General features: G+C 44.0%; 3 protein-coding genes and 1 non-coding gene across 6 annotated transcripts in view; 3 read left to right on the top strand and 1 right to left on the bottom strand.

Moving 5' to 3' along the window:
• Positions 1-42989, top strand: part of Ankrd29 (ankyrin repeat domain 29) — a 54643-nt gene extending 11654 nt beyond the window's left edge. Inside the window, exons 3-10 of one of the 3 annotated variants that reach the window (XM_008847615.2) lie at positions 6624-6722; positions 12573-12671; positions 16131-16229; positions 20204-20302; positions 31712-31810; positions 33191-33286; positions 35415-35513; positions 42412-42989. In XM_008847615.2, coding sequence (XP_008845837.2) covers positions 6624-6722; positions 12573-12671; positions 16131-16229; positions 20204-20302; positions 31712-31810; positions 33191-33286; positions 35415-35513; positions 42412-42495 — 774 coding nt within the window. In that variant the 3' untranslated portion in view covers positions 42496-42989. The remainder of the gene's footprint in view (positions 1-6623; positions 6723-12572; positions 12672-16130; positions 16230-20203; positions 20303-31711; positions 31811-33190; positions 33287-35414; positions 35514-42411) is intronic. The other 2 variants (XM_029570702.1, XM_029570703.1) reach the window with 2 other exon arrangements.
• A 12787-nt stretch (positions 42990-55776) lies between these two features.
• Npc1 (NPC intracellular cholesterol transporter 1) lies at positions 55777-107267 on the top strand. The gene is made up of 25 exons (XM_008847613.3): positions 55777-56005; positions 68717-68839; positions 70166-70272; positions 72663-72838; positions 77221-77388; positions 78086-78335; positions 80261-80334; positions 80763-81133; positions 82213-82439; positions 85861-85961; positions 90089-90191; positions 92300-92489; positions 93051-93233; positions 93934-94048; positions 95107-95234; positions 95317-95457; positions 96653-96742; positions 97356-97546; positions 98593-98708; positions 99314-99443; positions 101049-101249; positions 102261-102492; positions 103534-103647; positions 105605-105767; positions 106502-107267. The coding sequence occupies exons 1-25, from the start codon at positions 55949-55951 to the stop codon at positions 106582-106584; spliced, it is 3834 nt and encodes a 1277-aa protein (XP_008845835.1). The 5' UTR covers positions 55777-55948; the 3' UTR covers positions 106585-107267.
• Rmc1 (regulator of MON1-CCZ1) lies at positions 106954-136542 on the bottom strand. The gene is made up of 20 exons (XM_008847614.3): positions 136309-136542; positions 135670-135746; positions 132895-132979; positions 130573-130629; positions 128409-128495; positions 121544-121684; positions 121191-121294; positions 119175-119264; positions 118979-119084; positions 117703-117814; positions 113997-114041; positions 113678-113731; positions 112235-112363; positions 111107-111213; positions 109153-109272; positions 108809-108886; positions 108442-108546; positions 108129-108197; positions 107823-108048; positions 106954-107145 (listed from the first exon to the last, which is right to left on the bottom strand). Exons 1-20 carry the CDS (start codon positions 136408-136410, stop codon positions 107066-107068), a joined length of 1974 nt encoding a protein of 657 aa, XP_008845836.1. The 5' UTR covers positions 136411-136542; the 3' UTR covers positions 106954-107065.
• Positions 136543-140033: 3491 nt separating this feature from the next.
• On the top strand, positions 140034-140138 carry LOC115072817. The gene has a single exon (XR_003851835.1). It is a non-coding gene; the product is annotated as a U6 spliceosomal RNA (small nuclear RNA).
• Positions 140139-144179: the final 4041 nt, after the last annotated feature.

Raw genomic sequence — 144179 nt, 5'->3', positions numbered from 1 at the left:
AATGATTTTGTGATTTGAATCAAAATCAGAGTGTTTTCCTCAAAACAGGAAGTGCCATTTTCATCTTTGATGTACAGATTTGCTAAGTGAAACCCACCAAGACGGGGATAGCAGAGTTTGCTCTAGCCCCCATGAACCTGCAGATCCATCCTGTACCTTTCTCTGCCTGGCTCTGTGTCCCAGAGTCAATCATACGAAATGCCCCAGAGCTCTGCCTTCCTCTGGCCTCCAGTTGAGTTTGACCAGTGTGAACATCAGCAGGAGTCAGAGGATGGAGGCGAAAGTGTCAGAGAGGCCAGTGTCCCTGTTCATCTGGCTGTGACATTCACACTCTGTCCTGGGAGCCATTACATTCCCTTTACCCCTTCAAACTTGGCCATTCAGAGCCCCACAGTCATTAACTCCCAGAACTACACTGTTCATTTTAGTTTCAAAACCCAGACCACTTTTTTAATAGTCTCTTTATTTGTTTTCCTTCTAATTATCCCAGTTTGAACATACCATCTGTTCTTTGTCAGAACCCAGACTTACAAGGAACTCTGGGCATCTGTGACCTGCCATCCTGGTCTGACTTGGGGTCTCACTGGACCAGTTCCTGTCCCACACTAAGCAACACTGTGGGATAGGGCTTGGTTATCACCTGTGGCCTTTATCTCTGACCACTTGGGTGATTACTTTTCCTTCACATCATCCCTGTTTGACATTCCTGTGACATCCTCCTGACTTAGCTCCTCAGGGTCACTCTGAGCACTGACACGCTCAGCCCTTCCAGTGCCCTAATTTGTCTATGCTACCATCTCCTTCCCATGGAGCTCACACTGTACCTCTGTCTTACCAGCAGCTATGTGGGGCAAAATTTTTGCTCCCATGAATAGACTAATATATTTGACTAATGAATTAATACCCCTCTTTAAAATTTCAGAGCTGGTGAGATGGCTCAGTAGGTAAAAGCACTTGCCACACAAGCCTAATGAGCTGAGTTTGATGCCTGGAACCATGTTCCATGCAAAAGTTAAAAGAACTGACTCCACAGAGTTGTCCTCTAACCTCCACATGTGTGCTATAGCATGTGCATGCCAAGACACACACCATATGCAAATAATAATAAATAACAAATAAAAGTTAAATGTCTTTTAACTGGGAGATTTCAGGAGGGATGATTCCTGTGTTGGTTAGTTTTTCTTACCAACTTGGCATAACTTATAATCAGTGGTGAAGAGGGAACCTTGATTTAAGAATTTCCCCCATCATTCACTGGAGCCAGGTCAGCCTATCTAGTGTCATTCCCTTAAATATCGACTCTCCCTCACCCAGCAGTGATCAGCTGCCAATAGTTCCTCAGCTAAGGTTGGGGCTTCTTGCCCATTTCCCCACACCAAGGGATATCTGGCTACATAAATTTGACTCAATAGGCCTTAACATATATGACAGCATGCATGAAGTCCTTTGGGCAGGCTATGGGGGGGATAGGAGCGGGAGTCCCAATATGATTAAGATGTAGTATATGAAATGTACAAAAATTCAGTAAAACTATAAAGAAAAGGAAAGCTGACTTTAAAAAAACAAAAAAAGAATTGTCCCCATTAGATTGTCTGGTGGACAAGTCTGTGTAGTCTGTGGGGCATTGTCTTGATTGATGATTGATATGGGGGGCCCATCCCACTATAGGCCGTACCATCCTTAGATAAGGGGGGCTTTGACTGTATAATTGGCTAAGCATGGGCCTATAAGTCAGCAAGCAGCATTCTCTGGGATCCCACCTGGAGTTCCTGCCCTGACTTTCCCTACTGACGGACTGTGACCTGGAAGTATAAGCCACATAAATCCTTTCCTCCCCCAAGTTGTTTTTGGTCATGGTGTTTATCACAGCAACAAAAAGGGAATTGGAAAATTCCTTAGCCCAAGGAACACATCTAAATGATGGTCGTTTCAGACATCGTGACTGAGGGACGAGAAGATATGTGGAGACAGTACAGGCCTTTGTTCCTCTTGGAATGTCCTGGCTGGACATCTGCCTCCTCTGTGTGGCAGGAATCTTGGTTCCTGGATGGTTTCTTAAAATGATGACTGATGTCTAGGCTGATAATGCCTTTGCCTATGGGATTAAACCCCAGGATCACCTAGGAAATATATGGGGACCATTAGGATGTAGAGCAGCCCCTTAGGGCTTTCTTGGTAATTGTTCTTAACCTCAGTGTAATTATATTGAAACTTTTCCAACAAACAACATTGTAAAGAACAATCTCTAGGCCACTCACTGTACAATAAAAGCTTTGACTTAGTAACATTTGTTCATCTAGGGTTCCTAGATTTTTAATATTTTCAGGCTTCCCTGAAACCTGTTTTGTAGCCCAGGGTGGACTCCAACTAAGGAGTCCAGCCTGGCTGGATCCTAAATTAATGCTGCCTTTATATCATGTTTACTTTTTCCCTTTATTTATCTAATACAAGTTTACCATATTGATGTGAATGGCAAGAGTCTTATAGCCCTTTTTAGATGTTTTATGTATTTCACTGTCTTTTTGTTTGGAGCTACATTATTGTATTAGTTACTACTTTTCTGTTGCTGTGATAGAAACACCATGACCAAGGTAACTTGTAAAAGGAAGAATTTATTTAGCTTACAGTTCCAAGGAAGCAAGAGTCCATCATGGCAACAGATGGCTGGAGTAGGAGCAGAAGCTAAGCTCTCACATCTTCAAGCAGGCACTGGAAGCAGAGAGCAACTTGAGCTCTAGCAAGGCTTAAAATCTCTCTAAACCTGCCCCCAGTAACATGCTTCCTCCAGCATGACCACAGCTTCTAAGACTTCCCCAAACAGCACCACCAGCTAAGGACAAAATGCTCAAATACTTGGAGCCTATGGGGAACATTCTCATTCAAACCACCACAACTATTTTATATATGCTCCGTTAGAAATCAGTTTTTCCACCCAGGGCTCAGGAACCATTACAGAAGAGGGAGGAAAAAGACTGTAAGAGCCAGGGGTGGAGGAAGACCATGAGGAAACAGTGGTTTCCAGACAGCGAGGAAGTTACTCATTATGAATTCCTAGCAATGGTAACGGCATGTACAAGACCCATGCAAGTTCAAACTAGACAAAAGCCCAGCATAGAAGTAGGGAACTGGGTAAGAAGCCCCAACCTTAGCCAAGAAACTATTGGCAACCAATGACTACTAGGAGCGGGAGAATTGGTTTTCTTTAAGGGAGTGATATGAGAATGGTTAACCAGGCTCCAATGGATGGACTCACATTGAGGGTTATTTGGGGACATAAACTTGGTTCGGTAGGCCTTAACACATATGACAGAATGCATAAAAATTTGTGGGGGGACTATGGAGGGGTAAAGATAGGGTAGGGGGTCTAAATATGGTTGTATTGTATGAAATTCACAAAAAAATCAATAAAAAATAATTTATAAAAAATAAGCAAATTAAAAAAACTCATTTTTAAAAGATGCTTTTTAAATCAAATGAAATAATCTTTAAAGAATAAAAAAATCCATCAATCTGATAGATTATAAATATAAAGGAAATGTTATTGTATAGCATACTGTAATACTTCTCTATTGAGACAGTCTTTTTTTCAACTGACCATGAACAGAATTGGAAGACAATCTATAAAGCAGCGCTTTATTTCATTCATCTTTTCTTTAAAACAGAGTAACCCAACAGTTTGGTTTTGTCTTTTCCTTTTAAATATTTGATTTTTTTAACTTTTTTTTTCATTTTTTTAAAGACGTTTTTGTGTGTGTGTGTGTGTGTGTGTGTGTGTGTGTGTGTGTGTACATGCACTCAGGTATTCTTGGAAGCCAGAAGAAGTTATCAAATCCCCTGTACCTGGAGTCACAGGTGATTGTGAGCTGCCCAACATGGGTACTGGGAACTGAACTAGGGTTCTCTCCTACCTGCTGAGCCATGTCTCTTAGCTGTCTTTCTCTTTAAATATCCAAATTAAGTGCTTGGTACTTTTGAACTTTTATTTTGAAAGCAATACGACGTGATTATAAATAAGTTGGGGGGTGTAATTTCTTACCTCTCATGTAAAAGGATATATACATAGCTTATTTGAACAAATTGTGCTTTAAACTAAGAGTCTTGGTCCATTTAAGGTGCTATATGTTGGACCGGGTAGTTCATAAACAACAGAAATTTATTCCTCACAGTTCTGTAGGCTGGGAAATCAAGATCCAAGTGCCTGTAGATTGGATATCTGATGAAAATTCCTTCTGTGGAACAGGGCAACAGCTCCATTCAAATTACTTCATAAGAGCACTAATCCCATTCATGAAGGCAAATCCGCATGACTTAATCACTTCCTAGAATGCCTGTCTCTTAACACCACCACATGGGAATTCTGGAGGGACACATTTGGACCATAGCACCAAGGAGTCTCCTATTTCCTGTCTAAATACAATTGTTCACATTCAGGAGGAAGTTAGTAATGGTGAGCTTGCCACTCCAGTCCTGGAGACTGTAGAGGATGGAGTTCAACTGAGTAATGAATGGTGCAGCCTACGAAAGGTTCAGGCAACCAGAGGTCATAGGGATGGGATATCACAGAGTAATCCTTATCATTAGCTTTTCTTGACCCTCTATATTCAGCATCACAAATGAGTAAGATTTTTTCCAAACCAGCATGGCCATTCACAGAGGTCCACACAAACCAGATGTTGCCCTGACATTTGCTAAACTACCAAAATATGATTTTAGTAGCTAATACTTATCTAATTAATATCTACTATTACTATGCTGTGCCCAAATTATATTGTTTTCAGGTGAAAAAAATGAGGCTGAAAATTTTCAGAGTCTGCCTAAGATCCTCCTGTCAGTGACCACAGATGGAAGTAACACAAAATATCTAAAATTCACTTTGTGACCATGTACCTCATGAGTCTTTCTCATATGCAGACTATCTCCCTCATCAGCCTCATGGGAGGAAGGGCACTGAATATACAGAGGTAGTGGTTAATAGTATAATTTCAATTCATAAAAAATAAACTGTAAAAGCCCAATTTAATTGGAAGGGTCTGTATTATATCTCAAGCCCTTGAGTCTTTTTTCTTTGCTTCTTAAGCACATATCCTGCTATTGAGCAACACTCCCACGTCCAAGAGCTTGAATCTTGTAGCTAGAATAGACCTTGGTGATCATCGACTGGACACCTTATTTTAAATATGAAATAAATGAGTCCAGTAATTGTAAGCCACAAGTTCTAGGCTACACTATTGTTTGACTACTTAGTCTCCATGATCCTTAACTCTCAGTACTGAAATCTCGGTTCATCATGGTGCCTTTCTTTACCTGAATCATTCTGAAAAAAATTTCTAAATACAGGTCTGATTTTTTTTTTAATTCAAATAATTAAAAACTAGACCACTCTTCTGTGAAACCCACTTCCATACTTGAGTGTGTTAAATTCTTTTCTCTCTCCCTCCCTCTTTTTCTCTCTCCTCCCTTCCTTAATGTTCATGCTTAAATTTGGGTTAAAACCTTTTCTTTCTGGGCGTGGTGGCGCACGCCTTTAATTCCAGCACTTGGGAGGCAGAGGCAGGTGGATTTCTGTGAGTTCAAGGCCAGCCTGATCTACATAGTGAGTTCCAGGACAGCTGGGGCTACAGGGAGACCCTGTCTCAAAAAGACAAAATATAATAATAATAATAATAAATAAAAATTAGAAAAAAATTGAGACAAGGTCTTATTATGCAGCCCATGCTGACCTTGAACTCATGACCCTCCTGTCTCAGCCTCCCAAGTTGATGGGATTACAGCCTTAAAAAAAATAGAGCCAAGCAGGTGTGGTGGCACACACCTTTAATTCCAGCACTCAGGAAGGCAGAGGCAAATGAATCTCTGTGAATTCAAGGCCACCCAAGTCCACTTAGGGAATTCCAGCCCATCCAAGGCTGCATAGTGAGACCCTCTCTAAAAAAACAATTTAAACAACTTCTAAATTCAAATGCTGTCTTCTAGACATGACATGGCTGTTGCATGCATGAACTCTGCATTTGTGGTTACCTTCACAAGACCTGCAACAAGATCAACCAGTATTTCAGCAGGCAGCACTGATTAGATTCACTAATTACACTCAGTGGGCTACAAAACAAAAGGAGACATGAAGGTGGGAAGGAGATGTGTTGGGGTGCCTGGACACAGGGGAGTGGTCTTAGGATGGGATATGATCCAGATACATTGTATACATGTATGAAACTGTCGGAGAATAAAAAACTACTTGTAAATTCAAGAGATCAGCTAGTCCCATTCAATTCATTTTGCATTAATAGCAGTGTTTGGGCTCAAGAATCATTTAGTGTGAATCATAAAATGACAGTGCTGCATCACTGCTGGCTTAAAATGCAGTAGTGATGTCCACTTGGACTGTTTCTGAAGGTAATGGATGTCAATAAATGTGTCATTTGCACAATTCCAGCCTCAGCAATTTGTCAGTTCCCTTTTCCCATCTAGTCGGCGTTATAGGATTATTCATGAGCCACTCTTACCACCACAAGAGATCTTGCACTCTAGACATCTGGGTGAAACCAATGTGATGTCTGCAGTCTCTCCTCCCAGAACTTCCTACTGTAATGGGGGCATAACTGTTCATCTCTTTCTCCTCCATCCAGCATGGGACCACACTCCTCATGGTTGCCTCCTATGCTGGCCACATAGATTGTGTGAGGGAACTGGTTCTGCAAGGAGCAGACATCAACCTTCAGAGAGAGGTAGGTCAAGTTGTTCATATAAATAAAAATTACCAAGTTAAGAGATTTGAAGTCTTCATGATAACGAATTGATAAAGAGACAGAGTTGTCATTGCTTTGCTCCTACAGTAAATCCTGTTGCAGAGTTTACTATGCCTAAGTTAATGAACCATCATCAAACATATCTGTATCTGATATGCATCAGTCCATTTGTGTTACTGTAACAGAATAACTGATTCTAGGTATTTTTAATCACAGTTTGGGGGCAAAAAGTCCAAGACCGAGGAGTTCCATCTGTTTGGCCTCTGATACAAGTGGCTTTGGCTGCCTTATAACATGATGGAGATACAGAAAAGGAAAGATAAATGTGACCAAGCACACAAGACACCCTCCCTTTCTAACTAGCCACTAATGCACTAATGACTCCATGAGGCCACCATTAATCCTTTCTAAAGCTGTACCAACCAGTGACCTAATTACCTCCTACTAGGCCCTACCTCTTGAAGGTTCCAGTACCTCAGTACCATCACACTGTGCATCCAGATTCTATCATGTGAACCTTTGGAGGACATTTTCAAGCCATATCTGGTCCATACCAGTAACCAAGCCCCTTACTACTTTCCTTAAACACTAATGTATTTTTATTTTCAGGCATAAATACTTTCTTTTTTCCTTGGGATGAGATGCCATGGAATTTATAGGACTTTCCCATATGTCATTGTATTTTCATTCACCAGCTTATTCACAATGAAGCTAAGTTGCTAGGACATCTCAGTCCTCACCAAACCATGTTTACAAAGAACTTTTCTGTCTGGCCATGTAAGTTTCTGGCCAAGTAAGTTTCTCGCAAAGAGTTATGGAGGTGAGCTTTGGAGTGAAATGTGAGCAGGTGCTCACCCTCCATTCAGGCCAACCTCGAGAGGTTGGTCTCACCAGAGGATCCATTCTTGGCCCAATCTAAAGTAGCAACAGGGAGGCTGGGGCACTTTAACACATTTCAGAGGTCAGGTCTGGGGAGGCTCCATATATTTCCAACTTGATGTAGGACCTGGTTAAATCAGGCTTTATGGAGATATATGTCCTGGTCATTCTGAGAGTGATTCTGGCCTCTCACTTCACACAGACCCGGGAATGAGATGGTGTCCTGGACCAGCTCCAAACTAGACTGGACCCCTGATTTTGTTTTATATAGCCGGATCCCAAGATCTATCTGCCTTTCATATATTTTAGAAAGATGATTCATCAACCCAAACTTTCACAAAGCCAGTATACCCCATCCTTCCATGATGGCCCACCATCCCTGTTAAGGGTGATGTCAAGAGTTCCAAGATACAAGGCTGGGGCAGGGGTGGGGGTACTGGCTCACTTGGTAAAGTGCCTACTGTGTAAGAATCACGAGGACCTGAGTTCAGATCCCCAGCACTGGAAAGGGTAGGGAATGAACACAAGTAGCTCTCCAGAGCTAACTGGCCAGTCAGTCTAGCCAGTCAGTGACCTCTAGGTTCAGTGGGAGAACCCATTACAAAAGGAAGTGGAGAGCAATAGCAGAAAGAATCCAGCATCAACCTCTGGCCTCCATGTGCACTCCCATGTACACATACATGCACATACACCACACACAGATACAAGTTCCAAGATACATGTAGTAGTCCCTTTTGTCTCCCTCTATATGTCGGAGGCCTTGGCCGTAGACCATGAAAGAACAACCCTTGGCCCACAGCCTTGGTGGAGCAAGGCTGGTCTAGTGAGAAGCAGTATAAGGAGAAGGTAGCAGATTCAGTCCATCTTCTCACAACTTCTTTTAAGCAATTCCCTAACACTAGACCATTGTTTCAGGCCTTTTTCACTTCGGCAGCTGAAATGAAATTTTCCTCTGGGATGAAAATGTTTGAACCCACTTAGAAATGTAGTTTAAAATTGCCCTCCTCTCTCTCTCTCTCTCTCTCTCTCTCTCTCTCTCTCTCTCTCTCTCCCTCTCTCAGTCTTTATTTTAGTTTTAGAACAAAAAACAGATTTTTCTCTAATAACAGCAATGCAGTCCAGATCTGCTTACCCAAAAATTGTGTCCCAAAGGGCAGGTCCATCATGTACAAAAACATCTTCAGAACAGCTGAGGAGAGAGACATTTGCTTCCTGGTCAGTGTATGGTCTTGTGGTTTTATATTCATCTGTTCATTTGGTACCAGTGGCTCAAGAAAACTCCTGTTCCCTGAGAACAGTAGCCCTTGAGGGCTTCACTGAAGGACACTCGGCTTAGAGGTAAACTGTGTCTCACATGATGATGCTATTAAAGTTTCTGGAAGCCCCTCAAATTTCCTGAGCCCAGGCCAGCCTGAGGCAATAGAAATGCTGGCCCAAAGGGAGGCCCCACTGACTGACTAGTTGTGGAAGCAGACCAGAGTGCCTTGCAGCACTTTCACAGCAGACTGACACCTTGTTACACTGTTAATCCATTTTCAGCATCAGAATTTTTCCAAAAACATACCTGCCGTTGTTTTCTTAGCTTAAATACAAAACCTAGCTAGAGAGACCAACTGAAGACCAGTGATCCTGACAGGTACCATAGAGACCCAGAGAGAGCGGCTGACTAAAGCTGTCAGGTATAGGTAGTACTAGGGGAGTTTGCCTGAAGCCCTGGGCCTCAGTCCATATACAGAACATACATTTAAGACTTAGTTTACCTTCCAGACTCAATTCTAAGTCCTATTAGCTAGGGATGGCAATATCCATATACATGGCTGATCACTTATATGTTCCAAAATTGGCTCAAACTGCTATATAGTCATAATTTTTAGTTAATGTATCATGAAATTTACTGGAAAACAAATCCTTTCTCTTAATAAAGAAACAACTTCCAGAAAGAACCCTGGGTACCTTCTAAAAGTTATTCAAGAAGGTGCAAATTTTCTGATTCAAAACCTATTTACAAATCCTCTGGAGCCTGGTACCCTTCACTGTCACAGAACAGTGGGAGAGTGCTTCCTGCTCCAATCTGCAGGAAGCATGAAGAAAACTACCCATGGCAAACTCCGATGGGCATGATCAGGTCACCTTTCCTCTTGGGGCACACAGCTGGAGGTAGAGGCATCTATCTGGGAAGGTGTAAGATGTTATGTCGCAGTGGTGGGCCTCATTGCTCTCCCATCCCACATGCTCCTCTTCCCTTAAGAACAAGTCTCAGACTGATCAGTATAGTCCACAGCATGGGACAAGCTCTCCTCGGCCTCCCATGCCTGGGTCAGAATCTGTCACCTGCACAGTCCCAGTTGAGCTCTGGAAAGAGGATTCTTTTCCCTGCCACTGGGGAAGTATTGTATTGGTTTCATCTGAAACCAATGATGAGTATCTTTATTTGACAATTTCATGCATGTATGTAATGTATCATGATCATATTCACTCAGCATTACCCTCTCTTATCCCCCTCCTACTCTTGCTGACCACCTTCTTCTTCCCAGCTAGTCCTCATGAGAGCAATAGCACAGGAAAAATGTATATTGCCACTAGAGTGGTGTGGTGGTTTTGTTCATGTGACATGATGGTGGGTGCCAGTCTTTGAGTAGGCTTATACAGAAAGCTAAAAATATTATGATTGGATGATTGAAAATGTGAATCAAAGGGCTCAGTGGTTAAGAGCACTGGCTGCTCTTGTAGAGGACCTGGGTTTGGTTCCCAGCAGTCACATGGCAGCTAACAACCACCTGTAACTCCAGTTCCAAGGGATCTGACACCCTCTTTTGGCTTCTTCAGGCATTGCATGCATGGGTGCACTTACATACATGCAGGCAAAACACTCATACACATAACATAAAAACAAATAAATAAAACATTAAATTTTTTCAAATGTGAATTCAGACTTATTTTTAAATAATATATCCAGTTTTGAGAAATATTTTGAACTCATTCTGCTCAGAGTTCTAGTTGGAAATTTTCTGAGTAAATTATTTGAATTATTATTTTGTGGATTCTTTTGGATTTTGTTTTTGTTTCACTACACCAAATATATGTGTTTCTGTGACTGTTCTAAGAAATTGCCATAAACATGGTGGCTTAAAATAATCAGAATTAGCCGGGCATGGTGGCACACGCCTTTAATCCCAGCACTTGGGAGGCAGAGACAGGCGGATCTTTGTGAGTTCAAGGCCAGCCTGGTCTACATAGTGAGTTCCAGGACAGCTGGGGCTACAAGGAGACCCTGTCTCAAAAAAAGACAGAAAAAAATCAGAATTAATTATCTTAGAGATTTGGAGACCCGAAGTCCAAAGTGTAGGCATCAAAGTGTAGGCAAGACTTCATTGCCCTGCAAGCATGTGCATCCTTGGCCCCCAGGTCACATGCACCCCAGGATAACTACGAGTATGGCCCAACACAAAATCATAAACTTACTTAAACTAGTATATAGTATGAGTTTTTGTTGGTAAGCCATTTGCACAGTTCTTGAGCGTGAAATTTACAGATGACATGTTGTGTGAGACAATATCAAAAGGTTGGACATGCCTTTCCCAGGCTACAGGGTGATCTCCACTCTGCTACCTCCAGTACCTGGTGCTGCAGTGGTCTGTGGTTTATTACCACAACACTCCAGTCACTGTGTCTATGGTCACATTGCCTCTGCTCTGTCAAATATCCCTCTGCACCACTCTTTTTATTTTTTTATTTTTTGCTGTGATAAAATATATGGAAAAATTACCATCTTAACCATTTTTAAAATGTGTAATTACAGTGGCATGAATACATTCATGGTGCTGTGCAACCACCCACCACCTTCCATCTCTGTAACTCTTTCTAACTTGTAAAGCTGGAAGTTCCCATCCCTCCCTCCTCAGGCTGTCAGCCACCATCATCCTACTTTCTGGTTCTATGAACTTGAGTTCTTCAGATACCTTAGTAGAATCAAATAGTATCTGTCCCTTTGGGACAGGTTTGTTTCATGTAACAAATCTTCAGGGTTTGTTCATGTCACAGTATCCGCCATAATTTCCTTCCTTTTTAAGGTAAATAATATTCTTCCATTGTAAGGCTGTAGTACCTTTCGCTTAACCATTCATCCACAGATGGGCATTTCCATTCCTTCCATGTTTCAGCTGTTGTAATATTTCTTTCTCACTTTCTGTTTATTTTAAATTTGCTTTGATTTGGCTAGGTTTGGATTTTTAAAGATTTTATTTATTATTTTTATTTTATGTGTATGGTTGTATTGCCTGCATGCATGTAAGTGCACTCATGTCGTGCAATGCTCACAGGTCAGAAGAAGCATCAGGTTCCCCTGAAACTGGAGTTACAGACAGTTGTTAGCTACTATGTGGGTGCTAGAAATTGAACCTGGGTCCTCTGCAAGAGCAGCCAGTGCTCTTAACCACTGAGCCATCTCTCCAGCCCCTGGTTCGGATTTTTGAGATGATGTGTTCACTGTGTAGCCCAAGCTGGCCTCAAACTTTCAATCCTCCTGCCATAGCCTCCTGACTGCTGGGATTACAGCCGTATGCCACAACAGCGAGCTTTCTTTCTCACACTTAAAAGGACACTTGTAATTGGATTGAGAGCCAGGAAATCCAGGATGGGCTCCTCCTCTCAAAATCCTTAATTTCCTCCTTTGCCATATAGAGTGATAGTGACACACTCCTGAGTTAGGATGAGATCTGATCCTTTTGGGAGCTACTATCATCCTAGTATACCACGAATAAAATCTGCTTTTCATGTTATAATTCCTCTCACCAAGAAATAGCAACAGACCAAAGGTAGCCCCTTCTTAAGCTAACAAGTATATGTGCAGGAATACTGTTTTGTGTTATTTGAAAATATAATTTCACTAAATGTCTCTTCAAACCATTTTCTCTCTCCCTCTCTCTCCCTCTCCCTTCCCCCCTCTCCCAGTCAGGTACAACTGCCCTGTTCTTTGCTGCCCAGCAAGGCCATAATGATGTAGTGAGATTTCTCTTTGGATTCGGAGCATCCACTGAATGTAGGACCAAAGTAAGAGAACTGAGTTCTTGATTTCATACCCTGCTGAAGAATTTGAGCAGGCTTGGCTATTCATTTTTTCCTTATCTGCAGCACAAATCTGTGTTTCCCTCTTTAGAAGATTCTGAAGCCCAAGGAAGTAGATTTCGCTTGGTTACTTGTGGAGGTTCATGGGCCATTCTTCGGATTCCATTCTAAGCAATTCATTTTGGCTCTGGACTAAAACTGGAGAATTTCATGGGGAACTACTTAAATTCTTTCTTACAGTGTTTACTTTCTACTCGGGACACTAAACTTTATAAACATTTCCTGTTTCTCTGTGTTTTATTCTGTTTCAAGATTAGTCCTGATACTATAATAGCAATTATTGGAAGTATTAACTTGGCCCTGATGAATCTGGAAGTTTCTGAAGACAACTACTAGACAGGCAGCTTGCTTTCATGGGTTTTCGCTATATATATTATGTACAATATATAATATAGAATTATAGTTCACGTAGTTGGGCAAGGAGTTGTGGTTCTTCCTTAAATTTTTTATTAATTAATCTTTTTTAAAAATTTTATGTGTATGAGTGTTTTTGCCTGCATGTATGTAAGTGTACCATGTGTGCAATGCTTGCAGAGGCCAGAAGAGGGCATCAGATCCCCTGAAACTGAAGTTACAGATGGTCTTAACCACCATGTAGATGCTGGGAATCAAGCCTGGGTCCTCTGAAAGAGCAGCTAATGCTCTTAACCACTGAGCCATCTCTTCAGCCCTTAAGAAGGTTTTGATTTTCATTTTTACATACAGATAAGAAAACACTGCAAAAAAAAAGGTGAATTTTGTGTGCACAGTGATTTTTCAGAATGTTTTGTAGTAGGAAAATTTGAGCTGCAAAAGATTCTTATAATTGTCAGCTCACTTCTGGTCTACTCATAATAATAAAACTTCCTGAAAATTTGTCCGAGTTGGAAACTAGATTTTCTTAATCCATCTTATGTGATATTTAGATACCAAGGGAGTTTCCAGTGGATTTTTTCCCTGATAAAATGCTAAGTAAGTAGATCTGATTGGCATCTAGGGTTTGCCTTTTCTAAAACCTGTTTAGTAGATTGTGTGCATGCCTTGAAACATCCTGAACATGATATACTATAATACAAAATACACATACATATTTATATTAATTATTGTTTTATTTTTTCATTATAAAACTGATATAGTTGGGGCTGGGGAAATGGTTCAGTGGGTATAGTGCTTACTGTGTAAGCATGAGTTCTTAGTTCATATCCTCAGCACCCATTTAAAAGTCAGGTACCATACCATACATCTTTAACCTCAGAGGTGGAGACAGGTGGTTCCTGGGGGCTGACTGGCTGGCCAGCAGTGTAAACAAAATGGTGGGCTCCAGATTCAGTGAGAGACCCTGTCTCAAAAAATAAGGTGGAGCAGCGATTGATGTCAATCTCTGGCCTCCACACACACCCACATACATGAGTGTACGTACCCTCAACACACACCTGCCTATACGCATACACCACACATACACACAAAGTGTTAAAACTAAAAGTAGGAAGTTCACTGAACCTAAGTCTCAACCCTTAGAACTAAGTCAAATGATTATGTGTGACCAGTCATCTTCTTCATTAACAAGTTAATACTGGCTTTAAGCATTTATGCAGAAGCCAATTTGTGCCATCTCAGAAATCCATAGAACACAAGGCCCAGGATAAACAATTCCATGATTCCATGAGATCAGCTGCAGGTGTTGGAAGAGTGTTCCATGAGAAGAAGTGAATGTTAAGAAGTTGTGAGTTTTAATATGAACCTGTCATCAGAACTTTGTTTCAACAGCCACCCTCTTTGCTATTAACTCAATAAAACTTGTCCTCTAAAAATATTTTTCAATTAATAAGATTAGTTCTTCTACTATAATTACTGTATTTTACTGTTCTCTTAGGCAGTGAGATAGGAAAATTGACAGGACAGAGCTTGGAAAAAGGAATGCTCATTGATAAGGAAGATCCTGATCTCCCTCACACTGCCAGCACTCAGCTTTCTGCCCCTCTCTGTTCCGCCTCCTTCAAGGCCTAGCTCAGTATCCTTCCTCATCAGAGAGTCCCTCTGGGAAGCCGCCTCTGGCTACTCTTATGCACCAGGATGTCACTTTGACTGTAAACATAAGAGCTAATTTAGCAGAGGTTCTACAGGTGAGGCCACCTGCCTTTGACAGCCACCCCACACGACTAGTTAAAAGGCCTTTTTTCTCTGAATCAGACCTTCTGAAAGTAAAATTTTCTTTGAATAGAAACCCTATGCCCAAACTTAGAACTGTACTATCGTGTTTATTATTCCTATTTTTGAGTTGAGTTGCATGATCTTGAGTTATTCATAATTAGCTTAAAAGTCTGCATAGCAGTTCAGAATCAAGTAACAATCCTAGATGGGAAAAGATAATGTCTCACAAGTAACACCTGAGAAAAATTATTAATGGTTTTCATTGAGTGCAGACTCAGTGAGTCAGTAGTGTGATGTGGTGGCATAAGAGCTCGTTCTAATTTCAGCTGCAAAGATAAAAGTAGAGTTGACGGAACAAAGGAATGCCCCGTTCCACATTAGAGCGCAGTTACTTTACCGTGTTCTGCTTCATTTCGGGGCCTATACTTTAAAAGACACCCAGACAAATTGGCACATGTTTGGAAAATGCTAAGTAGGACAAGAAGAAGCATGTGATGCTGTCATCATCTGCTCCTTTACCGGAGGCAGTTCTTGCCCCGTGAAAGCAATGGCCAAGTGGGTTAAGCACCTTAAACTCGGTGGTTTATAACTGGTAGCACCACAGGGGAAAATCAGTGGCTGTCAAAAGGGCCTCTGGTTGGAAGCCATGGAAGACTTTTTGGTGATTACAAGATGGAACTGACAGTACTGGCCAGCGATTTCTGCACTTCACTTCCCGTATTGTAAGGCAAATGGGTGGTTCTTCCTTTTGTGCAGGGAATCTTTTAAGTTCATCATAATAACTTACTGAGATGACTGTATTATGTCCCTAGCAAGTCATCCAAGGGTACAACATGCTCATGTCCTTAAAATGTCCTCTTTCATGATTATAAAGAAACAGTAAGGGGCTGGAGCGATGGCTCACTGGTTGAGTGCTTGCTGCTCTTCCAGGGGACCCGAGTTTGGCTTTCAGCAGCCACAGCCAACAACTGCCTATAACTCCAGCTCCACAGATCTGATACACTCTTCTGACCTCTGAGTGCACCCACACATACATGGCATACATACACTCACACAGACACGAACATGTACACACAAATAAAAAATAAAATAAATCTTTAAAGAAAAACAAATAGTAAAAGGTAAAAGAGATAACAGAGGAAAGTGACTTTACTATCTATGGGAAGATTCTCTTCCAAATTCTGTGTGGAGAGTTCAGGCTTGGTAACACACAAGCTGCATCACCTCTAATGCATTTATCCTTTCATTCCATAGGACGGGGGCACTGCCTTATTGGCTGCTAGTCAGTACGGGCACATGCAAGTGGTGGAGACCCTACTGAAACATGGAGCTAACATCCATGACCAACTTTATGTGAGTTTCAAGGAGACAGCCAGCGGCACTTGCCCATTCCGTTATCCCACCTAACTTTGCAATCTATATTCAAAAGTCAGAATGCTAACTTTCAAGTATTTTTTTAATGAACAGTGAGACTTTCATCTGAGATGTCAAGGGGCAAAGACAGAGCTGACAAGATGAGATCCCCGTGTACTAGAAACCATGTGTTAACCCACCTTTGTTCTCCCTTTTAAACCTGTTACATTTGAGACATTTCCGATATCCATGCAGTCAAAAACTCTTATGATACATATTTGTGTGTAACATGACCAACCATATAGTCCATTGTATGTACGGACCTGGTGAAAACCTAAATATGCTCTCCTGCTGTAGACTTATTTGTGAAGAAAGGTACAGAGAGGAGAAATTGAGGTATTCAAAAGCGAAGTGAGATTGGATGGGTAAAGACCTGGGGAAGGATGCACAAGGTAGAACTTAGAAAGGGATCGGCTGCTAGTGCAGGTCTGTTCTCAGCTAATTGGCAATTAGCACAGCCCCCAAAGGCTCTTTTATCACTGTTATTCCACAGGATTTATGGCAAATGTATTCTGGTTTTGTCGGAAAAATAAAATAGGGGAGACGAAGTGACGACAGAGTCTCGCGGAGGGGAGGGGAATCCTAGTTCCAGTAATCCAGGAATTGTGTCTTAGACTAACTTGTAAGTGGACAGTTAGCCCTTATGCTAAGGGCACTGTGTTTTCATAGCCGTGTAATGGGCTATGTAGGTGAGCATGTTTCCATTTGAATATCCTTTCCAGAGATGACCTAGATAACTCTGACAAGTCCTAAGCCTCTTTGAAGTTCATAGCAGCTAGCCTTGCCCACTGGTACTTCAAAATCTGTACCACTTTTTGAGCGTACAGCATTACCAGAAGGATGACTGATTACTTAATATGTGCTCTTCAACCCTGGTTGCCCATTAGGCACACCTCAAAGCTTTCAAAATACCAGTCCCCAGGCCACTACCACCCCAGGCCAACCAAACCAGTTTCTAAAGTCACAACTACAACCTGAGGAGGTTCTAATACGTGTCCAAGTCTCAGAAACATAGGTGGGGCTGGAGACAGGGCTCAGTTGGTGAAGTATTTGATGTGCAAGCACAAGGGCCTGTGTTTGATCCACAGTACCCACCTACAAAGCTAGGCTCTGTGCTCTGTACCTGTAATCCCAGCACTATGGGGGCAGAGACAGGAGGATGGCATGTTCATCTAGTCAAACTGGTACACTCTAGGATCAGTGTGAGACCCCCATCTCAGAAAGCAAAGTGGCTAGGTGTAGTCTCAGGATGCAGAGGCAGGCAGATCTCTATGAGTTCAAAGCCAGCCTGGTAAGTTCCAGGCCAACCAAGGCTGCATAGTGAGACTCTATCTCAAGACAAAAGCAATGTGAACATACACATTCAACCACACATCAGCACACATGCACACACTAACACATATGTATAATACACACACACACACACACACATATATATATACACACACAAGGAAGCTAACAACCAGCTGTAACTCCAGTTCCAGGGAATCTGACGCCCTCTTCTGTCCTCCTCAGGCACTGCATGCATGTGGTACACATATATAGCAATATTTGAAAGGATGTACTAAGAGTGTACATGGCTATTTATATCTATAAGTTGACTAGGAAAAGCCAAAGACTTTGGAAATAGAAAGTTGTGTTTTTCGTATCATAAGCATTAATAGTTACTCCAAATTGACTATGGCTATAGAATCATATTCGTTAGATAAAATCCTTCCAGAAGGCTCTTAGAGATGTAGAGTTGGGTGGGGGTCATAGTAAATTCCTCTGTTATAAGGTGACTCAAGAAATTCCATGCACTATCACTTCCATTTTACTTCAAGTAAAATGGTCCAAATATTTCTCTTTTTAAAAAACATGTCAAAAAAGAATCTTTATTCCTTCTTCGAGCCTCTTATGCTTCCTGTGAGCTGCCTCGGAGTAGATGCTTTAGGACTGGGGTCTTCTGGCCAAGGGCCTTTGTTGCCTTTTGGGCTGGAATTTTGGCTCTAGCAGCTGCTGCAGGAATGGAAATGGGAGTGTTAGCAGTGTGTGCTTTGGGGGGAGTGGGGGGTCGCTTTCATGACAGCTGTTCTTTGACATTTCTTAACTTCATTCCTCATTATTCTAGTCCTCTTCACCTTCATAACTTTGAAACTGTTAAAACCTTGGCTTTCCTTTTTCAGGCATCAATCTTCTGGGCCCATCTTGTGGATGCCCATTTTATATTGATACCAGCCTTCTCCCAGGCTTTTCCTACATACTTCTGGCAGGCACTGTTTGAAAACTTGAGGTCAGTGAGGGCATGCATTTGAAAGGCATGGCCTGTCTCATCACCTGAGGACAAGATCTATCACCCCTGTTCGGATCAGTAACATCTATAGTCAGGACCAGTTTTCCAGCATGAGGCCCAAAGGTCAACCTCCAATAAATATGTCAACACGATGTTGGCAGTGTTGGACCAGAAGGAAGACCCCCCCCCAAGCATACACATGTGTAGATAGCTGCCCCACTCCTCAGCCCAAATATTAAAAACAATTGAAATACAGAGTGGGGACAAGAGTTAAGGACCCCTGAAAACTTTTGGGAATTGAAACTTAAAATACACAGTGAAAAATTCAGTGCAAGACTAGTGTTTCAGAAAATTCCACTGAATTAGCAGCTGTTAAGGGCATGGATACTATCTGTGGCAACATGTTAAGAAGCAGTTAAAATTTTTATCCCCATAATCAAACATCTGCTTTAAAATGTGTACTGGGTGATTCACTTTGTATGATTTCTTTGACGGCAGTCTGGCAGCTCAGCCAACACCCACTGGAAATCCAGCACCCTCCAGATAACACCCCTGGTTGGGCTTGTGGGGAAAGGTGTTTTGGGTTTCAGTTTGTGGTTAGTGCTCCCAGAGCAAGGTGTGGTAATTAGCTGGGCTCACTGGGTATTAGTTCCACAAGGATGTGCTCAGGTTTTCCAGTACAGTGTAGAAAGAGTGAAGTTTGGCCCGCCACACCAAGTGACTGTGTGGGTATATATGCACCTTAGACATTTATAGACCGTGTTTCTGGAAAAAAAAAAATGCTCAGGAAACACACACACTAACACACACACACACACACACACACACACACACACACACACACACACACCCCTACCTACTTACCTACCTCAAGGAAATTGGAGTCCTTGCATCGGGCTTTATGAAAGATTGCCTTTTGTGTTTGTTGATGTTGGTGTCTGCTGGACTGTCAGGGAGCAACTTGGTGGAGATTCTTTCTGAGGTGGCTTTTCTAAAATCATCATTTCTTTCCAGTGCTGGGGATCTATCAACCCCAGGGCTTTGTGCATGCTGGGCATGCCTCTGCCACTGAGCCATCATGCTTTTCAGTACTTGGGGAAACTGCATGTTGAAGGGACATAGATGAAGGAGCAAGAAAGAGAAGCAGGTAGGAAAGACCCAGAAAGGAGACTTAATCCCGATTCATAAAAACACAAAACGGGGTCTGGGGAGATGGTTTGGGTGGTAAAATTCTTGCCTTATAAGCATGAAGACCTGGGTCTTCATAAGCTAGGTGTGGTAGCCTAGACATATATTTCCATGCTTGGGAGATGAGATAGGCAGATTCCTGGGACTCACTGGCCAGGCCTATGACTGCCAAACTAGTGAGAGACTTTGTCTCAACAAAGTGAACAGTGTCTTCCTGAGGAATGGCACCTGAGGCCATCCTCTGGCCTGTGCTCACACACACACACACACACACACACACACACACACACACAAAAGCAATAAATGCTTACAGTATGTTTATCTAATAGCTCCTAATTAGCAAAAGGATAGAAGCATAAAAGGGGATGCAAATGGGAAACTTTATCAAATGTATGAATCTATTTTTTAACATAAATATGGAACATGACTTCTCAACACCTTTGTTGTCTCTTAGGATGGAGCCACTGCCCTCTTTCTAGCTGCCCAAGGTGGTTATTTGGATGTTATTCGATTACTGTTGTCTTCCGGAGCGAAAGTCAACCAGCCAAGGCAGGTAATGTCTATTGATGGAGTCCATGGAGCGTGAGGCAGGGAGTGGCAGGTGTCTGCAAGTGACGCATGCCTGGCATAGCCAGCCAGCCATAGGCATTCTTTAAATCCTTTTGCTTCTGTGATGAAAAGTTAATCTTTAAGATTTCTTCTCATCTATGCATTGAGCTCACCGAATGCCTCTAAAATCAAGCTGACATCCCAATTCAGTATTTTTAAAACTTGAGTGTTTAGTGTCTGAGGTCAAGTGCATACTCTGCCACCTCCTGTTCAAATAAATTTTGGCTTCACCAAAGTAATGAGTGCTGACTGGCCTGGAACGTAGGTAAATAGAGGCAAGGCCCTACCTGGTCTCTCTGCTGATATCTCTCTGCCTTATCTCCTGCCCACCACTTCTTCCAGAAAACCACGAAATCATGAGTAAGTTCTGTGCCTTCCTTGCTCTTAATCATATTGCTGCTGAGATTTTTACTGACATCTAACATCTGGCATCTGCTAACAACTAGCAGATCAACTAAGTGATACTTACAGCACAGAAATGCAAGAAATAACACTGGAAGCATTTTACACATGTTAAAGAACACCCCCCCCCCCCCCCGCCGTGTAGGGCAGCTTTGCTGTTCTATAGGAACCATTTGTCCTCTGATTAATTCATTACATCTGAGGTTAAGGAAACAGTGCTGTAACTTTTTAAAGTCAAACTGACTTCTCAGCAGTAATAATCCCCAGACAGGTTTCCACTGTAATTGATCTGGCATGGGAATGCCTGGGTGTTTATGTAGTACATAGCTATGGGGGGCTTCGGGTTGGTCTGTGTTCTTGACCACAGACTTCTTGGGTCTTCCACCAGCTTACGTGCATAAGGAGCAAGGAAAGAAAGAGCATTTGGGCACATTAGGTTTGATGTCAGGAATCTAGAGATCTAGACCAGATCTGCTGATAGCTGGGGTTTCATTGCTGGCGTTTTGTTTTGCTTACATTTGTATTTGAGACAGGGTTTCACTGTGTTCCCCAGACTGGCCTCAATCACATGATCCTCCTGCCTCAGTCTTTTAAGTGCTGGAATTACAGGTGTATACTACCATGCCTGATTAGTTATGTGGGTTCTTACATTTTAATTTAGCATGTGAGTGTATGTGTGTGAGTGTGTGTGCACACGTGTGCCACTGTGTGAGTGTGGAGGTCAGAGGAAAACTTTCAGGAGTCGGTTCTCTCGTTCCACCATGGGTTCCAAGTACTGAATTTAGGCTGTGTGGCAAGAACTTTTATCCACTGAGCCACCTTGACAGCCCAGCTATATGGTTTTGACAAGCAAATCAACCTCTCTGGCCTTCACCTGTAAATAGGGAGGCTAGACAGGATTGTTCTATCTCTTCCAGCTCCCAAAGTTTTGATAATTTTTGTTTGCTTATTTGTTTGTTTGTTGAGACAGAGTCTCCCCAGCTAGCCTGGAACTTGCTATGTAGACCAGGCTGGCCTCTAGCTCCTAGAGATCCGCCAACCTCTGCCTCTTGAGTGCTAGGATTAAAGGTGTGTGCCACTACACCCAGCCCTGGTAATTGTTGTATTCAATATTCAGTCAGTATTTCCTGAGTACTTACCATGTACCAGGTACTGCTGTGAATGTAAAGTTTCATTTTTAAGCTTTTAAAGATTTTCTTAGCTTTAGATGGCCCTAGAAATACTCTTAGGAAAGGAAACACTTTAGGAAAAGTAGTACATTAGGACTGGAGAGATGGCTCAGTCAGTAAAGAAAGGGTGTGGACCATTGTTCAGTCCCCAGAACCCAAGAGAAAAAAAGCCAAAATGGTGGCATGCATTTATAATCTTGACCCTAGTGACCCCAAGATAAGCAGATCCCTGGAGCTCAGTGAGACCAGCCAGCTTAGCCTAATCAGTAGGCCAGGCCAGTGAGAGATCCTGTTTTAAAAATCAAAGTGAGCAGCACCTAAAGAACGCCATATGAGACTGACCTCTGGCCTCTACATAATCATGTGCACCTGTACACACATGAGGCCTCATTCTAGTATTGTTAATGAAAGGAATTGGTGGGCTTTAGCGAGCATATATTTGATTTGGAAGTCCTTACTTCCTTACCCCTATGAATTTGGACACCAGAGATTATCAAGAGTGCCAAGTCTCTGTCAGTAGACCTTTGCAAAATAATTTCTGGAACTTTTAACAATTATATTCATAAAATAGATTCTATTCTCTTTATGCCTATAGCCCTATTTATTTTAAAAATACCCAAGTTGATATAAGAGTTTCTATTTCCAATATTACCCGAGTACCTGCACACTTGAATCTGAACTGAGTCACTTGTTGACACTGAAGCCAGGAAGTTAAAGAGTAAACCAGCGTGGCAGCAGTAACCACAACACAATGCAGGTGTTTTCATTCCTCAAGAGTGAGGCTCACCTGCTTAGAGTGGCTGGCCTGGCCTGTGAGGGCAAGGACCCACCATCTGGTTAAGGAGCAAGTGGCACGCCCTTCCAAAGATTGTTTCTAACAAAGTTGTTTGGAACTCTAATAATTAGAGTCCAACTCTGCAAAGATTGTTATGCGGGAAAGGGGTGTTTCATAAAAGAAGACTTGCTCTGGGAGGAGTGATGAAACTTTTCCTTTTTATTGAGTACATTCACCCTGTTGTGCTCTCAAATCATAATTGGCTTTACTACCTGCCAAGAGCCTATAATTCTATAATTAGAGACTGTTATCTATCTAGGTCAGATTATTCCATGTTCTGCCTTCTCTGAAAATAGATCCTCTGCTGACTTCATTCTGTTTTATGAAAGCAAATACCACACATATGAAAAGTCATGCCAGTGTGGCTGACTTGGTTATAGGTCATATAGAGGGTTAAGAAAAGCATAATTAGAAGCCCCCATGAAGATGTCTTGCGTGCAGTAGAAAGTTATAAGAAGGGCTTGTAGAAAGCAGGGTTTCTTCTGAAATCTCAGCTGGTTCATTCAGTCATATCAGAAAAATTCTTGAATTTATAAAACAAGGACAGTGATCTGTGCCTGATTTCAGTTCCTAATGTTTTTAGATAAACTTGATTTATAATTTTATGTGTGTTTAGGTGTGTGTATGCATATATGTTCACATGTATGCAGGTGTACGTGTACATGTGTGTGTATGCATGTGGAGAACAGAGGTCAACCTCAGGTGTTGTGCCATAGGTGCTATGTACCATCATTAGACAGGGTCTCTCACTGGGACCTGGGACCTATCAATTAGGCTTGCTAGTCAGCAAGTCCCAAGGATCCTCCTATCTCTCTCTGCCTCCCCAGTGCTGGGCTTGCAAGCATGTGCCACCACACCTGGCTTTTTATGTGGATGCTGAAGACCAAACTCAGGTTGTCATTCTTGCCCAGCAAACACTACACCAGCTGAGCCACTTCCCTAGCTCCCTGATTTATAAGTGGTTTTTGTTGCCATTCTGCAAAGTCCTGTCATCTTCTACACTGCTGTAGGATTCTATAATGAAGTTGCATTGAAACTACTCACCTGACATCTGATTTGAGTTTCAGGGAATCTGGACTCCAGTAGGAATGACTTTTCTTTGAACTTTTATCACTGGGAACTAAGAGAAAACCATTTTAATACTTTGTGCATAATCACAAAGCAAGCCACAGTCAGACACTGGAATGATTAGAAACGAGATTTTCCTTCCACGTTATCCTTTGTAAATAGGTCTAAGTGTCACACATATCTCTGAACTCTGGTCAGTCTATAATCTCAATTTTATTTCTCTTCATGTGTCCTCACCAAGCAGAACCAATAGGACCCAACCCCTTTAATTAGCAGCAAAGATGTCTACTTGGTCTTTTTTTCTATCAAATGCCTTGACACATGCTTTCTCCTAACTCAACTTGCACACATTACTAAAAGAATATTTTCTAGAGTGGCCAGGTCTGACTCTAGGTTGTCCTGTCTTCACTCATTCCTACCTAGTCCTCTTTATGTGCTGATCAGTATTTCCTTGAAGTCTGACAGAAGAACCATCTAATGAGTATGCTCCCTAACAAAAGCCTTAGATTGGACTTGCACATACAGTTGCTAGGACCCAGAAAGTAAATGCTCTCCAAGGTCACAAGCTTGGAAACTCTGGGAAATAGGAGAGAGAAGAGCTTCTAGATTGTCATTGGATTCTGAGCATGTGGAATCAGGCAGACTGCCACAGGAACGTTTGTGGAGAGCAGTGACTGTCTTAGACCCTCTGTACATGGTAGGCATTTGGAAGAGACCTGTTGACTGCCAGAAGATACTTGGGCAGAGCACCAGGGAAGTCTAGAAGCCTGAGGCACAGAGGCCTATTATGGGAACCAGAAGATGACCCTAGATATAGGTCTCAGGTTCATGGCAGCACAGCAGCCCCAAGAAGACAGTAGAGAAGAGCTAGGGAGGAGGCAGCTCAGGTCTCCAGGTAGGGAGAAGCTGTTCATTAGAGGGATGTGGTTATACTTGGGAAATGAATCACAGTCCAGTTTTACGGACTAACTTCATGACCTTGAGCAACTTGTTCATTTTCCCTGAAATTCAGTTATTTTTCATCTGTAAAACCAAGACAGTAATGATGCCTTGGACATAGGATTATTATGAAAATGATATAAAATATTCTCTGCAAGACTCATTGTGGTAGCTCTGGGTTGGGGTGACACTGGTAGCAAAGCTGTCTTATTATTGAACCTCATCTACTTCTGGTAAAGTTCCTTGCATATAGAGGACCCCAACTAAAAATAGAATTGGTCCCTGAGACTCTTGTCAGGCCTGAGCCTGCAAGTGGAAGTATCTCATGCTTGGGGACTGGAAGGCAGTAGAAGCAAAGACCTCATAGCATTTCAAATATATTCATATATATTTATTTCAATATATATTCATCCTTCTGAAGAGAATGGGTTGGTTTCTTTTTTAAAAGCAGTTGTTAGGAGCCTAAATAACACCACAGAAGATTACTTTCTACAGGTGATGATGCATACTCTGTCTCATGATGTGCTCTATCTGTAAAATATACTAGGTGCAATTTGAATGTAACAACGGAGTTGGTAGAAACTGCAAAAGTCCCCCTATTTGGCCATCCGCCTAATGGAAAGACTTGAGTCCTCTCTATAATAATCAGCTAGGTTAAGCACAGTTCCAGGCCCAGGCACCTCACTATTCCCCGTCGAGCCTAGTTAGCCCACCCAGCCCTCATTGTACTTCTCTTCCTGCCTTGGCCCCGGGTCTCCACATTCTCTTCACTTACCGGTTCTCTTTTATCACCTGGTTTACAAAGTCTAAATCCTTTTCCAACTTGGTATGAACACACATATGAAAAGTCAGGTACTATATAACCTGTGAATCTATTTCCTTTTTATAAAAAAAAAAAAAGTGCTGGGCTAGGGTGGGGTGGGGAGATGGCTCAGCATGAAGACCTCAGTTTGGACCCCCAGCACCCACATAAAAAGCTAGATGTGGGCGTGTTGGTGTAATTCCCAGTTCTGGGAGGGTGGAGGCAGGCGGGTTCCTGGAGCTCATTGGCCAGCCAGCCTCCACAAATTGATGATCTCCAGGTTCAGGGATAGACCTTGTCTCAAAAATTAAGGTGGCGAATGATCTAGGAAGAAAGACACAGATATTGACCTCTGCTTCCACATGTACCTTCATGCACATGAACACACACCCACACAGACATGTACATCTCTCTCTTTCTCTCTCTCTCTCTCTCTCTCTCTCTTTCTCTCTCTCTCACTCTCACACACACACACACACACACACAGAAGTTCTGTGGAGATTATAACTTCTATTTCACAGTTATTTGTTGAATTTAATATATTCTAAAATATATTATTGAGATGTCATATACATACGATATATTTTTATTATGTTCACCTCAATTTAAAATATTTTTTATTATTTTTAATTGAATTTTTTGTACTTTTCATATACTATAGCTTGGTGGTATTTAGATACCCTCCCCTATTTGCGCCTGCCCCTACTGCCCCCACCCAATTTAATGTACTCTCATACATATAATGTGGTCTATACAGTCTGATTTGTGTTCCTAAATGTACTTCAGTGTGGGTTCATCCACTGGGCCTACCAAGAGTCCCATCCCTGTAAGACACTGTTTTCCCTCCTCCCAGCAGCCATTCATTGCCAAAAGTTCCATAGGTTGGTTGGGATTTCTTACCCACTTCACCACGTCTGTGTTGGTTTGAGCTTGCGTAGGACTTGTGCATGCTGTCACTATTGCTGTGAGTTCATATGAGTAACTGACTAGCTGTCTAGAAGACTCTGTTTCCTTGTGGTCATCCACCCCTCTGGCTCTTTCAGTCTTTCCCCCTCCTCTTCTGATCCCTGAGCCCTGGGAGGCAGAGGTTTGAAATAGGTGTCCTAGGTGAACTATTTAGAGGTTAGTACTCCACGACCTCTTGTTCTCTGCATACTGGCCAATTGTGGGTTTCTGTGTTGGTCACCATCTGCTGCATAAGGAAACTTCTCTAGTGAGAGTTAAGAGATGCATTCATCTTATGTGTAGAGGTTGCACTGAAGATGTGTCACTTAGGGTTAAGTGTCTCACAGACATGTATTCTCTGCCTTTGAGCAGTTCTGGGACTCTGTAATAGTCTCCATTTGTTGCAAAAAGAAGCTGCTTTGATGTAGGGTGAAAGGTACACTTGTCTGTAAATATGAGGATGTGTATTTAGAGTAAAACAAGAAATTACCTTGACTTAGAGATGTGGCAAACGTAGGGCTTTCTCTAGGATCTGTGACCTTTTCAGCCATGCATATTTTATGTTTATAGTACCACACGTAAGCTCCCTCCCATTGAGCGGCCTTTAATTCCAATTAGACAGCTATTAATTACCCACAAGTTAAAAGTACCACTACTGCACCAACAGCGATAGTTTGCTACCAGCCTAGAAGCCTCCTCCTTGAAGGCTAGCTCTTATGGTATCAGAGGATACTATACAAGCTTCCAAAGGAGAAAAATCAATCAGTAACCCTACCCAGCTGTAAAGCCTAATAAACAGTTTAATATATTTTAAAACTATTTTGTCCAAAAGTGTTGAAAAGCATGTTTAAAAGTTTTAGGGACTGGAGAGATGGCTCAGTGGTTAGGAACACTGGCTACTCTTGAGAGGGCCCAGGTTCAGTTGCCAACACCAACATGGTGGCAAACAACAATTTGTAATTCCAGTTCCAGGGGATCCCACTCCCTCTTCAGACCTCCACAGGCATTGCATGACACAGGTGCACTTATATAACTTATATACATGTAGGCAAAACACTCATACTCATAAAATAAATAAACCAAAAAAAATTTAAGTTTTTAAAGTATCTCTTTGCCCAGTCTGATTCTCTCCACAAGTCCACAAAAGAGAGCCAAATCTATGTGCTTCTTATCATTTTTATTATGAAAAAGAATGCATAGACCATTACATAGAAGGAGAAAAATTAAAGTCAGAAATCATGGTGGAAAGAAAGGACTCTCCTGTCTAACTAGATAATCCAGTGATAATAATTCGACTTGACAGTATGCTCTAACTCACTGGGTTCCAAAAGCAAATATGGAGAAGTAATAATAAGTAATAACATACAGAAGTGACCCATATCTCTTTCCCCAGTCAGTAGGTCCGAGCTGCTCCCTACACGTTTATCTAAGAGTCACCAAGAACATCAGCTAAAGAAGGCAGGTGGAAATGTTATATGGACCAAAACTACAAATCAAGAGGCTTATTGTTGTTCATGGTAATAACACTCAGAGCCAGTAAGCATTTTCCAAGCATATTACCCACTCTTCATGCTCACTGCCTTAACCTATGCATCCTCATTCAGCAATAATTCTGCACAGCTAATGCTTTTGCAGAAGATGCTGAGGCCAAGAGGTGTTTGCCCAAGGTCGCACAGGCAGGAAGTGCTGACTGCTTTTCCCCCAACATGACTATTCCAATTAAAGTAAAAGGTCAGAGAGTCACTATGACTATTACAAACTGAAATCGTGATAATGTTCCCAGTATGGACATCCCAACACGTTTCCACAGTTTTACTAAAACAGTCAAGCCCTTGAGAAACTTAGGACAGTCCAGTTCCCTTCCTTGCCTGCCCTCTGGTGGAGGCATCCACAAAGGACCAAATAGACCCAGAGCAGGCAAGGAAGAAATATATTGGTCCCTGAGTTGAATACCAGATCACCTTCAACATTCTAGGTCTCTGGGGCTCAGACTCCCTCAGCTGTATCTCAGGATCCCACCTTTACCTGTGAATGACCACCATGGAATTGTTCACTCTGCCTGCCATACCAGGCCTGTCCAAGCCACTGTGGCTGGAAATGCTTACCTTGCTATCTCCAGTGTTCTATGCCTTTTTTGCTCCCTGACAAAACCCTGCTCCTCCCTCAAGACCCAGCTCAACTATAAACCCATCTGTGAAGTTGACCCCAAACCCTCAGAGAGTAGGGGGGTCCCTCTCTTGGTTCACTGTGTGCATTTTTTCCCATACTTTAACATTGTAATCATGCAGAATGTCGATATTATCTCCCCCTCTAGACTGAGTTCCTTTGAGAACAGAGGCAATATCTTATTTTAGTATTTTGCCTGAGACATAGAAGGTGCTTATAATTAATTATTGGTTTAATGGGTGAATACTTGATTAAATCCTCAGTTGGGAGAATCAAATGAAAAATGTGGACGTGTTTATATTATAAATAATAAGTAATGCCTTAGTTTTTACTTTATTTTTTTTTTTTGGTCTTTTTGAGACAGGGTCTCCCCTGTAGCCCCAGCTGTCCTGGAACTCACTATGTAGACCAGGCTGGCCTTGAACTCACAGAGATCCACCTGCCTCCTGAGTGCTGGGATTAAAGGCGTGCGCCACCATGCCCGGCTTTATTTATTTATTTATTTATTTTTGTCTTTGAAGCAGGGTCTCCCTGTAGCCCCAGCTGTCCTGGAACTCACTATGTAGACCAGGCTGGCCTTGAACTCACAGAGATCCACCTGCCTCTGCCCCCTGAGTGCTGGGTCTATAGGCATGCACCATGCCCAGCTAGTTTTTACTTTTAATTTTAAGTGCATGAGTGTTTTGCCTGCATGTATGTCGTATGTATGCAGTGCCCACAGAGGTCAGAAGAGGGCATCAGATCCCCTGGAACCAGAGTTTCCAATGGTTGTAGGATTCTGGGAACTGAACCTAGGTCCTCTGTAAGAGCAGCCAGTGCTCTTAACCCCCCAGCTATCTCTCCAGCCCCAGTTTGTACTTTTCATTTGTACTTTTAGTACAAATGATGATATACTAATGAGAATATTCACATTCAAGAGGCTCTGAGAACCATGTGAAGGAAATACGAGGCTGGTGCAAGTATCTTCGGCCTTCCTCCATCCTTTGTTTCAATCTCTCTCCACCCCTCTCAAGACAGAGGCACCAAGAATCTCTGCCTCTCAGCACTTGCAGATCCCCCTGGACTTCCAATTTGCTATTTTCAGACACTCTACTCAAAAGTCTTCATCCTCTGTCCCTTTGCCAGGATAGAAATAGACAGTACTTCTGTGCCTGCATTAGCTGGTATGCTTGGGTTGAAATTACACACTACAGCAAAAATGTAACTTTATACTCTATCATAGTATCACCTTGCTCTTAAGTCCTCATTCCCATGGATAGGTAAGCCACACACTTAGGGATACATTGTCATAATGACCTCAGTGGCTAAGTTTATTCAATTCTGAATCTTTCCCTCTTCTCCTGTCCTTCTTTCCAAAGTGAACTAGTTCTCAGAGATCAGACTATCACTCTGCTACTGGGGGAGAAGTTGGGGAGACTCCTTCCTGAACTTTGTGCTGGCCTCTCTGGTCCTCAAGCATCGTGTACTGGTACCCAGAGATTCACTATGGTCTGCCATATGTACTGGTTCTGCTGTTGACTGCTTAATGAAGACATTTCTCTCTGTGGCCTTGACTTCCCAGCCTCAGGCTTACTCCGGGCCACTGTTTGCCCCAGAACTTCTGATTTCTCAAGCCTAGAAAACTCTTGGATGCTGGGTGGATATGAGCCATACTGGTTGGGGGACTCTCCTAGGTCCCCTAGCCCATCAGTCCCTTTTTTGCTTCTTCTCCTTCCTCTTCCTTCTCCTTCCTCCTCCTTCCCCTTCTTCCTTCTTCCTTTCTCTCTCTTTCCCTCCCTCCCTCCCTCCTCCAACTCTAGCCAAAAGCAGAGTTTCTTTAAGGCACTTGTAATTCTCCTGAGCTCCATTCCAAGAAAGAAAACAAAATCCTTCTCCATCTGAACATCCCCATATTTTATCTAGCTATTTCTACTACCTATAGCTTACCCACCCCAGTGCCCCCAAATACCCAGATTCAACTCAGCAGGGAGAAAACACGAGTACAGACCCTCCATTGCTCATCCTCCCTGCACTACGGGGCTTCCCATGTTCTGTTCTGCCATCAGGAACCACCCTACTGTCAAATTCTTCCCCTCCATTGTGTATCTCAGTCTCAAGGGAAAAGGGGTGCTGGTGAAGAGTGTACAGGAAGTATTACCCAAAGTGCCCTGCTTTAACTAGTTAGGGTGTGTCCCTTCCTAGAAAAAGCAATATCACCTTCCACATAAAATAAACCTACATTCCCTTAAAAGCATAATATGGCCATGGGTGATTCGGAACACCAGCTAGAAAACTAAGAGATATGTCTTGAGTTCTGTAACTCTCAGACCCTACTACCTCAAAGGAAACTGCCCCCCTTCCACAAGGAAATATGCTGTCAGGGTGTGCCATATCACCCTAATGTGGCCTACAAGGAAGCAGAGAAATTTATCATCTGGGGAAGGGGGAGTGCAGGGAATAGAGACAGGGGTCTCCCTGCTGGTGTTGAGTGTGCTCTGCCTTGAGTGAAACTCAGCTGCCCCCTGAGTAAAGGCCCCATGGAGCCTTTCCCAAAGTTCTACACTCAGGAGTTAAAGAACCAGACTTTGGGGCATGTAGCTCAGTTGGCAGAGTGTTTACCTATCACACATGAAGTCTTGGGCTTGTTTTAGCACTCATAAAACAAGGAATGAACTGTGGTAGTGCACACACATGATCCCAGCACTTGATAGGTGGAGGCAGAAGATGGGAAATTCCTGGTCATACTCAGATACATAGAAAGTTAAAGGCTAGCCTAGAATACATGAGATCCTGTCTCAAAGAAAAGTGCTGTTTTCACAAGATGAAAATTTGTACATGAACAGTTACTGAGGCAGCCCAGGCTCTGCCGAACGACATTGTGTCCCTGTGTTCAGCATACCCTCCCCTTCTCCAGATCCCTCTTGGGTGTCCAGATCACCTAAAGAGTGGATCTTTCCTTGGGTTTTTGGTTTTAGAGACCTGGTGTGCCTACAGTTCAGGAACCAGGGTTGAGCCCCTAGTCACACTGTCTACCTCCTGTTCCCACAGGATGGAACTGCACCCCTATGGATCGCATCCCAGATGGGCCACAGTGAGGTGGTACGAGTGATGTTGCTACGTGGAGCTGACCGCGATGCAACACGAAATGTGAGTGACTGAGGAACGCCGCAGCCACCTTGTGGAGCCACCCAACCTACTCTGGCTGTGTGCACCAGAGCAATGTTTATTTAATCTACTGTTCTCCTAGGCTTCCTCCAAATCTCCCCCTGTTCTTTAGCAGGAAAACAGAGCCAAAGTCCAATTCTGTGGAAACTTCACAGATCTCTCTGGCCTCTCCCACCTCCACCCAAAATGATCTCTGGAGGAACTGGGGAGGCCTGAGGTTTACTTGCTGTCAGGCCTGAGGGAGACATGCAGGGCCTATGGTGTAGGTTCAAGTAGTACCACACCCTAGCACCCTACAGTTGCAGACCTCTGCACCACATGGCCCGGCTGTCAGGCCTGAGGGAGACATGCAGGGCCTATGGTGTAGGTTCAAGTAGTGCCCACCGCGGGCTGTTGTACCACACCCTAGCACCCTACAGTTGCAGACCTCTGCACCACATGGCCCATGCACCTGCTATCCATGCTCAGCCTCTGCAGGTATAGCTGAACTCTGTCTCGCCTGCCAGGCTGCAGGCCCATAGGAAGGAGGGCGGCTCTGGGGGCCATACTAGACTGCTGCTGTTTATCTCACGGTATCCACTTTTCTGCTTGTGGATACCGTGAGATAAACACCCACCTTTGCCTGCCAAGTCTAAGCCCAGAAGAGGGAAATCTGAATATGGTTCCTGTCCCTTCCCTCTTTTCTTGTTTCTTCTTCTGGCCATCTCTGAAACCAGAAACGAAAATCTCCTGATCCCACCTTCCTTCCCATTCCAAATGAGCCCTAAGGGGCAGACTGACTGCAGGAGAGGTCAGGAGCAATCCTCCAGATGCAGCCATTGAAACTCTAAAGAAGTAAGCTCCAAAGATTTGGAAAGATCTATCTAATCATTCTCCTCCCCCATCAGCACACACAGGCAAATAAATGTATACAATGTATCCAGGCAAATGAAAGTAAGATTGTATACATTTTTAAAGCAGTAAATACAGTTCATTAATAATATAAATCATTAAGGACAATTAAGCCACTTCTGTTAAATCATGAAGAGCAGAGCATGCCTCTTGGGTCCATTAATACCCTAAAAACATGCTCTGGGACTTTGTCCCAAACCCAGTGTTCTGAGGGATTGGAGGACTCTGTGACTTCCCAAATGGCAGGTTTCTAAGTTAATACAGTCAGCTAGTGTATGTGACTTCCTTTCATGCAGAATCACTGCTTCATGCTCTCTCTTCTGCCCCTAGGTTAACACATTCCTGATTTATGCTTCAATGGCAAGTTCTACCTGTTTCTGACAAGCAGAACTCCAAGTTCTCAACTGATATTTAACTCTCAGTCAAGACAAATACATGTTAATCAACTCTTATTTTCCTCTCTCTGTTCAGGATGGCACAACAGCATTGTTGAAAGCGGCCAACAAAGGGTATAATGATGTTATTGAGGAGTTGCTCAAATTCTCACCTACTCTTGGTATTTTGAAGGTAAGGCCTTAAAAGAAATTATACCCGTTTATAGAGGAGATAGGTTAGAAAAAAAGTGGAGATTGTGGTAGAATCAGTGTATAATCAGCCTGGTTAGTATTCTGGAAGAATTCTACTCTAACTTCTTGTTGCTGGAGAGAATATATGTCTTTTTGAAGACTTAAAAACTCTGTGGAAAGTTCACATTGTTTTGGGTGGAAGCATTGCTGTGCTAATGTACATTTAGTACAGAGACAACAGACTGTCCTGTAAAGGACCAGATGCATCTGGGCTTTGTGGGCCTACAATTTCTGTTGCAGTTTCTCAGCGAGAACATATCCAGAGAAAGTAGTAACTAATGAATGTGGTTGCCACCCCTTAGTTTTATTTATTTATCAATGTATATTTATGAAATTTCATATTTTCACACATTACACAATATTCTTAGTTTGCAAGACATACAAAATAGAGGCAGTAGGCTAGACCTGAAGTATATACTCTCCTGTTTTGCTACGTAGAGGACACTAAGTTTCTTCTAAGTTGGCACTGTGACTTGGCAATTTGGTGGCTGTGCCCTTAGGTCCTATCAGTATTTGCAAACTCCACTTGCCCTGGACTGACCCCACATTAAACTGTATTATGTGTCCACATTGGAAGCATTATATCTGCCCTTCACATTTTTAGACTCCATTCTTGTCCGTCAGCTGCTACAGAACTGCTGGGATCAGCATATTAGCCCCTGTCCTCTCTCCCAATAAGGTACCTCTACTCTTCCATGAACTTGGAAGTCAGAAAGTTATACTTCTTAAAATTGTTCATAAACAAAAATATCTATGAAAATGAAACCCAAAAAAGGAGCTTTAGAATTGAACTTTACACTATCCAGTCTTGTTTCACGCAGCTCTTTTTTTAACCTTTTTACTAGCTATTTCATGTGTGTTGGTTAAGATTCAGACATTTGAAATAATACCAGATTACCAAATTAGGTATGAAAGGAGCCAGAGAAAAATGCTGCTTTGCTGGAATTTTTCTCTAGATTATGATATTTTGCTTCTTGTTGTTGTTGTTGTTTGTTTTGAGACCTGTAGCCCCAACTGTCCTGGAACTCGCTATGTAGACCAGGCTGGCCTTGAACTCACAAAGATCTGCCTGCCTCTGCCTCCCAAGTGCTGGGACTACAGGCATGCGCCACCATGCCCAGGTTGGTATTTTATTTTTTTTATTAAAATATTTTATTTATTATTTTTATTTTATGTGTATGAGTATATTGCCTGCATGTATGTGAATGTACCTGTGTCATGCAATACTGCAGAGTCAGAAGAGGGCTTTGGATTCCCCTGGAACTGGAGTTAAGGATGGTTTGTAGCCGCCATGTGGGTGCTGGGAATCGAACCCCGGTCCTCTGCAAGAGCAGTCAGTGCTCTTAACCGCTGAGCCATCTCTCTAGCCCCTATATTTTACTTTTATCATGGTGGTTTTTGTTAGGAGTCATCAGTTGGAAAATCAAGCATTTGGGTACAATTTATAGGTATTTGTGCCTGCTGGAACCGAGTCCTGTGATTAGGCCTCTTTCTTCCATGGGCTTCGGTATAGTGTCTTCTCCTTGCCCTTCCAGATCTAGCCACATGCTACCTTTAGCTACTCCTTGATTTCAATAAATATTTGTACTATATTTCAATATCAGTAACTTATCTATGTCTTTCTGGGCTCAAAACCAATTCAGGACTCTGGGGCAGACTCTTCCTCTTAAGCCCTGTGACCCCATAGTCACTTCTGTCTGCCCAAGTGGGTGGAATGTCTGCAGCTGGGCTCTAGATGGGCCCATTGGCCAGTGAGCTGTTCCTCAGACCCTGTGGAAGTGATTCACCAAAAGGGCAAAGACTGTATGTGTGGCCCTTCAAGAGCAAAGACTGGCACAGCATTGCTGGCTTTTCCACTAGTTCCTTGTTTCACTTGCAGAAGAATGTTATCAGTGTTTATTGGCCTTGGGCTGTGGCTGAAGACACTGTAGTAGATGCTGATATAACCGAAAACTTCAAAACAAGATAAGTAAGACTGTGATGCTCCATCTCATCATGCGAGATGGTTTATGATGAAAGCCATGCTAAGGACTGAGCTCAACTCCTGACACACTCTCATTTTCTCTTAGAATGGGACTTCGGCTCTCCACGCAGCAGTGCTCAGCGGGAATATTAAAACAGTTGCACTGCTCCTGGAAGCAGGGGCAGATCCAGCCTTGAGAAACAAGGTATTCACTTAACCCGTCTTTTAACTACACTGGACCCCTGTGCACAGAGACCATATCTTCCTAAGGCAGGTCAAGCATCTCTCAGGCTCTAGTTGCTATCTTTACAGTTGTACACAGTAGGGTATGCAGAGCTGCTGTTAGGAGTTATTCCTGGACAAAGCATTTGCACTCAGGGAATTGTGCTAAAATCCCTTTATCATCAATGCTTTCTGCCAACAGTGGTGTGGCTTCCTGGTTGGGGGAAGGAGGCAGTCATTATGGGGAGTAAGTACTGTTCTGCTATTAGAGATGTGCCCTAAAAATGCTATCAGAATGTTTCTATCTTGAGAATTACTTGTGTATGTTTGGTGACTCCATGCAGAAAATATGCTTGATTTTGTCAGTAGCATTACATGTCACTGTTAGAAAAACCACCCCATATTTTTATTTTCTTAAATCCTTATTTTACAGTTACTTGGAAGTCAGAGTTTGCAATAGCAGTAGAAAAATTGATTGTCAGTGTACTTCCTCTTACTTAATGTCTGCTGAAGGATCATGTAAAGATTGGGGGAGGATGGAGTCGCCAAACTGCCAACTTTTAAAAATGTGAGTGTGGGAGGTTTGTGTGTGTGGTATACGCACACGTGTGCACATGCACTCACCTGTGCACATGCATGCAAGCCAGAGGGGAATATCAGGTGTCTCACTCTGTCACTCTCACTTTAGTCCCTTGAAACAGGATCTCCCACTAAACGTAAGCACATCCATAGTCAAGAGCAGAGAGAAATAATGCAAGTGTGCTTAGTACTCAGATCCCTTTCTAAACTCTTAAACAACCAGTGAGGTGAGTCTTCCCACCTAATTTAAGCTAATTAAGACACTAATCCCTCACAGGCATGCCCACAGACCAACCCAATCTAGGCAGTCCTCACTGACACTCTCTTCAAAGGTGATTCCAGATTGTGTCAAGTTGACAATTAAAACTAGACATCAGGGCTGGAGAGGTGGGTCAGTGGTTAAGAGTGCTTGCTGTATAACCATGAGGACCTGAGTTCCGATCTTAGCACCCAAGTAATAAACCAGATGTGGTCTTGCATATGTCTGTAACCCCAGCACTGCGGGAGGTGGAGAAGAATTGCTTGGGCTTGTTGGCTGCCAGCTTAGCCAAAACCATAAGCTCCAGGTTCAGGGAGAGAACTTTCCTCAAAGGAATAAGGCAGAAAGGAATAGAGGAGAGCTAGTGTCCTCTTCTACCTCCCATGTACATACAGGCACATGCACCTGTACACACATGTGCACATACAACACACACAACCTTTGAAGTGCCATAGGACCCACATGCCAAGCCAAGGCTCACATTTTCATTTTACCTTGTATATCGAAGTTCTATTTCCCTATTCCTGGCGTTGAACTGCTTGCAGATAACATTTCTGCTAGCATTTGCCTGTCTCCTCTCAGATACCTAGATTTGTTCTACATGAGCTGGCCCTGGCTGGGTGATAAGCCAGTTGAAGACATAGTTGCCTTTCTTTTTTATCTTATCTCTAGACTTTGTACACAGAACTCCTAAAGAGCTCAGGATTTCGTGGCGAGCTATCCAGGACTATGTTAAGGGAAGAGACACCACGCCATTAATAACTTGATATAGAAATTGAAACATGTAGCTCCTCATGTGTCTCCTTGATGGAATATCACCAGTGATAATAGTCATTAGTAATTTCCAGTGGGCAAAATGCTGGGTTTTGATCCTTCCTAAAAGGACTTAAATGTATGTGGAGGGTCATACTGCAGCAAGCCCTGTAGTTCTGGGAATTACTGCCAGGGAAACCCTCATCTGCCTACCAACACCCCAGAAAAGCTTGCATGGCAGCACCAGACACAGGAGTGTTGGGATTCTAGCAGCAAACCCAGAACTCCTGAAAAGGATTTTGTGGTTACCATTGCTGCTGTTGTTGCTTCAAGGCTGGCCTTGAATTCCTGATCCTCCTGTGTCTATCTCCCAAGTGTTGGGCATCACAATGCCCAGCTTTGGAAAGGGATTTTTGGCCTTCATTCATTCAACAAACCTCTGTTGAACACCTGCTAGATAACATGCACTGGGCTGTATGCTGGGATACAGTAGTGAATGAGAGACACAGTGTCTGCTCTCACGGAGCTGAGAGTTCAAAGCGGGAATAAGGGAAATTGAAAAAGCAGTTGCAATACAGAATGGCACGAGCTATATGCAGGTTTGGCAGAGAAAGTGATATCTAGGCTAATATGGAAGCACACTTCTGTTCCATAGATCCCAGGGATTTCAAATCAGATATCTGAGGAGAGGACTAATCAATGACCCGAGAGCCAGTCCCCCCACTACAGCCATCGATATAGATGGCAGAGGTCAACATTCCTAACTGAGCACTGAAAACATATTTGTCTCCCAGGAACAATGAGAAAGTATAGCAGTTTGATGGTGTAATATCTGAACAACAGACCTCTGTGCTGCTCCATAGTCATAAGATAGTTATTGGGGTTACCCTGGGGCACTAATAATAACCCTCCACATAGCCTCCCCCCCAAATCTTAGAATTCAGTTAAGACCAATCAGAAGAGGATTGATACCAGCTTAGAACTGCATAGATGACATAGAATGATGATGCAAACAAAATTCAACAGTTATATGTGAGGGTATAAAGGTCATTTTATTGGGTGCTGTGTGTGTGTGTGCATCTGTGTGTATGAACATACAAATATATATACATATGCATGTGTGTGTGCATGTTCGTGTGCATACGTGCACACATGTGAAGGCTGGAGGTCAACCTCAGGAGCCTCCACCTTGTTTTGTGAGACCACATCTTCCATTTGGTCTGCAGGTCACCGGTTAGGCTAGTCTGGCCATCTCACAAGCCCCTAGGTATCTCCACCTCCGCAGTGCTGGTATTACAAGCATGTGCCACCACAGCTGGCTTTTTAAATGTAGGTTCTGGGGATGAAACTGAGGTCCTCATGCTTGTTTGGCAAACACTTTACTGACTGAACTGTTTCTACAGCTCCTGCAAAGGATATGGATATGCATGTAGACAGCCACATATGCATGCTAGTCAGCAAGCTGGTAGACAGAGGGATAACTCCTGAGCTCCCTCTTCCTGACTGTAGTGGCTTCTCTGGCTGCTTTCAGCTGCTTACCATGGACCAGTGACTGATACAAATAACTGAAATATCCCTGAGTGTTTACCCTGAGTCTGAATAAAGCCTGGGTCTGTTTACCAAGAGCATTTCTCTGCAGACCCAGATGTTGGTATGTGCAATATCTGCTCCTGTGGAACTAAGCTAATAGCAGACTTGGGCCCCATGGAGGGGACACTGGGCTATGGTGGCAGTAGTATGACACTTTCCTCTCTGATCTGTTCCATAAGGACATCAAGAGCCTTTTGTGGTGGGAAGGAATACAGCTACCAAACATGATATATAGCAACCTCGGTGGAAAGCTCACACTTCCCAGGAAGTGAGGGCCCAGCCAGTGGGGGGTGGGAGTCAAAGAATAGGATCCAGCCTAGAAGGTGGGGACAGGACAATCGAGGTCCAGACAAAGCAACAGGTGCCAGGATTGGCTGCAGGAGAGGAAATATGTGAGGCAGGTAACATCTTCATCCAAGCCATTTCCATGTGCCTTTTACCCTTTAATGGCCTGGCCCCAGAATAACTGTTACACTCCCCGAAGTGTAATCCATGGATCCTCAGAGTCTTCAAGACTTGTTGGAGATGGGGGGTGGTGCTAAGAGGTCAAAATAATATTCTCAATAATGCAAAGACATTATCTACCCTTTTTGCCATTTTGGCATTGGCATTAAGTGGTGTAATACCAATAGTGTGTAGAATGGTTGGGTCTTAGTATACAGTAAAGCAGAGCCAAGGGTTTGTATTGGCAAAGCATTTTATAATCCTTTGTAAGTTGTTTTATAAGTTTTATCAGTTGCTTTAATTAAAAGAGCAGTAAATTACTACATTTGTTAAACTTTGACTGTTGCTACGTATCTTTTTTAGTATTTTCTGTGAAACAGTAAGAAGTAAGGCAAGATGCTGTGTACTGAATGAAGTGATTGTCTCCCGAGAAAACTGGGAAGTTGTTTAAATTGCAGGAGAAAACAACCACTTTTTTCATAAAAATCACCATTTTAATTTGAGTTATTTATTTTGTGCATGAGTATGCATGTGTGAGTGCAGGCATGCATGTACCTGTGTGCGTGCGTGCATGTGTGTGCGTGTATGTGTAGGTCAGAAGACAATTTTTTGGAGTCCATTCTCTGCTGTCACTTTGTAGGATTCATGTATTGAACTGGGATTATCAGGCCTACACACAAGCTTTTCTCCTCACTGAGCCATCTCACTGGTCCCATTTTTATTTTAAAGAACATTCACCACTTGGAGCTTAATAATTTACCAGTCCAGAAGGTCTTTTCTAATGAACTGGTAGTAATGTTCGTGAATGTGACCTTTTGCTAGCACAATGAAATGTGTCAATATTTGCATGGCCTACACAGCTCAGTGAGCTACTATTTTCTAAATGTTACAGCTCATGCTTGTCATGTAACAGATATGCCTTCAGATCCCAGGTTGAAATTAATTAGAAACTACATCTTAACCTGGCCTGGTGGCACAAGCCTGCAATCTCAGTACTCAGCTGGCTGAAACAGGAGGATTGTAAATCCCATGCCTGACCTAAATAGCTTCTCACAAAACTACAGAAAGAAGAGGAAAAGAAATAAGGGGAGTGGAGGGAGAGAGGCAGGAAGGACTGGTGTTGTGTGACAATGTTCCTGGGGACACCTGTAAAATGTCTGCTGACCCCAGAGGGAACAGACAACAGACCAAAGTAGTGATACCACTAAAGTTCAATGATGAGCCAGTGAGTCTACTGAGGCTACTTACAGGCGTGTGGGTGAGGGGTCACGTGTAGGAACATGGACAGCTCAAAGGCAGCTGATCAATGAAAGCCCACCCTAACCCTAGTATGGGGGATGATTCGTGACAGCCAGAAGCCTGGAGCTGTCTGCTCTGATTGGAGAGGCTCTTCTCTTCGGCAGTTCTTAGTGTTCACATAGGCCTGGGAGAGGGGCCTTGCACTTCTGCTGAGTTTGAGGGAGTCCTGAGACTTTTGAGTTATTTACTTCCTGAGTCTTAAGGAATAAGAACTTTAGAAATTCCTGAGTTTTAATGAACTTCCTTCCAGCAGGAAGTTGCTAAATGGCAGGAGGAGAGAGGAGACAGGAAAGAGGAGAACAGGAGAGAGAGGTGAGGAGGAAGGAAAGGAGGAGGAGAAGAAAAGGAACTTCCCGGCAATTACCGAGGAAGACTGCAGGGATCTGTACGGATGTTGAAATGCCCCTCCCCTTTTGCAAGGACATATCTGTGTGAGGCTGAATTTCCATCATGTGCTTCAGCTAAGACATCACCATAGCCTGAAGCAGAAGTCGATAAAAGAATCCAGCTGTCCTCTGTTAAGCCCCAAATTGAAGAAATATGAAAGACTGTTAAGCAAACGACATTCCTAATTTCTAATTTTTTTGTTTCTGAAAATGTAGTTTTGTCAAAAATATGTTGTAAACTAATCCGCAGTGAATAATTTTTTAGTAAATATAGAAAATATCCTTTTCCAATTTTTTTATTTCTGAGTTAAAAACAAAAAGTCATTAGGGTGCTTCATAATATTTAAGACTGTGTAGGGTTCTGAGACCATGAAAGTTCCAGAACTATTCCCCTATACCACATAGTGCCTTATGGGAAGAGCTGGCTCCCTAAATGCTTACAGAATGCATCTCAGCAAATGACACAGTGATGCCTTACAGAGTCTGGGGGAAAGCTATAGCCCAGAAGCTGCTCCTTCCTGGATGTCTTTTATGCCCTCTGTGCATCCTAGCCCTGCTTCTCCTCATAGCATATTAACACTACATGCTCTTACTTATATGTGAAAGCTAAAAGGTTCATCTCACAGAAGTAGAGAGTAAAGAATATGGTCTAGGGAGCGTGAGGAAGGGGAGGGAGATGACTCTCCAAGCAGGTCAGATAACAAGTACCAATATACAATCAGATAGAGTAAATTCTAGCGTTCTACAGCACACAGCAGGTGACATGATTTACAGCAATTTATTGTGTATTTTATAAAAAACTCAAAGTGAGGCATTTGAAGCTTCCTATGCAAAGTGATAAACTGTTTAATGAAACAAATGCTAGGCACTCTGATTTGATCATCACAGTCCTTATCTACGTATAAATCATATTATACCCCACAAATATGTACAAATAAAAATAATAGGGGGCTAGTGAGATGGCTCAGTGGGTAAAGGCACTTGCCACCAAGCCTAATGATCAGACTTCAATCCCCAGGACTTACTGGTGGAAAGAGAAAAGCAGCTTCTCTGCACATACAGTATGGCATGTTTACACATGTGTATACACATACTGAGAGACAGATGACAAAGAGAAATGTAATTTTAAAATTAGAAAAAACATATAAAAATAATAATAAACTAGAATGTGGAAGGAAAACTATCCCTGTCCTTGAGTCCCAAGTTCCTATTGAACAGACTCCTTCATGTGCTAGCTAAATATAAGAGCAAATACCTGTATGTACTGAGCAGGTATTAGACCTGGTAGGCAGTGGAAAAGGAGGGCATGATGATTTATAAGACGCAGGTCTCCAGGATCTTCCAGCCTGGTAAAGATCTGGCTGGCCAGAAGTAAACACTGAGGTGAGCAAACGGTGGGTGACTTTTGTACATTTCAAGGAGCCCGAGGTTGCCTAATATAAAGGGTGAGTCTGAGTCCAGTGGAGATTTTCCATTAGTGAAGGGCAAGCGAATGGGTCACACACCCCCTTTGAGTTCCTGCAACCACACCAACTAGGGAATTCACTAATGCCTATTTCATCTTCTTTCAGGCAAATGAACTTCCAGCAGAACTAACCAAAAATGAACGTATATTGCATCTCCTCCGAAGTAAAGAAGGACACAGGAAAAACTAACTTAGTCTGATCTTAGATAAAATTTTAAACTATATTGTTCAAAAAGAAATTGTTTTTAACAGTTTTGGGAATTCTTTTAAGGAAGAATATGCCCAGAATGTCTGCCCTGTGGGTCCCTGACATAGGCCTGTGCACCATGCAGAAAAGGAAGGGCTTAGGGTCCCCTTCCTCTCACAGTGGGCTTCTTACACTGCCCTATAACTCAGCCCTCAGTGGCCAGGCATATTCAGATTCCACAGAAATTCATTTTTAACTGTGCTAAGTTGGGTCCCTCGGTTAAACTTGAAGTTAGGCACAGTTTTCAGTGCTAAGCAAGAAGACAGAAAGCTTTGTCCTTTAAGAGTGAAAGATTGAGCTTCAGTGAAGTAATGCATTTTTGCTTTGGCATTAAATGTAGCTATGCTAAAATATGTGACATCCATAAATATATGTATGTCCCTTTAGTGTAAAACACCATATCCATGGTTATTGTGAATCAATGATACATGGGTATACATGATTTAAAAACCACTTCTGGGAGCTGGAGAGATGGTTCAGTGGTTAAGAGCACTAGCTGCTCTTGCAGAGGACCTGGGTTCAGTTCTTAGCACCCACATTGCTAACAACACCCCATAACTCCAGTTCCAGATCAAATGCCCTCTTCTGACTTTTGTGGGCATTGCATGACACAGGTGCACTTAACATGCAGGCAAAGCCAGGCGTGGTGGGGCACGCCTTTAATCCCAGCACTTGGGAGGCAGAGGCTGGCGGATCTCTTTGAGTTCAAGGTCAGCCTGATCTGCATAGTGAGTTCCAGGACAGCTGGGGCTACAGGGAGACCCTGTCCCCAAAACACCAAAAAAGCAAAAAAAAAAACAAACATGCAGGAAATACATTCATACACATAAAATAAAAATAATAAGTACAATATTTTTAAAAACATTTCTGACATTCTACTGTGTGCTACTCAAAGAGAGACCATTGAAGTATTAAAAAGATAAACTGTCTATGTATTAGTTAAGCCTCATCTTATTCCTGACATGTCAAATCATTTCCCTTTAGTCTCATTATACATGAGGAAACCAGTGGTAACTTTAGAAACCCTGAAACCTACAAACCACAAGTCTCTTTGAGCTTCTATGCTGGTTATATTGTCAGGAATCTATTTCCCATGTCACAAGTGAATAGACATAATGTGCTGTGAAATCTTCCACTTTCAGAACCACATCTCTTGATACAGTGACTGAGTTCATTGGACAAAATGTGATATACACCAGTACAGTATATTACTATTACTATTTTATTATTTTTATTTTATGTGTTTTGATTGCATGTATGTAAATGCACCACATGCGTGCAATGCCTGCAGAGGCCAGAAGAGTGAGTTGGAGACCCTGGAACTAGAGTTATGGATAGTTATTAGCCACCATGTGGGTGCTGGGAATCAAACCCAGGTCCTCTGGAAGAACAGCAAGTGTTCTAAACTGCTGAGCCATCTCTCCAGCCCCACACAGTGTGTTGCTATTACTATTGAAGGCATATAAATAGTATTTAATAAGTACTTGTCCATGCATGTTCATGGGTTGACTGATTCCAAAGAAGAACCCTGAATTTACTGCACTGTTTCTTTGAGGGGTTCTAAAATTTATATTGAATGCATGTTATGATCAGTGGTGTCTAACTGCCTCTGCCAGTGCCTAACTGCACACACAGAAATCAAGCATTCTTTCTATAATCTGCCATCTGCTCATGTTCCAGTCTGCTTCCAATCAATGATCTACATATGAAGTCATGTTATGATGGAGAGAAATGTAATCCTAAAATGAGTTTTGCTTAACTAACATGAAGTGGTACCTCAAGCATTATCTTTAAGTCAGTAAATGGCAGATTATAATTTTTGAAATTAGTAGATACTCTCTTAAAATTGTTTATAATAAATGTAATCAAAATTAATTCATTTGGGTCAATGTCACTAACAGCCAATAATGAACAACCCACAGCTCTCAGAGAAGTACAAAGCCTGCAAAGCTCTGCAAACGCTCCTTAGTCTAATTTCAAGATAAAAGATTGTTGGTGTTGGCTCACGCCTTTAATCCCAGCACTTGGGAGGCAGAGGCAGGCAGATCTCTATGAGTTCAAGGCCAGACTGGTCTACATAATGAGTTCCAGGACAGCTGGGGCTACAGGGAGACCCTGTCTCAAAAAGACCAAAAAAAAAAAAAAGATTGTTGGTGTTGCCAAGACACCAGACATAAATATTTTGATGGCTATAGAGCAGTGCCAATTTCCTCATTTACGGCCTTTTGTTCAGGCAACTTATATACAAAGATACATTTTCTGTATGGGAATCTTGAAAATCTATATTTTTCTTGAAGAAGAAAATGACATGGCCTTAATGCTTTAGATGCTTTCTTTCATTTAGCCCTATGTCAAAATAGTTGCTCATCACTGATCCAAAACAAAACAGTATTGTGGGTACTGATAACAAAGTACCAAGAGACAATAGCACAGACTTAGTGTTTCTGACTACAGCATGCTGTCTTTGGCTAATCCCTTATCTGAACTATATTTGGGTCATAGGAATGAATTCAGTAGCTCTAGCAATACTTAAGGAAGACCTTACTATAAGACCTTACTATAGATAGCAGGGGTCTGGATTAGCATTTGATCTAGATGAGACTGTATTATCCATGGCAGGGAAACTGACCAATCACCTACCAAAGACTAAACAAGAGATCTGTTATCTCAGAAATTGCATTTCAGTATGCACACATGTAAATGACTCTTACTTTGTATTCCTATAATTAGCAATTATAGGAATTGTTGTTCTTCACCCTAGGACTAAACACTGACAGTTCCTATGCAAATCATCTGTTTAACTGAACTATGAAATTTTGTCATTACGTCTCTTTGTTTGATCACATATTCCATGTTACAATTCAAAATAAAGTTAATATACTTCCCAACTTGCCTCTGTTGCTTTTATCCCTGTTTTTAGTCAGAAGCTATTTATGTATAATTTTTAAAACTTTTTTACATGTATTTATTTATTTTGTGGGTGGGGGACACTCATGGAAGTCAGGGGACAAATTTCAGAAGTCAAATCTCTCCTTCCATCCTGTGGGTCCCAGAGATTGAACTCAGGTCATCGTGCTTGGCAGTAGGTATCTTTACCTGCTGAGCCATCTCACTGGTCCCTGTGCAGTTTTTTTGTTATTGTTGTTGGGTTTTTTTGTCTTTTTTGAGACAGGGTCTCCTGTAGCCCCAGCTGTCCTGGAACTCACTATGTAGACCAGGCTGGCCTTGAACTCACAAAGATCCACCTGCCTCTGCCTCCCAAGTTCTGGGATTAAAGGCATGTGCCACCACACCTGGCCTTGTGCAGTTTTTAATAGGATAAAATTTTGAGGTGAGTAATTCAGTTCTCTTGGTAAATAGGTTAGTGTTTAGAATCCCAAATAGATTGTTAAGCTTTATTTCACTAAGGACCTATGATTTTATTATTTCTATTGATTTCAATTGTGGAAAACATTTGTAATGCTTTCTAAAGGTTTTCATTCAAGCAAAACTTTCTGTGATTCTCACTGAAGATAGAAAAGCCCTGGTTTCTGTGTTTATTGTTGATGATGCTCCTGACCTGTCAGTCTTTTGCAAGCTTTCTCTTGTGAAAAAGGTAACAAGTTTACAGAACTTTCAGTATAAGAAATATTTGTAGCAAATAACATCAGGCACTTAAAGAAGACCTTCATGGTGGCTCTGGATTCTCTGTTTTATGTGCCTTCTGTACCCACAAGAAGCTACATGTCATGATTAACCAACCTTAGAATGGAAGCCATGGAAGATGAAGATAGCAACCCAAAATACAAGGCTGCTTAGAAGCAGATAGAGGTGCTGCAATTTGAGATGGACTTGCACATTACAGGTAGGGCCAAAGATGGGTTCCTGGTTTCGTAACAAGATGGTTACTAGGACTGGAGAGATGGCTCAGCAGTTAAGAGCACTGGCTGCTCTTGCAGAGGACCTGAGTTCAATTCCCAGCACCAACATAGTGGCCAAAAACTGTCTTAACCCCAGTTCCAGGGAATCCAACACCTTCTGACCTCCACAGTCACTGCATGACATGGGTACACTTACATAAATGCAGTCAATACACTCATACACATAAAAATAACAAAATATTTTTCTGAAAAAAGATGGTTGTGGTGCTAGAACTAGCTGAGTGCCACAAGAGGTGACCAGGGGGGTGTGTCACACATGAATAGCTATAACAAGAAACTGTTAAGGCGTAGTTATGTGCTCAGTACTTGACATAGACAAATCTCATTTTCCCCTGATACCAACCCCATGAAACAGGAGATGTTGAAATTGGCACTGGAGTTTTGAGGGTCTGAGTCTTAGGCTCTGGAAGCCCTGACAAGATAGGCTCGGGCACCTGTCCTCAATAATCCAATGAAAGAGACAAATAATAGTGAAAACAAAGAAAGGAGTTTTATTCAATGTGGCCACATTGGGAAGAGGAAGAAATAAAGAGAAACTGTGGACACCCCCCCCCCGACAAATCCATTTTGGGAGTACTGACTTGAAGTTTAGGATTAAATACAGGCCCAAGAGGTATGCCGGCAAAAGATCTGGTCCTGACCATCACTGACCCATCCTTGACTAGACTCCGGTCTGTCCTGCAAGATGGTTGACAGTTTGTCAGAGTTGTGTGAAATCTTCCTGGAAGATGAGTGCTTCTGGCATCAGAACTGCACCCTTTCCCTTCCCCCAACTTGAGATTCCTGGGGAAATCCAGCTCTTTGGGGACCATTGTTTTAATAGTTTGAGGGCCAAAGGGAGGGGCACAAGTGTCTCTCTTTAGAACATCTTCCCCTCCTGCCAGGAGGGTCATATTTTCTCTGCCTATAGTTAGGAAATCTGGCTATGCGAGAACATTATCATACTATGCTATGATTTTTCATTGTGTCACATCGGCTCATACCCTTGTACCTTCTTGTGTTTCAAAGTATAGGAAAAATCAACAAACAGGAAACAAGGCATATAGTGCTATGCTTTGAATGTGGGCTGCCCCTGCCAAAAGTCATGTTGAGGCTTAATTCAACATAGCGGTATTGAATTAGTAGGGCCTTTAGGAAATGAAGCCTAGTAAAAGTGGCTGGATCATGACCGTCTTTTAGGAAGGTTGAGCACTGGTCTCAAGTGAATTGATTCTCCAAGGAGAGGATTCGTTTTCAAGAGAAAAAGTTGTTAGAGTGAGACTGGTCCCTCCCCAGGCTCTTTCTTCTCTCCTGTCATGTGAGCTCTTCCATGGATGTTTCTCTGACTTTGCATGTGCTCCCTTTGTGTGATACCACCTACCAGGTTATAATCTAACCAGAAGGCCCTAGCCATGAGCCAGACACATGAGATGGCCCCACCTTGGACTTGCAGCCTCCAAGCTGTGAACTAAATACTCTTTTCTCTAGAAAATCCAGCACAGACCTTAAACTTGCTAGGTAGCCAAGGATGACTTTGAATTTCTGACCCTCCTGATTCTATCTCCTGAGTGCTGGGAATACAGACATGTACCACTATGCCCATATGCGTGAGCATTTTGAACATGCCTTATGTTCAACATACACTTTCAATTCTTTGGGGCTGTGCAGTAAGACTTTAAAAACTCCTTACTTAAGCTAGCTGAATTTTATAGACATCCTCTGCTACAACACATGACTTTAGTGTCAGTAGTTATGGCTGACTCAGAAATGGGATCAGATAAAGTAAAATGTTACTCACCCTAATAAAGATGCTTACATTGGTGGTTAATACAGTCATGGGTTGTGGTGTAACTTCCACTCAAATAGGACATTCCCAGTGTGGGGGACGCTTGTACTCTAATGAGTGTCAAATTGACCCTGCTTTCTCTGGAGAAGTCTATCATTCACACAACACATTTTCCTTTGCCTGGGGTTGGGGCAGACAAGCATAGGGAAAAGTTTAGTAACCTAGGACTGTGTTTGATTCGTGTTCTGCACCCTCCTCTTCTAATAATGCACTTGGCAGCCTAGCTCCTTTACCTGCCTGTACTATGCACACATACCCTCTCCATAAAAAACAGACCTCACAACCTCTAAACACCTTCAGCCCCCACCTGTGTTGCAACATGTACACCCCATCTAAATCATCAGTATTAGTTTTTCCACCCCTAACAGCAATCAAATTTGGACAGTTTCTAGTCAAATGTATTACCAATATATCTGGGTATAAAAGGACTGATCTGGCCCGAACTAGTCTGAGGTGTGTGTGCAGTGGTGCAAACTGTGTCCTTCAGGTGAACTTTAGTGAGAATCCCCTACTTACCATCTTATGCATATACATAATTGGGCATACGTATGATTAAAATCAAATGCACTTATGGGAAGGCATATATGTACAATAGGAAAATGAATATATGACCTAACCTATCAATCAAAATAGAGAACCATCCAAACTACACCCCTTAGTAACCAGCCCCTCTTTCCTTTAGACCCCATGAAAAGACCCCTGTACCTTGGGGCCCTTGACTATTCTCACTCATGTGGCCAGCTGTCAATCTTGATTGTGTATCCCTCTATGATGTGTTACTACTGTTTCACTTCCAATAAAGTTATCTTGCTAGTTAGCCTTAGACATAATTTTGAGTGAAAGCACCTATACACAGAAATACAGTTCCATTTACAGGAAGTTCAAGAACAGGCAAAATCAATTTATAGTGATAGAAATCAGAGTAGTGGTAACCTCTTCATTGGCAAGGAGTCATGATCGTGCTGGGAAAGGTATGAAACTTCTGAGGTACTAAAAGCTCCATGCCCTTACTGAGACCAAGCTGTAAGGATAAAGTGATAGTTAATCTTCATGGACGGCTTGACTGGATTTAGAACCACCTAGGAGACACACCTAGAGGTGAGAGTGTTTCCAGGGAGATTTAATTGGAGGGACAACGCACTCTGAATGTGGGAAGACCATCCCATGAACTGGGGACACCTAGACTGAGTAAAAGATGAAAGGGGGAAAAGCCTGAGGAACCATCAGTCTTCATCTCTTTCTGCTACCTGATCCACTCAGATGTGAGCAAGCAGCCTTCCACTGCTATGCCTTTCTCTGTATGAGGAACTACACCCTCTCCAACCATAAGCCTAAATAAACCCTTCCTTCCTTAAGTTACTTTCTGTCAGGTATTTTGCCACAATAGTGAGAAAGTAACAATAGAGATAGTGTGACTCCTCTGGTATTTGTGTCTTTGTGTGGTTTCCCTCCTGTATGGTATCAGAGCTGCTCTGTATAACCAACAGAATGTGGGAGAATTTGGGGCTCTGTCTTGCACTGTCTTGGCTCCCTTGCTCTAGAAGGAGCCAGCTGCCATGTCTGGAGGACACTCAGTGGGCTCTACCCCTGTGGACAGGAACTGAAACCTTCTGTCAGCAGCATCTTAGAAACAGATCCTGGCTCAGTGGTTAAGTGCACTGGCTGCTCTTGCAGAGGACCCAGGTTCAGTTCCCAGGAACCACATAGCAGCCAACAAGAGTCTGTAAGTGCAGTTAGAGGTGATCTGACGCCCTCTTCTGACCTCCACAAGCATTGTACAAAACGAGTATACTTACATACATGCAGGCAATACACTCATACACATACTTTTTTTAAAGCTAAGTAGTGTTTGATAGGGTTTTTTTAAGCCATGTGAAGACATCACAGGAAGGCATACGGTGGCAAATCACCAAGGACTAAAACATCTTCCATCTTGACTTAAAACTTCCCAGCTTCCAAAATTGTGAGGAATAGATCCATGTTGTTGAAGTCACCCAATCTGTGGTATTCTGTTATGTCAGACAAGTGGAAAAGGTTAAAAACAGGAAGGTAAGGCCGTACTAAATTCATTAGCAATGGCCCCAGATATCATGAGACGAAGCTGATTACATCCTATTACCACAAAGGCCTAACTCACCTAACTTCCTGCTACTGAACTTCAGATTTCAAATTAAGAACTGGGCAAGCTTCTCATCTGTAGAAATTAGTCATTCTTTAGTTTTTTCACTTGAATTCATACATACTTAGAAGTTTTCAAATCTGCAGTAGGAGGAGGAAAGGGCTTTATTGTAGAAAAATAATCACAGTTATTTCACTGTAGTAAGATTTTATTACTGTGAGTACACTGCTTAAAGAATGTCTCTAGTCTTAGACAATTAAGTAGCCTAGGAGACTAAGAATTGTGAAGTGGTATGTTGAATGCCACTAAGATGTCAAGTGAGCACAAAGGAGTTACTGGATTTCACCACACAAAAACCAATGATGCCCTTAAGAAAAGCAGGTATCCATGGATTGCCTTGACTTTAGAGAAGAGAGAAGAAGCTACATCTCAATCTCTCTCTGTCTCCCCGCCCCCTCCCCAGCACCCCAACCCGGTGTTGCTAAGGAGCTAAAGCTCAAACTCAGGACTTCGAACATGCTAGGCACCTGCTCTATCCCTGAACTACAACTCCATCCCAAAGCTGGATCTTTGCATGACTCAAAACAAAATAATCCAAGAGCTGCTATTGCTATTTTCCTGAAATTATTAAAAATGTTACCAGATCTGGGTGTAGTAACACACAACTTTAATCCCAGCACTAGGCAGGCGGATCTTTGTAAGTTCAAGGCCAGCCTGGTCAAAATAGTGAGTTCCACACCAACTGGGGCCACAGGGAGATCCTGTCTCAAAAAGACCAAAAAAAATTTACCAGAAAACATCAAGTAATTTAGAGCCTTAAAAATGAATAAACTACCAAAAGTATCTGTCGTGGGCTAACTTTAACAAAAAGCTTTTATGGAAAACAAAACAAAACAAAATTTAGCCAGGCATGGTGATGCACCCCTTTAACTCTAGCACTTAGGAGGGAGAGGCTGAGAGACCTCTGTGAATTCCAGGCCACCCTGGTCTACATAGCAAGTCCCAGACCAGCTGGGGCTACAAGGAGACCCTGTCTCAAAAATAAAAACAAACAAACAAAATAGCTTTTACAGGGTCTGAAGAGATAGTTCAGTTACTAAAGTGCTTGCCTATCAAGCAGGAGAACCTGAGTTCGAGCCCCAGAACCCAAGTAAAAAAGCCAGGGATGTAAGGCATGGACTACCACAGCTTTGATCCCAGCACTAAGGAGGTAGAAGCAGCTACATCTCTAGGAGTTCAAGGCTTGCCTGGTCTACATAGTGAGTTCCAGACCAACCAGGGCTTCATAGTGAGAACCTGTCTTTAAAAAAAAAAAAAAAAAGCCAGGTATGATTATAATCCCAGCTCTAGACTGGCAGAGGCAGGTGGCCAGCTAATCTAGCCTAGTCAGTGAACCCCAGGCCAGTAAGAGACTGTGTTTCAAAAAATAAGGTGACACGCACCCGAAGAACACCTAAGGTTGACCTCTGGCCTCCACTTGAACGTGCACATACTTGCATTCACACACACACACACACACACACACACACACACACACACGGTTTTGCAAATCAATATGAAAAAGAAAGCACTCTAAGAAAATAAAGAAAAAGAAAAAGAAACAATGTCCACATATATGAAGCTATTTATTCTTTCCAAAATTTATTTTTATTTTATCTGCGTGTTTTGCTTGCATGTATATAAATGCATCATGTGCATGCAATGCTTGTGAAGGCCAGAAGAGGGCATCTGAGCTCCTGGAACTGAAGTTTCAGATGGTTGTTAGCCACCCTGAGAGTACAGGGAATGGAACCTGGGTCCTCTGTAAGGGCAGTCAGTCCTCTTAGCCACTGTGCCATCTCTCCAGCTCTGGGATTTATTTTTATCTATAATTAAGGGAATACAAATGAAGCACCTCGTTATTTTAAAAACAGGAAATAAAATATTACAGATTCTGTTTTTCACCTATCTGAATGGCAAAGTCTTGACAAAGGGTACAGAATCAAGCATTTCCATGTGTTGTTGGTATAAATTAAAATTATAAGTGTAAGGTATAAATTATAACCTCCTTGAAGGGCAATTTAATAATTAAAATGCACATTTCTTTTGATTCAACAATATAAAATTTTGTCTACAGGGCATGATGCCATATGCCTGTAATCCCATCTACATGGAAATTGAGGCTGGTTGAGGCTGGAGAATTTGAGGGTTGAGGGCAACCTGGACAATATACTGGGACCCAGTCTTAAAAAGGGCTGAGGGTGTCATTCAGTGATGGAACTTTTAGCATGTGCAAGGCTCTGGGTTCAACCCCCAATACTGGAAAAAATCTCCCATGTCTTTTGTAGAAGATTACCAAAATTTGGTAATTACATCATTGTTTCCTACAGCAAGTGTCAAACTAAATGTCTAATAGGAAATTGATTAAATAAATTATATAATGGAGCAGGGCATGGTGGTGAATGCCTTTAATCCCAGCTCCTGGGAGGCAGAGGCAGGTGAATCTCTATGAGATTGAGGTCAGCCTGGTCTACAGGGAGACCCTGTCTCAAAAAGACCAAATAAATAAATAAATAAATAAATAAATAGAATAATATAATGGATCAAACACTGATTAACACTGAGTGTTTCCAGCCTTCCCTTTCTATCTACCAACTAGAATTTTGTCTCGGGTCATCTTGTCCCTGTAGATGCAAAATTCATAGCTCTCACTTTAAAGGGATAGTGTATTCTGGAGCCAAATACAACTGACCATGACCCAGAAACACAGATTTAGGTCACCTCAAATATCATGTACCAATGTGGTAACAGTTTGATGAAGTCACAGAAAAAAGAAAGTACCTAAATCAAGGAATTTTCCAAACCCATTGGTGGAAACAACAGGTAGATAAGTTGTAACAAAGCAGTAAAATCTCTGCTATAGGCCTCAGATGCTATCTGTTTTTAGCCTTTGGGTTGGTAGGAACTAGGTATTTCTTTGTGCATTCCAAAAGGATTTACCTCAAAGTCACAAAGATATTAGGTCAATCACAGAGGTGGACAATAGATTGGATACTTTGACTCTGGACTTGCAACATTCCAGGTCTCTGCAATCACTGTTGTTTTTAATCAGTCCATCAGTCCTGTAGGACACGTAGAGAGTAATGCAGCTTTTTTCTCGGAACTTCGCACCTCTATCTCTCTCTCTATAAGGAAAATGTTTAGATTTTTGTAATACAGTACCAAGAGGGAAAAAAAGAGGGCACAAAAAAAGTCAAGGCTTTGTAGAATCCAGACAAGCTCAGTAATGGAAGGAAGTATATGGAAAAGGAAAATAAAAGTACCATAAAAACACTTAGAATTCAGGCTGGGTGTGATAGCACTTGCCTTTAATCCCAGCACTAAGGAAGCAGGTGGATCGCTGGTCCAGGCTAGCCAAGATTTCATAACAAGTTCCTGGCTAGCCAGAGTTACATAGTAAGACTCTGTCTCAAAGAGCAAAAACAATTTTTAAAAATCACTAAAAGCTAGAAAAAGTGTCTGTTTTGTTACTGTTTTGGTGAGTGGTAAACATGCTTCTGAAGACATAAAATTTTCTGCCCATCCCACATAGGTGCCTTATAATGCTTGAAATTGATTTTACTCATCAATTATTGAGTAAAAATGGTTTATCCCCATAATAACTTGGCTAAAATTGGAAAGGTAACTAACCTAACCAGGACCCAGAGGATTTTGAAATTGAGTGTATAAGGGACAATTTTTGGGGGGACCACCCATACAATTTCTTGACTCAGGAGGTCTACCTCGGAGGCTGAAATTCTGCATTTCTAAGATTCTTAGCCAATGCACCTGCTTTATGTCCCAAGACCCGACTTTAAGACTCCCTGCATCAAAACATACTACATCACCAGGGGACCACCAGGAACTGGATCCAGGAGAGCAAAGAGTTTGTTGAGTACTGGGATGTCACGATGGAAGCTTTAGGGCTGAGGTCCAGAAGAAATTCCCATGGTTCCACTGCCAGGCCAGTCAGGCGGACATGTCAAGTGAGAAGACAATACAGTAACTGAAACAGTACCTGGCAGGGTGTGGGTGCGCAGGTCACTTCCATATTACACAGAGCTGAGGGTTACTGCCACATTGACATTTAGACGTCTCATGTCAATGGGCTTCCACTGTGGGGAAAATTACCCTTACCCTTTATTTTCCTAACGTCAAAATGGTAATGAATGGGGTCAAGGAATTGAGTTTCAGTTGAGAAAACTACCTTGAAGTACTCCTTTCCTTGTTAACACCGCGTTCCACCTCTCCAACCCACGAGAAAAGGGGAAAGAGAGGCAAGGGTTAAAGCATCAAGGTCAGGTATTGCTGAACTAACGCCAGAAATACCCTCCCAGGTTGGATTCCAAAAGTGCTTTTTAGTCTGAATAATTGAAATTTGAGGGAAAGTGTTACCAAAAATGCATATAAATAAAATAGTTTAAGATGAAAATGCGTAAGTGCACAAAACGGAGATGTTTCATACTTCTTTAATCTTACGACTTGCATCAGCCTCCTCCTGTCACTTTCTTAGGCCAACATAGTTTCTTACTATATTCTAAAGACTTGTTTTACTTCTCTTTTTCACTGCTAAGCGGGGCTCCGCCGGCAGGTGGTGCGGTTTGGCTCTTTCCCAAGCCCAGTCGGAGTTGGGGATAAACAGAGCGCGTGGCTAAAGGGCACCACCCACCTCCACGCTCCGCCCCCTGTGCTGTCGATCACAACTGGGTCAGGCTACTGCTGGTCACCGCCCCAAGCTTGGCTAGAAGATGCCCCAGGATGGACCGATCCTCTTTGGGTAACTAGTCTTGGGAGAAGTTGCTCAGAGTACTTTTTGGAGCCGAAAGAAACTGAAATTTCCCAGTGAACTGAGGAATGGGCTCTTCATTGGGAATTTCCCTGAAGTATTCCTACGGGTTTTAGCCCAACCTCTCCAACCGAGAAGAAAAATAAGGCCGGAGGCAGTAAGTTAAAGCATCAGGGTCAAAGATTGTTGGAATAAGTCCAGATGTACCATCCCAGACTGGATTCCAAAATATAGCGTCCCAGGTGTGGGAGAGCCCAGCTCCACCGCGCGCGCGAAAATAGCGGGAATTCCAAAACACCCGGGATCAGCTTCTGCGCACGGCGCGGGCTAGCAAAGCTGTGCCTAAGTAGGCCCCGCCCATTACGCACTAAGCCCCGCCCCATTGCGCCTAGCCCCGCCCCATGGAGCTGTAGCTGCGGCGGCCCCGCCCAGAAGGGAGGGTACCGGTTCCGGGAGAACGCGCCTGCCCGACAGGCTGCGCGGGGCTCGGTCCCGCCCCTAGCACTAGGCCCCGCCCAGTGGAGTCTGGCGTCACGGCCCTGCCCAGGAGGGGTGGAGCCGCCTCCGCCCTTCCTGACCTGCGCGCAGAGCCGGCCGCAGAAGCCTGCGTCTGCTCCCTCCCGCGTCCAGCGCCTGCCCAGAAATCTCACAGCTGGTGGACCCGCGCTCGCGGTGCGGTGCAGAGCGAGCGGAACCCAGCAGACGTCTGCAGCCCGGCACCCGGCAGCATGAGCGCGCGCCGCACGACCGTCGGGCTCCTGCTACTGCTGCTCTGCCTGGCGCAGGTGAGTGGCCGCGGGAGACCCTGGCGAGCTGGGCGGGAAGACCCCCGGCTCTGGAGCGGAGGGGCACGGGTGGCGCCAAGGAGAAGTTGGTCCGCGGGTGCAGCCCCTGAGGTTGCAGCTCCTGTGTACGTGTCCGGCCACGCGCTCCCTTCTGTGCTCTGGAAGAGGGTTGACAGCTCGGGCTGCTGTTTGGCCAGCTTTGAGCCCATTTTGGCTGTGGTCACCTGATTTAGGATGTGGGATCAGAGACAATGGATGCAGAGGGAGGGGGACCGCGTGTGGTTTTAACCAGTTTAAAAACAAATTCTACGTGCACACGATCTTTGAAATTTGTTTAGAAGATCCGATCCTATTATTGCCCGTTCTATCCAGATGATTGAGGTGAAGAAGGGAAACAAAATTCAGACACTAAATTGGACGGGTCCTGAGTACTTTACATAAGTCAGCCTGATCTAAACAGTGCCGGCTGTCTCCTATCACGTTCTTTTTACCGTTTCAGGAAACTGAGGCCCACAAATGGGGTAGCTGAATTTCCCATTAGCACAACTAGCTAAGTAGAGACAAGACAAGGGACTGGAACTATGTCCTCACTTCCCTAGTCCTGCTTTTCCTTGCTGTGGTAGCCTAAGGCGTGGGTTGCTCACTACTGTTTGTGTGTCTACAGTTTTCTGCCTCACTGTGCACCTACAGTTGTCTCACTATTGTTGGTGCGTCTACAGTTTTCTGATTCAAAACTGAGGGCGTGGAGGGTGCCAAAGGAGGGATTGCTAATTAAATCCAATCAGAATGAGTAAGCCAATGGGAGTTCTGAGCCTTTATGGCCACTAACTCCCCCTAAATTGACCTGTGGGCTATGACAAGGTAGTGAATCAGAGGTGAGAGCACATTAAAGGGTTGCCTGGTCTAGAAAACCTATCCTTTAAACTTTAAACTTATGCAGTGCTCAGAAGGGCATAGGTGATGCTGACCAGTGAGGGCCTCCGGAGCCAGCAAGAGTGCACATGTGGACATCAGAATGAACCCAGAGAGAGGGAAAGCAGAAGAAAACACTGGTGGGAGGCTGTTCTGGATAGGGTCATGAGATCAGCTGTTACAACACTTGACATCTCTGAGGTTTTAGGTATTTTACTCAGGCTCAGTTTCTTGTGACAATAAATACTTCAGTGTTACTGGAATGAACTTAGTATATGGAGAGGCTGTTTCCCAGCCTAATGTAGTGCCTTTAAGAAAGTCAGCTGTTTCTTTCCCCTGGAGTTTTGGATCAGGATTAATCATCAAGCTTTGCATTACAAAGTGGCTTCAGCTTATCTCTCCCTTCCTTTTACCTCAAGGTAGTGTTCAAGGTTGGTGACCAGAGAGTACCTCTTCTGGGGCATTTGAAGTAGACCAGAAGTTGATTCTCTTGCAAAATATCTGGATGTCTTTCCAAAGACTGTCTCAACTAGAAATGTTCCTATTGTTTTAAAAATTAACTCCCTCCTGTCTAGAGGCTTGTGCTGCTCTGGAACAGATAGGGCAAAGCCTGGTAGCCAAGCAGATGGAAATGGGGTATCTGCTTTTAGAATTCATACTCAAAACTACAGTTCATCAGATTTCACTCTGAACACCAATCATGTTGTTTGGGATTACAGAGGTAACTCTCCTTTGTAAGGTCTGAAATACATTTGGGGAGATTTTTGCCTTAAATTTTACTATTGCAGATGAAATAATATCACTAGACTTTATGTTCAGTGAACTTTTTTGTTTTGTTTTATATTGTTTTTGTTTTGTTTGGGCTTTTTTGAGTCCCATCTCACTTTGAAGTCCAGGTTCTGGAACTCACTATGTTGTCCACATGGGCCTTGAATTCTCTATGATCCTCCTGCCTCAGCCTCCCAAGTGCTGGGGTTGCAGAAGTGAGCCACCACACCTGTCCTTTCTCCCATCCCCCTCTTTAAGGAACTTGAAATTAATTGAGGTATGAGCACTAATTAAGCATTTAAATGCTTTTTTCTGAGAGATGATCTGGAGTGGGTTAATCTTTTAGCCTGGAAGGAGGAGGAATAACCTTGTGAAATTGGAGTGGATATGGGTAATCTTTACCAGTCCCAGTTCATCAGTCAGACTGATGGGGTAACAAAAGTTATCAAATGGCAAAGGAAGGAGATTTTTTGCTTTTGTTTTCTTTTTTTCGCAAGTGGGCAAAGCCTAAAGAACTCGATGAATAGGTCTTTGTATTTCTCCGAATCTATTATATTACCCTGAACAAAGAATCCCTCTGTTGAGGAAGACAGTGTGCACCCTCTCCTGGGTAACCCTCATTCTACGGTTAAAGGGATGTAGTGTTTCAAGCATGGCTCATTGCCTACTGGGAAGTCTGGACAAGGCCATCTCTTACCTGATTTTAGGTGCTCCTTGCTCCCTGTGGTCTGAGGCTCTGCAGAGGCTATCTGCTGCTCTCCGGACAAGTCGGGCTATACGCTATCAAAAACAACAAAAAGTCCCTTCCAGACTTCCAAAGCCCCAGTTGACTGGAGTATTAACCTATGACCCTACTGTCCCAGTCCCCGTTTAGAATGTCTTCCCACTGATTTTTGCTTACACTGCTGCAACGGCATTTTCTGTTTGGTAAAAGTCTTTGAATTCAAAGACCTGAGTAGGGGTCTTAACTCTGTCCCTTCCCAAAGAATAATCATAGGCCAACTAGTTATCATCTGGGACCTCTGTTTCCTCTTCTGTAAAATCAGGCTAACTCTGCCCACTTCCCAGGGTATTTGTGAAAGATTTTGATGTTATTTTACTGAAATGCCAGATGTAGATTCCTTGAGGGCAGGAACTATATTTTATCATCTCCAAATGTGGATGAGACTCTTGGTGTATGACTCTTTTTAATCACTAAGTCTTCTGGCCTCAAAAATGGGTCTTGAGCTGGGTGTGGTTGCACACCCTTTGATCCTAGCACTCTCATACACATAAAAAATTTTTAAATAATAAATAAAAAATATTTTTTTAAATGTGTATCACAGATGGGCTTCAAGGTTAGTGGTGATCAAAACTGGAGCTAGCAGTCGGGCCAGACTAGCGAGCCAGCAAGCCACAGGAATCCTCCTGTCTCTGCTTCCCCAGCTCTGGGGGTACAGACATGCACCATTGTGCCTGACTCTTTACATGGGTACCGGGGATCCAAACTCTGGCGTTCATGCTTGTGCAGCAAGCACTTTACCAACAGAACCATCTCCCTGACCCCCAGCCTGTGCCTTTTAATCTTAGTCTTTGGAAGATTTCCTTTGGCAACAGAACTTCTTTTAATCTTTTATTGTTTTAAATAAATATTTATATTAAAACAGATACATTGTGCTGTTGGAGATTGAAAGAAGCTTTTAACATTTTCTTTGTTACTATCCCTTAAGTCACAGGAGGTGTTCAAATTCATTTCTTCATAAAGCAGGGGCTCTGGGTACAATGTAGGACATGAAGATCAAAAGAACCAACCCATTGGGAAAGCAGTCTGTACACTATAAAGGGCTGTGTAAGTGTTAGTCACTGGCCCTGTCTTGTCCATAGTTGATGGGTGGAAGACTGGATAAAAATGATAACATGGTGAGAAGTACTCAGTAGGACAGTTGTTACAAGGATCCATTTTCCAACTAAACTCTGGAAAGTGATTTGTGTGCAGGGTGAACAAGAGGAAGCTGGGAAGGTGGGGGACAACCATGGAAAAGATTCATGTTCTTAGAGATGAAAATACTGTTTGGTTGCTTTAATTTGTTCATTACATGTTATATACTTGAATTATAGTATATCCTATAACTACATGCAAATATTTTATAAATTAAAAATGCTTTAAATGATAGCAGGCCAGCAAGATGGTTCAGAGAGTACAAGCCTGATGAGTTCAGTCCCCGGAATCCATGGCGGAAGGAGAGAACTGACTGACAAATGCTTACACCATTGCATGCTCACACACACAATAATAACCAAAGTTTTAATGATAGAAAGAAACCTAGTTGCTAATAAAAAACTATTGAATTTTATGCATTGAGAGGGTAAACTTGTGGTGTGTAAACTATTTCCATCAAGTTATTAAAATGGCAAGGAATCTTAATTTTATGTGTATGAGTGTATTGCCTGCATATTTGTAAGTGCACCCATATCATGCAGTGCCCACAGAGTTCAGAAGACAGTGTTGGATCTCCTGAAACTGGAGTTACAGATGGTTGTTAGCCACCATGTGGGTGCTGGGGATCGAACCCAGGTCCTCCACAAGAGCAGTCAATGCTCTTAACCGCTGAGCCATCTCTCCAGCCCCATTAAGGAATCTTTAAAATTTATTTTTATTATTATTATTTTTAGGCAGACTTACTATGTACCCAAGACTGACTCCAACTGGAACCCCTCTTGCCTCAGCCTCTTCAACGCTGGGATCACAGGTCTTGTGCAGACAAGCCTAGCAGAGAGTGGAGCCTGTTCTAGATTCCAGAAGATTAAAGACAAAAAAGTAGCTACCTAATTTTTGCATAGTACTTCATTATTATCACACAGCTAATCTAATTTTGTCCTCAGAGAACTCCTTCAGTTTAGGAATGGTGCTGTCTTATAGACGGGAATATTGAAGCTCAAGTTTGCCCAAGGTCACATAGCTAGTAAGCAACAGCCTGAACCACTGTCTTGTGACTCCTGTGCTTTAGTGTACTTAAAGTATTGCTTCCTGATAACTCAGGGTTAGCAAACTAAGTTGAACTGTGTTCAGGAGATGTTCCATTTGGCCAGTAAGGCTCCTCATTCAAGGCAGGTTCCTGTCTTCAGTGTGGCTTCTCACAGTGGTTAGTAATACTCCGGGGAGAGATTAGTCTGCTGCCCCAACCCCTGGTCCTCTGCCCAATATGTACTGACACCCACTTTCATGTTTTGTTTCAGAGCTATGCTTTGGGGATTTTTTTTTTTTTCTTCAATCCTACAGGTGCTGGAGTTCATAAATGCCTACTAGTAAGTAGTAGAGTAGATGGGTGAGTCACTTAAACTACAAGCTGAAGGGGTTATCTATAAAATGAAGGGTTGGCATAGCCCATCTAACTCTAGAAATATGAGTTAAACACCCATACACAGGCATGTCTAGTGTGCCCACAAGTTATCCTTCATTCTGTGGATGTGTGCATGCCAGGCTGGCTGTGAAACAGCTAAAGATTTCCACCCATAGAAGTCAGACCAGACCAACCTCCACCTCAAAGGTATGACCATATTTGTTTTGTCTATCTCCATAATTCCAGAGGAAACAGCAGGCAGTATAATCGCTGGACCGGATTATCTGTGCCACTACCTCCACCCCATCCTGCCTTGTCCTCACTAGCTAGGCCTGTCCCTGCTCCCCGGAGAGGTAGTGAGCCCTGGAGTTACTGGCCAGGCCTATGTGCCTGCTCCCCAGAGGAGCAGTGGCCAGTGGAGTTAGCTAGCAGCTCCCTTCCTTCTGTCACCTCCGGGAGCTCGAGCTAGATGTGTCTCCAGGCCCACCATTCACCTCACCTTGCCACAATATCAGAAGAAGTGGTCCCCAACTGTCGGGTGGTGACTGGGCACTGGTATGGAGTTGAGGATGCCAGTCATAACTGAGGAAGTGAGTCATCACTTGACAGCCACCTAGAGATGTGAATGGCAGTTATTGTTTCTGCAGATGACCAAGTTTATGAAGAAAGAATGCTCATGGAGGATCATTAGGTGGACCAACATGTCGGGTGCATTCTCCTTTCTGAGGCTGGATCAGTGCCCAAATGGGTTGGAGTTTGAACAGCGTAGTTCCTAGGAGTTTAGGAAGGTGGGAAGATATGGAGGATGGGGTGGAGAATATCTGTGTTTTTGAAATCATGTCACTCATGAACCCTGTGACTCCAGCTCTGAGTCAGTTTCTGCGCCTCAGTTTCCTTGCCTATAAAATACTGAAATTCTGTGTGATGGAGTATCAGAGAAATAAGTGAGCTTAAGGAGTGAGAAACTACATAGCTTTGTGCCTGGCATGCACTGAATATTCAGGAGGATTTACTACTCAAGGCAGTCTGGAGGACAAGGTCCCTATGCTGCTGTTCAGAGCTTCTCTATGGTAGTGCGGATGGTGACACTCCTCATGAGCATGTGCTCATGGTTTTCTCGCTGATGTATGACAGAAGGTTGTGTGTTTTTTTCCTTAATCTTCCTGCACTGTCCCTATTACTGTTGAAAACAGCTTTCTTGATGAGTAATATTCCAAGTAATTAAGCCCTAAAATGTGTTGTGAAACACCCATCAGACCTACCTTTCAAAAGTAGAGACTATCTAGCCTTGTAAAATCTGGGTTGAATCCAAAATGATCTTGAGTTCTCATTGCTGAACTTGGAAAATCCAGTCAGACTCCCTCAACCCATTGTGAGTCTTGATGGTTTCTGAATCTGAACACTGGATGAAGTGTACAGAGAATTTCAAAGGAAGTCTTATTCCTAGGCTCAGCTATTTAGGATTTGATGGTCTTACAGGGGAGTCAAGCCAAAAGCAAGAAAATACTCTGGCAGTTCTCATAAATTTTGCTGGGTCTTAGGATAGCAGCCAGCAAACAATGGCCTGACAAGAGTCTGCATTCGTAAATGAAGCTATACTGGGACACACCCACTCATTTACCTCTTGTCTGGTTGTGTTTGAGCTGCTTGAGTATGTGCCACAAAGACTTGAAGACTCAAAAGCCCACGCTGTTTAGAGTTGGGCCCTCTGAGGCAAAATTCAACAATGCATGGTCCTGGTAGATCCAAAGGGAGCTTGTGGGTATGACCAAAACATATCGCTGTGGCACAAAACATCTCCTGTCTCACTGACTGAGAGAGGGGCCGGATGCTCCTGAGCCCTGGCTCTGCTCCCGTGCTCATTCCATTGTTGCCTCTGATCTGTTAAGGACAGCTCACCTACTTTGGGAACATGGGCACTAGACCAGGGTGAAAGGAGTCAGAGTTCAACCTAATGAGGAAATGAGTCTTGGGAGAGATTGGTAAGACAGATAATTAGAAATGGTAGCCAGAATGGGTAAAACTGAAACCTGTCTCGGCCACAAAGGGTAGGTTTGTTCTGAGACTGGAGGCAAAGTCTGGAGTTGAGCCTCAAGGACAGTTGAGGGTAAATCAAGAAGAGCCAAATAGTACATGGAAAATAGTTGACTTGTACTTGTATGTGGTTACATGCATGTAACAATTTTATATTTCCTGTGGAGAGAAAGCTAGGAAGACTTAATCTAATAAATTACCAGTAATTCAGTCTGAGAAATAGACAACATATAGAGATCCCATGGAGCTTTTTAATGTTTTAGGAGTTGACAAAAAATAATGCTCAAATAACACAGTTCTTGTAGTTATGAATATCACTGTAAGAAAGGTCATGTGAAAAGATACTCAGCCGGGCATCGTGGCGCATGACTTTAATCCCAGCACTCGGGAGGCAGAGGCAGGCGGATCTCTGAGTTCAAGGCCAGCCTGGTCTACATAGTGAGTTCCAGGACAGCTGGGGCTACAGGGAGACCCTGTCTCAAAAAGACCAAAAAAAAAAAGGATACTGAATCTGGCTGTGGTTTGAATTTATTCCTCAAAGTCCCTGTGCTGACAGTAGCTCCCAGTGCAGCAGGGATGACACAGGTCCTTTAAGAGACAAATAGATGGGGCTGGAGAGATGGTTCAGTGGTTAAGAACACTAGCTATTCTTACAGAAGGCCTGGGTTCGAATCCTAGCACCCACATGGCAGCTAACAACTGTCCGTAACTCCAGTTCCAGGGGATCTGACAGTCTCTTCTGTCCTCTGTGGACATTGCACAGCATGGGCACACTTACCTACATGCAGGCAATACATGCATACACATAAAATAAAAATAATAAATAAAATATTTAAAAAATGAGAGACAAGTAGATATGAGCATTCTGCCTCATGGTAGATCTGTGCCACCATCACAGAAGTGGGTTAGTTGCCATGAGAGCAGGTTCCAAATAAAAGCCTGTGACTCCCTTCCCTTCCCTTCACCTTTCTGTCTTCCATGGTGGGGTAAGGCAGCAGGAGCACTGTCAGCAGATGTGGCAGCCCCTCTACTTGGCCATACAGCCTCCAGATCTGTCAGCCAAGTCAATTTCTGTTTATTAAAAATCACCTAGTCTGCTGATAGAGCAACAGAATGCAGGCTAGCGGGGATCCCTAGTATTTACACAAGCACAACATGTTATTAGTGACTGGGGTGTGTAGTGTCACCCAGACTCCTAATCCTTGATCCTGTTTGATCTGACAGTGATTTTTCTTCTCTGTCAACCCTAGAACTGTAACCGAGAACATGTGTTCTGTGCGCTGTGCCAATTCATTTTATTTGGTGAAGGGCATCTGGGATAAGTTTGGTTTGTTTTGTGGTAAAGTACACATAAGATTTTCCATTTTTAGCCTTGTTCAGTGACCTTAAGTCATCACACCATTGCTGCCATCCAACTCCAAAACAACTTGGTTTTGATTAGCTGCACTTTTTGGTGATGGTCGACCTCAGGTATTGGTGGGTTTCATCTTAACATTTGCATGCTCCCTGCTCGAAGAGAATGTGACTGAAGTAAAAACTAGGGTAAATTTTGTTTTGTTTTGGGACAGTCTTGCTGTGCGGCCCAGATCAGCCCCTAATTGCAGCACTCCTACCGCCTCAGCGTCCTAAGTGCTGGGATTACAGGCATGCAGCAGCACACCCAAATTAAAGTCAGGGTTCTTGGATCAAAGCAAAGGCAGCTTTAACTGTGAAAGTCAGGTTCTTTTGTTTAGAAAAGAAGTGTGTGACCTGCAGGAACTCTGCCCAGAGCACTTTGGCCTTGGTGTCATCACATGCTGCTGAGACAGTGCTGGGGATCTGGTAGTCCATCCATCCTCTTACCAGGCATGTCCTGACTGACCACTCTGCTGTGATGATTTTGAGACTGCAGATCCAATCCCTGGGACATCAATTAGGTTCTTCTTGGGTTGCAGAGTTGAGCGTGGCCCAGTTCCACCTGTCTGGATCTGCGCTCAGTCCATTGGTACAGCAGCAGCAGAGCCCAGCTTTCCAAGCACCCAGACCACAGTAGTTACGGTCTGGCTCTGCCATGTCTGGAACCTGACCTCAGATAAGTCACTTTCCCTGGGTAGCCTTGTTTCCCCGTCTGTATTTTCAGCACTTGCCTGGCAGATCTGTCCCGCTGTATCCTCACAGGACCAGAACATGTGACAGGTGCTCAGGAGGGACATGCTTAGGTGCGTCAGCAGGTGCCACAGGAGAGGTGGAGAGTAGAGAATCACCTTAGCAGGTAGTAAGGTGTACAAGGACCTATGCAGAGACAGGCAGGCCCCCCTAGAATGGGACAAAGATAGGGAAGGGTAGAACCAGGGAGCTGCCTAGCAGGAGAGGATGAGGTTCTGAGCACCTGAAAGCTATAGACAGGTGGGGACAACTGCACAAGGAAGCCTCCCCCAGAATGGGTGACATTTAGCTATGGAGGTGGATTTCAAAGATGGTGATGCCATGGGCCTGGGCATAGAGGCATCATAAGAGAAGAGTTTATCCCCGAATGTGAGAGGCTGGCAGGTCTAGGTAGAAATGACTGGCTGGAGCCATCTGAAGCCACAGGGGTCCGTGAATGAAAGCAGAGCAGTGTTCAGGTACAGACACCAAGAAAGAGGAGAGTCAGCGTGCTAAGAAACCAGGTGGTGGAGGTCTCTTAGGCTCAAGTGAGGATCATAGGTCCTGTCTCCTTGCTCAGGTACAAAGAGGGATATAGAGATTTGAGGTGGAAGAGGCCTCACCCTTCGGTGCTCCTGGGTGAGACACTCTGGGCTCTGCCCCTGAGAGGTGGGAGTGGGTGGGTGTAACCCTAGAGGAGGGCCTTAATTATGGAGTTAATTGTCTTTTATGACGAGTCTGTGCCTGGAGCCAAAATGCTGTAGTTTGAATTCTGGCTTAGCTACTATTTGTGTGATCTTGGACAAATGGTTTAGTCTGTTAGTGCCTCAGTTTGTGCATTTGTAAGACATAAAATAGTATCTGTACTAGTACTGCCTCACCACACAATGTTGCAAGGATTCATTGAGTTGGCACAGGGGGTGCTTTCAAATCCAAGTGTCTTAGTACTCTTGGCTCCACTGGCTAAGGACCACTGGTCTAGGCAAGATGGCCTATGTGAAGCTACTCTGGGCAATTTCTAGCCTGAATCTTCTAGGCCAGGAAACCTGAGGTGTTCTGTGTTTTCCCACTTGAAACAGGTAAGTAGCAGGTGTGCTGGGCTCAGCACGCCTGTTGACTTCTGTCTTCTGTCTGAACCCAGAGCTCCTGACTATGTTTCTTCCCCACCCCTTTCACCAAGTGGGTAGAAACAGCACTTTGCTTTAAAATAAAAGGTGATCTTTGTGGAATTGCATTGGGTCATTTTGTTTTGCCTCTGTAACACCAAATACTGGGGCAGGGGAATCGAGGAGCCAGATACCCTTCCTGTCCGTTGTTTGCTGGCTGGGTTTCTGTTAAGATTCATGAAATGTCATGGATTTGGAGTGGATGCCTACCCTGGGCCATTGTAGATTTTAATCACAGTTACTGAACTTTGGTTGATCTGTGGCTAGCTAACTGTCACCCCTTGGCTGATGGACTGGGCTGTTGTTTTCATGACATTGTTGGCATGCTCAGCTCAGAACCTGCTCTGACTTGGGGGTCTTGCCGAATTCCAGAATCAGAATCAGTTTTTGTTTTGACTTGCTCAGAGAAACTCCTAACAGGTCTGTGGAATTTTCCTTTCAAATCTGTTGTGAGACCTGCAGCTGGTGGGGAATTCTGAGGTCTGAGGGAAGGATCTCCTGTGTTTAAATTTCATTTAAGAGCAACTGTTCAGCCCACCTCTGTAACAACATTGGCCTTTTTAAGCTTCAGTCAGATGGGTAATCACCTTTGGGTTGAAAGCTAAGGCTGCAGTTCTTTCCTTGGAGTCTCTAGGTTTAGTTGAAAAGTTGACACTTCCTCATTTGGATAAGTTCCCTCGCTTGTGGTCTAAACATATGACTTTGAATGAGTCCAGAGAGGGGTAAGTAACTGGGCATGGTGCCACAGGCCTGAAGTCCCAACACTCAAGAGGCTCATGAGGAGGATCATGAGCTCCAGGTCAGCCTGGCTTACAGAGTTAGACCCTGTATAACCAAAAAAAGAAAGAAAAGAAGAAATAAAAACACTACACAGAGGGGCTGGGGGGCATGAGGTTTGTTGTTGGTTTCTGCTGTACTGGAGAGTAATCGGGGGTCCCCACATGTTAAGCAAACATTCTACTCCTAAGCTACATCCCTGCCCCTCTCCCCCAGGCAGGGTCTCCCTGAGTTGCCCAGGATGACCTCAAGCTTTCAATTCTCCTGCTTTGTTTTGTTCACTCTCTAGAGTAGGTGAGATTCCAGGTGTGCTGCACTATACTCTGAAAATTGTGGGTTTTATTTTAAAATATCTAAAGGATGCTTTTGGAATCAAGTCATATTGACTCTGGATTTCTCAACACTTGCTTGCATACCCCAGCCTGGTTTTTTGTTTCTGATTTTGATTTTGGGGGCATTCTGCCCCTGTCTGTCCTACCCACCATGTTTTATGGCTTTAGACTATTAATGGATTTGTATGTTGGCTGGGAACCAACACAGACTGACTGGGCTCCTTGTGTGTATGTGGACCATGTGCCACTGTCACTGGAGACAGGTTGTATTGTTGCCTCTGTTCAGTTTCTTTAAGACTTTTCACCAGGTATCTTGGGAGCCAGAGTTGCTTCTTGATGTTCCTTGTGAGACAGACAGTTACTAGCCAGTGCCCCTGGCTTGCTGGGCCCTCGATGCTGAGTCAATTGGGGTACTTTGGGCAGCACCTTTGAACAAGGTAGTGATTCACCAGGAGCCATTCCCTCTTCTTAAGTTTCAGGCAGCCTTGTGACTCTCACGTGGGGGGTATGAGTGTCTCTTGAGATATCTTTTCATAAGTGGTTTGGGGAAAGTAAATGGAGCTCAGGTGATATTCCTTCAAGTTAGGCATAAATTCTTTGCTTTCTTTTTAAACCTCAAGGGCAAGTGACTATTCTTGTTCCTCCTTTTTAGGGAAGGTTGGTGATATTTATAGTTTTGTTCTTCTAGTTACTTTTCAAGTACCAATATTAATTAACCTAAATATATGTAGAACTACCCTTTCATTATGTATGTAGTTCCTTGTGCAAATGAATAAAAATAGTACATTGCCTTGGTAATCACTAACTTACATGCTGTCGTGATTTCCTCTATACCGTGATTCTTCCGTGGAACCATTGCCCTCTGTAAAATAAGCAGGAAATAAAAATCTTAGAAATAATTTCCATCACCTACTTCACTGACTTGACAAACCATTTAGGGCATTTGGCCTCCGTTTTTTTGTTCCCTTATGTGTTGTTTTGTTTGTTTGTTTTTTAAACAGGGTATTGCTACAAAGTCCAGGTTAGTCTCAGATTCACTTTGTAACCCAGGCTGACCCTGAACCCATGATCCACCTGCCTCAGCCTCCCAAGTCCTGGCATTACAGGTGAGAGACACCATGCCTTGCTTCATCTGTTTTTATTAATATTTCTCGAAATGTTTAACAAGAGCCTTTGCTGTTACTTCATTTTGTAAATAACACTGAACGCTTCATAGATGGTGCTCGAGTGAGCACTTTTTCTGCTGAAATTGTTTTTCTGTGTTGACTTTCTCTGTAGGTATTTTCACAGTCCTGTATTTGGTATGGAGAATGTGGAATTGCAGCTGGAGATAAGAGGTACAACTGTAAATATTCCGGGCCACCAAAACCCCTGCCGAAGGATGGGTATGACTTAGTGCAGGTAAGCTTGTCTTGGGCATCAGGTTCTGTTCATGGGATCTCTGCGGTTCTACATTGTGTTATGGTAGTGTGAGGCTGGAGATGGTCTAAACCAATAAGGTTAAATCTTGTCCCAGACCTTAACCTGTACCACGCAACACAGACAAAAAGACTCCAGGCTTAATCTTGCAGATGCCGACTTTGTACCGCTCATGGTTTCCCAGCAGGTTACTACTTAGAGATGACCTTGATACCTAGGATGTTACTCTTTGCAACTTCTGCAAAATGTCTTTAGATTTAGCTTTTTTGGGTTCCTAGATTTCAAGACTTGGTTAGACTCTGTTACTAAGAAGCTGGGACTTCCTCTTCATTTCTTGTTCATGTTAATGATTTCTTTGTTCCCCTGTGGGTCTGAATTCTAGGTGCTACCTAGGGCTTTGCCTTTTTGTTAGTGTTTTTACTGCCTTCCATTCATAGGGTTGTTAGAAAAAAAAAATTACCCGGAAAATCAAGCTATGAAGCCTGACTTTTGAGGTTTAGCTAATCCAACTTAGTCATAGACCTTTCAGACCCACTTGTTTCTTTCATCAGAATTAGTAAAGATTTTGACTTTGCCCAGAATGACTAATGGAAATAGCACTCTGGACTTGAATAAACAAAAATCTTGTAAAGAAAAGCAGCAAAGTGAAGGGGAATTAGAAATGTCTCCGCAACTTCTTGTGAACAGTAAACTTGATGGCCTTTAAAGAGAACTCTGGGGGATGGAGAGATGGCTCAGCGGTTAGGAGCACTGGCCATTCTTGCAGAGGATCTGGGTTCAATTCCCAGTATCAACATGGTGGCTAACAACTGTCCTTAACTCCAGTTCCAGTGAATCTGACACTCTTTTCTGACCTCTGGGCATTGCATGACACAGGTGCACCTACCTACATGCAGGCAATATAACCACTTGTACACATAAAATAAAAATAATAAATAGAATATTATTTTTTTAAAAAGAGAACTCTACCAGAGTGTTGTGATAGCTGTCAGCCTCTTTGAACCTGAGCAAAGCACCTCATCCTCACTCTTTAAAAATCTTATATTTGTTATTTTTATTCTGTGTATATGCCTGTATTGCCTGCATGTAAGTAAGTGCACCCATGTTGTGCAGTGCCCAAAGAGGTCAGAAGAGGGCATCAGATCCCCTAGAACTGGAGTTATGGACAGTTCTTAGCTGCCATGTGGGTGCCGGGATTCAAATCCAGGTCTTCTGCAAGAGTAGCCAGGGTCTTCTCCAGCCCCTCGTCCTCCCTCTTAGGTGTGTTGCTCTCACCATCGAGCTCTTTCTCTCTCTCTCTCCTCAAAGGAACTCTGTCCAGGACTCTTCTTCGGCAACGTCAGCCTCTGTTGTGATGTTCAGCAGCTTCGGACACTGAAAAACAACCTGCAGCTACCCCTGCAGTTCCTGTCCAGGTAGGTGGCCCGCTAGGGAAACCAAGCAGATGGACTTTAGATACCCGGCAAACAGGAATGTTCTGCTTTCCTTTTACAAACCAGCCCTTTACTCTGTTGTACTTGAAGAAGGCATTCAGGTCTTGTCAGAAACAAAGAGGAAGTGATTGTGGTCTGTTCCATTCTCTTCCTAGTTGCATTCAGAGTTAAGACTGGGTTTCCTCTGAGGTATCCTGGCCCCAAAGGGGTGCTGCACAGGGGCCCAGTGCCTTTCAGACTGGAGCTTGTGTGCATGGTGGGGAGGAATGGTCCCTGGGATCCTACTCAGGACCCAGTCGCATCTATGTAGTGGTGGTTTCTCACTCCTTGCTGCCCCTGCTTTGTCTGTCTTTCTTTCCTTTGAAATTGTTTTATTATGTTTATTTAGTGTGTGCACAGGTGTGCACCGTGGCATGCACCTGGAGGCCAGAGGACAACTTGCAGGAGTTGGTGTCCTCCTACCACGTGGGTCCCAGGGACCAGACTCAGGTTGTCAGGCCTAGTGGCAATCACCTTTACCCACAGAGCCTTCCCAGTAGCCCTTGCCTGTCCTCCTTGCCTCTTCCTGTGCTGAAATGCTGTACCAGCATCAGGTCCTTGACAGGGCTTGGCTTACATAGCTCCTAAGCTTGTTCTAGTGCAGTTAGCAATGCAAATGGATTATGTAATCAGTGTTCTTCTTTAGGCCTACCTAGCAGTTTTCAGGTCTGCAAAGGAACAAGCTGGTGGTGTTCTTTAGAACAACAGATTATGGTATCTTGGTAAATTTTCGGGACCTTAGTACATCGAAAGAGATGGATGGGGGTAGGTGTATAAAGAGAGGAAGGTGGTCTCTGTAGATACCCCTACAGGCAGCAGGGTACAGGCCTGCCTACTGGGGATATCCTGCTTCTTAGGAGAAATGGACAAGTGGAAACAGCCACTAAATTGTTCTCTTGGGACATCACACAATGTAATAATAGATCAAAAACTGAGACTCTATTCAGGCCATTATAGGCTGCTGGACATTGATAGAGTCAGATCAGAGTTTGTGCTGCTCAGTCAAAGCACATTTATTTAGCACCTACTCTACATGAGAGATTATGGGTATAAACATCAATAGATAGTCAAGTTTTTTCTGTTATCAGAGGTACCAAACTCATTTTATAGTAAAAAGTAAGAGAGACAACCTAATATGAATTTTATGCAGCTGTTAAATTGATGATGGGTTAAATGAAGTACCATGGAAAGGGATTTGTAATTCATGGAAAACACTAGAAAACAGTACCCCCAAGAGTGATTCTTGTCAGAATGGTGTGGTAGTTGTTTCTGGTTTTGTTACTGCAGAGGAGCCAGTGTCCCTGGCTGTCCCCTTCCCTGGACCAGAGGTTCTTGAAAGTTGGACACACATTCCTCATTCTGTATCTGGCCTGCCCACTGGGACTGTATCAGACTAGTTGGGAGAATGTAGGGGAGCAATGAGAGACTGTGGACTAAAGGGGGGAGAGAGGCCTTTTGCCACTTAACAAGTCAACACTAGGAGTTTAAACTTGGAACCTGAAGGAACAGCAGTCAGCTTGTCCTCATGCAAACCTGTGTGCTGTATGCACAGAGCTCTGGCTTTTTGTTTCTTGTTTTGTTTTTTTCTTATGCCAGAGCTCTGACCCAAGGCCTGACAAGATAATTGTTCTTTTTCTCCTCAGACCTCATGAGAAATCCTTCTGTCTTTCAGGACACGCTAGGATTACTTCCTCCTAGAGCCTAAGAGAAAGTCAGTAGGCTTAAGCTAAAAATTCTAATGTAACATCATGGCTCCACCCTCCCACCCCTGGCACCACTTTTTTTCTTAATCAGAATTGCAACCATTACAGGACAAAGAAAGACATCTCTAAATTACAAAGCACAGAATTCAAAAAAGCCATGTTTCTTTTTTTAATTTTTACTTTTATTTTATTTGTATGAATGTTTTGCCAGCATGTATATAAGTACACCACATGCATGCAGTGCCCACAGAGACCTGAAGAGGGCGTTGGATCCCCTAGAACTGAAATTATAGACTGTTGTAAGCTACCGTGTGGGTTCTAAGAACCAAGCCCAGGTTCTCTGCTAGAGCAACAATCTCTCCTAACCACTGAGCCCTTTATCCAGTCCCATTGTTCTCTTTTTGAAATTACAGCTGAACAGAATAAATGTAGTAAAATTAGAGCAATTTTAAAAACTGCCTTTGTGTTAATATGAGATTTTAAGAATATGTGAGTCTGGAGAGCAGAAGGTCAGAACGAAATTTGTAAGTCTGCTGTTTTGTCGGGGTAACTTTGTCCCTTCTCAGTAAGTTTTATGTTATTTTTGCTGGTCCTGTCTGATGTCATACAGAATATTTACTTTTTCTTTAGATGTCCATCCTGTTTTTATAACCTAATGAACCTGTTCTGCGAGCTAACATGTAGCCCTCACCAGAGTCAGTTTCTAAATGTGACAGCAACTGAAGATTACTTTGATCCTGAGACAAAGCAGATGAAAACAAATGTAAAAGAATTACAGTACTGTATTGGACAGAGCTTTGCCAGTGGTAAGTCAGTGTAATTATTCCTCTTTTCGGAAAGCTGGCAGTGGATCAGGTTACTTATTTGTTGTTGTCCTGTGTGGAAAAAAAAAAAAATCACAACTTGTAGTTCCACTGGTCCTTGATTTTGTGTAGCCCAGGACTTGAGCTGCAACCACTAAAACAATCTCTTTAAAGCACTTCTTTTAAAATCCTTCTAACTTTTAAGTTCTCATACTAAAATGTGTACATTTTAGTCAGCATCAAAACATTGATTTGAAGTGGCATGAACCGTTTTAAACTCAGGAGACTGGGTAGAAAGGGAAATATAGTTGGCAGAGGAGAAGTGGTTTTGACTCTGAGGAAGCAGATCACCCAAAGGAAAGTTAGTAGGTGTGAGGGATGCCCCTCCCCCTCTCAGCAGCTGAAGACCATAGAACAATGTGGAAGAGGCCATCTGCTTGTTGAAAGTGACTGAAGTGAAAGAATTCTTGAAAAGAATAAGTGCTCCAGAAAAGCAACAAATTAGAAATTGAAACAACTGGATCATAAGACAGAGTAGTCATTGAAATGGGCTAAAAAATAACAAACTAGGCCGGGCGTGGTGGCACACGCCTGTAGTCCCAGTGCTTGGGAGGCAGAGGCAGGCAGATCTCTGTGAGTTCAAGGCCAGCCTGGTCTACATAGTGAGTTCCAGGACAGCTGAGGCTACAGGGAGACCCTGTCTCAAAAAGACCAGAAGGAAAAAAAAAAAAAATTAGCAAACTAGACCCAGCTAGTATCGAGAGCAATCCGTGCAATTTAGTCAAGATTGAAGCAGTGCACTACCCTTCCCTGAGGTTGGTCAGTTCCAACTGTTCATGGGAATGTAAAGAAATAGGAATGCTAATAAACTGCCCCCTCATCACTGGTGAAAATGCTTGAAAACCTTTTAAAAACAGTTTTGCAATACCTGGTTATGCTGAAGATACACACCTTTACCTCAGAAATTCCACATCAGAGGCCCTCCCTACAGAAACTGTTGACGCATGACAACAGCGTGGTCCAGATAAGAATATCCGTTTTTACACTATTGTGGATGTGAAAAATTGAAAACATCTGGAGAATCAAAAGACAAGTCACTGACTGGGAGAAAATATTTGCAAAAGACATACTTGATTGGACTGTTACCAAAAGTATACAGAGAAATGTTAAAACTTAGTAAAAAGTAAACAGCTTGGGTGAAAAAATGGCCAAAAAAACTTCAACACATAGCTGCAGTCCAGAACACTGATGCCCTCAGCAAGTACTAGTGAGGCAGTGGGCAGCGGGAGTGCACGTCACTGCTGGTGGCATGGAACATGACACAGCCACTCTCAAGATGTTCTTCAGTAGGTTAATGATAAACTGGTGTACCCAGACGTAGAATAAATGAGTAAATAAACCGTTGGAACATGACACAGCCACTCTCAAGATGTTCTTCAGTAGGTTAATGATAAATAAACTGGTGTACCCAGACATAGAATAAATGAGTAAATAAACCGCGATGTACCCAGAGATCGAAAAGGAAACAAGGTATCAAGTCATGAACTGATAGAAGGACTTTGAATCAAATTACTAAGTGAAGGAATCCTAGCAGAGTGATGACACACACTGGTAATCAAGCCTTGGGAATCAGAGGTAGGATTGCCACAAGTTCAAGGCCAACCTAGTATATGTACATAGGGAGTTCCAGACCAGTCAGGGCTACATGGGGAAGCCTTGTCTCAAAGAAACAAAATGACAACAAAAACAGTCCTCTCAGGCCAGGTATGGTAGCTCATACCTTTAATCGTAGTACTCAGGAGGCAGAGGTAGGTGGGTCCCTGTGAGATTGAAGCCAACCTGGTCTTTCTACACAGTAAGTTCCAGCTAGGAACTTAGGCCAGCTAGGACTACAGGGAGACCCTGTCTCAAAAAAACAAACAAAAAATCCTGTCTGAAAAATCTGCATACCATAATTCCAACTTTGCCATTCTGGAAAAGGCAAAACTGAGAAGACAGCAGTAAGTCAGCAGTTGCCAGTGGGAAGGAAGGGGCAGGTAGACAGGACACAGACTTTTAAGCAGTGCAATTACTATTACTAGTGATACTGGGGACATGTTTTTGTAACATGTTCGTGACACCCATAGACTGTACCCCCAACACTGAACCCACATCTAAACTATGAACCCTGAAACCTCTGTTCTCCTCTGGCAGCAGCATAGAGCAGCACAGCCACTTTGAAAAGAATCTTGCAGTACCTAAGAGATTTAAACTGAGAGTTCCCTTCTGACCCAGCAGTTCTGTTCCCAAGAGAAATGGCAATGTACATCCACACAAATGCTTACTCATGTTCATAGCACCATTAATCATAGTAGTCAAGCAGTGTAAAGGATGTCCACTAGCTACTATTCTAATTAAAAATGTGGGACTGCCATATGATAGTTTTATTTGTCCATAAAAAGGAATAGAGTATTCTTGCCACAGTGCATGTCTGTCATGTTGAAAACCTAAGTCAAAGAACGTCAGTTACAAAAGATCCAGCATTACACAATTCTGTTTACATGAAATTCAAAATGGACAAGTCTATAGAGACAGAAAGGTTGGTGGCCACTTTGACAGAAAGGTTGGAGGCGGGAGCTAGGGGTTAAAGCAGATGAGGTTTCTTTTTGAGAGGATGGACAGTGTTCTAAAATTGAGTATGGTGATATGGTTCCACGTAGCTATAAATATGCTAAAATTAATTTGTGTACTCCAAGTGTGGGTATATTATATGATACATGAATTAAATTTCAGTAAAGTCTTAGTTTAGGGTTGGGGAAAGATGTGGGGGTTTTGTTTGTTTTGAGACAGGGTCTCAACCAGCCCAACCTGGCTTCGAACTCAGTGTGTCATGAATGTTGACCTTGAACTCTTCATTCTCTTGTCTGTACCTTCCAATTGTAGGGTTATCAGCTACTGTGCCCTGCTCCAAGTTTTGCATTGCTTCTTTTTAAAAGATGAAAAATCTACACCTAAGTATAGTCCTCTTTTTAGTTGTTTTTTTAATAGCAGTCAGAATGTGTTACATTATGACATCATTTTCATATATATACATATATGTATATATATACATATATATAATCATTCTACTTTGTTATTTGCCTACCTACTACTCCCACCCCACATAGCTTCAAAAAACTACTAAGTTCCAAAGACAAGTATCTTAAAACAAAGGTAAGTAGCAAACATGCCTGTAATCCCAGCACTCTAGAGGCTGACACAGGAAGATTGAGAGTTTCAAGCCACCCTGGGCTACATAGCAAGATCCTATCTCAAAACACATACAGGTGCACAAAGCAAATAGAGAAAAGACAGACATTACCTCAAAAGGATGACAATTGGAGATTTTCTTTCTGGCCAGGATAGAAGCTAGAATGGAGTGATATATCCCAGTTTCTGTGGAAGACACCAGTCACACTAGCTAACCTGTCTTGCTAGAGTGAGGGTAAAACAGTGAGTGGAAATTGGGGGATGACAGTCCCAGGAAGTTTGTACCAAGTAGGGAGGGATCAGTGGATGAAAATTAAGTTCATTCACGTTATTTTCTACCCAAAAGTGTTTTACCCTTAAATTCTGAAATCCTCCAGCTGTGAAGTCTCCTGCTGTACAAGTTTTCTGGAATAAGCATCATTGACCGAAGAGGTACTAAGAGTCTCTTTCCTGAGTCTTAGTATATTCCTGTCTATAATGGAACTGGGATTTCTTGAAGCTATTGTGAGAACCATATGGGATGCTGCTTTTCTGTTCTAGTTCACTTTCTATTGCTGTGATAAAGCACTGACCAAAACCAACTTGGGGAAGAAAGGGTTTATTTCACCTTAATGCTTATAGTCCATTATGGAAGAAAGTCAAGGCCAGAGCTCAGGGCAGGAACCTGGAGGCAGGAACTGAAGCAGAGACCATGGAGGAACATTGCTTACTTGGCTTGCTCCCCTTGGCTTGATGGCACTGCCCATAGTGGGCTGGTCTGACTTACATCGCTTAGCAATTAAGAAAGTGCCTCACAGAGTGCCCATAGTTCAATATGATAGAGGAAATTCCTCAATTAAGGTTCCCTCTTCCCAGGTGACTCTGGTTTGTGTCAAGTTGACAAAAACAAACCAGCATAGTTTCCTTTTCATAGTTTTCATATTTAAGTTACTTGGAATCAAGCCTGGCATATTATTTGTGGTTTACAGCTGGGGGGTGGGCAGGGTCTCTTTTTCCTCCCTCCTTCTACCATTCCATGTTCTAGTCTGTTGGCTGCTGTGCTGTGGTTACAGGCATCACAGGCCCTGTGCTCCCATTCCAGAGGTCTTTGGTATGATCTTTACTGATGAATTACTACAAGTGTCATCTCCATCTTTCTCTTGGGATTCCTCTTCTAGCAATGTACAATGCCTGCCGTGATGTGGAGGCCCCCTCAAGTAATGACAAGGCCCTAGGACTCCTGTGTGGGAAGGATGCCGATGCCTGTAATGCCACCAACTGGATTGAGTACATGTTCAATAAGGACAATGGACAGGCACCGTTTACCATCACTCCCATTTTCTCAGGTAGGAATGACAGCACCCAAGTTTGCTGCAGTTACAATGTTATTTTAAAGCAAGGAAAGGAAATCAGTCTGCAATAGGAAGATAAACCAACTCAGAGATGTTAGTAGGACATTAATCCTGCCTGCCTGCCTGGTTAATTCAGGAGGGCTAGACAAGGAACTGAAGGAAGAAAAGAGAATTCAGTGATGTAATCGAAAAAATAAACTGGTTTTGGTTTTCTTTGTTTTCTGTTTTGCATGTTATGAAGGGTAACAAGTATCCCAGGGGCCTTTTCCAGAGCTCTACGATCGTATTAAAACCCAGCTGCTCAGAATGGAGGCCAGACTGAGAATTCAGCTGTGGTGCTGTGGAAGCTCAGTGGCCACACTCTATGCACAGGCTTGTTGAGATCACATGAAATTTTAAGGGATGGGGATGTAGCCCAGTTGGCAGGAACCTTCCATCCCCATCACTGCATCAAATCAGGTGTGGCAGTGCTCACCTGCACTCAGTAGGTGGAGGCAGAAGAATCGGAAGTTCAGAGTTTTACTCAGCTACATGGGAAATTTAAGGCCAGCCTGGACTACGTGCAACCTTGTTGCTGCTCCCTCCCCCTCAAAAAAAAAAAACAAAAAAAGAGACAAATAGATATAATTTAATACAAAAACTATAATGTGTTCAAACTGAAGTCTTCACTCAACACAATTTCTTTCTGTAGATCTTCCGATCCTTGGGATGGAACCCATGGAAAACACCACCAAAGGTTGCAACGAATCTGTAGATGAGGTCACAGGGCCCTGCAGCTGCCAGGACTGCGCCATTGTCTGTGGCCCTAAGCCCCAGCCTCCGCCCCCACCTGTCCCCTGGAGGATCTTGGGCTTGGATGCCATGTATGTCATCATGTGGATCACCTACATGGCGTTCTTGTTTGTGTTCTTTGGAGCACTTTTTGCAGTGTGGTGCTACAGGTGAGCAGATTTGTTTGTTTGTTTCTTCATTCAAGGCAATAAGAGCAAAATTACCCACATGGCACTTTTAGCTTAGACTTGGCAGACTGTGGTTAATCAGAACAGGAAGTAAGTACCTGCATGGACACTGATCCCTGGATTCTTATGTCTTTCAGCTAGAAAATAGGTTCTGTTTTGATATTTAGACGTTTGAAGTTAGTTTTATTGGTTTGTTTGAAATGACATTGGATTTAAAGCACCTTGCAGTAACCCATTCCTTAGGAAGTCATGGAGTCATATGAGCCAAATCTGATCAAATGTAGTTAAGTGCAGTACTATAATCTTATTCATATTTGCAACTTAATTTAAGACAATACATTTTTGTGTGTTCACGTGTGTACTCGTGTGCATGTATGGACAGAGGTCAGTCTTGGGTTCCTTGGGCACCTTACTCCATTTCTGGAGACAAGGTCTCCCATTGGTGTGGAACTCACCAATTGGCTAGCCTGGCTGGCCAGCAGGCTCCAGGGATCCACCTACCTCTGCCTCCCAGTGTTGGGATTACAGTGTGTGCCACCTGCCTGAGCTCCTTAATGTGGATTCTGGGGATCTAAGTCAGGTCCTCATGATTGCATGGCAAGTACTTTACTGACTAAGCCATATTCCCAACTCAAAAGACAATACATTTTTTGCTAACTTTGTTGTGAAATAATTTTAGACTCATCAAAAGGTTGAATAGTCAAGTATATTTATTATATATATAATTTTTTTCTCAGCTTCCCCTGATGCTACAGCTTAAAAAATTCATAGGTGATGTTCAAAATCTGTAAAAAGCATTGTCATAGTGTTATTAGCTAAACCACAGACTTTATTCAGAACTCATCAGTTTAAGTGAGATCATGCCCATTGTTCGTTTCATACATCTCTTTTTGTGTTCTGTTAGTCTCTTCCACTCTGTGTTGCACGCCTCTCATGTCTTGACACTCTTGATAAGTATTGGCTGGTTATGATGAATCATGTCCTTTGGTTGGCTTCATGCGGTGCTGCCTTAGGATTACATTGAGGTTGTGTGTTGATAAGAGCATCACAGATGTGGTCTTGTGTCTTAGTGCATCACATCAGGGGCCATGGTGTTAATGCATTTCTTTGCCCCCAGTGATGTTAACTTGGATCACATGGTTAAGGTGAGGCTGTTGGGTCTCCTCACTATGGAACAGTAATTTTTCCCTTTGTAATTGAAAGTTGCTTGAGAGGAGGAGATGCTTAAAACTGTTCTCACACTGTTTCTTCTCAAGCCAGCCCATGCAGTCAGTCCACTGATTGGTGGGTCTGTCTGTAGCCATTGAATCTGTGGGGTTTGCCTCATGGTGATTACAGGTTACTCTCTCCCTCATTTACCAGTTGTTCCTTTCCATCACTTACGTATTATTCGCTCAGCTGCTTACATTATAGGTTATTCTTCTGTGGAGTAGCCAGGGTATATTTTTGTTCAGATCTTCCCGGTCTGAACATGGGAAGTTCCTTCTCACAGGCTCCTGTGTTCTTTTGACATGTCCCACCTCTGGGTTCAGATGGTATTTTCCTGTCCTGGGCCTGGAATCATCCTCCTTAGGAGTCTGGGTTCCTTTCATTGGAGGAATGGTATTTAGAAGCCATGATCTGGGCACTTGGTATGTTCATTGCTACTGGGGAGGGTAGTATGCTTTTAAAGGACCTAAAAGTTACAAATGAGGGTTACAGTACAAAATTATCCTTTAATAATTTGTCTTTTTAAGACCCTCTTAAATTTTCTTCTGAGACTGGTGAGCACAGGGGGAAAGGTTGATAACTGGCGAGCAAGAAGACAGAATGAGGAAGTGAGCTCTCAGTGTGGTTTAGGGATGTCAGAATAAGACATCATCCTGATGAAGTTCATTAACAACGCTCTTTCGGCTTCTGTTTTCCAGAAAGCGGTATTTTGTGTCTGAGTACACTCCCATTGACAGCAATACAGCCTTTTCTGTGAATGCCAGGGACAGAGGTAGGCACCTTTGAACAGAAGGTCAAGGATTTGGATTATGTTGACCTGCCTTGCTTTCTTTCTGCTGGGGACACAGCCATGGTCAAGGCAGTTGTAGCCCTTGGCTTTTGGCACTGACCAGGCATCAGTGTGGCACATTAAAATCTAGTACTTAATAATAGCCATTAAATAATTATGGGCTGAGGGAAGAGCCATAAAGGCCCTGAGGGCAGAGTTGAGTGGAAACATGTCACCAGAGCACCCATCCCAGGCAGCCATGAAAAGTAGCCTTGCCTAGCAGATAGAGAAAGCCAGGGGGTCAGCTGAGCTTGGGGTGGGGTGGAATTTGACTTTCTGGTTCCCACAGCAGCGGTCAGCTTTTCCTGGTCCCACTGTAAGGAATGGCTGGGCTCCTAACTGCCATTCTTCTTTCCTCTCTGCTCTTCCAGGGGAGGCCTCGTGCTGTGACCCACTTGGTGCAGCATTCGACAGCTGCTTGAGGCGCATGTTCACAAAGTGGGGGTCTTTCTGTGTCCGAAACCCTGTCTGTGTCATTTTCTTCTCACTGGTCTTCATTGCTGTGAGTTCTTCGGGCCTGGCGTTTGTCCAACTTACCACCAATCCTGTGGACCTCTGGTCAGCCCCTAACAGTCAAGCCCGCCTGGAGAAGAAATACTTTGATACCCGCTTCGGACCTTTCTTTCGCACAGAGCAGCTCATCATCCAGGCCCCCAACACCAGTGTCCACATCTATGAGCCGTACCCCACAGGCACCAATGTGCCTTTCGGACCACCCCTTAACAAAGACATTTTACACCAGGTAGCCTGCTGCTTGCAAATGTCCGTCTACCAGGGGACCTAGTGCTGCATTTAGTTTCATTTTGTTGCTGTGATAAGACACCCGACCCAAAGCAAACAGTTTATTTGGCCATCACTGAGGGAGGTCAAGGCAGGCACTTGAAAGCAGGTCTACATGCTATTCCACACAGCATTATCTCCAACCAGGGAACTCACTGCACAGCCAGAGAAGTATAAAGAACCATGGAGGATGCTGCTTGCTGTCTGGCAGGCAGGCTTATTACATGGGACTGGATTTCTTACACAGTTCAGGACCGCCTGCCTAGGGAATGGTGCTGCCGCAGGCTGAGCACGCCAACATCAATTAACAATCAAGACAATACCCCACCGATGTGCCCACAGGCCAGTCCGATCCAGGCAGTTTCTCAATTGAGATTTTCTTCCCATATATTTCTAGGATGTGTAAGTTGACGGTTAAAGCTAACTAAGACATTACTTATGTTTCTGTGTTGACCAGTTCTGACCAGTGTACTGGTGTTTCTTGAAAATCTTTTAAGCATAGAAGCAAAGGTGTTTTTAACTGACTTTTCAAGGCATTGAACTTAATGAAAAATTTACTATTGCCCACTTTTGATCTTTTTTATTTTTTTCATTTTTGCTAGATTTTGCTTGTTAAAGATTTTTCTTGTCTTTTAAAATATTTTTAATGAGTTTTGTGCATTTTATACAGTAGTTCTTAATCAAAATTAGACACTGCTCCCCGATCCATGCCCCCCCACTTGTCCTCATGCATTCTGTCATATGTTTAAGTCCTATCCAGACAAGCATTGGTTTTTTTATTTGTTTTGCGGGGGCGGGTTGGTCTTTTTTAGACAGGGTCTCCCTGTAGCCCCAGCTGTCCTGGAACTCACTATGTAGACCAGGCTGGCCTTGAACTCACAGAGATCTGCCTCCCTCTGCCCCCGAATGCTGGGATTAAAGGCATGCACCACCACGCCCGGCTCCAGGCAAGCATTTATATCCAGATGTCTTTGGTGAAAGTTCATCTACTGGAATCTAGTCAGCCTATCTAGAGATCTTACTTTCCAAAATTTCTTTCAGGTTCTTGACTTACAAATAGCCATTGAAGGCATTACTGCATCTTATAACAATGAGACGGTGACACTTCAAGACATCTGTGTGGCCCCTCTCTCTCCATCCAACAAGAACTGCACCATTTTGAGTGTGTTAAATTACTTCCAGAACAGCCATTCCGTGCTGGACCACAAAATAGGCGATGACTTCTTTGTGTATGCCGATTACCACACGCACTTCCTCTACTGCATACGGTAAGTGGCAGCCATCATTTGTGTATCCCATGAGTGTTTGAAAACTTGAAATTGGTTTCTGCATTCATTGTAATAGAGACCCAGCAGATGGAGCAAGACGTCCCCTGTGAAGCTCATAAATACATTTGTATGTTGTTTCACATGATATTCCTGAGAAATTCGTTATTTCATTTAGTACAAACATCATAATGTGTATTTATACAAGCTAAGACTACTATGATGTCACTAAGCAGTGTTATCTCATGGGACCTTTATTGTATATGTGGTCTGATACTGACAGAAACTGTTATGTGGCACATGACTGTATGTCATGACAGGTAGAGATGAGAGCTATGAGGAGGGAGCAGAGCTGAGCAGAAAGTTGGATGTGGTGGTTTAGAGCAGACCTGCACAAAGGAAAGGAGGACGCCTGTGCACATCACAGGAAACTTCTAAGCAGAGTGGGCAGAAAATGCAAAGGCCCTGGGGTAGGAGTTTCTTGGTATGTAATCTGGGGGCAGCAGGTACCTCCCAACCTTTACATGCCTACATCAGTACCATACAGGTTCATGTATACACTTCCTCCTAAGATTGAGAGTTAGGACCTTTTAGTGCTTGTCTTGTTCCTCAGGTAAAACCTTCTGTCATTGTACTTAATTATTTCAAACACATGCAAACTCCCTTCAAGGGGTGAAGGAGGGCTGGTGTGCAGTTTAGATTGAAGGGCTCGGAAACTGCTTCCCTTTTTGAGGTTACTCATCGGCAGGTCAGGGATCAATAACTGGGATCAATCACCCAACTTGAGTGACCTGTGAGAGGAGCCTCTGACTTGTTAGAAACAATAGCCTAACTCCAGGTGGGCCTGCCATCCCTGAATGCTCTTGACCTCGTCTGGGGACACGTATTCATCTTTGAACAATTGCAGTGACTCTTTTCACCATGGAAACAGAAATGACTGTCTCCACTGAATACACTGCTCAACTAACCACATCTCCAGAGCAGGGAGAACTCTGGTAACCTTGAATTGTGTTTGTGATTGGTGTGTGACTGTTCAGACTGGAGGGCTGTGTCCACTCCATTTCAGTGACACTGCTACTAAAAACGCAAGCTGTAGTGTGAGACATAAATGTGTGTGCACTCATGTGACTCTTCAGCCAGCATTCTTAGCACAGATGGTATAAGGGTACCGTGGGTGACTGGAAAACATTTAATATTGTGCAACTTCTATATTTGGAGGAAGAACTATTTTTCTGTTTTTCAAACAAAAAAATCAACAAAAATTTGGGAGAGGGATGCACATGTCTCGTGTTTTATCAGAAGACAGCTCTCCTGCAGGCCTCCCATGCCGGGTTTGTAGTCACACTGAGTAGCCTAGGCTGGTCCACAGCTTTTACACCCTCCTCCAGCTCCAGCTTTTTCTGGAATTTTACACCCACAGGTCCCATAGATCTCACGGGCCCCAGAACTTGGCCTTCCCAGAACCGAGCACTGGCTTGCTGCTTTCCCACGTCATTTAACGGCACTGACATCTAACACTCAGAGTGATAGTTGTAGATTTTATTGTGCAACTTCTGTATTTGGAGGAAGAACTATTTTTCTGTTTTTCAAACAAAAAAATCAACAAAAATTTGGGAGAGGGATGCACATGTCTCGTGTTTTATCAGAAGACAGCTCTCCTGCAGGCCTCCCATGCCGGGTTTGTAGTCACACTGAGTAGCCTAGGCTGGTCCACAGCTTTTACACCCTCCTCCAGCTCCAGCTTTTTCTGGAATTTTACACCCACAGGTCCCATAGGTCTCACGGGCCCCAGAACTTGGCCTTCCCAGAACCGAGCACTGGCTTGCTGCTTTCCCACGTCATTTTAACGGCACTGACATCTAACACTCAGAGTGATAGTTGTAGATTTTAACCTTTGTGTGTCCTGTCCTGTCTACTAACATTCAGCTGGAGTCAAAGGACTCGGCTCCATATAGGGTACCCTGCCTCCAGGGCCCAGGCCATTCCTGGCAGCTCTGAGGACAGTACTGTGTGAGAACTTCCCCAAGTGCCCAGCCAAGTTCTGGCTGGTGACTGGCCTGAAATGCTGGTTCCTTCTCCACAGGGTGTCTGTCTGCCTGCCCTCTCTTGCACAGACCTCCTGACTGGTCTTTCTGCTTCCTGTTTCTGGCCTGCTTCCAGACCTACTGCTTTGCACACAGTTCATGCCATCCATTTCCTAGAATGCTGACTGTCCACAGAACCTGGATAAAAATCTCAGCAGCTTAGCAGAGCACTGAACCCTCACATCTGTCATTACCCATTTCTCACCTGCCTCAATTCCCCGAGGGGCCCCACTTTGTGGGCACCCCATGCGCCAAGACGGAGCCTGTCATTCCTGAGCCACTGTCCTCTTGCTCTTTCCTCATCATGTGTCTGTTCTCTCCCCAAATGAGCATAATTTTTTCCACTCATGATTCCTTTCACCCAGGAAATTTTTACATAATCCCAATTATGTAGGCACAAATCAGACATTTACTGATGATAAATCATAATGAGATTTACTTTGAAATAATTCTTTGGTGTGCATACAATTTTATCATTAACAATCAAAGCAGACTTACATACTAATGGTGGTAGGAAACAGAATTGACGGTAGGAAAATATTAAAGGTTTTCCATAGGGAAACCATTATGTTTGTAGAAGAGCAGAAAAGTGTGTGTGTGCAGTAAAACACTGCAATCTGTTACCTTGAGTCATGAACCTGAGCTGAGATGTTTCAGGCAGTGTTTGTTGATGATGTGTGGTGTGACAGCATGCTCAGTACAAAGTATATGTGTGTTCAGAGCTAAGGCTGCAGCAAGGTCTTGTAGTACAACATGGAGAACACTACCAGAAACACCTTGGAGTCATTGTGTGGTTTTTAATAATTTTGGTTGTTGCTCATTCAGAAACCTTTTGACTGTTGACAGGTTTTTGTTTTATTTTTAATCAGTGTCCACATTCAGTAACATGACCCCATATGTAGTTGCAACCTATAGTTTAAGGGATGGCTATACACCGGGCGTGGTGGTGCACGCCTTTAATCCCAGCACTCGGGAGGCAGAGGCAGGCGGATCTCTGTGAGTTCAAGGCCAGCCTGGTCTACATAGTGAGTTCTAGGCCAGCTGGGGCTACTGGGAGACCCTGTCTCAAAAAAAGGCGGGGGATGGTTATACACAACCTCCTCCACCTGGTGGCAGTTTGCCCTGTACCTCTTATCCCCCCAGTGTGTGTCGCTGATCTCATTGAGTCTATAACTGCTGGCTTGTGCCACTGCCACTGATTTCCTCGAGGTAAATACAGATGCATTTAATTAAGGGACTGCATGTGCTTAGAATACAGGCATGCTGTCATCTAAATGTTTAGGTCGATGCAATGTCCTGAAGCCTGTTCTAATTGAAGGTGATTTCTGAATTTTTGGCAGGGCTCCTGCCTCTCTGAATGATACAAGTATGCTCCATGATCCTTGTCTGGGTACGTTTGGAGGACCGGTGTTCCCTTGGCTTGTGCTGGGTGGCTATGATGGTAAGTAGGACAGACTGCTCCTGGTCTGTCCTGGCTCTGTCATTAGAGATCAAGGGTGATTACACCTTACACCACGTTCATAAAGTGGGCAGTCTTCTTAATTATAGCTCTTAGATACCTATCTCTTGGACCCCCAAAGTACCTTCTTTAGAGCTTTGGATTCCAGTTTTACTCTGGATTTAAAAGAAATGAGCCAGGTTTGATGGTACACACCTAAAATCTCAGTGTTCAGGAGGTAGAGGCAGGAGGATCATGAGTTTGGGGCTCGTTTGGACTGCACTGTATGATCCTCTCTCAAAAAAAAAAACAGCAAGCAAACAAAAAGAGGTGCTTTGTATTGAACTTTTAGATCACACATGCCTTTGGGAAGCTGTCACAGGCTTAGAGCATTTCCCTAGAATAATATAGTTGTGCACATCCATGCATATTGTTGCTTGGCAGTGAGGTCAGGGACCATGGACGCTCACCCGCAGAACCTTCCTAGGGAGGCCATGGATTCAGGTGCAAACCTGTATTAGGGAAGAGAGAATGAGATGGGAAGAAAAATCCAAAACTGATGGATTGTTTTCTTTGACACCAGTCTGGATAGTGTAGACAGCCGGAGCAGGAAGAGCAGCTGTCTGCTATTTGCTCGTAGAGAGCACTTCCAGACAGATTGTGTTAGGTAAAATGAGGTGATGATTCACAACACTTTCGGCAACTGAAGCCTGATAACTGGCCCAGCAGGTTTCCCCAGCCAGTGAAGACGCCAGATGAGAACCCTGAGGCAGGGCAGAAGTCATCATCTGTGCCTTGTGTAATAAAAGGTGGGAAAGGATGATGTCAGGAAATGGCCTGGCCACGGGAAAAGTTAGGTTTGGCCTCTTCCTTATTCCTTCCATCTAAGTAAACTCCAGATAGATCAAAGGCAGATGTGGAAGACATGGAGCTGCTAAGGAACTGGAAGAAAATACAGGAGGGATTTAAAAAGGTATTTTTTAAATGGAAAAGACATTTCTAAGCAACACAGAAAATGCAAAAGACGTGTTGAAAAAAGTATATGATTGATATTTTAAAAAAACAAGGAAGCAACTCATTATCAAGTCCCTGTTGATAACAGGGAGCTATTGCTTTTTTAAATTATTTTTTGGTTTGTTTTTATTTTATGTGTATGAATGTTTTGCCTGCATGTATGTAAGTGTACCATGTGCATGCAGTGCCTGTGGAGGCTAGAAAAGGGCATCAGATCCCCTGGAACTGGAGCTATGGACAGTAGTTAGTCACCACGTGGGTGCTGGGAGCCAAATCCGTGTCCTCTGCAGGAGCTGGAGCACTCTCAACTGCTGAGCCATCTCTCCGGCCCCCGCTGTTCCTTACTTATTAAAATTTGCCTGCTTGGGCTTCAAAAAAATTAATTAAAAATTAAAAAGGAGTTGGGTGTGGTGGCACACGCCTTTAATCCCAGCACTTCGGAGGCAGAGGCAGGTGGATCTCTGTGAGTTCAAGGCCAGACTGGTCTACATAGTGAGTTCCAGGACAGCTGGGGCTACAGGGAGACCCTGTCTCAAAAAGACCAAAAAAAAAAAAAAAAATTAAAAAGGCACAAAATTAGAGGGGGAAAAAAGTATTACCCATTGTAGGCACCATTTCCTTGTTAATAAAGATCTGGCGGGAGGGTGTCAAGTAAAAGTAGTTAAAAGAAGCAATATAGATGATTTTTCCCTTTTGTTTGTGTTTGTGGAGTGTATGTGCATGTTGGAGAAGGCAGTGCTTGGCTTCTTTGTATGCACAGAGTCCTGGTGACCTGCTACATCACTCTGCCTTCTCACTGAACCTGGAGCTAGGCTGGTAGCCAGCAAGCCCCAGCAATCCTCCTGTCTCTGCCTTGCATAGTTCTGGGATAATAGGTGTGGGGGCATTCCCATCTTCTTAAGTGGGTGCTGAGATCCGAACTCAGGTCCTAGTGCTTTCACCCACTAAGCCATCTCTTCAGCCCCATAAATGACAACTATATGGAGGGAATGCTTATGTTCACTCCTATTTGTGAAGTATATCTTACTTCAGTCTTCAGCTTTTGCCAGACTATGAAAACCCTGTGTTGGTGAAATCATGGGAAATTTGATTGATTACTGTACTACACACTCCAGAGATGAAAAGGTTTTTCTCCCTGATGTGTCCACAGTGCATAAAATAAAACCTGGTCCAAAGTAAGTCTCACTAAATATTTTGTTGAATAAAGGATAAAACTTGGGAAGGGGGTGCCGGGCGTGGTGGCACACACCTTTAATCCCAGCACTAGGGAGGCAGAGGCAGGCGGATCTCTGTGAGTTCAGCTGGTCTACATAGTGAGTTTCAGGCCAGCTGGGGCTACAGGGAGACCCTGTCTCAAAAACCAAAAAAAACCCTGGGAAGGAAGTTTGGGAGAATTTATGAAAAACTAGAAATGTTCATAGTTTTGACTTGGAGATTGACAGGCACAACTTTATATACTGAAAGATTTATAGATATCCTTTGTTGTAATTTTGTGTGTAATATCAAAAATTGAAAAGATACCTATCAGTTGGGACCTAGTTGAATTACAGAAAACATTACACTGCAGAAAAATAATAGGAAGACTATTTACATATTTATATACTAATATGGAGCAGTTTCTGGGATAGTCTTTTGTTTGCTTTGGGTTTTATTTTGGGTTTGGAGACAGGGTCTTGGTATGTAGCTCAGGCTGGCCTAGAACTTGACCAGGTAGCCCTAGCTACCTGCCACCTTGCTGTCCTTCCCCAGCTGCCCAAGTGCTGAGGTTACAGACATGTGACACCACTCTAGGCTCCAAGATGAAAAAATTTAAACTGTAGAGCAGTATGTTACTATTTGTGTAAGAAGAAAGGGGAAGGGCACACGTGTGTTGCCTGGTATGCCTTTGAAACCATTCACAACTGGCTGGTCACAGTATGGGGAGAATTAAGAATACAGTGCAAATTTGGAAATTGGGGAAACTTCACTGAACACCTGCCTCACTTAAAATTTTTACTGTGCACATACTGTGACATTAAGAATGGTTCTGCACAAGATCAGACCGGCCGACAGCCTGTGTGAGTTGGGGAGGAGTTCACCAGGCCCAGCCCTCCCTGAGGATTTAGACACTGTTATAAATCTCCCCCACTGTTGCTGGGGGCTGGGGGGTGCTGGGTAGCTTTAGTGTCAACTTGACACACCTGGGTTGAGGGCGCATCAATTGGGGAATCGCCTCCGTAAGACTGGCCTGTGGCCATGTCTGAGGGGCATCTTCTTGATGAGTGATATGGGCGAGCCCAGCCCACTGTGGGTGGACCTGTATTGCCTAAGAAAGCAGGCTGAGCAGGGCCCAAGGAGCAAGCCAGTAAGCAGCATTCCTCCATGGCCTGTGCTTTACCTCCTGCCTTTAGGTTCCTTCCCTGAGTTCCTACCTTGGACTCCCTGATAAACTGTGACCTCAGAGATGTACGATAAAATAAACCCTTTCCTCCCCAAGTTGATATTGGTTAGAGTATTTTGTCACAGCAATGGAGAAACAAACTAAAATGGGGGGGGGGGGGCGGCGGATATTTTCTTCAGTGGTATAGCCACTGGTGAGCTGCCCATGCACCTATAAATACACCTCTAAGCAACTCTAATAATGCTCATTAAAGTCAAGCGTGGTAGTGCATGCCTTTAGTCCCAGAACTGGGGAGGAAGAGGCAGGTGGATCTCTGTGAGTTCAAGGCTAGCTACATGTGCATAGTTGATTTCTAGGCCAATAGGGGCTAGAGGGAGACTGTCTCAAAAAAAAAAAAAGAAATTTGTGTCATTTTTTTAAATGTACATGTGTGAAAATGTCTTAGTAACACATGTATAAAAGACAAAAATAATAAAAGGAGAAATAAAGAAAAATAGAATGGCTTAATTTTTAAAAAAGGAAATGGTCACTCTTCCTGAATGACAGCTGCCAGAGAAGCCTTAGTGTTCCTTGAACCACACAGAGACCAGCTCTGTGGCTGCTGTTGAGTCACAGAACAGACCTGTAGCTCTAGAGTAAAACCAGAGTCAGCAATACGCTGCAGCTTGCCCTCCCGTGTACCGAACTGTCTGCATGCTTGTACTCAGCTGTTTGATGTCACATTTTTGCTTTCTAGATCAAAACTACAATAATGCCACTGCCCTTGTGATTACCTTCCCTGTCAATAATTACTATAACAACACAGAGAAGCTCCAGAGGGCCGAGGCCTGGGAAAAAGAGTGAGTCACTCGGGGGGTGGGGGTGGTAAACAAGCTGTCCTTGCTGCGTGGGGAGCTGGACAGCGACAGCCAACACTTCAGTCTGTAAACTGACCAGCAGCAGATCTAAGTCACAGAGCTTTTCACGTGGTAGCACCAATGCTGAGAAGAAACCTTTGAACAGATTTACTCAGAAACAAGTATTTTCAACAGGTGTTTGTGCATAATGCAAAAGTTTTCAGAAACAGCTTAATGGCTTTAGTATTTTCACATGTGGTCAGCCAGTCACCAGTCAATTTTAGAACATTTATCTTAGTATGAAATGCCATTCCCTTTAGCTGCTCTGCCCCCATCTCAGCCTCTCACAGCCCCAGGCAACCGTGAACCTGCTTTCTGTCCTCGTGGCTTCTTCTGTCCTGGATTTTTGTCTCAATAAGTTGTACATGTGGGCTTCCGTGTTAGACTTCTTCACGTATCTTGATGCTTTCAGGGCTTGTCCATATTATAACACATATCATACTTTATTCCTCTTTTCACCAGATACCCCACCAAATGCTGCACTGCCTTTTATTAGTACATTCATCCTCAGTGCAGATTTGGGTTGTTTCTGTCTCTTGGCTCTTATAAATAATGCTGCTGGGCTGAAGGGATAGCTTGGCCGTTAAAGGCTCAGGCAAACAACCAAAAATAATGCTGCTGTGCATGTTTGCGTGCAAATTGTATCTGGACATGTTTTCATTTCCTTTGGAGGTACACACGTGTGTGAGTAGAATTGCTGGGTCATGTAGTGACTCTGCCTATAATTGAAGAACTCCACTGTGTGGTCCCAGTTTCTCCGCACCTATGCCGCATTTATTGTCTGGCATTTTGATCCTAGTGTTCTGAAGTGTAAGGTGGTATCATGTCTAAGAAACCGTTACCTGATAACACTTGTATTTTCTTCTGAGAGTTTTATGGTTTCAAATCTTTTTTTTTTTTTTTTTTGGTCTTTGATGCATTTAAACCTTTATTTTTTCTTTTTAATCTTACATTACTAGGGGTTGAACACAGGTCCTTAAACACACTAGGCATGTAGTCTATCATGGAGTTATATCATACCTAGCCCTTGTTTTTGTTGTTGTTGTTGACAAGGTCTTGCTGTGAAGCTGAAGCTGGCCTTTAACAGTCCTGTGCTACCACTCCCAGCCCAATTAATTATTGTGTATGATATGAGGCAAGAGGCCAGCTTCATTCTTTCACACATAGCTATCCAGTGGTCCTAGATCATTTGTTAGAAAGACTTCTCTTTCCCTATTGAATGGTCTTATCAGAGATTAGTTAACCCCAGGCATGTAGTATGTTTGTGGACTCTCAATTCTGTGCCTTTGATATGTCCATTTTTGTGCCAGTACCATACTGTCTTGATAACTGTTTTTATATTAAGTTTGAAAATGGAAACTGTGAGTCCTAATTCATTCCCAAAAAAGTTGTTTTGGCCACACTGGGCCCTGCATACGAGCTTTAGAATCAGCTTATTGCTTTTTGTAAAGAAACAAGATAGGATCTGACAGATTGCCCTTCTGGCATCCTCAGGCATTGCACGACACAGGTGCACTTACATACGTGCAAGAAAACCACGCAGTACACATAAAGTAAAAATAAATAAATTAAAAAACTTTTTTAAAAAGAATTACACGTGCGCACACACACACACACACATTTCTCCCCCATGTAAGCCTAGAATGGTGGTACATGCCAGTAATCCCAGGACTTGGGGACTGGAGGCAGGAGGATCACTTTAGCTCGGAAGTTCTAGACCAGCCTGGATAATATATTAAGACGTGTTTCTAAAGTTGATAAAATATGAACTAATTTTAAACTTGTTCTAAACAGTAGAAAACTTGAGGGCTAGGGGCATAGACTGACTAGTGGTGGCATGCTTGTCTTGTCCACAAGACCTTGGTTTGATCTCCAGCCCCAGCAGAAAAAGTAGAGAGTTCAGCCTACCTGGAGCTTTGGCTGTGATCTCAGTCCACGCTCTGGGCTCCTTAGCAAAGTTAAAGCATGCTGGCCTTTGTGTTACACAAGTTGGGAAGAAGCCTCTTATTCATCTGTCATGTAGTTTTTATTTTATTTCTTTATTTCTTTAGGTTTATTAATTTTGTGAAAAACTACCAGAATCCAAACCTGACCATTTCTTTCACTGCTGAGCGAAGTATTGAAGATGAGCTGAACCGAGAAAGTAACAGCGACGTCTTCACCATCGGGATTAGCTATGCCGTCATGTTTGTGTATATTTCTCTGGCTTTGGGGCACATCCAAAGCTGTGGAAGATTTCTGGTGAGTGTGTGTGGGGGTGAGGGTTTCATGTGTATGAGTTAGGGAGGACAGTACACACAGAGACATTGTATTTTTTGCCTCTCTTTACTAATCTGCTATGTCCAAAGCTGCCTTAAATTACTGTCCTTTAAGGAACTTTCTCATTCTTTTTTAAAACTTTTATTTTTATTTTATATGTATGAGTATTTTGACTTTGTGTATGTTAAGTGCACCACATAATGCAGTGCTTGTGGAGGCCAGAAGAGGGCATCAGATCCCCTGGAGTTACAGATGGTGGTTAGCAGCCATGTGGGTGCTGGGAACTGAACCCTCATCTTCTGCAAGAGCAGCCAGATGGCTCAGCCACTGAGCCATCTCTCCAACCCCCAAAGTCTGTTTATTTTTGTCCATGCCACCACTTGCCACTGTGATTTCATGAAATGTATTGCTTGGGAAGACCTAGAAAGTTTTTTGTCTTCTCTCAAACTGTGAATTGTACTTTCAGCTTCATTTTAGATATACCCGTGTAACAGATAGGATAAAGAAAGCGCTCTGATCATCTGTGCCTTTGCCCCATGTCAGGTGGATTCTAAAATCTCCCTGGGCATTGCGGGGATCCTGATCGTGCTGAGCTCGGTGGCCTGCTCACTGGGCATCTTCAGCTACATGGGGATGCCTCTGACCCTCATTGTCATTGAAGTCATCCCGTTCTTGGTGCTGGCTGTTGGGGTGGACAACATCTTCATTCTGGTACAAACCTACCAGGTAAATATTCATCTTCTCCTGAAGCAGGGCCTCTCTCCAAGTTCAGGGGTTTGTAAACAGCTGCTCGGCTCTGCCTTGGAGAATGCAGATGGCTTTACATCCTTCCCCCGGTGGCTCCTTGCTATTGTTGCTTTGTTCTGGATGTTTTAGGACCAAGAATTTGAGCTGTCTCTTCAGTTGGTGGACTGATAGAAAGTGAGAATTTGGTATGAAATGATTCCTGTTTTCACATATGTGCAGGCAGACCTAACACACTTTGGGGAAATTACTTTGGGTATGTGATCAAAGTGATTCCTAGCACACCATAGACAAGTAATAGATTTGCTGTGTTCTAAGATGCTACTAAAAAGGCACAAGCTCAACACACAATCCGCTGTGTAGAAAATGCTGTGCCAATTAACCTGAAGTCCTTGCCTGGGTGGAGACTCAGTGACATGAGTGTCACTTAGTGGTCCACCCTCCTGCAACGTGGGCACCAGGCAGTCACCTGATACAGGGACTTAGTTGTCTTCATTTCCTAGCCTGGTTCCTTGCTCAGTGATCTGACTCAGTTACCCTGGGTTCTCAGACGTTCCTAGGCTTCGATGCTACTCCTGATCACTCACGTATCACTTCTCTTTATCCTGGAGTTAGGACAGCAAAAAGGTAGCACCGTTACTGAGAGATGTTAATATGGCCTGTTGATTTCTTTTTTTTAAAGAGAGATGAGCGTCTTCAGGAGGAGACCCTGGATCAGCAGCTGGGCAGGATCATCGGGGAGGTGGCTCCAACTATGTTCCTTTCGTCCTTTTCCGAGACTTCGGCCTTTTTCTTTGGTAATTTTCCTGTACATTGCCCCAGTCCTGTATTTTGCAAGTGTCATCTTTCCCATAAGTTTCAGGACATTATTGACATTGGGATAGGTGGTGACGCTGGGACTCAGGATGACAGAGACCTCAAGCTCTTCTGCCACCTCCCTCCTTTGTACCCGTGGCAAGTGTTAGTATTTGAAAATGGCCTCCTTGTGTCGCCACCAGATGACATGAGCTTGCAGGATGCTCTAGAGACCTTTGTTTTCAGACAGCCTCCTCCCCTGAACACAGCCTCCTGGGGGAAACAGGCTCATAAATGAGCAGAGCTTCTTGCATTGCCTCAATACAAAGAGCCAGAGTGAACTGAAACAAAAATCAGCACCTCAGGATTTGTAGACTGAACACTGGTGCTGCCTGCCCCACCCCTGGAAGGCAGAAAGAGAGAGAAAGCCACTGCATCCTCTGTAGAGACTGAAAGAGGCTGAATTAGAGCCTAGTTCAGAGATGACAGAGTCTTTTTCTTGGGTAATTTTACTTTAAATTGACTATAGTTCCTACATGACCACCAACTCACCTTATATTGGGCCATTCAACACAGATACCATCACTGTGTTCTAAAGCAGCTTTTGAAGCCCATTGCCTTTATTATTCCTTCAATGGACAAGGGGGGGAAAGTTCATCTTTTTACTTCTCATAAGAAAACCAGCCCAAGTGTATAGCTGATAACAGCTGAGACTGTGCCTCAGTGACTTTGGTGAGATTGTGGGCAGGATGCTGTGGCATCCCGAGTATTGTACATGTGTCCTGTCTAAATTGGCAGGTGTGTTTTGTTTCTAGGATCATGTGGCCAGCATCACAAGGTTTGATTTTTTTTTTTTTTCCCAAACAGAACTGTGAATCTAGATTTTTGTGTAAACTCTGTCCCACTATTAAATACTGACAATTTGTTTAAAATACTTTTAACCCTAAAATGGATCACTATAATGTGAGTCAAACAGGAAACTTCATATCTGTGTGACAACATGAACCCGAGACCCACACATCCTCTGTAAATGGCGTAACAGTGCTTTTCTCTCCCATAGGGGCACTGTCTGTCATGCCAGCCGTCCATACCTTCTCTCTGTTTGCGGGCTTAGCAGTCCTCATTGACTTCCTCCTTCAAATCACCTGCTTTGTGAGCCTCTTGGGGTTAGATATTAAGAGGCAAGAGGTAAAGCTGAGAATCTTTAAGTCTAGATTCCAGATGAAACCAGAGGGTGTTCTGTGACATCTCTTCCTCTCTGTCCCCTCAGAAAAATCGCCTGGACATCCTGTGCTGCGTCAGAAGTGCCAATGATGGAAGAGGCGTCCAGGCCTCTGAAAGCTACCTGTTCTCCTTCTTCAAAAACTTCTACGCTCCTCTCCTGATGAAGGACTGGCTGCGACCGATTGTGGTATGAACTTTAATGTGGTTTGTCTCTTTCTTTCTCTCACAGACAGATGTGTCACACGACTTGAGAGTTACATGGCTTGCAGGGGCAGTTCCCACAGCTGTTAAACAAAAAAACACAGATGTAAATATGTGCAATAGAAGAATCTTTTCCCAGTGTGACTTTGGAGCTTTGGGGTTTGTGTGTATGTGTGTGTCTATGTGTATGCTCATGTGAGTGTATGTGCATGTGCATACACCGAAGCCCTAAATTTGCTTTTAAAATAATTAGAAATTTGCAGAGTGTTGCAAGGGTAGCATAGGCAGGGATCCCATTGCCCTCATCGGGTGCCGTCCAGTGGTATACTTGCATCATTATAGTTCAGTACCAGAGCCAGGCTTGTTTTTTCTGTGTGTCTGTCTGTGTATATGTATTTGTGTCTATCTGTGCCTGTATGTGTTGGGGATTTAACCCAGGGCTTCTCATATAGTAAGCAGTGTCTGGACCACTGAGCAATGCCCCCAACCCCAGAACCAGGAATTTGACATAGACACTGTGTACATGTGGACTTCTGTATCTTTACCACATATACAGATCCCTGTAATAGAAAAGGTGCACAACTTGTCCCATCACCACCCAGTTTTCCTTTTAGCACAACTGCCAGTCCCCAGAAATTACACAGGACATTTTTATAGGTTATATAGACATGTAGCCAGCAGTGATCATTTATCATTTCTCTAGTAAATGAACACCTAATAGTTATTGATCACTGGATGTTAATGGGCTATCTTTGGATTTTTTCTGTTTAGTCTCTCAGTTATCTCATACAAGGGGCCTGCTATTTTTCCTCTTTTACTAATGAGGAAATAGAATCTAAGAGAGAGGAAGTGACTAGCCCAATATCACTCCAACTCATAATTTTCAGAGCCAAGGATTTGTTTTAGACCCAGGAATTTTGGGGGTGGCTCCCATGATCCCCATCATGGTCCCATTCTCCCTATAGTCAAAGCATGTTGTTTAACATGCTTTTCATTTTAGACAAATCCTGCTTTGAGGCTGGGAAAGTGACTCTTTGGTATAGCACTTGCCTAGCATATGCAAAGCGTGGGGCTCCATCCCTAATACTACAAAAAACATCTTGTGTCTAAGATTTCATTTCTATTTCTAAACTCACAATTACCTGAGCAGTTTCCATCTTACAGTTTCCTCTTCCTTCCAGATAGCTATGTTCGTGGGTTCTCTGTCATTCAGTATTGCAGTCATGGACAAAGTAGAAATTGGATTGGATCAATCTCTTTCAATGCCAAAGGTACGTTGCTTTCTTTCCTTTAACTTATTTAGCTGATGGCGGTTAAGAGCACTGACTGCTCTTGCAGAGGACCCGGGTTCGATTCCCAGTACCCACATGGCAGCTGCAAACCATCCTTAACTCCAGTTCCAGGGGAATCCAAAGCCCTCTTCTGACCTCCGTGGCATTGCACAACATGGTGCACTGACTTACATGCAAACAATACACTCGTACACTAAAATAAAAATAATAAATAAAATATTTATAACTTATTTAGCTGATGACAAATGAAGTTTCCCAAAGTGTATGTAGGTGTTGATGCTTGCTCCGAGTGCAGATTGTGCAGGCAGAGGGCAGTAATGAAGGGCCACACAACACTACTGGTGTGGGCCACTGTGGCTGTCCTCTCTCATTGCTTGGGGGAGCTGCCTTAGAGGAGGAGCAGCCGCCAACCTCATGAGGTCACCTTATGCGGTCCCTTCTGATTGCACCTTAGCAACAGTGCACCCTGGGAGGGTCTGGGAGGGGAGAACCGGGAACCTAGGGTGGCAGCTCTGGCTCCCAGTGCCCGCTTAATAGCAACCGTCATTTAGTTCCCATCAAACCATTCAGACTTCTTTGGTCTTGGTTTCAGGATTCCTATGTGATAGATTATTTCAAGTCACTTGGTCAGTACTTGCACTCAGGCCCACCTGTGTACTTCGTCGTGGAAGAGGGGCATGACTACACTTCCCCCAAAGGGCAGAACATGGTGTGTGGTGGCATGGGTTGTGACAACGACTCCCTCGTGCAGCAGATATTCAACGCGGCTGAGCTGGACAACTAGTCAGTATTGGGGCCGTCTGGGCCTCTTCTTTTTCATTAATGTATTTATTTTGAGATAGGATCTCACTTTGTAGCTGACCCTGAATTGGGCAATCCTCCTGCTTCAGCCTACTGAGTGCTGGGATTACAGGCCAGATGCACTTCACCATGCCAGGCTTTGATCCTTTTGAACTTTAGTAAAAATGGATAGAAGGAGCTGTGTTAGTCAGGGTTCTCTCGAAGAGCAAAACTGACAGCATGAATATATATATATATGAATTTGAGTCCGCTTACTTTGTAATAACATCTAAGTCACACCTGAGAGGCTGAGAACCTGATAGTTGCTCTTCCTTGAGGCTGGGTGCTTGTTGCCTCAGAAAGCAGGGTATTCCCACAGTGGCTGTCTCACACTGGAGAGACCAAGACCCTGGTTGTTGCTCAGTCCACAGGGCTGGGTGCCTCGTCAGTCCCCATCTGGCACCGAAAACCCAGAAGGTTCCTGAAAAGCTGTTGGTCCTTAGTGATAAAAGCCTGGAAATGCTAACTCCAGTGTCAGCAAAGGACTCACCCGTGGCAGCTGTAACAAGAGAAACCAACTCAGAAAGGAGAGGGAGGGCCAAGTGAGCAAAAGGCCAATAACCTTCCTTCTGCCATGCCCCTTTTATCTGGGCCCCCACCAGAAGGTGCCACCCACGTTTGGGGTAGGTCTCCAATATCAATTAAAACAAAATTCTTTCAGTGAGTCTCCCTTCTCAGATGATTCTAATTTATGACAAAAGTTGACATTAAACCCAACCGTTGCAAGAACTCTTAGAACCAGAGTCAACTTGGGCCTGAAATTTTTCACTAAAAACAGATTGTCTTGTGGAAGTTGCTTTCTGTTACTGTCATTTCAAAATATGTGACACCGAGTTTTACCTGGATCTCAAAGCATTCATTTACAGCTTAGTGTCTGGAATGATTGTTTTCAGCAAGCTCGAATGTAGGCGTGTAAAGTGTAGAAACAGAAGCGAAGTTTCAGGGAACAGTTGTGAGGCAAGTTACTCATTTTTTTTCTCTTTCTCCAGTACCCGGATAGGTTTTGCGCCCTCGTCCTGGATCGACGACTATTTTGACTGGATTAAGCCGCAGTCCTCCTGCTGCAGACTCTACAATGCCACGCACCAGTTCTGCAACGCTTCTGGTACTTTCTGCTCCTTTCCAGATCTTTCCTTTCATCTGAAGGATAAATCACCTACAGTCATTTGCATGTCGCTGTAGTGTGTGCCTGTCTGTCTGCCAACGCTGTCTCTCCCTTTGTCCTTATCCTCTGTCATTCTCTCTCACGTTGCTGTCTCACCCTCAGGGGAGTGAGGCAAGGGCACACCAAGGGACGGCTCCTCAGTAAGGCTTCCTGGCTTGATACAGGTTTCTAGCTTTGAGCACCACCTTGATTGGTATAGGAGCCCAGGACTCCCGTGTTTCCATGAAAAAAATTCCAGCACAACCTCCACACTCATAGAACTGCAGGAAAAGGAATGCCTTTGAAAAGACATCAGATGCCACTCTCCTATACCAGTCAAAGCTAGAGACCTACGTCAAGGAAGGTCATGTTGTATGGTCTGCCTAAGCTGAAATTACTTAGGTTTGAAATGTATTAAACTATGAAAGTCACATGTAGCTGAAGCTTTTGGAAAAGAGGAAAGAGGAAAATATTGTTCCTCATTTTACATCTTGGGTTTGTTGTTCTTGTTTTTGTTTAAATCTGGAGGCCCACTCATCTAATGATTGACTCTCCTCTCCTGCCAGTGGTTGACCCTACCTGCGTCCGCTGCAGGCCTCTGACTCCGGAGGGCAAACAGAGGCCTCAGGGTAGCGATTTCATGAAATTCCTGCCCATGTTCCTGTCTGATAACCCTAACCCCAAGTGTGGCAAAGGGTAAGTGTATGGAGCCATGTCAGATAAGTGTCCACTATAGGCCTAGCTTGCAGTAGGAAACAAGGAGGGGACCTGATCAAGTAGGCTTGTGGAAAAGGGCCTCTTCCCTACCCTGTCTCAATTCCGTGAAAGAAGAGAAACTTAAGACACCATTTAAAGAAAACTCCACATAGATTTTAGCAGGATTAATCCTCACTAGGCACTGGTTTCTCGTGCTGTGGTCTGTGGCCTCACCCTGGCCTGCGGGTGGAGGGAGATTCCCTTGCATATCTTGAGGGAGCAGAAGAGAGGGGAACACACTTGCTCAGTGTGAGAGGACCAGGCCAGTTCCTTGTGCTGATGGGCTTAAGGACCTGCATCCCTGCTTTGGTGATATCACCACGGTTCAAGGTTTGGGTTCTTCCAGCCCCACCATGCTTCCTGTCAGCCTGGCCATGTGAGGGGATGAGCTAGACAGCCAGTTGCCCACATGGAAAGAAACAGGGTATCTGGCCTGGACATGAAAATGGCTGGAAGTGCCAGGGGTTGAGTTGGAAGCTTTGTAGGTATAAGTCAAATATCCACATGTATGTGAGGTAACTGTGGGTACACTTGGTTTTCATAGGAATCCACATTTCACCAGTCTTATTAATCATGTGTGTCATATCTATGTTTTGAAGCTTCTGGGAAGACTCTAAAAATTAAGATGAAATACACAAAAATTCAATAAAAACAGCAACAAAAAAATTAAGAGAAGTTGGGCATGGAGGCCCACACCTTTAGTCCTAGCACTTAGAAGGCAGAGGCAGGCAGATCTCTGTGAAATTGATGCCAATCTAGTCTGTATGAGTTCTAGGCTAGCTGGGGCTACAGGGAGACCCTATCTCAAAAAGACAAAAATAAAAATTAAGAGAAAGTGGCATATGGTGGCACATGCCTTTAATCCCAGCACTCAGGAGGCAGAGGCCGACAGATCTCTGAGATCAAGGCCAGCCTCATCTATATAGTGAGTTCCAGGCCAACTGGGCCTACAGGAGACACCCTATCTCAAAAAACAAGAAAAAGAGAGAAAGAGGAAAAAAAAAAAAAAAAAAAAGGTCTGGAACTTGGTTTACTTCTAAGTGTTGAGGTTCTTCTGGAATTTTCTTCATGAAAGCATGAGAGTTGTGGTGAAGCAGCATGGCTTTTGGGAGGAGTATCTACTGGGTAGCATCATGCCAGACACCTGACTGGCCTTACTTCATTTAGCAGCTCCAGCTTACCGGCATATGGTGGTACACCCATTCATAGGGGCCTGAGGCGGAGGTGAGGGAACTCTGCCAAGGGGGCTAGACAGTGGCAGAGCTGGGCTCTTGCCCTTTTCTGCCTCCCGTTACACAACAGTGCCAAGGCAATGCTGACCAGAACATGTTTGATTTTGAGTGGAACCATGTAAACAGGGCCATGCACCAGAGAAACCTCAGCAGTGACGATAAGTGCAAAGCCTTCCACATCCCTTAGCAGGGGTCTCCTTCATCCACCTGGTATCTGAGCCAGGTCAGATGATTCCACTTTACCCAGAGTGCTCAGATTCTGCCCACGTATCACAAGGCCTGGCCTTTCTGACACCCACTTGCTCTTTCTCAGGGGACATGCTGCTTACAGTTCTGCAGTCAGCATCATTGGTGATGACATGTACATCGGGGCCACATACTTCATGACCTACCACACTGTTCTTAAGACCTCTGCTGACTTTATTGATGCCATGAAAAAAGCCAGGCTCATAGCCAGTAACATCACAGAAACCATGAGCGCTAAGGGTAGTAAGCGCCGTGTGTTCCCGTACAGGTAGGACTTCCAAACATGGCTTTCTGGGGAGGGCTTTACTCCTTGAGGGGCTGCCTTGGTGGGATGCAGGTCCTCAGCTTCGCCCCTGACACCTGCTTCCTCCTTAGGCCAGGGGTGGTATCTGAGAGGTGTGTAGGGTAGGCAGGACCAGATTCTTGAGGCCCTGCCATGGTCTGGGAGCTGCACACAGAGCTTGATCTGTGCTGTCACAGCCCAAAAGAGATGCATGGTGAGAGAGCACCACCAGGGTGTTCAGGCCTTACACAAGGCACATCTCTTGATTGGCAGCTGCCAGGTGTCCTGCCTGCTCTTTCTTGCAACCATGCTTTTATAGACTTCATTTATTGAAGTTAGGATTTGTTTTGTTTTTCCTTTCTGCTGCTTTTTCCTTAGAAAATAAGGAAGATTGGGCAAGCAGATTTTTAACTATCACCATGATCTTGAAAAGAAGGGCAGTGTTTTTTTATGTGAAATTTCTGAATATGTGTTCTAATGGGGAACATGGCCTAGGGCAGTTCCCAGAACAGACCTGGATGTTTGCTTTGTTTATTTTCTCAAAAGACTATAGAATGGTTTTAGGGGGAGGTTGTTTTTTGTCGGGGTTTTTTGTCTTTTTGAAGCAGGGTCTCCCTGTAGCCCCAGCTGTCCTAGAACTCACTATGTAGACCAGGCTGGCCTTGAACTCACAGAGATCTGCCTGCCTCTGCCTCCCAAGTGCTGGGACTACAGGCGTGCACCACCACGCCCGGCTTTATAGAATGTTTTGTAAATGTCTTAAGGTAGCAGGGATTGGGCTTACAAATAAAATTTATGTAAAATACACATTTGGGACTATTATCAGGCTATAAAGATAGTTGAATTACTGTAGATGAGTGATGCCCACCTCAGGGAGGTTTTCCCGGTGTCTCTCACCTTTCCCTCTCTGAGCAGTCTCACTGCTCTGCAGGCACAGCGGGGTGAAGCAGCAAGCTCCCAGGAGTGTGAGCACTAACCAGATATTCTCTTCCTTAGCGTGTTCTACGTCTTCTACGAACAGTACCTGACCATTATTGATGATACCATCTTCAACCTTGGTGTGTGTCTGGGCTCCATATTCCTGGTGACCTTGGCAGTTCTGGGCTGTGAGCTATGGTCTGCAGTCATCATGTGTGTCACCATAGCCATGATCCTGGTCAACATGTTTGGTGTGATGTGGTGGTTGAGAATCAGTCTGAATGCTGTCTCCTTGGTCAACTTGGTGATGGTGAGTCCTGGTCCACTCACTTTGTCCCCAGCTTCTGTGTCATTTCCATGAATTCTTTCTTGGATTTCACATAAACTCTAAAATGGGGTGAAATACCAGCCTGCCTCTTATCGTTAGTGCACAGGGAGAGATGGGATGAAGAGCAGAGTCAGGGCAGGGCCTGGAGGGAACTTCTAAGAATGTCTGGGAACAGAAGCACATTCTGAAGCTGGGCATGGTAGTGCCTGCCTGCAGTCCCGGCACTCAGATGGCTGAAGCAGGATGCTTCCTACAAGTTCCCTACCTCAACCAAGCCTTGCAGACCAGTCTGGGCTACAGAGTGAGAGACCTATCTCAAAATAACCAAAACTAGGCCTGGGGACATAGGTCACTCAGTTGGTAGAGTGCTTGCCCAGCATACAGGAATTCTGAGTTCAATCCCCAGCAACTGGTGTGCAGGTCCAAACTGAGGGCACACACCTGAAGCCCCAGCACTCAGCAGGTGCAGGCAAGAGACTCAGAAGTTCAAGATCATTCTTAGCTACATAGCAAATTTGAGGTCAGCCAGAACTGAATGAGATAATTTCCTGAAAAATAGAGCCTAATGGCAGTAAGATACTCAGTTGTTACTTACCATCCAGTGGCCAGATACTATTAAGTATTGAAGATCCAAGCTTGAGTGGGTATCATAGAAGGTAAACACAGCATAGTTCTACTTTCAGACAGGAAGGCTTTCTGAGTGGCAGTGAGGCCCAAGCATGCTGGCTTTCAGAATGGCAGTGAGGACTGACAGCATGCTGGTTCAGTGGGGTTGGGGTAACCTTGAGAAGTTTCCAGAACTTCCCCTAATCAAAGCAAAAATGCTGTAGAAAACTGGACCACTGGGTGGTACCTAAAGAACTCCTTTGTTTCCTGCTCCAGTTTAGGGGATGGACGATGGGTGGCCTTGTGTTAAGACAGAATGGCTGCCTCAGTCTCTTCCAGGATCCACCTCAGAAAAGGGTAGCAGTTTAGGGTTCTCAGTTGGAAAAGAGCCGTTCTCACAGAAGCACTTTGTTCCAGAGCTGCGGCATTTCCGTGGAGTTCTGCAGCCACATAACGAGAGCATTCACCATGAGCACAAAAGGAAGCCGAGTGAGCCGAGCGGAGGAGGCGCTCGCCCACATGGGCAGTTCTGTGAGTGCTTGGCAGAGGTGGGCAGGGGCTGCAGCATGAGTCCCCCTCCGACCTTCTCAGAAGACATTGAACTTCAGTGTGTAAAACAGAATTTGGATGCTTTAACTGGCAGCTCCCAAAGATGACAAACTTTCACATAACTCATGAAATAGCTACATCTTTTTTTTTTTAATGTGTATGAGTGTTCTGCCTGCAGGTATGTGTACCTGTGTTGTGCAGAGCCTGCAGAGGCCAGAGAGGATGTCAGATCCCCTGGAACTAGAGTTACAGACAGTTGTTAGCTGCCATGTAGCTGCTGGGAACCAAACCCAGGTCTTGTGGAAGAACAGCAAGTGTTCTTAACAGCTGAGCCATCTCTCCAGTCCCCAAAATAGCTACATCTTAAACAGACCTGAAATTCCTTAGGAGTGTAATCTGGTTTGTGTGGTCTCTTTTTAGACAGCAAGAGGCTCCAACAGGAAATTTAGGAAAAGTTAGATTTGATAGAGCTGGAAGCCAGCACTATGTGGTGACAGCAGGAATCTTATCAAGTTCCAGAGTCCTGTCCGCTGTCTGGAGTTGATGCCTGGAGGCTCTTGATCTGGCTCTTTTCTTGGTGTAACCCATCAGTTACTCTATTACAAGGACAAACACTGCAACAGGAAAAGACATGGATGAAACCAATTCTCTTCTTATCAATTTATTTATTTTTATCGTGTGTGTTTGTGTGTGTGTGTGTTTTGTATGCGTGTATGTAAGTGCATCCATGTCGTGCGATGCCTGCAGAGGCCAGAGAGGATGTCAGATCCCCTGGAACTAGAGTTACAGACAGTTGTTAGCTGCCATGTAGCTGCTGGGAACCAAACCCAGGTCTTGTGGAAGAACAGCAAGTGTTCTTAACAGCTGAGCCATCTCTCCAGTCCCCAAAATAGCTACATCTTAAACAGACCTGAAATTCCTTAGGAGTGTAATCTGGTTTGTGTGGTCTCTTTTTAGACAGCAAGAGGCTCCAACAGGAAATTTAGGAAAAGTTAGATTTGATAGAGCTGGAAGCCAGCACTATGTGGTGACAGCAGGAATCTTATCAAGTTCCAGAGTCCTGTCCGCTGTCTGGAGTTGATGCCTGGAGGCTCTTGATCTGGCTCTTCTTGGTGTAACCCATCAGTTACTCTATTACTATAGAAAATATTGGTAGAAAACTAAAAAATTGCTTTCTAACAGTTTTAGGTAAGCGATGGCTCAGAAGGTAAGGGTGTGCAAGCCTGATACCAGGCTGCACAAGCCTGATAACCTGAGTTCAGTCCTCCATAAAAGAAGAGAACTGAACTCAGTCCACAAAACTCCCTTCTGCTCTCCACATGCACCTTGCACACACAGACACATTTTTAAAAAAAATTTAAGTTCCCATCTGAGAAGAGTTTGGTTTAGATATTGCTTGGTTATAGCCAAAAGAAAAGAAGCAATTATAGTTTGGAGACAGATGACTGTCTAGGCAAAACATATAGCTTTTACCCTTAAACTTCCTTTTCTGAAATTTTCCCTTCAGTGCTGGGAGATAGCTATTGGTAACATGCTTGCCACCCACACATAAGCATCTAAGTTTGGATCCCCAGCAGCACACATCTGTAACCCCAGTACTAGGGGATGGGGACAGGGAGGGCAGAGATAGGTATATCCCTGCAGTTCACTGACCAGCCTGTGTGACTGAATCCGAGTTCCTGGCTCAGTAAGAGACCCTGTCTCCAAAAATAAGGTGAAGATCCATTGAGGAAGGCACTCAGCATCCGTGTTCACGTTTGCACATTGGCATGTGGAGACCAAAGTTTCTGTCCAGATTCATAAAGCAGCGTATCAAACATTTTGAGGTAGAACATAGTCCTGCCCCATGCTACTGAAGACACGGAATACTAATGCCTATCTTTGTGACAGTGTGCTCTATTACAATGGGCTAACAAGCCATTTCTACCTCCTCTTCTAGGTGTTCAGTGGAATCACGCTTACGAAATTCGGAGGAATTGTGGTGTTAGCCTTTGCCAAATCTCAAATTTTTAAGATATTTTACTTTAGGATGTATTTAGCTATGGTCCTACTGGGAGCCTCTCACGGACTAATATTTCTTCCCGTCTTACTGAGTTACATAGGTAAGAGTTTCTGTTTTTAACAGGCTTGGGAGGAAGAACATTACTAAAAAAATTGTGTTAGCTGGGCATGGAGGCACAGTAATCTCAGCACTTAGCAGGTAAGCAGATCAGTAGCTTAAGGCCATCCACAGCTACATAGTGAGCTTGAGGCCAGCTTGGGCTGCATGAAACCCTTGTTTAAAAAAGAAAAAAAAAATGCATATAAACATTCTTTTATACTGTTTGAACTCATGCTTGTAGCCATCTGATAATTAGTACTGCATACAAATTGTCTTTTTGAGAGAAAGAATCCTACCCAGGGGCTTCATGATTAACCCAGTGATGTCTTTAGTGAATCACTGTTGTGCTTTTTTCTGGAGGCCTCCTTTATGTGCTCAACAAAAGGCAGAAGTGAGATCCTGAATGTCAAAGTCAGCAGGCCTGGGCTCAGGGGAGCTGCTGAGAGACGTAAACAGCCAGCCCAGCCCGCTTAAGAGTAGCCATTATTTTCCTTGCTGGGTCCCTAGCAGAACCCTCTGCTCTGTCTTTGAGATTATCCTCAGGGTGTTTTATGCCTATGGCTACTCTATACAAACAAGCTGTGGTTGAAAAGGGAACAGCACTAATCTGCCTTATGGCTTTGTTACCAAGTTGAAGCCTTAACAAAGAAGGTGGGTAAATCGGAGCTTTTTTTCCCATCTCTAGGAGACAGTTTATATTCTTCTCCTGAAGTTTTTTCTTTTTATCTCACATAGGACCATCAGTAAATAAAGCTAAAAGACAAACCACTCAAGAGCGATACAAAGGCACAGAGCGTGAACGACTCCTCAATTTCTAGCCCCATTACAGGCGCTGGACTGTCTCTAAGGATTGGTCACGTTTACTGTAGGGCAGCAGCTGCACTGTCAAGACTGGGCTGGATGCTGGTTATTCCTAGGCTGTGGCACAGCTCCTAATCGTGCTTTTGAACTCAGGAATGCACACTTGACTTATGAAACAGTATTATGGAATCTGAGGGCAACGGCGGCACAGATGGTTCCCCAGCCCATTCAGTAAAGAAGCCTCATCTTGGGGGAGAGGAAGGAAGCTGGGTGGCTGGGAATGCAGTCCGCCCACCCACCCCTCTAAAGGCCAATCCCCATGCTGTCTCCTCCTCTTAGGAGCAAGCCAGCACATGGGATCGGTACCATATTTTTACCAACACTTGAGGGTGTTGTAGGTACTTTATTTTACAACATTTTGTAGTTTAAAGAGCTTTATTAATGCAATAAATTAACTTTATATACATTTTTATATTTTAAAAAAACTAGCAAGGGATTTCAGAATGTTGTAGGTCTCATTAGAGCTTGGTCTCCAAAAATCTGTTTGAAAAAAGCAACATGTTCTTCACAGTGTTCTCCTATAAAGAAAATGTAGATTTGTCATTTATGGCATGAGCTGAAGGGAAAATGAGAAGCATTCAGAGGCTATATACTGGGTTTTAACTTACTTTTCTTCAATAAAATACCTCATCCACCTATATTTTGAAGTTGTTCATTGTACCTTCCGAACCCCCAGTAAACTGCTGTGTGCTTAGAGGGACAAGCAGAAAAGCTAACCAGAAGTCTGTCGCAGTGGTCACTAAATGCCATCTGGCACTGTATACACAAAACTAGCCTCACACAGTCTTAGAGAGTTATAACTTGAGTGCTCTCCCTTCCATCCTACACAAAATTTCTTAGGTTTTATTATTTGAAGAGTAGTGAGGCTGTTAAACAGACCAAAGCATCACTTCATAAGCCCCAAGCCATTTAAAGGCCTTGGTCCCCATCTGTACTCCTGTTCCTGAATCTTCCAAAAGGAGAATCCAGGTTCAGCTGTGTGTCTGGACTGCCTGAATTGTAGCCCAGGCTGCTCAGTCCTGAACACTTCCACTGTGTCCCATAGTGCAGTTCAGATTCCAGTGTGCTGAGTCCACGGGGGCCTGGATTGAGGGGGAGGGGGCTGTTGGGAACCAACACTAACCCAGGAGCCCCTCCTAGAGTGGGTTTCTACCGTCTGTGGCTATCCAGGGTGTTCCACAGCTACTCTGCTCACCGGGTGTGAAATATGGGCTCCCCCGCAAACGCTGGTTTCGCTGCTCAAAAAAACGGAATATGGTATAGAAGAGCATGTGGTCTTCTGTCTGCTTGGCAGCATCTAGGAATTTCCGGGCAGAGATGTTGTCATGGCCACCAATGCCCCGGATGAACCTTAGGGCCGCCAACACCTGGTGTTTGGACAGAAGAACTTCTACGATCTCATCATTGGCTGTTGAGAGTCGCTGTCAGTGAGAAAGAGATGCAGGTCAGAGCAGCAAGTCGGGAACAGGTGACACCCGAAGCTGGGATGGAGCCGCATTACCTTCAGCATGTCCAGAGATAACTGGTGGGCTGGAGGATAGACGCTTTCTAAGGACAGCAACAGGCAAGCCTGAAAGACCAGTTTGGACCAGCTTCAGCTAGAAGTTCACCATTGCAAGTTCTTTTTTTGAGACAGGGTCTCCCTGTAGCCCCAGATGGCCTGGAACTTGCTCTGTAGACCAGGCTGGCCTCAATCTCAGAGATCCGCCTGCCTCTGCCTCCTAAATGCTGAGCTTAAAGGCATGCACCACCATGCCTGGCAGCCAACTGCAAGTCTTTAATCGTGATAAAAGTAAAGACCTAGCAATACTCACCAGAGGCTTGGAGTCACTGAGCACATGGTACTGCAGAAACTGGTGGAGCATGTAAAACAGATTGTGCTGGACAAGCGTTTTGATGACAAGTTCATGTAAGTAATGCTGCAAGCAGAGGAGAAAGGACAAGGATATTGCCAACGCAACTGCAACTGGTTAAGGCCTGCAGCAGTCTTAATTCAAGCTAAAGTGATGAAGCGTTCTCAACCCAACCTTCATGTGATCTAGCTAAAGTGGCAGGTTACAGTCACTCAGAATTCTGCATCAGGTATGCAGGCTCGACTAGCATTTAAGAACCACCTCTTCTAAGATTCGGGACTGATGTGATACCTCTAACTTAGGATGGCAAAAGCCCCTTTGAAGGTACCTGCACTGAAATCTGAAATTGGTTCAGAGAGCGAATATATTCCATTAGCACAGCTATCACAAACTTATGCGGCATCTCCTGTGGATGAATAAAAAAAGGATCCTGTAAATAGCAGTTGCAAACAGAGCTGCAGGCAACACAGTAAAGTGACTGGTGATCTATTTTGCTGCACAAATCTTTACAAACTATACACATTGGTGGCCATACCTTAATCTGAGTATTAGATACCAACCTGCCAGCCCCAGGCCCTCCCTCAAGACACCATTAGTTTAGTCATAGTATGAGGATCTATTACTACCACACAGCAACCCATTCCAGAGGAGACCGGAAGCCATCACACATACCTTGTTTTCCACGAATGGCGACAGCACATGGGTGTACACGTCTGACTGATCCACCACAGCCTGTGTCCGCACCGGCCTTCTGAGAGGTGGATTGCTCCGGCTTTGCCCTGCTTCTATTGCCTGAAATGATACAGCTGTGATCTTAACCATCTTCCACAGAAATGACTCCCACTACAGTTAACCCAACAAGGCTCAATTCCTACACATAAACCTAACATGAACAGACGACACCTCACTATCTACACAAAGCTTCCCACAGCAGAGCCGGTCACCTGAAAAATACCAGGTCACAGGCAGACGTTTTCTAACCTCTGAAGATTAACCTAATTTTCTTACTCTCGGCAGCCACATCCTTGTTTTATGAAGCTCTAATGGAACAGCTCTTGCACTGGGTCTGTGTTAGGATTTCTAATTTATTTCTGTGGTGTTTAGAACGGAACCAAGGGCCACATCCCTGAGGCAAGGATTTCTACGTTACACCTCCAGCCCAGTGTAATCAGGACTCCCCAAGTATGACTGAAGAGAGCTGTGCACAGATTTAGAAAGCCTAATGCTAACAGTGTAGGAAAGCCCCAGGTCTGCCACTCGGCTCAAAGCCACTGATTCTGGCAGCCATCACCAGTAGGACCAAAGAGGTAAAGGGGAGCTCAGTCATTCCTGTGGCTGACACAGGACAGGGAAAGATATGATCTAGGCAGCTTAGACTCCAGCAGTTAGCTTCAGACCCATTATCAAACAGCCAAAACAAAGCTAAGATTTGCTGCTGAAAACATCCACTGTTAGCCTCAAGTCAGATAATTTCTCCCACTTGTCCCAAATTTTTTTCTTGCTTCAGAAAATCAGAGGTACCCTGGTACTAAACCTCATGAATTTTTTCAGCCTTTCACTGTGACCATTTGATGTCTACTAACAGAAAGACACAGTGTCCATACTTAACCAGTGCTTCTAGGATACTGACTGCATTCTAGGATAACTCTTATTTTCACGGCCCCATCAGTGAATGGCAGTGACTGCAGAGACTTGGGGCTGCTCAGGGTACTGAGAACAGGTGGGTGATGGCTGAGCACTCAGCCCTCTCTGAGGCTCAGGGAATATTGCAGGAGAGGGACTGGAAAGAAAGTACAGCTGGAGGGTAGGGAGAAAAGCTGCCAAATGCCATCTTCAAAGACACTGCAAACATGATCACACAGCAGCTGCAGTTGCCTGCACTGGACCAGCACAAGACTGGGCTTGTCAACATTCAATCATGGATCTGGGAAGGATTCATGGGGCCCCAGCCCTCCCTCCTCAACTATTGGCTACTGATGGATTCTGGGGAAGGGACAGACATTGTCTTCTTCAGTTATGCACCCAATGATGAGCCCACCAAGGCTCGAATGGATAGTTCCAAACCTGTGGTCACACAGACGTCCTGGTTAAAATCAGTGGGTCACAAAACAAAAAGGAACAAACGTGGGGAAAGGTCTTGTAGGGAGGGGAAGGCTGACGAGTAGGAGGAAGATAAAGTAGGGTAAACGGTGTGTATACACATATGAAAATGTCAAAGAACACATTTAATCTAAATACAAACATATATTGCATATGGAACACCTCTCCCTCCATACTCCTCTGGAGAATCTTATTTTTGTTGTTATATACTAAAGGAGAAAGGTACAGCCAGAAGTGGAAATCAGACTTCTGACTTGCTAAGTGTAGACGCTGGCAAAAGCCAAAACTGATTTTCTTTCTCTGAAATAGAGGTCAACCAAGAATGTTTCCATGTGTAAGATCAAACATATTTTTTGAAAAAGCAGAAAGAGGTAAGGCTGAGGTGAAACCTCAAGCTGGCAGCATGCGGGACTCTGGATGTGCCACTGCCACCACGCCCTCTGCTGCACAGACAGTAAACTACCAAATCCTGCATAATAGTTAGAAAATACCTGTGGAAGCGGGAACCTTCACTGGTCTAACTTACCATTGTGTAACTTTGCTCAGCGTCCAAGTACTTTTTATATTCGTGGTTGAGTTTATCAAAAACAGTGGCTATCACAGGCAGCGTGGCTCTGTCTGACTCACTCAGCACTGAAAAGGACACAATACATACAGATCAAACCCACTGGAATTAGAATTCAGTGGGTTGATAAGGTAATCTCAAAGGGTGACTAATGCAAATGTTCCTTTAAAGGCCCTTCAAAGAAATGTTCTTTGAGAACTGACACCTCAAAGTCACTCAGGATCCCTTTGAGTGACTAGCGAAAAACAAGTAGGGACTGGAGAGGTGGCTCAATGATTAAAGAGCACTGGCTGCTCTTGCAGATGACCCGAGTTCAATTCCCAGCACCCACATGGCAGCTAACAACGGTCCATAACTCCAGTTCCAGGAGATCTGACTCCCTCTTCTGACCTCTGCAGGAACTGCATGGTATGGGTGCACTTACATATATGCAGGCAATACATTCATACACAAAAAATAATTTTCTTTTTTTAAAAAAAAAGAAAAGCCAGGCGTGGTGGCGCATACCTGTAGTCCCAGCACTTGGGCGGCAGAGGCAGGTGGATCTCTGTGAGTTCAAGGCCAGCCTGGTCTACATAGTGAGTTCCAGGACAGCTGAGGCTACAGGGAGATCCTGCTTCAAAAAGACAAGAAAAAAAAGAAAAACAAGGCAGGTATCATTAGAAGATTCTGATTTCGTTTAAGTCCGTTTTCATGTGGAACTATCCCACTTACTGGTTTGTTTCTACCAAAGTCTCTACAGGTCATTTTTACATTTCCCAGCTTTTCTAATGGATCAAACACTATCCTTCATGCATGAGGCTATGGATACAGAAAGCATGGCCAACATCTGGATGAAAGATGGTGTAGGGCTGATGAGATGCTCAGCTGGTAGAAACCTGCACCAAGGCTGACAACCTGAGTTCAGTGCTCAGGAGCCACATCATGGGAGGAGAGAGTCGATTCCTGCTTGCCTGTCACACACGCACCATGGTATGTGCCCGGCATATATGCACACAAGTAAATAAAATGCAATTTTTTAAAAAGGTGGTGGCAGGCACCATAGGCCTAATAGTGGAATCCGACCTACGGGGAAGGATCAGTACTCACTCTGTGAACACACAGACAGAATGACCATCTTGCACTCCTTCCTCTGGAGGAGGAAGTCCATCAACTTTCCTTTATCCGGCAAAAGATTTACTATGGGCTGAAGTTTCACCTGGAGGTTCCAGAGGTAACCTAATGTTAAGCGGCAACAAATTTAGCAAATATAGTGTAAGCCAGAACCAAAGCCCCCAAAGCCTAACAAGTGGCTCCCCTAAACCTTCACAGGGGAAGCACTTCAAGTACAGTAAAGGCTCTTCCTAACTAACACGGAACCAGAACATTCAGGAACATGGCTGACAGTGGAAGAACTGACAGCTATACTATTTCGGCATATATGGCTGATTCCTTGTTACAAGCTCTGCATTCAGAGCTGTACCAATGGTGTTATCTTACTACATATGGAGGACAGCAGATTCTCAGTTCCAAACGTACCTTCTCCGCCACGGTACATAAGCCCTGTGCCCACATCTCAAGTACAGAGAGATGTTAACTATAGATCAACATCAATCATGTACCGTGCACTATGGTTTCTCCTGCACTGGCTCATGAGTCTAACAGGTAAACGCCACAGGCTTGGTAGAATCTCCTAAGCCATCCATTCATCAGCCCATGCATCTACACAACATTCCCAGTGCTAAGGAGACAGGCTTGTGCCACATTTCTTGATGACAGTTCCACAGGAGAAATTATCACATCAAAAATCATCAGAGTAACCTCTTTCTCAACTGCCAAGGTCTAGTGCTATTCTCAATGAACAGGAGAAAAGTGAATTCATCATGTGTAGTGGGCATCTAAGATATTAGGAAAACTCCTCCCTTAAGAATCCCAGAGGATGAGACTAGAAAATATTCAAGACAACTAAAAACTAATATAGAAATTTCTAGAACAGAAAGCCACAGGTGATTATCCAGGAAGTGACAATAGGCTGAGGGAGTCTTTACCAGCAAGATGAGAAAGGGGAGTGGGGCTTCTTAGGTATGCACAGAACAAACAGATGGGAGTAGAGGGCAAAAACAGAGACCCCCTCACCATGGAGTCCAGTTTTTGAAAGTGGCCTTGGAAATATACAACAGGAATTGGCCATTCTTAGTTTCTTTAACTGTAAAATCATACACGCTCATGAAAAAAATAAACACACAGAGTAGGAGGTGAAGACAATCCCATTCTCAAAACTGAAAGGAGGGGTCATCTCCCAAAGATCCATATCCTCCACTGGGATCAAAAGCCAGCATGTTGCCGGGCGTGGTGGCACACGCCTTTAATCCCAGCACTCGGGAGGCAGAGGCAGGTGGATCTCTGTGAGTTAAAGGCCAGCCTGGTCTACATAGTGAGTTCCAGGACAGCTGGGACTACAGGGAGACCCTGTCTCAAAAAGACCAAAAAAAAAAAAAAAAAGTCAGCATGCTATTTCCCTTCTAACATGACAGTTGCCCCCCTCAGACTTACCTTGGCTTGCACTGATAATGATGTCAGGTTGAAAGACAATCCAAGATGAAGAATCTAAATGTTATAGGAAATTCTAAATTGGAAAAATATGAAAATAAAAGGCAAGCCCAATTTCAAATAACACTTGCCCACCCCCCATATTAAGGCCACCAAAGGGCTTCTTTAGGTCAAGAGAGCCTCCCAGGGGTAGCTCCCAGGCCTGTCTGCAGCAGCCTGGGAATATGGGGGTGCGGGGGGGGTGTCACTCCAGAGCCAGTCTGTGTCGAAGGAGTGACTACTTTCCACTTTTTACACAGTGCCAAGGCCTTTGTAAGGATACAGAGTTTACACGGAACAGGAGACTGGCTTGTCACAGCAGCAGGACCTACAAATTGAAAACACACAACTGTGACAAAGTCATAAAATCCCACAAATACAAGAACATAGGACGCAAACAGGAATATTTTTAATACCATTGAGTAAACATTATTTGACTAGTTTAGTGAAGAAATGAACTGTCTTGTTGCACTAATGACACTAAGGTCTAAGTCAAGCACAGTCTATGGAAATGTGCCCCAAAAGCGGGGAAACATATCAAAGTGTCCCTTACTGTGATCTGTTTTTAATGACCAGAGATAATGAATCACCATTTAAACATGCTCATTAAAGCACTGAGAAATTGACCTGGATGATTTAAAAGAAAATACCAAGATTCACTGGTTTTTCAAGTAAAACGTCTTATAGTTTAATCATCTAAATAATTAGCTCAATTATCCACTGCACTGTGTAAGTCTAGGCACATCTGGGAAGCAGCATCTCCCAACCTCACAAGATGAGAACCCATTTCTGCTGCCTATGTGTCATGCAGCTGGGAGGAGGCAGGGAGAACTCTATAAGCTAAACAGGGTTCCCGAGTCTGTGTCAACCTCCCAGATACAGAGGGCAGCATAAATGAGTGCTCAGATAAGATAGTCTTTCTAAACACACCACCCACCCACAAGAGCAAAGTGCCCAGTCAGACAAGCTTCAACTCTAAGCTGACCCAACAGCTCTCAACTCTGCTGCCTGACATATGCCTCAGTGGAAAGCCTGGGATCTTTGGTCTTCATAGACCCTAGGTAACTCTAACATATAGTCAAACAAGAGCCACCTGTTCAGCAGGACCAAAGCCAAAAGTGAAAAAAAAAAAAAAATGGTAAATGATTGATCCCAGAACCCAAAGTACTGGCTACATCTTTCAAAATCAGCTCCTGAACACACATCCATCTACCCAGTGACAGCACTGGATGGGCAACACACAGACTCACGTCTGACAGGGGTTTACAGCCCAACAGGACACACAAGAGGAAAGGCCTTCGACTCAAGGATGCCCTTCCTGTCCACACTCCCTAGAACACCAGATTCTTGACCTCTTCCTATTTACTGGCCTTTGCCTGGACTAATATTCTGGCCAGCCTGGCACTTGTCTTACCACTTCATTTAGCACCTTAATCAATTAGCCTACTATTGGTCCTTTACTACTGGATCAGAGTTGAGGGGTTTACACACAAGTGCTTTTCCCCAGGTCCCCACCAGTTACCAACTGGATGGCACCATGTCTTAGTTTGTTTCTCCACTGCTGTGACAAAATACTCTGACCAATACCAACTTGGGGAGGAAAGGGTTTATTCAGCTTACATCTCCCAGGTCGCAGTTCATCAGGGAGCCCAAGGTAGGAACTCAGGGCAGGAACCTGGAAGCAGGAGCTGGAGCACAGGCCATGGAGGAACGCTGCTTACTGGCTTGCTCCCGTGGCCCCTGCTCAGGTTGCTTTTTTATACAACATAGGCCCACCTGCCCAGGGGTGGCACCACCCACAGTGGGCTGGGCCCTCCTACATCACTTATCAAGAAGATGCCCCTCAGACATGGCTACAGGCCAGTTCAATAGAGGAAATTCCCCAATTGAGGCTTCCTCAACCCAGGTATGTCAAGTTGACACTAAAGCTATCTAGCACATACCATGTATTCTTTAATGCCAACATTATTGTCCAGGGAAGTGAGATGCCAGAAAGAACACAGAAAGCAGTTAAACCCAATCAGACATCTGGGGAACCAGCTTACTCCTCCCACTATGTCAGAAAACTATTAAGCTTCTGGCTGCTCCAGCAAAAAGAAGGGCTGCGCAAGGTGGTACTCTAGATGTTCTCTCACCTGGAGCTCAGTTCTCAGTTGTCCCGTGACAGGCACAAGGAACTCATAAGCACAGGCTGGGTCAACCCACACAAGCCAACTGACAGGTGTGCATCCTAAAAAAAAAATATAGCTACCACAGATCCAAACTGTGCTTTATATCGAGCCTTCAAAGAACTAACTTGACTCCAATCTCCTTAAAAATTGAGAGAATAGCCAGGTGTGGTGGCGCATGCCTTTAATCCCAGCACTTGGGAGGCAGAGGCAGGTGGATCTCTGTGAGTTCAAGGCCAGCCTGGTCTACATAGTGAGTTCCAGGACAGCTGGGGCTACAGGGAGACCCTGTCTCAAAAAGACCAAAAAAAAAAAAAAAATTGAGAGAACAATACTATCTAAGCCCTGTCCTGAAATGGATTTATATGGAGACAGAAGGTGCCAGATGGTTTCCTTCTTTTCTGAAAACCTAACCTACTCTTACAACTTCCCCCACCTCTTTAAGTAGGAAGACTGACCTAGAACAAACCCAAGAACCACATCCCTAAGCTATTACTGTGATTAACAGTACCTACTATTAGCTACAACACAGGAGTCTTGAGAGGTAGCTTGGACAGTGGTAAAGAGCACTTGCTGCTCTTTCAAAGGACCAAAGTCTGGTTCTCAACACCTACATCTCATGTCTCATAACCACCTATAACTCCAGTTCCAGGGAATCCTTCACTTTCTTCTGGCTTCCACAGGCACCTGTATGTATACACACACACACACACACGCACACAAATTAAAAATAAATCTTTAAAAAAAAATAACTACAGTAACTAGAGATGGCTCAGCAGTTAAAAGCACTTGCTGCTCTTGCAGAGGACCTGGGTTTGGTTCCCAGCACCCACATTGTGGCTAACAACCATCCGTAACTCCAGATCTAGGGGATCTAACACCTTCTTCTGACCTCCGAAGGCGCTGAATAACACAAGTGCACTTACAAACACACGCAGGAAAAACACTCAAATGCATAAAATCTATAAAGTAATTACAACACAGAGTGCAAAAAAAAGAGAGGGAAAAGTAATTCCATTAAAATAATAGCTACAATTTAGCTCCAAGGTTGCAGAGCTCAGATAAACAGAAAATGTTAAGGGTTTATCAACATTTAAAACATCTCAACTTTGCTGAGCATGGTGGCACACACTTTTAATCCCAGTATCTGGGAGGCAGAGACAGGTAGAACTCTGTGAGTTCAAGGCTAGCCTGGTCTACATAGTGAGTTCCAGGTCACCTGGGGCATCAGGGAGACCCTGTCTCAAAAAGACCAAAAAAGAAAAAAACAAAAAAACTTCTCAGCTTCATGAATAATCACAACTGTTCATTGTAACACTCAGGAAAGAGAAAACATTCTATTTTCTTCAAGGGAAGATTCATTCATCATATAAAGTGCTTTTCACAATACAACGTTAGGTTCGAGAATCAGAATCAGCAGAAGTGGGATTTTTTTTAAAGAAAAAAAACCAAAAAAAACAAACAGCAGGGTGTAGTGGCATACACCTAGCCCAGCCTGGTCTACAGAGTGAATTCCAGGGCAGCCAGGGGATCCTATCTCAAAGGGGAGGTAGAGGGTGGGGGAGAAAAGGAAGGAAAAAAAAAAAAAAAAACTGGCTGGGATGTAGCTCAGTGGTAGAGTGCTTGCCTAACACGTGATGTGTAAGGCCTTGGCTTCAATTCCCAGCATCCCAAAATAACACAAAAGAACAAATGTCCCTCCCCCAGATGAAACAGATCTAGGAACTCCTCATCGTGTTTTGAACATGCCTCCTGAGAATCACAGCAAAAACATGGTCCCATGGAGAAATGTTGGCAGTCAGCCATGGAATTCCTCTTTACCTGCCATGGGGATCTGATAGGGCTGAATTGATCGAGCTGGAAGCACAGGGTGATGGAAGGTAATGCTGCCATCAAACTCTCCCCGCAACTTGATGTCAAATATTACCGATGTCTACAGTGTAAACAAAAAAACAAAAATAATCATGTCACAAGTCCATGTCACTTCGACAAAGTCTCCGTGTGCATCTCACCCCTGCAGGCCACTCCTCATTTAGAGGAATTTGCCATGACTCTCTTCCCCACATTTTATCACTTTTCACAGATACTTCCTGCACTTATGGTATGCTGCCTTTGAGGAGCTCAACATGATTCAGGCTGATCTTTTTCACTTGAACATGAAACATCTTCATTTGTCAGAGACACCATAGTGGGACCTTCCCACAAGGCAAGGGAAGAAATGGCTTGCTACCCCTAGATGCTCAGTTAACATTCAGAAAAAGTACGAAGCATTTCAGATCATATGGGCCCTACAGCCTCAAATCATGATGGTCGGACACAGTCATCCACGCCCACACATGCAACAGAGGTCCCAGACTCAGGACACTGACACCACAGCAGCAGAGTCCCTGCTCTGCTGGTCCAACCACCTAAGAGTTACAAAGATCAAATCAAGAGAGGTATTCTGAAATAGCTCCTACTTTTTTGGTTTTTTGAGACAGGGTCTCATGTAGCCCAGGATGATCTCAAACTCACAATGGAGCTGAGGACAACTTTGAACTTCTGATCCTCCTGCCTCCAACTCTGGAGTGCTGGAATTACAGGCATGCACCACCATATCTGGTTTTTATGAGATTCTGGGACTCAAACCCAGGGCAGGCACTCTACCAATTGAACTACATCCCCAACCTAAGATAGTTTTAATTTTTTTAATTTTTATTTCATGTGTATGAGCATTTTGCTTGCCTATATGTAAGTCCACCACATGTATGACCAAGGAGGCCAGAAGAGGGCTTTGGATCCCCTGAAACTGGAGTTATGGATGGTTGTTAGCCACCATGTGGGTGCTGGGAACTGAATTTGGGTCTTATGCAAGAGCAGCCAGATGACTCTTAACCGCTAAGCCAACTCTCCAGCCCCTAAAATAGTTTTTAATAACTTTTAAAGGATCACTTTTTCTATACCATTCAAAATACAAAACTCATTGAAGCCTGAGTGACCAACACTTTGAGCCTAAGTGAACTTCCCAGTCCTTGTTCAGGTTTGCCAGTTTTCACAAAACTTTTTAAACAGTCTGACATGGACAAACACAATGCATCGTCCCACACATGACTCATACCTCTGTGTCCTGATGGTGGACAACTACCAGGTTGTCCACCACATTGAGGGCAAACTTTCCCGTCCTATTTAACTTCAATATGTGCATCTTCTTACACGCACCCTCTCTGCAAGACAACAGGAAGGTCAAACAACTAGACCAGCAAGACTTGGTTCATATTTTAAAATCAAAGGAGGAAGAGAATGTGATAGAGTACCGTGGTAGATGATACAAGACCACTTCCGCTCCTGTACTGTTGGAGGTCCGGGAATGATGCCGCAGGAAGAGAACGTAAAGCTGCCCATATCTAATCAGAGGACAGAGCGATTAAGTCATGTCTGGCCATTCAAAAGTTCTCCCTCCGAGGGGTTGGGGATGTCACTCAGGTTGATAGAGTGCTTGTCTAGCATGTACAAAACCCAGGGTTTGAACCCAGTGTAAACTGGGTGTGGTGGCTTATGCTGATAATCTCAACACTACAGAGATGAAGCCAGGAGGATCAGAAGTTCTAAGTCATCCTTAGCTACATAGCAAGTTCCAAGGCAGCCAGGGCTATAAAAGATCCTATCCTCTCAATGCCGAATCAGAAGATACTTAAAAGGAATTGCAGTTAGTGATACAAAGCCAATTATGAATTCAAGTGGGGAAGAGAATGTGAGACTGTGGGCAGTTTGATCAGTCTTCTGGAAGAAAACCACCAAGACAAGTGCAGACTTAAAAACGAAGAGAGGAAACACAGGTTAATAGTCTCCCAAGTGAAAACCTGTGTTTGTTATACTCCTATGATGGACAGCTTTAGTGTCAACTTGACACACCTGGATTGAGGGAGCCTCAACTGGGGAATTGCCTCCATAGGACAGGCCTGTGGCCACGTCCGTGAGGCATCTTCTTGATTGTTGAATGATGTGGGAGGGCCCAGCCCACTGTGGGTGGTGCCACCCCTGGGCAGGTGGGCCTGTGTTGCATAAGAAAGCAGGCTGAGCAGGGGCCAGGGAAGCAAGCCAGTAAGCAGCATTCCTCCATGGCCTGTGCTCCAGCTCTTGCCTCCAGGTTCCTGCCCTGAGTTCCTACCTTGGGCTCCTGGATGAACTGTGACCTCGGAGATGTAAGCTGAATAAACCCTTTCCAATACCAAACCCAAGTTGGTATTGGTCAGAGTGTTTTGTCACAGCAATGGAGAATCAAACTAGAACAACTCCCTATCTTTGTGTTTTACCGGGTTTATATAATGAGCATATATTCCTTAATAAAAGGAAAACACTATCACTACTGATGTTAGCTACGATTCAAGTATCAATATCCCAATGATGAACAGTGCCGAGCCTGCCACAGTGAGATCAAAGACCGAGGACCGCGCCCCAGCACCACTGCAGCTAGGATGCTCTTACTTCACCTGTTTTCTAAAAGGGTTTCCAAAGAAGGGAGAGGAAGGAAAAGGAGAGAAGAAAAGCACATTCTACTCCTGGAGGAAAAAATTTAAGTTGGGAGACTCCTAGAAGAATCAGAAGTAGTTTGGGGTTTTTTTTGCGGGGGGGATGGTTTGTTTATTTGGACCTAGGGATCAAACCCAAGGCCTCGAGCATGCTAGATAAGCACTCCACCATTGAGCTACATCCTTATCCCCTAGGAGGAAAATTTTGCTGACTGTTATATGAATTAAAAGGTTTCTTTGTAACAGTTTCTATTGTTTTTGAAATTTTCAGCATGAAGCTTTCCAAATGAAAGCATACTTTCCTACATAAATAATTCGGTTTCATGTTTGTTTAAGAAGAATTTTGTATTTAGAGCATTTGTATATTAGCTTATTAAGCTTCAATTAACAATTTATTTTTGAGACAGGGTCTCACTATGTAGCCCTAGCTGGCCTGGAACTCACAGAGATCCACCCCTCTCTGCCTCCCAAGTACTGGGGTTAAAGGTGTGTGCTACCACACCCAGCAACAGAATTTTCTTTTAATGCTAAGACAAAGCTATTTAAGATTAAATGGTTCAATAGTCTTAGTGTTTCAGACTAGAGAGGTAAAAAAATCTTTCTGAGATCACAAACTAATGCAATCCAAAAAGAATGTCCAAAGACTTCAGGTTTTCTATATTCATAAAGCCTAGGAATAAAAGAAAAAAACGGAGTCCTTACTATATGCTGAAAGTGTCCCTTTACTGGGGGCTCATAACCCCTAGTACTCATGTCACTACAAACAATCACAAGAGGGAATCCTCTCAGAGACAGACGTACATGGTGGCCATGGCAACATCCCGCTCTGAAAGGCCAGACTTAGTTGACTTCGGTGCAGCTGGTAATTCAATCTCAAACTTGGGCAGTTTCGACATGGTGCCAGCCTGTTCAGGGGGAAAACTTGTTAATCTCCTTTGATGATTTAGCTTCCCCTCCATTAAATCTTTTCAGACACACTATCTTCTGATCCTTTCAACAGCCACAGTCTCCACAGAAAGGGCCATTCTTGGAACTGGCGGGACAGCATGGTGCACCCTCTCCGGGTCAGAGATAGAGGTTCATGTTGAGGAACCTGGTCCTTTTCAAGGGCTTGAACTGTTATGTTTGGACCAGGGTGAGGGGCTTACGCTTACCCTAAAATAAAAAGGCTGAAGAACATTCTCGAGCACGGTGGTGGACAGCAGAATCACCGTACTCTCAGGACAGTAAGTGTACCAGTTCACATTGATGTTGTGGCTCTTCAAGAGTTTCAGACTCCGTTTCTCAGGCAATACCTGGGGTAGAGTTCAAGGAATAGAATCATCACCTTAAAAACGGTCAAATGGTAGAAGACTGCTACAGCAAGTTACAAAAATAAACAGCACAAAAAGCCCACTGGGGGCTGAGGATGTGCCTGAGCAGCAGAAAGCCTGACAGCATGGGAGGCCCTGGTTCAATCCCCAGCACTTCCAAGAAAAAAGAAATCCAGCCCATTGGTTAAATGTTATTTGTATTTATTAGGGTTAGTGTTTTCCATACCTTATTTACTTTTTCACCACAACCCTGAGAGATAGTGTGCTGGATAGCATCAGTTGTCAACTTGACACACCTTGGAGAGACAGAACCTCAACTGGGGAATTTCCTCTATTAGACTGGCCCATGGCCATGTCTGTTTGGTATTTTCATGACTGTTGAGTGATGTGGGAGGGCCCAGCCCACTGTGGGTGGTGCCATCCCTGGGCAGGTGGCTCTGAGTAGAAGAAAGCAGGCTGAGCACAGGTAAGCAGCATCCCTCCACCGTCTCTGCTTCAGTTCCTGCCTCCAGGTTCCTGCCCTGGATTTCTGCCCTGGCTTCCCTCAAGGATGAACTGTGATCAGGACATGTAAACAAAATAAACCCTTTCCTCCCCAAGTTGGTTTTGATCAGTGTTTCATCGCAGTAGAGAAATCAACCTAGGACAGAAGGGCTTCATTAACCCGTATGAAATATGAGAAAATCTGACTGGGGGGTGGGTGGGGGTATAGTTGAAAGGCAAGTACAACCACAGCTGAGCCTCTTCGTTCTCTGGCACCATGATCCAAAGAGCAAAGAACCACCAAGTTTTCATTAAGTCGAGAAACAGTCAAAATACAGGGAATTCCTTAGGGCCCTAGGCATTAAGCTGGCCACCTCCCAACCAGTCGTATCTGTCTTCTGCCTGTACATTCCATCTCTGCTCCCGTTGGCACTGGGTCTGAGATAGGCTCTCTTTTCCTAACCCAACTATTCATGAGACTACATGCAAATGCAGCATTTTAGAATGAAGGCACATTTGAAATGTTCTCTCTCTGACACATTAAGAACACTGTATAGGTAGGTCCTCAAGGTAGTAATGCTCACCAAACACTGAACCAAAGAACTACGAGGGAAATCGAATGTAGTAAGTGTTAGGGGCTGGCCAGATGGCTCAGCAGTAAAGGCACTTGCTTCATGCTGATGCAAACCTGATGACCTATGTTTGATCCCCAGAACCCAAGTAAAGGTGGAAGGAGAGAACTGACTCCACTGAGTTGTTCTCTGACCTCCAGATGCATGTCGTGGCATACAAACACATACACACACACACACACACACACAAAAAAAAAAAGCATGATGAAGTTCTTTTTTTAACCTATTTCTTTTTATGTTTGTTTTGGTTTTTTGGTAGGATTACCCTAGTCCCAGCACCCCCGGAAATCACCATGTGGACTGTGGACCAGGCTGGCCTTGATCTTGTAGAGATTTGCCTGCCTCTGCCTCCTGAGGGCTGACTAAAGGCATGCACCACCACACCCGGCGTTACCCTATTTCTTTTTAATTATTGTGCGTGTGAATGTGCGTGTGTGTGTGTGTGTGTGTGTGTGTGTGTGTGTGTGTTGGTTCTCTCTTTCCCCTGTGGGTTCCAGGGGTCAAACTCAAATCTTCAGGCTTGTGCTGCAAATACTTTTACCCACTCAGCCATCTTGCTAGCCCTAACCTTTTTCTTGAGGATCTAAATCACCTAGGTGACAATAACATAGACTTTCTCACTGGAGAGAAAAGTGGGTTTTATTGATTTTTTTTTTTTTTTTTTTTTTTTTTTTTTTTTGGTCTTTTTGAAGACAGTCTCCCTGTAGCTCCAGTTGGCCTGGACCTCACAGAGATCCACCTGCCTCAGCCTCCCAAGTGCTGGGATTAAAGGTGTGCACCACCACACCCAGCTGAGAAATGATATTTTTAAATGACTATGAGGAAACCCTATGTCAAGTAGGCCATCCTTCCACTGCTAACATAGGAACAAGGCTCCTTTTCTGTGTGTATGGATTTAACCTTAAAACTATTCTTTTGAACCGGGCGTCGTGGTGCACTCCTTTAATCCCAGCACTCAGGAGGCAGAGGCACACAGATCTCTGTGAGATCGAGGCCAGCCTAGTCTACATAGCGAGTGCCAGGCCAGCTGGGGCTACAGGGAGACTGTCTCAAAAGAGACCAAAAAAAGAAAAAGAAATACCTTTAAAGTGTTCTTTCTACTGGCACTGCAAAAATGGCAGCCCTGTTCTGGTTAGCTTTGACTGTCAACCTGACACAGCCTAGAGTAATTTGAGAGGAAAGTCTTATTTCCTGGATCAGACTGGTCTGTCTCAATTATTAGTTGAAGAAGAGTCCACTGTAGGCAGCACCAGACCTAGGTAGGTGGTCCCAGGCTGTTTAAGAACACTAGCTAAGCCAGGTGTGATGGCCCACAGCTTTAATCCTAGCACTTGGGAGGCAGAGGTTCCCTGTAAGATGGAGGCCAGTCTGGTATAGAGTGAATTCCAGGCCAGCCGGGGCTACAGAGGAAAAAAAAGAAGAAAGCTAGCTAAGGGGCTGGAGAGATGGCTCGGTGGTTAAAAGCACTGGCTGCTCTTACAGAGGGCCTGGGTTCAGTTCCCAGCACCTACAGGGTGACTATCAAGCGTTCATAACTCCAGTTCCAGGGAATCTAACACCTTCTTCTAGCCTCCATGGGTATTGTATGCGTGATGTACTTACACACATGCAGACAAAACACTTATACCCTAAAACTTAATAAGCCATGCATGGTGGCATCTAACTCCAGTTCCAACACTTGGGAGGCAGAGGCAGGCAATCTCTGTGAGTCCGAGGCAGCTTGGTCTACACAGTGAGTTCTAGACCAGCTGGGGCTACACAGAGAATCTATCTCAAAAAGACCAAAAATAACTAAGGAAGCTAGCTGAGCCTGAGCCTGTGAGCGAGCCAGCAAGCAGCATTCCTTCATGGTTTCTCCTTCAAACTCCTGCTTGAGTTCCAGCCCTGAATTATAACCTGTGAACTATATACACCCTTTCCTCCCCTAAGTTGCTTTTAGTCAAGAGTGTTTTATGACAGCATCAGAAAGGAAACTAGAAGAGACCCTGAAGCAAAGGCCATGACATGACCATCTCCTATTTCACTTACATAGGCAAATTTTCTCCATCCATAAATTCTAAATTGCACTGCCTTCATTAAGTGAAAAAATTAGACCTAATAAAAGACCCTAACACCTTCTACATTAACTTTATTTTAGAGATCACAGAGGCAGCCTTAAAAGGCCACAAAACACATTAAAAATCAAACAGAGAGGTACATCAAAGGGGGCAATCAAGAGTGAAAGGGCCGCCTACAGACTGGGAGAAAATACTTGGCAGTCATGTATCCACTATTCCAGAACAGACTATATAAAGAACTTCTACAACTCAACAGCACAGAAACAAATAATCCAATGAAACAACAGGCAGAAGTCCTAAAGAGATTTCTCCAAAGATGATATACATAGCGATCCAGGTCATAAAAACACGCCCATGGCTGGAAGGTATAGCTCGGAGCAGAGGGCTCACCGAGCAAGTACTGGGCTCTAGGTTTCTGGGAGTAGAGGATGTTTAACATCACTAATCATCAGAGAAGTAGAAATCAAAACCACAATGAGAACACCTCATGTCCATTAGGATGATGACTAGCAAAATCAAAACAGGATGACTAAACGTGGTGACTCTTACCTTCCGTCTCAGCACTTGGGAGGCTGAGGCAGGAGGACTGTCAAGAGTTCCAGGACCACTTATCTAGCATGTATAAGACCCTAAGTTAGATCCTCAGAACCACAACAACAAGTTTTGGTGAAGATATAGGAAAACTAGATCCTCTCTGCATTGCTGACAGAATTATAAAATGATATGCCCACAATAGAAAAGTATAATTGGCCAAAAAGTTTTAAAATGGAACCACCATATTAAGATCCAACAACCCCACTTCTGACTATACACATCTAAAATAAATGAAAACGGAATCCTGGAGATTTGTATACCCATGAATCTAGTTGCATAATTCACAACAGTCAAAAGTTAGAAGCTGGGGCTGGAGAGATGGCTTAGCTGTTAAGAGCACTTGCTGCTCTTCCAGAGGACCTGAACCTGAGTTCAGTTCCCAGCGCCCACAGCTGGTGGCTCACAACCACTGTAACTCCAGCTCCAAGGGGATCTGATGTCCTCATCTGGCCTCCAAGGGCATACACGCTCACACACAAATATAAAAATAAACCTTATTAAAAAAAAGAAGAAGAAAGAAAATTACCCATCAACTGATAGGAAATGTGGCACAGACATATCATGGAATGTTTATTAGTTACTTTTCTGTGGCTGTGATAAAACACCATGATCCAGGCAACTTATAGAAGGAAGTTCATTTGGACAAGAGTCCATCATGGCAGGGAGGCACGGCAGCAAGTGGCAGGCACAGCTGCAGGCACCAAAAGCTGAGTTCATATCTTCAATGGCAAACACAAAACAGAGACCCAACTGGAATTGGAGTCAGGCCACAAACTCTCAAAGTTTGTTCCTAGCTTCCTCCAGTGACACACTTCCTCCAGCAAGGCTACACTTCCTAAGATTCCATGACCTCCTAAACAGCACCACCAACTGGGGTCATCCAAGTGTTCAAATATTTGAGCCTATGGAACATTTCTCATTCAAACCACCACAGAATGTTATTCAGCCTTAAAAAGAAATCCTGTCACAAGTGACAGCATGAAAGAACCCTGAGGCTGCAGTGGGTGGTGCTACAGAGGCGGACGAACAGGTCCAGAAAGGCCCACTGAAGCTAAAGGGTGTCACGGAGCTCACGTGAGCAAGTGGAAGAAGGACAAAGACAAGGCTCAGCTGCTGAAAGTCATGGGGACCAGCAAGAAGGCTGATGAGAAGAGGCACTGCCTGGGCAAGCGCATGCCGACGCGGGCAGCCTTCGAGAAGATGCAGAAGTGGCAAATGGAGAGAATTCTAAAGAAGGCATCCAAAACCCACAGGCTGGGAGTGGAGGACTTCAATCAGCACCTAGACACACTCACGGAGCACTACCACATCCCCAAAGTCAGCTGGACTGTAGTGGAGTGGGGCTCAGGCTGGCCTCATTTTCTAGAAAGTTCTACATCCTGTGTATCAGCTGAGATCAGGCTTTCTGAAACTATGCCTCTTCTGGACCGTGATTAAAGTCAGCTGTCCCTTTTCTGGTTCTTGGTTTCTGGTAGAAGGGCGCCCTCTTCAGTGTGGACTGCAAAGTTGTGCTTTTACCCAGAGGCTAAGGCTGCTTCTGGTGTCGGTCATGTAGGGAGAGTTGTGTCAGGTTGTGTCTGTCTGTCTTGTCTCCTCACCCTACCACAGTTGCATCTTAGGCTTGGAGGCCAGCATCTGTCTCTACCTACTCCACGTGCTGAACTCCAGGATCGGCAGCCTCTGCCAGTAGACTCCCCACTATACCACCATGGGAGGCTTGGACTCATCTGGGCACTTTATCTGGGCCAGAGTTGCAGCTGAAAGTTCTGACAATGTTCACAAAGGGAATGAAGAGGCTTAACTCTACTAACCATATATTTTCCCACTGTCAAAAAAGATTAGGTGGGGCTGAAAAGATGGCTCAGCAGTTAAGAACACTGGTTGTTCCTGCAGAAGACCCAGGTTCAAATCCCAGCACCCACATGGTAGCTAACAATTGTCCGTAACTCCAGTTCCAGGGTATCTGACAGCCTCTTCTGACCTCCTTGGGCACTGCACAATATGGGTGCACTTACCTATGTGCAGACAATACATGCATGCACATAAAATAAAAATAATAATTTTTTTTAAAAAATTAGGTGGTCTCAAAAAAGGAAATATAAACAGATAACATCCAACTGAACATATGCTTACTTCTCTAGAAGAACAGAGAAACTCTTTCTACCTCTGAAATGGGCAAATGTCTACAGACTCAACATGCAAACTTTTGGAAGAAATGCAATGATATCTTTTCCTATCTATGCAACTCCAAGAAATGCCTCCCCCATGAATATAAAGAAATGTGTACAGCTCACTGAATTTTCTGATTATAGTGATAAAAAAATGAAACTGAGCCATATATCTGGGACATGATGAAGTAAATGGCAGTATATCCTCAGAGCAAATTACTCAGTCAGAACAGGACATGGAAATGTTACCCAAAATACTACCATGCAAGAAAAACCCAGCTGCAAAGGTTCATATGCAACAGCTTCTTGTTAAAAAATAGTGTATGTGTATGTGCATATTTGTGTGTGTGTCTGTATATGCAAATGTGTATATCCTCACGTATGCCTGTGTATGTGCATGTGTCTGTGTGTATGTGTATATGTCTATGCATATGTATGTGTATCTTTATGTGTGTGTATGCATTTGTGGATGTGTATCTGTGGGTGTGTATTTGTATGTGTGTCTGTGTGTGTAGAAAAATGAAGAAATATACATCAAAACTGGTGTTCCTAACAGTCACTTCTAGGGACTACACAGAGCTTTTACTTTCCATCATGTATCTTGATGTTTGAATGTTTTACTTTTTAAAGTGTATTAGTTATAATTAGAAAAAAATTAAAATTCAAGCAAGAGGCGATTGCTAGAATCTCACAGTATCTCCTTGGTATGGAACTCAGAAGTCTGCCAAACTGCCTTTGCTTCTCTAACAAACCTCAACAGTCAATAGAATACCTGGTAAAATTCAATTCCTTGGTCTGTTATGAAGACGATTTCAGTGGAACTGGTCCAGCAGAATCCTAGTATGTTGGCATTCTTGGTCTGAAAGAATTGCAGAGAAACTCCCTTTAGCTCGGTGTGGTAGCAGACACCTATAAACTTAGCACCCAGGAGGCTAAGGCAGGAGGATTAGGAACTCAAGAACAACCTTTGCTACATAACAAGTTGGAGGCCAGCCTGGGCTATAATGAAACACTGTCTCAAAAGAAAACAAACAAAAACCCTAAGAGGCTGGGGAGATGGCTCTCAAGTGTGCAAGCATGAGGAGCCAAATCTGAATGCCCAGCACCTACATAAAAAACCCGATGTGGCTGCACCCGCTTCTGTAACCCTAGTGCTGGGAAATGTGGGCGTGCGGGGATCTCGGAGCGCCAGCTGCTGGCGTGGCGCCGGTCTCTCTCTCTCTCGCACGCCGCTGGGGTGCGCGGGTTTCGCGCACCGCGTTGCTGAGACGGGTCCCCTCCACGGCTACCGGATGCTGGGGACTCTGTGGGTCGCTGTCAGCTGCCGGGCAAGTTCTGTTCCAAGCTGCCGGACACTCCCTCTTGTGTACGCGATCCGTCGGCCACCGGATCATGAGGGGAGGTGTAGGAACAGCGAAAGCAAGATCTTCGCGAGTGGTTGCTGACGGAAGGATAGCCCCCTCCGGGGAGACTGAATCGTAGGCAGTAAGACACAGGATACAGCTCAGTCAGACTCAGTGATACAGCTCGTGATACAGCTCCAGATCTTAGTGATTTAGCTCCGCTTTATTGGGGTGAAACCAGAAGATTTATAGTGTGGAGGCAGTAGCAAAAGCCTTAATTGATAGGTGCTCCTAGAATGTCCCATTTACATGTGGTGGTGGGCTTCTATCAGACTGTCAGACAATGCCTGATTATCATATACCTGGTAGCTCCTGTGCCAGAGGGCATGTATTGTGTGACAGGCACTTCAAAAGTAAGTCAGGAAGGAGAGCAGAAGGAGCCCCGCTGAGAAGAGGAGTCTCTCCATTTGCGCCAAGCCGGCTTGCGGCTATCTGGACATGGAGAGACTGTGACCCTAAACAGCAGGGTTCCCCAACAGTAAAGACAGAGGCAAGAGGACCACTGGGCCTTGCTGGCTGCAAGCCTAGCTTCAGGTTTAGTGAGGGACTCTGCCTCATGGGAATAAATCAGAACATGATAGAGCAGGACACCTGATATCCTCCTCTGGTCTCATGTGACAGCACATGTTCTCACAGACAAGACATATGTACATACCTCACACATATTCACAAAACAAAATGAATTTTAAAATGAATTTAAGGGCCAGCGAGATGGCTTGGCGGGTAAAGGCACTTGCTACCAAGCGTGACAACCTAGGTATGGTCCCCAGGACCCACACAGTGGAAAGAACAAGCACACACCTCCAAGTTGTCCTCTGACTACATGTATGCACATCCACACATATAAACACGAATACAATAAATAGACAAATGTAACAGGGTCTCCCTCTAGCCCCAACTGACCTGGAACTCACTATGTAGACCAGGCTGGCCTTGAACTCACAGAGATTGCCTGCCTATGCCTCCCAAGTGCTGGGATTAAAGGTTGGGCCACCACACCTGACTATAATTCAAAATTTTTTAAAGAAATTTTTAAAAATTTGAAACAAGGGCTACAGAGATGACTCAGTGGTTAAGAGCACTGGCTGCTCTTGTAGAGGTCCCAGGTTTGACTCAGCACCCACATGGCAGCTAGCAACCATCTGTAACTCCAGGGGATCCAATGCCCTTTTCTAGCCTCTACTGGCATTGCACAGATAAGAATCAACGCCTGCAGAAAGACAGAGTGAGGACATGGGAAACTGAGTCATCAAGGGAAGAAATATCAGGGGAGGCAAAAGAACACCCTCCAAGGAGTCACTTGAATGGGGACCCAAGCCTTAGACCCAGAAGCCCGTGACCCCAGTGAGGAAGCCAAGGTGAGGACTGGAGGAACCACTAGCACAACTGAGGGGGACATCATGGACTCCCCAACTCCACTGTACAGAACAACCCCCCAGCCAACTTCAGCATTGGCCCAGAGCGGGATTTCAGGCTGACGCCTCCACCGCATACCCACAATGAGGGTGGCAGGTGAGAAGGAAGCCCCCATACCTTGCACTCTTGTGTGTATTCCAGCTGAGAGTTATCAGGGATAAAATTACAGAAGTCCTGAAACATAGAAAAAGAAACACAGGGAAAACGTCAGCGCACCTACAAGATAAAATGGACAAATGGCTGTTTCAAGGGATCAGAAAACAGCTGACAACACCTACAGATGGGAGAGAGAACAAAGACCAATCAGTATCATCTGCCCTTAATGTAGCAGATTTATCATTCAACTAAAAAAGTTAATCCAAATATTCTTTCAGAGCTTAGGAACTGACTTTAAAAATTCATTCCTCAGGAGTCTGAGGCTGCAAGATTACTCTGCGTTCAGTACATAGTAAGTTCCAGGCCAACCTGAACCACAGAAGGAGGCCTTATCCAAAGAGGGAGAAGGGAATAGAGGAGGGAAAAGAGAGGGAAGGAAGAAGAAAAAGGAGAGAGAGAGAGAAAGGGAAAGAGAGAAAGGATAATTCCTCAAATGGGTGATGCAAGTGATGTAAGAGAAATGGCTTCCTGGGTTTCCTCAAGAGGCCTCCTAGAAATCAATCCTATACCACTGAAGAGGTCAGCACAGGAGCCTTTTTTTTTTTTTTTTTTTTTTTTTTTTTTTTTTTGTCTTTTTGAGACAAGGTCTTCCTGTAACCCCAGCTGGCCTGGAATTTACTGTGTAGACCAGGCTGGCCTCAAACTCACAGAGATCTGCCTGCCTCTGCCTCCCAAGTGCTGGGATTAAAGGCATGAGCCATCATGCCCAGCTATAGGAGTCTATCTTCCTAACAGCTTTTTCTCTACTTTACAAATGACCATGGTGAAATGAATGAATGAAGAATGCTGGTTGGCTGACTGACTGACTGATGTGATACTGAGGAGGAAACCCAGGACCTTCCTTATGCTGGGCAAACACTGTACCCCTGAGCCTCACCCCAAGTCCAGCAATGTTAATTATTTCTAGGGCTAAAGTGCCAGTAAGCTGCTCAACTCTGAGTATCTATTTGTTCTAACAGATCGAGCATGCAGAAAGGAAGAGATGGGAGCTGATGAGGTGCCTTGAATAAGGTTAATTTGCCAAAATAGTCAAAATAGACAAAAGTCATCATCTATGTTGCAAGTTAGCAAGCAACACAAAAATACATGAAGTTCCAAATTGTTTTTTAAAGCCTTTCTATTATTATTACTGTGTCTGTACGTGTCATGCACATGCACGATGCATGTGGAGACAGCATGCCACTGCATGTGTGTGGAAGTCAGAGAACAACTCCTTGGAGTCAATGTCCTCCTTCTACCTTTATGTGAGTTCCAAGGATGGAACGTGGGTTGCCAGTCTTATAACCCACTGAACCATCTCTCTGGCTCTTCAAAGGATTTTTAAAAATATTTTATTTATTATTCTATGTGTATGACTCTATTTATTGCCTTCATGTATGTTCCGTGTTGTGCAATGCCTGAGGGGGTCAGGAGAGGATCCCCTGGAACTGGAATTATAGAAAGTTGCTAGCTGCCATGGGGTGCTAGGAACCAAACCTGGGTCCTCTGCAAGAGCACCTGAGTTTGGTTGCCAACGTGTCTGAAACTCCAGTTCCAGGGGATCTGACTCCCTCTTCCGGCCTCCATGGCATTGCATGCATGGATACACATACTTGCAGGCAAAATACTCATAAATAAATAAATAAATAAATAAATAAATATTCTAACAAAAATAAATCCCTAAAATACTTTAAGTCACCAGGTGTGGTAGCACACTCCTTTAGTCCCAGCACTTGGGAGGGAGAGGCAGGTGAATCTCTGAGTTTGAGGACAGCCTGGTCTACATAGCAAGTTCCAGGCCAGCTGGGGCTACAGGGAGACCCTGTCTCAAAAAGACCAAGAAAAATTTTTAAAGTAAAAAATGTCAAAATTAAAGAAAATGTGAGTATGTACATACATATACACAAGTACGCGCGCACGCGCGCACACACACACACACACACACACACACACAATGGAAGTGTATTCTGCCACAAAAAGAATGAAATTTTGTCATTTGCAAGAAAATGGATGGAAAATAGTAAGCGAAATAAGTCAGACACAGTAAGACAAAACATTGCATGTTCTCGCCATAGAGAGACTCTAGATTTAAAGATATAATGACACACACACACATACACATATACAATGTTTTTAAAGTCAAACTAGGCTAGCAAAGGCTCTAATACAGTATTACATGCCTGTACCTTTCAGAACAATGAAACAACTAGAATTTGGCAACTTTACTTCCAAATGCACTTCTAATGTTCTCTCCCCTTTCCCAATGCTCTCTCTATAATGCTACCGTTTTAAGATGTGTCTTACCACAGTCTTCGCGGTCCTCTGGACAGCCAGTATCTTATTTTCTAAGGAAAACTTAATGCACTTCACTTCTCCTTTATCATCCATTCTTTAAAAAGAAAGAATAGGTTAAGAGAGAAACTAAGCTGAATTCTAACTAATATCACTTATTGACAAAAAAAAAAGAAAAAAAAAAGATAAACACTCGGAAAGGAGCAAACCCTAGTTTAACATTAGAATTATGCTTCTGAAGTTGTGAGTAGGATTTTATTAAGAACAAAATCCAACTGGTGACAACTTGCTAGCCAAGTAGTCAGTATAATGGACACCAAGTAGTTGAAGAACTGAGATCAGGGGCTGGAGAGATGGCTCAGTGGTTAAGAGCACTTGCTGCTTTCAGAGGACCTGAGTTCAGTTCCCAGCACCACATTAGATGGCTCACCACTGGCTGTAACTCTAGCTCCAGGGGACCCAATACCCTCTTCTGGCCTCTGAGGGCAACTACACTCATGTGCACATACCCACACACAGACAAGCATGCAAACATATAAATAAAAAACAATTGGGGGCACATTCTTGTCACCTGAGAATTAGACTAGACAGTAGCAAATACACTTCTCCTTTGTCTCGTGCCTCACTCCCTTTATAACCAACCACTTCAAAGTTTCCCACAGTTCCACCTCCAGTGTCTCACAACCACCTCAAGCCACATTACAAAGGCATGCAAGGAATGGATTACAGGTGGTGGGAAGACACTCTTGGGATAGGGATGTGCTCATTATCTTAACTGTAGTGATGGTTTCACGGGTATATGCATATGTCCAAACTCAAATACAATAAATATGCAATTATTCTGAGGCAGTATGCCTCAATAAAGCAGCTTTGCAAATTAAAAACAAAAAAAAAAATTCGGGCTAGGGAGATGGCCCAGTTGGTCAGTTTGCCCTGAAAGCATAAGGATGTAAGTTTGATCCCCAGAACCTACATTTTTAAAAAACTGGGTGCAGTGCCATGAGCTTGCAATCCAGGGCTGGGGAGGCAGAGGCAGGAGGATCCCTGAGGACTACTAGCTGCCAAATGCCAGTAAGAGATTCTCTAAAAACAAGATGGACAGCTCCTATGAAACAGCACCTGAGATTGTCCTCTGGCCTCCACATGCACACATATACATGTGCACCCACATACACATACACAAGTTAAATGCAGTGCCTTGCCAATAGGCCAAGCTCCTCCAAGCCCTTAAATCTAGCCTGTCACAGGAAGCTGTCTCTCACTTTCCACATCCCACTGGTGCATCTGAGTGACACCTTCCCATGCCTGTCTTGATTGCCCGTGGGAAGGCAGCCTGCACCTCAGAGCCCTGGCTTTGGCAACACATGGCTCAGCTGATCAGCACAGCCATTCATTGTTATCCTAGTCTCTGCTCTGCTCCCAACAATCCAGCCTCCAGGATGCAGACTCATGGTATTTCCAAACACTGAGATGATCTTGCCACACCTGACCTGGCAAATTTTCAACAACAAAGTAAAGCCCTTATCCCATATGAGAACACATATGATTCAAGCCATCTCCTGCCAGTGGCCACACCATCCCCATGTTCCCTTCCCTGCATAAAAACCCTGAACTTCAGTTACATAGACCCGGAGTCCCCAAACACCAAGCCTTTGTTCCTGGTGTTCTTCATCTAGAATGTCTGCTTGCTTCTCCAACTAGAAATCACCCCTTTCATACTTAAAAGCCTTGCTCAAAGGCTGTCTCTTCCCCCCCCCCCTGCTCTGAGAACATCCCTACCTCCAGAATAGAATTCCTTACCCCATCTCAAGGTCAAGGTAGCTGTCCCCCTCTAAGAACACCCCCACCTCCCCAATGGGATTCCTTACCCCATCTCAAGGTCAAAATGGCATCGCTTATGGATTCCCACATTCTCAACAGAGTTCTACCTTAGCACTCATCATGGCAAATAGTATTTGTCTAATCTGTTATCCCCACATTAAATCTGAGTTCCCCAAAGGGGGCAATCTAGTTCCAAGTCTTCACCTGCTGCCTAGATGTTTGCCAAACAAATACCAGTAAAAGAAAAAAGTTTTATACTTCAGACAGTTGACACAAGCTTAATGTGATTTCTGTTGTTTGAAACAGGGTCTTGCTATGTAGCCCAGATTGTGCCTGGAACTTGCAATCTCCCTGCTTCAGCCTCCCTGCAGACTGGGATTCAAGGCCTGTGCCACCACACCTAACTCAACCCTGAACTCTTAAAAATTAACACTGACTTGAGGTCCTGCTTTCTCTTTCCTACTATCAGAAGAATTAAGGACTGATGGGCTAGTTTATCACCCAAATTTGGGAAAGAGCTGCTATAATAACACCAGCTCAATTTATGTCAACTTAACCTCAGAGGAAGCCCTGATCTCCCTAGTAACATGAGAAGCACTGAATCTCCTCTACCTGCGAACACTCTAGAAAGACCTGGACCAAAAGGGGAAATGAGTCCCCAGCCCAACACACCAGAACTCAATGGATACACAGCCTAGCTAATTTCAAGCACCAGGAAGTAGGTTCTGTGGTTTTGAAGAATTTGATTCCCATATCAACCACTACACAGCCGTTTCACTCAGGCAGTTGCTCTTGTGGCTGCGTCCAAACTGCACCAAGAGGTGTCCACTTCCCTTCTACCCTACTGAGAGGAGTCCATTCACACACTTCACGACGCTTAGACGACGCCAGGACAAAATCATTCAAGCTTCTGAATCAGAAAAACACTACTCCATGTGGAAGTTAGTCTGAAAACTGACTTGTTACCTAAATGAGATGGGATGCCTATCGTCGGGGCCTTTAACCACCACTCCAGTAGCTCCGCCAGACCTAACAGCAAAAACCTGAGAAGGAAGAAAGGCAATGTTAATGGTCAGAGCTTTGAAACGATCTAGGCTCACATGCCAACCTTACAGTGATTATTTCTGCTGTACCACACCCTTGGTTCAACTAAACACACAGGGTACACTCGCTTGCACACACGCTTAACTGCTCAGGCAAATTTTTAGAAAAAAAGAAAGCAGAGACCCAAATAGCTCCCCTTCCCAAGTTACTTCCCACTGTGCAAGACCAGGTCAGACCCTGAGACTCAAAATCTTAAAGCCAGTTCATGTGCTGGCAGCGTCGATGCACTTAAATACACGTTGTACAAAATGCCCAGAAATAACGTTCTAGACCCTTGACTACAAGTGGAACTAATTAGCAAAGACAGAAGGCATCTGGAGGAAGCTGGCACGCTATACCAGTACTGGCTACGAGGCCGATTGCTCGGCTGCGCGGGCCCATCCCCGCGGTCCCCACCGGAGACCTGGTGCAGCCCGAGACCCGGAGCCACGCCGGGGAGGCCCAGGCCTGGTCTGCCGGCTTCCGGGCTCCCAGTGCGGGACAGGAGCCGGGCCGCCCGACCTGCTTGTTGGCCTCATCGAAGAAGACACAGTTGACCGGGTTGGCCTTCTCGAACTGCACCGGCCGCTCGCACAGCTCCAGGTAGTAGTCCTCCCCGCCCATGGCGGGGACCCCGGGGAAGGTCGCCAGCGTGCGGCCGCGCCAGCGGCGCAGGGCTGGGAATCAGGCCGGGTGAACGCCGGGCTGCAGCAGCAGCGGAGGCTGCTAACCCGGTCCACGGCCGCTTCCTGGTGCCACGCCTCCGCCTGCCCCGCCCACCACGTGACCGTAGCCCTCCGCTCTTAAGTGGGCGATGACCCGCTGTGGGGCCCGCCGTAGCCACGCCTCTTTCCTGGAGGGCGGAGGAGCGCGGCCCCGTGACCCGGAAGTCCGTAAGCTGCCCCGGAACAGGAAGCGGCTAATTCTCACTTTGGTGCAGCTTTTCCTGCGTCCCGGTTCCGGCGTTCCTGCTTCAGTTTAGTAAGAGAGATGAGGCAAGAGGTTGGCTGTGAGCACGTAGCAGGAGACCTAGGTTAGACTGCATGCTGGTCAGCGAGACTTAACCGTCTTAACTCTTTTCTTAAATTTTATTTATTTTGTTTAAGTATATGTGTGTTTTGCTTGCATGTGTGTAAGTGCATCCGTGTCATGCAATGCCCAGGGAGGTCAGAAGAGGGCGTCGGATCCCCTGGAACTCCGTCAGCCGCCATGTGGGTGCTGGGATTCGAACGTTGGTCCTCTGCCAGAGCAGCCAGTGCTCTTAATCATTGAGCCATCTCTCCAGTCCGGCAATGTGTGGTTTTAAAGGAAAGTTATGAGACCTGAAATTAACACTTGGCATAAATCTCTTTAGGCCTGTCAATCAATCATAGTCGTTAGAAGGGGTCAGTAAACCAGAGGTCCCACTCCCGTCTTAACCCAGTCTCTTTTAAGCAAATTCTCCTGGTTTTTATATGTGTCTTCACAAGTTCTCTTTCTCCAAATCTAAAACCTACCCGTTAAACAACTGCCCTTTCTTCTCTTTCCCAGTCCTTGAAACCTCTGTTCTATCTTTCTGTCTCTGAATTTGACTACGCTAGGTACCTCATGTATATGCACTGCTTATTTTCTTTACCTGCTTATTTGATGGATAATTGGGCTACTTCCACCTCTCGTCTATTGATAGTGGTGCTGTGAGTACTGGGCAGTCAGGTTTCAGTTCTTCGGGGGTACATACCCAGAACTGGATCATATGGTAGGTCTGTTTTTCAGAGAGCCATTTGTGGGTGGCTTTCACTGGAGAAGGTGTGAAGGTCGTATACCTTCAGGGAATAGGAAAGTGGGAAGGGGAAAAGAGGGGGTACAAATGAGGCCAGGTTTCTCCCCTTAACAGCCAGATGAATTGGGGCACCATATTCTAAGATCTAGAAGTTTGGGAAGGTTTGCAGGAAAATAGAGATTGAGAGTTCTGCTTGGCACATGGAAATTCAAGAAGAAATGTCAGACAGTCAGATGTGTGGGTCTGAAACTCACCAGGGGTGGGAAAAGGCTAGAGATAGAAGAGGGACCCCTTGGCCTCAGCCTCACCCATGCAGGCTCTACCACACACTGAAAACATCTCCAGTTCCAGTGCCCCCTCTCCACCCACGCCTTACCATCCCCCCAGTGCATGTACTAGGCTGCTCCCCAGTGACTTTCCATCAACCCCACCCTGGGGACCCTCGGCCCACTGTCCTGTCTCCTCAATTCCACCTTCTCCTTTCTTCCCTTCTCTCCTCCTCAGCTTCAAGTCCATCTTCCCTATTCCAGTACTGGTTTTTTCCTATTCCTCTAAATATCCTTGTGTCTCTGCCTTGTCACACTGTTTTCCCAGATACCATCTTGTTATGTAGCCCTTGCTGGCTTGGCACTCGCTGTGTAGCTCAGGCTGGCCTCAGTCTGCCGGCCTCTGCCTCTGGAGTCGTCAGATTAAAGGCGTGCCATTACCATGCCCAGCAGGACTCAACGTTTTAAGAGGAATATCAGATCACCACAGCTGGAAAAAGGCAAGCATTGCCTTTGTGACTGCGCCCCCTTCTGGCCTGACAGTTATTTCTGTTCTCAGAAGGTTTTGTTTATGGATGGACTTTCCTACTCAGGCAGATGCTTTTCCCTCCTTTCACTTATTTTTTTTAAGATTTATTTTAATTTTTTAATTATATGTATGTGTGTACCTGTGGGTATGTGCGTGTGAGTGAAGGTACCATTAGAGGACATCAAAGTCCCCGGAGCTGGAGTTATAGGTGGTCGTGAGCTATCCCACAAGGGTGCTGGGAACCGGGCTTGAATCTTCTGGAAGATTGTGCTCACAACAGTTGAGCCATCTCTCCATACATACTTCTACATACTTCTTTATGTAACAGCTGATGCTTTTGCTATTTCCTTAAACATAATATTGAAAATACAAAGTTTTACCTCTGCTATAGTTGTGGATGCATATTCAAACGTGTCCTAAAAGTGATTCATTAAGTGATCTTTCAAACATTCCTTCAATGTACACACTTGTTCTGGAAAATGGTGTAAGCCAACATTTCCTAAAAACCTGTTTTTACACTGAAACCTGAGGCACTATAGGCCTCTTAGCCTGTCGTCTACTTGGACAATTTTCACAACTGTGTCCGAACTCCACAGCATTTCCAGGGATTTTCTAGCTCAGTGGCTCCCCAGACCAGCTAGTTGTCAGACCCTGAAGAGTTGAAAGTGACATGAAATAAAATCGCACCATACTCTGATCACAAAGGAAATGCATACATATGGGTTAAACTAATCCAGTAGTACAGGAAGCCAGCATATGAGAAAAATCTCTCTTCATTAGTGATGGTGGCTCACATCTGTAATCCCAGCACTTGGGATGTTGAGGCAAGTGGAGTGTCATGAGTTTGAACCCCAGGAAGTGGCAATATTTCAGTTTAAGTTTGTAGGCAAGGAGAAACTTATCTGGGTTCAAAGGTTATCAGGCAGGAAGAACTCCCTTTCTTACAAATTGTTCTGTTTAGGACTACGTAGCAAGACCTTGTCTCATAAGAAACAAAAGTCTGTCCTCTTCCCCAGCAGTCCTCAGTACTTTTAGTGCTGATGGTCATGCATGACTCTTGTGTACTTAGCTGTTTTACCAGCTTCATGGATTATCTATTATTCCCTGATACGGAAAATAAGATGAAGATGAGCACCTGGATCTACCTGATCTTCTTGCCCCATAAACCTTCTGCTAGTTATATCTTTAGTTCTTCTAGTCTGTATTTCCTTGCATAACTCTATACACAATACCTTAGTCTGTTTTTATCCATCAGCCTTAGGAATTTTCTAGTGACTCTCCACTATATAAAATGAGGAGGCAGCTTACCTTTATATTGTAGAATAGTCAAATTATGTATCAGTTGACTGGGCCATGGGTACTCGGATATTTGGTCAAACTCTAGGAATTTCTCCTGGGATGTCTTTGGATGAGATTAACATTTAAAACAGTAGACTGAGCAAAACAGATTGTTCTCCCTAAGGTGGGTGAGCTTCATCCAAATAGCTGAGGGCCCAAATAGGAGCATGTCTTAAGCCAGGCATGGTGGCTCACACCCTAATTCCAGGACTCAGGCAGAAGCATGTAGATCTTTGTGAAATTGAGGTCAGTTTGGTATACAGAGAAAGTTTCAGGCCAGCTATGGCTACAGGGAGACCCTGTCTCAAAATAAAATAAAAAAATAAAATAAAAAAATAAAATAATAAAATTCCAGGTTCACTTAGGTAGCACATGTACTAAAATTGGAATGACACAGAGAGGATCAACATGGCCACTACACAAGGATGACATGAAAATTCATGAAGCATTACATAGTTTTTCATCTCTCATCAACAAAGTTCCCTCATGCAACAGAGGGCAGTGAACACAAAAGGCCACAAATGGCCAAAGCATAGAGAATAAGAATCTGCAGAATATGGGTCCTTAGATGGGACTCCTATGTTAAACCACCCACCCAGGGCTCAGGGACCTTTGCAGAAGAGGAGGCAGAAAGATTTTAAGAGCCAGGGACAGAGATGCATGACCATATGGAAAGAGAGTCTTAAAGGCTCCTGGGACCCTGCTCATATGAATCTACAGCAATGGCGATGGCATGCACAAGACCCATGCAAACTCAATCAGACAAAAACCCAGCATAGGTTACGTGGTGAGTTCCAGGCCAGCTGGGGCTACAGGGAGACCCTGTCTCGGAAAAAAAAAAAAAATCCAAATTGAGCTTGAAAATAAAACCTAGCATAGGACTGTGAAAATGGACAGTATACCCTGTTCTTAGCAGAACAACTATTGGGCAGCTGATTGCTGCTAGGTGAGGAAAAGCTGATCTTTTTTTTAATTAAAAAATTTTTTATTATATGTACATGAGTTATGGCAGCATGTATGTGAATGCACCCATGTCGTGCAGTGCCCTCGAAGGACAGAAGAGGCTGTCGGATCAATCCTCTGGAACTGGAGTTTTGGACATTTGTTAGCTTCCATGTGGGTGCTGGACATTGAACCCAGTCTTCTGCAAGAACAGCCAGTGCTTTTAACCACTGAGCCATCTCTCTAGTCCCTGAACTGATGATCTTCTTTAAGGGAGTGACTCTAGATAGACTGACTAGACACCAGTGGATGAACTTGCACTGAGGGACGTTGGGGGCACTAACTTGACTCTATAGGCATCAATATAAATGACAGAATGCATGAAATCCAGCTGGGGGGCCTAGGGGTGGGTGCCAACAGGGAAGGAGGTATAAAGATAGTTAATGTTGTGTATACATAAAAATACACAAAAATTCAATAAAAATATACAAAATAAAATCCCCTAAAACTCCCGATTGGCTAGTTCCTCCAATGGGCAGAGCCTGCCTTGGAGTGTGGACTAAGGGGTGGTGGCTGGGAGCCATCTTGGAACGAAGTCGTGAGCTGAGCCGGCGAAGCCGCAAGCGGAGCCATGGGGAAACGTGCGAGCCGTGGGAACACAACAGCTGAAAGACAGAATGGACTGACTTGTGGACCTGGGGCTATGCTGGCCCCAGAGGCGTGAGCGAGTTATGGGCATGGCACGGTCTGATAAGGTGGGCTCTGAGGCCATGCGTGGGGCTAGGCACTTTGTAAGTTAATAAATACACATAATAACTTTGTAACTTAATAAATACACATAAAATATATGGTTTGTCTGATCGCACAGGAGCCCCAGAGAGAATTCGGGTCACAATATACAAAATAAAATCCCTTAAGGGGAGAAGGTTCTTCCTGCCAGATAGCCTTTGAACCAGATGTCAGTTTCCCTCCCCTTTAGACTCAAAACTTTTTAGACTCCCAAAAAGTGTTCCACCTTCCTGGGTTTCTTGCCAGCTTTTGAGTTGGAAAACATCACTGAACTGAAAGTAAACCATTAAACTTCCTGGATCTCCTGTTTGCTGATTCATTCTACAGATTGTAGAACACTCCAACTTCTGCTTCCATTACCATGTTAACCAATTCACTCACACACAGTCACTCAGCCATAGAGATATGCTCTGATGAATGCATCATTAAGCAATTTCATCACAAACAAAATCAGCTACAACGCCATTAGGCAACATCATCTGAGACCATCACCATCTATGTAGTCTGTCAGTGACCAAACATTGTCATGTGGTATGTGTACACACAGGCATCAAAAACTGGTAAAATAGGGCTGGAGAGCTGGCTCAGCGGTTAAAAACACTGGCTGTTCTTGCAGAAGACCCGGGTTTGACTCCCAGCACCCACTAACAACTGTCTGTAACTCCAGTTCCAGGGGATCCAATGGCCTTTTCTGTCTTCCATAGGCATTGCAGAACACGGGTGCACTTACACACATGCAGGCAGTATACACTCATATACATAAAAATAATGAATAAATAAATTAAAAAAAAAAAAAAACTGGTAAAATGAAGCCAGGTGTGGTGGCACATGACTTTAGTCCCAGAACTTGGGAGGCAGAAGAAGACTGATCTCTGTGAGATTGAGGCCAGTATGATGATCTACATAGTAAGTTCCGCCATCTGGGGCTACAGGGAGACCTTGTCTCAAAAAGACCAAAAAAAAAAATTAGTTAAATGAAAAAATTATAATAAAATTAGAGTTTTTACCAAGATAGAGATGGATAGAGTTAGGAAGTAACAATGGGCTTTGTCGTTGTGTCTCAAAGTGTTAGTACCAGGATTTAAGCCCCAGACTTTACACTTGCTAGACAAGCACTCTACCACTGAGCGGTATCTGCTAGCCTTTTGTTTACTTTTTAATTTGAGACAGGGTCTCACCAAGTTGCACAGGCTGGTTTTGAACTTGTGATTCTCTTGCCTCAGCCTTCTGAGTAGCTGGGATTACTGCCTGTGCCTTCGAGCCTCACTCAGTTGTACAAAATTTGGATTCCTAGGTCCCAGGCCTGGCTCTCTGGCTTAGGAATTTGATCTTTTAATTACCACCCCCCCATGACCATTTGCAGTCAGCTTGATACCTATTTGTAAATATATATAGACCACTATTTCATTTTTTCTTTGTATTTGTTTGTTTGTCTTTTGATAGCTCAGCCTGGCCTTGAACTCAATATGCACTGAGGATGAACTCAGCTCCTGACCTTTCTGTTTCTACCTCCCAAATGCTGGGATAACAGGTGTACATACAACCTGACAACTGTCAAAGCAGAGAGTTTTCCCATGATTCCTCAACAATTTTTGCTTCCCCTGGAACCTAAAAACAACATGGAACATGGAACAAGAATTAGATTAATTAGCACTAATTTCATTCACTGTGATGTTCAGTTTTCTCTCATGAAGGCACTGGGGGGCTTCCAAGGCAGCCAGACTGAGAGGCCAGGATCCTGGAGACATTGACTGCTGCTTTGCTCCACAGTGAATGTACTACTTTGAAAGCGATGACCAGTGACCAAGGAGTCCTGAAGGAAAGTTCTGGGGAATGAGGGGAGGGGTGACACCAAAAAACCTATTTCTTCAATTAAACTTGCAAGACTGGTTAACTGATTGATTCACCCTTCAATGGTTGCGGAGAGTTTGGAACGTTGCAGGTTCAGAGCCTATTTACAGTTTATCTTGGGTATCTTTAGCCCCCTAAATAGCCATTCCTTGCCCACCTTGTTGTCAGACCTGACATCCTGTGACTAACAGATAAAAAAAAAAAAAACTTTTGAGATGTATTAATTTAGCAGACCACTACCTTCCACTAACCCAGGGCTAAAAATGCTGCAAGTAGAGTCTAAGGCCTATAGCAGGGTTCTCCCTTTGCTATAACCTCCTCTCTGATGTCTACACAAGCATTTGAAAGCGTCTTGATGTACGGCTTCTTTGTTCTGTTACTATAAAAACTTCATGAAACTGTTACCATGTTGGAACATGGAATCTGAGGTGGCCTGATTCTGTGTTCCCGGGCCATGGACACTCAAATTTGGCTCCAGAATAAACTACTTATTCCCTTTGAGGTGAGAGTTGGGCTTTTGTATCTAAAGGGCTGAGATGCTGAGCAGAATGGGAACCATAGGTGAAGCTCTAGGGACTGGAGAGATGGCTCAGCAGTTAAGAGCACTGATTGCTCCTGTAGAAGACCTGGGTTCAAATCCCAGCACCCACATAGCGGCTAACAACCAACCATCTGTAACTCTGGTTCCAGGCAATCCGACGCCCTCTTCTGACCTCCATAGGCATTGCATAACACAAGGTGCAGTTTTAAACACATACAGGCAATAACATAATGATAAATAAAATATTTTTTTAAAGGAAGCTGAAAGGCTAACCAAAATGTATAGGGCTGGTAGTAAAAAAAAAAAACTGGATTCAGAGCCCACTGAGGATCAGGGCTGGCAAACATTAGGTTTTCTATAGGGGCCCTGGTGGGGATT

This window comes from Nannospalax galili, unplaced genomic scaffold, assembly GCF_000622305.1.
Source record: "Nannospalax galili isolate Female #2095 unplaced genomic scaffold, S.galili_v1.0 scaffold162, whole genome shotgun sequence".
NCBI classification, from domain to species: Eukaryota; Metazoa; Chordata; class Mammalia; order Rodentia; family Spalacidae; genus Nannospalax; species Nannospalax galili.
The sequence above is the reverse complement of the archived record's forward strand: the minus strand, read 5'-3'. Positions and strand labels throughout refer to the sequence as shown.

Coding starts and splice junctions, on each gene's coding strand:
- Npc1 (XM_008847613.3), top strand. CDS start 55,949: ATGAGCGCGCGCCGCACGACCGTCGGGCTCCTGCTACTGCTGCTCTGC. Junction 56,006..68,716: donor TGCTGCTCTGCCTGGCGCAG/GTGAGTGGCCGC, acceptor CTTTCTCTGTAG/GTATTTTCACAGTCCTGTAT. Junction 72,839..77,220: donor TGGACAGAGCTTTGCCAGTG/GTAAGTCAGTGT, acceptor TTCCTCTTCTAG/CAATGTACAATGCCTGCCGT.
- Rmc1 (XM_008847614.3), bottom strand. CDS start 136,410: ATGGGCGGGGAGGACTACTACCTGGAGCTGTGCGAGCGGCCGGTGCAG. Junction 108,547..108,808: donor AATTTCAGATTTCAGTGCAG/GTACCTTCAAAG, acceptor CTCTGCTTGCAG/CATTACTTACATGAACTTGT. Junction 108,198..108,441: donor TCAGTGACTCCAAGCCTCTG/GTGAGTATTGCT, acceptor CTGGTCTTTCAG/GCTTGCCTGTTGCTGTCCTT.